The 127609-nt window shown below is 38.6% G+C and overlaps 5 protein-coding genes and 1 long non-coding RNA gene across 7 annotated transcripts; 4 read left to right on the top strand and 2 right to left on the bottom strand.

Moving 5' to 3' along the window:
* Positions 1-2375: 2375 nt before the first annotated feature.
* On the bottom strand, positions 2376-10935 carry LOC117295120 (uncharacterized protein C6orf163 homolog). 2 transcript variants are annotated; one of them, XM_033777685.1, is made up of 5 exons: positions 10880-10935; positions 5329-5461; positions 4620-4822; positions 3994-4196; positions 2376-3694 (listed from the first exon to the last, which is right to left on the bottom strand). In XM_033777685.1, exons 2-5 carry the CDS (start codon positions 5444-5446, stop codon positions 3319-3321), a joined length of 900 nt encoding a protein of 299 aa, XP_033633576.1. In that variant the 5' UTR covers positions 5447-5461; positions 10880-10935; the 3' UTR covers positions 2376-3318. The 2 variants fall into 2 exon arrangements, with proteins under 2 accessions (XP_033633576.1, XP_033633575.1); XM_033777684.1 differs by lacking the exon at positions 10880-10935 and adding an exon at positions 6312-6340.
* An 88-nt stretch (positions 10936-11023) lies between these two features.
* LOC117294780 lies at positions 11024-18830 on the top strand. The gene is made up of 3 exons (XM_033777300.1): positions 11024-11585; positions 16534-16586; positions 17674-18830. The coding sequence occupies exons 1-3, from the start codon at positions 11483-11485 to the stop codon at positions 18322-18324; spliced, it is 807 nt and encodes a 268-aa protein (XP_033633191.1). The 5' UTR covers positions 11024-11482; the 3' UTR covers positions 18325-18830.
* Positions 18831-37453: 18623 nt separating this feature from the next.
* On the bottom strand, positions 37454-57026 carry LOC117294779. The gene is made up of 8 exons (XM_033777299.1): positions 56920-57026; positions 52704-53622; positions 44717-44892; positions 41116-44107; positions 40433-40604; positions 39456-39612; positions 38232-38343; positions 37454-37770 (listed from the first exon to the last, which is right to left on the bottom strand). Exons 2-8 carry the CDS (start codon positions 52968-52970, stop codon positions 37621-37623), a joined length of 4026 nt encoding a protein of 1341 aa, XP_033633190.1. The 5' UTR covers positions 52971-53622; positions 56920-57026; the 3' UTR covers positions 37454-37620.
* A 2702-nt stretch (positions 57027-59728) lies between these two features.
* LOC117294966 (ankyrin-3-like) lies at positions 59729-112644 on the top strand. The gene is made up of 13 exons (XM_033777524.1): positions 59729-60290; positions 66228-66535; positions 67465-67602; positions 74172-74302; positions 85375-85484; positions 101405-101594; positions 102103-102290; positions 104576-105483; positions 105987-106127; positions 107552-107681; positions 108376-108482; positions 109716-109784; positions 110350-112644. The coding sequence occupies exons 2-13, from the start codon at positions 66493-66495 to the stop codon at positions 110469-110471; spliced, it is 2277 nt and encodes a 758-aa protein (XP_033633415.1). The 5' UTR covers positions 59729-60290; positions 66228-66492; the 3' UTR covers positions 110472-112644.
* Positions 97717-100343, top strand: LOC117294968. The gene is made up of 3 exons (XR_004519602.1): positions 97717-97867; positions 99552-99554; positions 100307-100343. It is a non-coding gene; the product is annotated as an uncharacterized LOC117294968 (long non-coding RNA).
* A 4176-nt stretch (positions 112645-116820) lies between the features above and the next one.
* Positions 116821-122945, top strand: LOC117294363 (homeodomain-only protein-like). Its single transcript, XM_033776733.1, has 2 exons — positions 116821-117937; positions 121977-122945. The coding sequence occupies exons 1-2, from the start codon at positions 117665-117667 to the stop codon at positions 122055-122057; spliced, it is 354 nt and encodes a 117-aa protein (XP_033632624.1). The 5' UTR covers positions 116821-117664; the 3' UTR covers positions 122058-122945.
* The last annotated feature ends 4664 nt before the right edge of the window (positions 122946-127609 follow it).

The following is a 127609-nucleotide window of genomic DNA, read 5'->3' as shown; positions in this document are numbered from 1 at the left end:
CTTAAAAAATGAAAACACACTGATCAAGGAACAGTTTTTATGGATAACGCAGTACCCGTATATGAAACTATGTGTGTTGTTCGGAGTGTACTTTCTTTTTGTATGCATTGTTGCGCACTCTGCATTCATTGCACAACGGACACGTGGATATCCGAACCTGCCCGAAAAAGGTCATAAACGTGAAAGTGAAACGTCAAATCAAACTTTGAACAACATTAAAAGTTTGGTGCTAAAGACATTTTAATTAGCATCAGCCAATATTGACTATAATGATAAATATTGCAAACATTATACAACCACCTGGCAAGCCCATTCGTATACAAAGTTAAAATGATAAAACATTTCACATAAAATATAATTGTTAGTCACACACTAAAAGACTTGGGGCCCAATTTCATAAAGCTGTTGAAAAGCAGACAGTTCTGCTTTACTAAGCAAGAAATGAGTGGGGTACCAGTTACAGCAATGTTAACTGAAATGGTATTTTGGCTGGTAACATATTTCCGCTAAGCAAGATTTCTCTGTGCATGGCAAGTTTTCGTGCTTACAGGCTTTATGAAATTGGGCCCAGGTTGAATCTTGGTTAAGAAGACAAAATGTATAAATGATTGGGGTAGAGCTATAATGGTCGATAGAGTATGTGCCCACCGTACATGTATACATGTACATGTAGCAACTGGCCGTCATCAGTATGATGGTACCCCCATGGGGCAATTTCACAAAGAGCTAAGATTGATCATAACTGCAAATCAATCCTAGATGCTTAGTAAAGTGTAATATCACAATACAAATCACTATGGTGATACTGACAATTTGTCTTATGATGGGTTTTATTGCTTTGTGAAATTGGCCCCTGGGCAATAGCACATTACATGTATAGTGAAATTCTTCATCTTTCACTGCCTGGGCTCTTGCGCCGCATCTAAAAGACGCGATGCAGCAATAAAAATGGCAGAAACTTGTGTTTGTGCTTGTGAAAGAGCCCTTGCACTGGCTGCTAGCGCTGAGGTAAAACAATGAAAAATGGAAATGTGCACGTGTGTACGCCTCGTGCACAAGTCTCATTCATTTATAGGGCCTTCCTTTAACCTCAGTGAGGGTCTTTGTCTTGTTCAGTTCAGAATTTATGGAAAACTCCTTTGTGAATCAGTACCATGTAAGTAGGATTTGAAACTTTGCATGGTGGAAATAAGATATAGAAGAGTTTGCGGTAACACCATGTAATAACAATCTCTAAATGAGTTGGGGTGGTTCTGAAAAGAACCGTTGGATCAGCGGTGATGCACGAAGGCGGGAAATATTTCCCCCCTTCGTGCATCACCGCTGATCCGCCGCCCAGTACTTAAGCAGCATGCAGCATCAGAGTCCAGCATTCTCCAGAAGATGATCAGAGCATACTGACCGAAACGTCGAGTTAATCCAACGGTTCTTTTCAGAACCACCCCAACTCATTTAGAGACTGTTATTACATGGTGTTACCGCAAACTCTTCTATATCAGTACCATGTAGTAATTGTGGCTAAATTGTATAGTATACTCAAATCTGTTATGCTGGCTCAAACATCATTACCCTTGTCACTTGCCCATCTTAAATTATAAATCATCTCAGATCCCTGGGGAGTATAGAGCCTAAAACACCAAGTATGTAGCCTAGAAAGATAAATCAATCACAAGAGCCATCTTGGTCCTCTTTACATCCCTAACCCCTTGAGTGAAGAGACTCAATTATAGTGAAGCATCTTGCTCAAGGGCACAGGTGTCATAACCATGAATTTTAAATTCCACACCCTATAATGACTTAGCCAGCAGAACTTGAGTGCACTAGAACGCTCAGCAATTAGCGCGCCATTATTAAGAGCACTTTCTCATATAGCCTTCTCCAGGGCTCCAATGTTACATTGGACCACAGGCCGCGACCAGGTTTTTTTAGAGCCGGGCCAGTAATCTACGACCAGACAAATCCCGGGGTCTTCAGTTGAATATGTACCTCACTGTGTAATATATGTACATTATATATCTTGAACAGAGCAGAATTAAAGGAACACCTTGCCTTGGATTGGACGAGTTGGTCTTTGAAAAGTGTTTGTAACCGTTTGTTATAAAATGCATGGTTAGAAAGAGGTTTAAAAAGTAGAGTACAATGATCTACACTTAATATGCCTCGAAATTGCGTGGTTTTCCTTTTACCTCGTCAACTAACACGGTCGGCCATTTATGGGAGTCAAATTTTTGACTCCCATAAATGGCTGACCGTGTTTGTTCGCAAAGTAAAACCAAAACCACGCAATTTCGAGGCATATTTGTGTGGATCATTGTATTCTACTTTTACAACCTTTTTTCTAACCAAATGCATTTTACAACAAACTGTTACAAATGCTTTTCAAAGACCAACTCGACCGATCCAAGGCAACGTGTTCCTTTAAGTTCAATCAAACATTGACCTTTAGTCTGACACCAATTCTCAGTATTGGGTGAAAACAAAAAGTGATTTTGTTTTTCTCATTCTGATTATGTTCCTGTAAAAAAGTCTGGTTCAGTAAATACTTTGAGCTACTAGCCCCGTGGTTTTTCTTCCAATTTCAAGTTTTTGTTCTCATCAAGTACATTGTGTTTCTGAACATGAATTTATCACTCTTACCAAGGCACATTGGATGCAACTTCTTCAAAGTGAAATAATTGACCTGAATTGTAGCCTTTGGCCAAAAAGCAATGTCTGTGAATTCTCAATTTGAAAGTTCAAGTTTTACAATGAATCCTCTCTGTCAAACAACTTGAATTATTTTATACAGAATTAGTTGTTCCATAATATATGTCAAGGATGTTTATATATACATAATGTCATTTACAATGAATGTTGCATTACAATTTAAAACAATATTGTAAAATATGTGTGAGGTAAAAAACGCTGGAATATGGAATGTTAAATGACCCAATTGTTTCAAGTTTCTTTGATCTGCATGTATTGTATACATAACCTGATATCTTGGAATGTGTTTTTTCTGCCTTCATTGATAACCGCGAAACATCCATCCAAAGCTATCGATAATAATAATAAAATCCCTACCAAAATTCCTACCAAAATCAAATGTAATATTTCAAAGTTCTTTGAACAAATCATTCAAACAGAACTAAACTTGTTGCCAAATCGGTCTTTCAAACATGGCATAAAAAACGGTGCAAACACCAACTGCTACATAATTTCCATTTCAGATAGAAAACTCACCTCACCCGGAATTCCATTAACTGGTGGCACCACTGTTCACAACAGCTCATTTTAGTAGACAGGTTTCTTTTTCAATAAACCATTGCGTGGTTTTCCTCATTTCAGGAGAAAATCAGCTTGCCCTTGGTCGAATCCTTTAGTCTTATTGATGAAGAGCTGGTACGAGTTCTTCATCTCGTTATATTTTTCCTCCCACTGTTTCTTGACCTCGCATTCTCTGTCGACTTCCTTGAGGGTTTCCTGATTTCTCAGCTCCAACTTCTGGATCGTCTCCCGGAGTTTCTGAATCTCCGACTGGTGGAGTGTTTTGACGCGTCCAAGTTCAATGGCGGCAATGCGGCGCTCCTCGCGTTGGGCCGATAAAACGGCCTCGATGCGCTCCTGTTTCATGCGCTCCTCGAGGGCCTGCAATGCTTGGGATTTGTCTTGGGCGGTCGTCTTGGCAGTTTGGGACTCGCGGTCGGCCGTTACTCTGATGGAATGAAACAGTAAAAGGTCCACTTTTAAAAATTGAATTAAGAAAAAGGTAATTTGAGTCTCTCCTCTTTAATACACAGGTTCACACTGTGTTCAGGTTTCTTGAATACCTGTTGGTTTTGATGGTATTAGGTCTCCTCATGTAAAATGTGATCAGACTATTTTTCCAATTTTCAAATGTCCTTTGAAAAAAAACCAACTCAATGTCTAACCTCAAACTAAATAAGGGTTTAAAATAAGTTTGACTCGAAAAGTCAACAACAATTTTTTTTCACAAAAATGAACATCACTGACCTTGCCACTCTCTCAGTTTCTTTCCTGGCAATCTCGACCTCCTCTTTCCTGGCCACAGCGACGGCCTCTTCCTTCTCTTTGACACCCTGGACTCGGACTTTCTCTACGGTATCTCTCAAGATCTTCTCCCCTGTTTCTTTTTCGTGTCGTACCTGCTCATTAGCTTGCTTTGTCATGATGCCCTCAACCCGTAATGCCTCCTCCTTTGAAATTAAAGAGTAAATACACAGAGTATGATGTATTGTTTTAATGTTACAAATTATTATACCATGAAAACGGTGTTCTATGTAAACAGCAAACTCCTGGATAAGAGCCTATAAACTTTAAAAAAATGTATTGTGTTCTAAACCAGGTCTTAGTCTTGACTCAGGACACATGCATCTCACGTTCCTAATGCATCCCACACCAACAAAAGCCTACTGCTGTATACTGGTGTACTATGTACACAGCAAACTCCTTGAAAAGAGCCTACTACCTAAAAAAAAATATGTATTATGTTCTAAACCAGGTCTTAGTCTTAACTCAAGACACATGCATACTCATGACCCTAATGCAACCCACAAAAACCAAGCCTACATGTACTATGTAAACAGCAACCTCCTTGAAAAGAGCCCATAACCCCTCACCTTTAGTGATTTCTCATTGCTGATCTTTAGATTACTGACGGCCTTTTCTAGCTCAATCTTAGCCAGTTCTCTGCACTTCTCCAGCGCTACGCTCTTCATGTGCTCCGCCTCTAGCCACACCTTGTGCTCAGCGGCTGATATTGCTGTGTCTTTATCATTTTCTGCCTGGGACTCCCAATGGTTGTGGATATTCTGCCCAATATCTACAAAACAAGTTCATAACACATTCTTTAATTTAAAAAAAAACTCAATAATAATTACTTTTTTTGATGAGATGTTGTTGCCTAACATCACACGGTTGTATGGCCACTTCTAAATGAGGGCTACACTTAACTGATGTGGGCTATCGACCCAAATAAACTCAACTGTCACACCAGGGGAGTGTTGCCAGTTGCCACATACACTCTTGGGGCTGAAATAGGGTTACACATGTTTTATAGCTGACTGCCACAAATTTATCATTGGCAAAGAGTGTATTAACCTTGATAGGATTTGGGACTACGAAGATGAAACGTTTAAACATGTTGACATGTTTGACAAATAATAAAGAACAATAACTATGGCAAGCGTATATTGCATATTTGCACTTTAGGGCAATACACAACATAAAACTGAATAACATTACCGAATCAATTTATTTTCAAGTATTGTACACATTTCTGCTAAAACCACTCATTAACCAACAATTCCGACTGAGACTATACCATACCTAAGATATTCTGATGTGTGTACATCTGAACTTGGACTGGTTTACTGTCCTCATAGCGTAGAGGTATCCCATCATACCGTGGGGACAGGGCCTTGTTCTCTTTCCCTCGCTTGTCCATTCTTTACCTGAGACACTGTAAAAAAAAATAATAATAATAATTAGATTAGAATAACTGGATAAAAAAAAAATCAGGAAAATATTCTACTATTCTAAAGATTTTCTGTTTTTCAAAATTTTGTGAGTCAAACAATTGTAAATTAAAAATTATAAATACTATCTAAAATCATCCTCGACCTTGAGTGATAAATGAAACAATAATGGCACAATTTCAGACTTTTTGCTATTTTATAATCTGAATTTTAATTAATTTGCACGATTTTTCAATGCTTATATGATGGCCTAAAATTGTTCGTTTCTCATGCATGAAACGTGTTGCATTGGTGTGTACTTCAATTTCGCCTCCTGGCAAAGTTGCCACCTCACTTATAAGTGCCCCCTGTCATAATGATATAGTTAGTGGCCCCTCACAAGTCGCTCCCCCCCCCCCCCCAAAAAACAAACAAAGTTGCCCCCCCCCCTCCCTTAAAAGTCGCCCGTACGGTGAGCGATGTAAAGCCATCACAAAGTGAGGGCGCTTCTAAATATTTTGAAACAACTTATTTATATTTTTTTTGTACAGATAGATTCTGAAGTGAGTGACCTTGCATGGGGCGAGTTGACTGGCATTCACTGTGCCGCACGGTTCAACTTCCTGTGCCACGTAAATCAGTGGGAACTTGGGAGGCAAAATTCATGCACGGAATTCGTGCACGTACGGTGATTTGTTCCGTTTTACTTTTATCTACACCCAAGAGCAAGGCACAGCACAGACACAGGCAAAAACGAATGGGCCCGAATTTCTCCCAAAACCAAAGCACCCACATTTCAAATAAAAATCACAGTCTAACGTGAAAACAAACCAAATTTCTAGCAAATTTACTTACGTGGTCACTCTCGCCTCTGTGCTGCTGGGATCCAATTTGGCTAATAACTACCTCATGTAAATAACAACCATGCGCTTAAAAAAAAAGGTCGTTCGTGATTTTCTCTTGAGATATATCATCTCAATTGTATTTCTTAATAAACTTATATAATAAGACATTTATTGAAAATTAGCAGCAATACTACAATGTTTTGTATAATTATACCACTATTTATGACAATGCGGAGGAATATTTTTTATCTTGTTGGTTGCATAGCAACTTGTTATCTGCTACTTGAGGGCGCTATACATACAACGTTTGCGTCGTCTGCTAAACATCACTAGTATGATAGACTTTACGTATAGGGATGGTTTTTAAACACGAAACATTCATGGTAAAATCTAGCAAATCAAAAGCATATTTTGTCATTCACATTAATTAAAAACACCAAGACTATTGAATAACCTGTGTTGAAAAAAGAATTACCCCGCAGGCACATGCCACAGAGCAAAATAATAAAACGTGCTCTGGCATAATAACACAAAACAAAATGTTGAAAAGAGCGGCCAGTGATCGCTAACTCAAAAACATTGGGGGGAAAAGAAGAAGAAAAAGAAAGAAAAACCCCCACAACGGAGTATTGTGGTTCCTTCGGAATAACACAAAGTTATAAATACACCAGAAAACAGAAAACTTTTATGTGCCGACGGTTGAGGGCGCAACTTGCTTTTGTTTTCTATCTGTCCGCCGTGCAGCAGATTTCACTTGTTAGCTCATCTTATTTTTTACGAGCAATCAATAACGAATCATATCCCGCAGGTGTTCCAGTGTTGCGGGAAACCATTTTTGTCCCAGGTTCTTTGCTTGACTGAATATGCAGGTGAAGTTTGTAATTGTTCAATAGCATGATGCTTTATAGCTTTTTCTGTACTGACTTCGTCTCGGACGGGGAAGGGGGTTGCATGACCCCTTGGTCGAGACACCCCTCCATTATCCCGGACCATTATTTCACAAGTTTCAGATATCTCAACTGACGAACAAAATTCTCTTGGGACACTAAGAAAGTGTTAGAAAAACGTATGTTGTGCAACCAAAGTTTTCCTTTTTGCATATCAATGCAATAATTATTACTTGCCTCCCGAATTTTTCTGTTAAAATTTTATTTCAATTTCCTCCCCTATCATTTCCTGTGCTGTGACATGACCTTAAGACCGTCAATATCAAACAACAATCCCATCCGCCGCCCATCACTCATCATCGCTCCTCTACCCAGGTTCCACTATTGTAATACCCCATTTTCCCAGAGATTCTGTCCCCCTCCACATACGGCAAACTGTGTACAAACTTCTTCTGTTAGTACAATTATACAGATTTCCGTGAAACACCACTGAGCCTAGCTGCCATGCTGCCCCCCCCCCCCCCACACTTCAGCGGCCATAATATTGAAGTAAATCAAATCGGCCTAGTTTTATCCTTCGTTATAAATATTAACAGAACGCTTTGTAATAAATTGGCCGAATTGTTTTTTCTGCATAAGTAAGGTTGAATACAATGTAAATCATGGTTTTAATCTGAACTTCGAACCGTACTCCATCAGTTACATTTGTATTAAACAGTTCTAAATTAAAAAGAAAGGCTTTACATGAATAGTCAACCTTTTTGTATCTGATGTTTGTTTAGACTATCGTCAATAATAGCCCCTTTAAAACAAGAGCAATTAGCAATGGTCCCTTGCTAAATTGTAGCATGGTTGTAAGATTTTACAAAAATTTTTACCTCGTTTGAAAGAACAACATTTTTTGGAGTGTCCAGGGTCCCTTGTCAAATCGTGTCCAACATAGATGACAGCCGGGTTGAATTAACGGCAAATGTTTTTGCATAAACAACTGCATACTAAACTGCTTTAGTTTTAAACCAACATAACGTCGAAGTGAAGTATTTTTTTAAGAAGCTCATAAAATACTACCGAAAGCTGTTGTAAGCTTCAAAGAAAGTTGTTATTACCATGAGGCTACTTTTACGAGTGATTAATATTGAAACGTATACCTACCCTTTAAAGGCAGTGGACACTATTGGTAATTACTCAAAATAATTATTGGCATAAAACCTTACATGGTAATGAGTAATGGGGAGAGGATGATGGTATAAAACATTGTGAGAAACGGCTCCCTCTTTAAGTGACATAGTTTTCGAGAAAGAAGTTATTTTCCACGAATTTGATTTCGAGACCTCAGATTTAGAACTTGAGGTCTCAAAATCAACCATCTAAATGCACACAACTTCGTGTGACAAGGGTGTTTTTTTCTTTCATTATTATCTCGCAATTTCGATGAACGATTGAGCTCAAATTTTCACAGGTTTGTTATTTTATGCATATATTGAGATACACCAAGAGAGAAGACTGGTCTTTGACAATTACCAATAGTGTCCATTGCATTTAAAGCTGTTTTAAATTTACCTTTATCATCAGCATAACTGGGGCAAACTGATATTATAATAACATAAATATTCTAAGACAAACTCACGTATAATTTATTTAACCCGTTTCGAACAGCTGCTTGCGATGTGGTTATTTCTCATGATTTATCACGTGACTTTTTCGAGAAAACAAAAAAATGAGCACGTATCACCGGTCCTTACAAAAGGGGGATCTGATGTAATTGCATTTGTAATGAGTGAATTGCCTGAAGTGGAACGTGTTACTAGACCAAAATAGAATAATTATTTCCCCCGAATTAAGATGTTATAAAGGTTAATGGAATAATCTATATGCGATTTATTTTGTAAACCTTCAATTAAAGGGGAAAGTATGCATATTTGAATGTGTTTTGGGCATGAGAAACTGATCAAAACTGACACATGCAGTACCCGAGTTGAAATTCTTATTTGTTTTAAGAATTAAAAAAACCCAGCTGGGCCCAATTGCATAGTGCTGCCTTCCTGACCTGAAGCAACAAATATTGCTTCAGGCCCCTACATTTTCTGCTCAGGAGACATGAGCAGGATACCAGTCGAATAACCGAATAATGACAGAAAAACACCCTTAATTGCATTACTATTAGAAAAGGCTTTTGAAGTCTTTTATTATTTGAGTGAGAAGTTGCCACTTTCTCAAAAGCTAAACATTACTTCTGAGGGAGCCAGTTTCTCAGAATGTTTTTTTATCGTCAGCTCTTTATTGCTCGTGTACCAAGTAAGTTTCTTTTTGCTCACAATTATTTTGACTAATGTGTACGGTGCCTTTAAAGAGTGCAAGTGCATTAATGTCATATTTATGATTAATAGAGTTGACATTAATGTTTATGGTCCACTGATTCTCAGCCGTGGCAGCATCCGCCATTAGTCTAAAAGCCTGTAACGTTGATTTATTCATCTCAACAATTCTGGGTGACATATTTTTCTTTAAATTATTTAATAGAGACAAAAGGAATTCATTGTGACTCGTTCCATGGACCACACAGTATTTAGACATTATCATGACGTATAACGATCATAAAGATTTTTTGTACCAAAAACATCATCACTGTACTTTTAAGTTTATTATTAAAAAATATTGTGCTGGTATCCGGTTTGTGCAGTAGATTAGCATTATTCAATTCTCCAGGATTAGGTGGGGATTTCGCTACTGTGGTGACATAAAGTATGCATCGAGTAGACATATGGCACTGTGTGGGCCTAATTACATAATTTCTAAGCAAGAAAATTGTTCGTCAATACACCAAAAAAAACAATTAGTGAATTGCTAATTGATAATAATCAGGAATATTACAATGTGGTGTTGGTCAACTTAGAGAGAAAGAACAAAACTATAAACTGCAGTTTTTCTAATTATTTTAATGGGAGTCTGTTGAGTTAATTATGTAATATGGCGTTCGCGTGTGTGCACACAGGCCACGGTGGCAAGAAATAAACGTTTTGTTTACAGTGTTTTTTTATTCTGCGCATTGTATTTCCTTGTGTAAGTTGATAATGCATTTCATAACCTATGTTTATTTGAAGTACTCTAAAACAATGTCATGTATTCCAAAGGTTGTGTGTTTACAGAGGTAGGCCTATATAAAAATAATAGGGATTCAAGTCCGGCTCTAGTTCGTGCATTAAACCTCAGTACACAATCCCTGGTACAGCGTTATGGTAGCATTTTCTTTTCGCTGCGTACGTATGGGTTGGAGGCTTAAAGGCACTGGGGTGGATTTCACAAAGGTAGTCCTAACTTAGGACTAGTCCTAGGCAATGCTAAGAGATAGGACCAGTACTAAGTTAGGACCAGTAACTCATCCTCCCGAGGTCACATTTTGGGGCTTTCATACTTGGTGGTGTAAGCATATCCTATAAAATAATCTGTGAACATTTTAACTCAATTGGTCATCGAATTTTCAAGAGAACAAAGAAAAGAAAAAATACCCAGATTGAATTGAATATTAGTGTGCATACGGATGCCTAAAAAGGGCTTCAAGCCCGAGAAGTCTTAAACAAAAAAAAGAGAGACAATAATTACGTCTTACGTCCACTCAATATTATGTTACTTCAGAGGGAGCCGTTTCTCACAATGTACTACAGTTCTCTATTGCTCGTGTTTTAGTAATTACCAATAGTGTCCACTGCCTTTAACGTCACATCACCCATAGGCACAGCTAGATGGTCAGCTCGCAACGCACGAACAGTGATGCAAGTTGCGAGGTTTGGTTTGGGCAAGCATTTTACCATTGCATCAAATCAGCAGACGACATCGCAGCGTGCGAGCCGTTTATTTTGAACGTCCATCCAGCCGTTGTGAATTGTATAAGTATACAATATATATATCATTAGATATTATAGATGCTGGTTCTATTTTGCGCCAAAAAGAATCCATCAGACTTCAGGTCGAATCACTCGCTAGGGTTTTCATTAAATAAAAGTGCGGGCGGGATAACCATGAACATGACATGTTCATACGTGATCATTAAACTAGGGTAAAGTCAGTTTGGAATTAAGCATAATACATATAATATCTATCGGGTCGTGCTGATGGGTTGTCGGATATAGCGAAGGCGATCAAGATATATAAGGCTTGACGAGGCTACGCATGTATCCATCAGCTGGGAGGATTATGAACAACTTGATGGTTGATGAGTAAATGTAATTGATGACTGGCAGCTGTATCAACGCTCCTGGTGTCAGCTTCTTCATTCAGGCGAGGAGTTGCAAACGAGATGGCACCTCTTCGCTGGAGCCGTTCTGACCTGCTGTGGGTCATGGTTGTTGTTGTACTAGGAATAATATGTGCTGGTGTTTGCTGTGAGGATGTTGTTACGGGTAAGTAATGATTTAGATGCTCATCGATTTACCATCAAGCTATAAGGCTTTAAGATTAATGGGTTGTCATTTTCCATCTAATGGATGATTTTGTTGGTATTTAGCTTTGTTGCCCATCGTGATTCTGCATCTTCATCGGTAGGGCCTACCCCGTAAAGGCATTGGACACTAATGGTAACGGCTGAAACATTATTGTTAGCATACAAATTTACTTGGTAACGAGCGCGAGCAACGGAGAGCTGTTGATTATAACACTGTTTTGAGAAGCCTTTGGATCTGCAATCAAACACATTAATGTGCAACAAGGTATTTTTCTTGAAGGTTTGTTATTTTATGCATGTGTTGGGATACACCAAATGAAAATACCGGTCAATAACAATTACCAAACGTGTCCAGCAGCCGATTTCATGAAACGCTGAAATCAATCCTATGCGAGTTAGTCCTATCACTCGTCCTAACTTGGATTGGTTCAATGCGTCATAACGTCTATAAATACGGAACTTGACTCATCATAAGTCCTAAGATTAATCCAAAGCTATGTAGGGTTTTGGTGAAATCGACGGCGGTGCTTTAAACTCATCTTAAAAACCAACCTGTTTTGCTGCTTCTTGAGAGCACCTTTTCATCCTTCATTAGATATAACTCCTCCGTCTTACTCCTCTCCTCAAGTCACACTAGCCTGATTTAGATACGTGTGTCTCATCATCAGTGGTGTATAGGCATCATTCGGGCAAAGACATTAAATTGGGAGGGCTTTGATGCATCGGAACCATTCATTTCTCCACCTTTTAAGGGGTGGGAGGGGGGGGGGGGGTTCCGAGCAGAGATGGGCTCACGTCCCTTTGTTTTGATGGGTGTTTCAGTTGCCGTATAACGTAGTACTCCTATAATCAAAACTTTCAAAAAATAATCAAAACTTACACTGGAGGGTGTATATCACTGATTTCTGCACGAAAAACGATGTTGGTGTTATTTTAAAGGGATTTATACGTTTGGTGGCAATACAAACTTATGGTCAGTACAGCAGTTACGAATAGAGCATTTTGAGAAAAACTTCGAAGTGTAATGTTGTTATATGTAAAAGGATATCAGTTTACACTCCTCCCAAATGTATTGTCTGAGAAGTACTACTGTCATTAAAGGCAGGGGACACTAATTACTCAAAATAATTATCAGCATAAAACCTCACTTGCTAACGAGTAATGGATAGAGGTTGATAGTATAACAACATTGTGAGAAACGGCTCCCTCTGAAGTGGAGTAGTTTTCGAGAAGAAGTAGTTTTCCACGAATTTGATTTCGATACCTCAAGTTTAGAATTTGAGGTCTCGAAATCAAGCATCTGAAAATACACAACTTCGTGTGACAAGGGTGTTTTTTTCTTTCATAGACCGATCGAGCTCCAATTTGCACATGTTGAGATACAGCAAGTGAGAAGACTGGTCTTTGACATTAACCAATAGTGTCCACTGGCTTTAATGACTCACAGAGATGTTATAAAGCTCAATCGGTCACGAGAATTTTGTTATTGACAAACTACATCAGGCTGTAAATTGTTTACTCTTTTCAAACATCCGGTTCTGGACTTGCGGTATTATAAAACAATTTGTCACCCAACTCTCAACAAAACTCAATCATTTCACAAATCTGTAAACGTTTAAATAATCACTCTGGTTTATCATTTAAAATCCTCTCCTCCCAATTCCATCATCAAATTCCACCCCACACCCATCAAATTCCCTCAGTCAATGTACCCATTATTATCATGTCGATGGCACCTTTTGAGTGCCCCATTTCCTCTCGAATCAACCCCGTCCTCCCGCCATCCTCGAGACCCACCAGCGAACCTCATCATTTCCAATTAGTCGCGCCGTTCTCTCGCTCCCTGCTCAGCAGACTATACACTCCTGCCTCATTCCATCTTCCCTCAGGCAATTTCGGTGAAACGCCGCACCCCGACATCACCAAACGCAACAAGGCAAAGGCAATCTTTCCTTAAAGATCCCCGATGATGAACGAGGTGTCGGCTAGAGTCCCTTTCACATGAGAGCCATTTAGCAAGGGTCCCTTGCTAAACTTGAGCATGGTTATACAATTCTACAAAATGTACCTCGTGTGAAAGGACAACAATTTGTTTACTGTCTGACAAGGTCTCTTGCAAAATCTTGTCACACAATAATTGCAACATTTTAAAACTGTGCTAAAACTAAGCAAGGGTCCACTGTTAATAAAATTGCTGTCGTGTGAATAGCGCTTCTGTCTTTCTTGTCTCACCATAAGACACAGAAACAACCCTCAAAGACCCATTATACATCAACCCTATCATCAATCATCTTTAAGCATAATCCAAGATATGCAAATGGCAGGATGTATAAGATATCATCATCACCCATGCACATCTCACCCGTGTAATATCCCTTTCCACCCCACAGCACTGTTTATTTCCACGCTGTGACATCACATAATGACGGCCCCCATTTAGAATAAACACACACACTCGGGCGCACAAGGCTGCATGAGCTAATTTTGACTTTCCAGTTCTAGTCCACAATTCCATACGGCCGAAGTTTTTCTTTATTTTCTTCTCATTTTGTTCAATCAAATCGTCAACGAGTGTGACTTGACAGTTGACGGGTAAAACAACATGGTGGTCTCGGCCTTCTAAACACCGTATTGGCAGCTGCAATGGGCTTGGATAACCCGCCTATATCATGCTTGCACCCGAGCTAAGCTGATAAAGCTGCTATAACGGCGCAATAAATTCCAGATAACGAGTACTATTACAATTCAAGCTCAGCTCAGACAAAAAATCAGATTCGTGATAAAATTTGTTGCAGTTTCAATTTAATAGCTCACATTAATTTTGTTGCAGGCATTTTATTTTCGTCTGAACTAGGGCCCGCTGTCAAAATGGAGGAAATAGTATTTAAATAGCCATCAAAATAAACATTGCTTGTTTGATCGCAGCTATAGCAATGTAAAAAGGAGCTTCATCTTGTTGAACGACGTGTGCAAAAATCACTGCACTCTATGTCTGTCCGCCTGGCTTTCTGATTTTCCCGTCACTCGGCAAACTCCCATAGGGCAATTAAAGCCAATCTCTCTCACTCAAACATTATGTTTTGATTAGGAGTTACACAAATCAATACATTTTGATTAAGTTTAGCCCATCCCGAGACAACATAAGTCATTGTGAAATCAGCGATTAGCTCAGTAGGATTCAAACCCACAACCTAGTGATTGCAAGTCCTGCAGCACTGAACACGGGTGACATGGAAACCTCGGGGTGACCTCTTACGGGTCAGAGATGACCCGGATTTAGGGTCAGAGGTTATCCGGACTCGGAAGGGGGAAGATCTATCTCTGGTTAGGGCTGACTTTGAAACCTGGAAAAAAAATGAAGGTTTGACTCGTATCCTTATAGTAAGTTTGACACAAGTTGGGGTCAGTTTTTACACAGGTTCCAGGCCGTTCACAATGACCCAGAAACAGTCCTATCCATCCACTTGCAACCCGAAATCCGGTGTAGAATTCTTACTTGACTCTCTTTCACTCAGTCAGATTGTGGACACATGAATAAGCAGGGCCCAATTTCATAGAGCTGCTAAGCACAATAACTTGCTTAACATGAAATTTATGCCTATGGCTAACCCTAACCCTACCAATAACCAAATTTCCATATTAATTTTTACTGGTACCGAGCTGTTTTTGCTAATCCTGGAAGTCACGTGAAAATTTGGCTGGTAATCCTGTGTTTTATCAAGGCAAGAATTTCATGCTAAGCAAATGTCTGTGGTAAGCAACTCTATATGGAAACTGGGCCCAGCAGCTAAGTGGGTGTCCTCGATAATATGAGTGCGCATTTTAGGCGACACGCAGGCGTTTAGCATTGTGCCCTTTTATCTTCGTAACTTGACTCCTGGAAATGGCAGAAGATGCGCGCAACAGAGACAGAGACAGAAACAGTGGCCGTGTGTCGTCGGTGCAAAGGTTCACTTTCCCTTTTATAGAACTCACGAGACGTTAATCAGAATTCCCCAAGAAATTGTTTGCCTGGCAAACACATTATGGAGCTGTGTATTTTAAAGATTACACATGATTGGTAGAGCTGTCATTATAGTCGGAGACAGTGTTCATGTTTTATGTGAGCAGGGCCACATGAAATAAGACATAGGGAAAATTTCGGCTTCATCCGTTGTGGACGGCAGGAAGTTTTGCAATTTTGATTGATTCGTATTCTATAGGCCTAGCCCCAAACAAATGAAAGGAAAATGCTGCGCTGGCCATACAGTCAAAATGTCATTCTATTCTATGACATGTTTTTATGTGAGTGCCAATTAATTGACAAATTACATTTTGGTATCATCAAAGACACATTACTTCCCCTCTCTGCCTCGCTATCATAAATCAACGTCATCTTTTAATCTGCTCATGACACTTTAGAAGCTGTTCTAGCTAACCATCGACAAAAGCAAAGCCGCTGGCTAGGGGGAAAGAACAACAACAACCCTTTAGATTTGCATTGGGTGTATACAGACAAATTTACTTCAAACCTTATTTAACAGTCATGGTGTACACCATCTCAATTTTGTGTGTGTTGTCAGTTTATGAACCTCTGCATTTACAGTAAACCAAGAGATGACGATTTTTGGTTCAATGTTAAAGATATATTTCATGTTATCACACACACACACACAGATCCTTTGTCATTTTAATTTGGGCAAAAAAACTCACGTGCTATCTGTTGTTCTACCATGGGCATATTAAAACTGCAACAACGCGACGTTGGATGAGGACAATAATAGTAATATTTGACGATTCGCAACGTCGTTCCCAAAACGTACTCCACCCCCAATTTTGCAGTTAGGCCTATACATTGCTTCCATCTAAGACCACGATCTCCACGCTAATGGATGTTAATAATTATTATTGTTCTCTTTTTTTTGCAGACGTGAATTCCATATTAACTGACGGCATCTCGGAAACCACTCCGGAACAACATGTAAGTTGTAACAATCTGCGGACTTTTTTTCACATCACGAAAAATGTTTCGTTTTGAAGTACGAGTTACCAACATTATTAAGTGGCGTCTGGAATCTATTCTATCAATGTACGAAATATGTAATATCGAACAAATATAAATCATCAGTAAACATTATAACTATAAGCATCATTTGAGTGAGAATAAACAACACCCTATGGTTTTTATACACTAAAATTTAATTGTATTTTTGGTGTGTGATTTAACGGTCACGAGAGGCTGACCAAAAGGTACAAGTTTCCAAATTGCTAATTAGTATTCGCACTTTGGATGACCCACCCACCAATGTAAACATTGGTCATAGAGAAAAGAGTGAGGGAAAAGGCCTTTAAATAGTTCCCACTGTTTTTAAACATTAGGTTTTGGACTCGCGAGATCAAAACTTTTTATTTTATTTTACTCATAAAATAAAAAATTAAAATAAAAAAAAGTATTGGCATTTCAAGCTTAAATACTTAAAGACACTGGAAACCTTTGGTATTTTGTCAAGACCAGTCTTCTCACTTGGTGTATCTCAACGTTATGCACAAAATAAAAAACCTGTGAAAATTTGAACTAAATTGGTCGTCGCAGTTGCGAGATAATTAACCCTTGTCACTCGAAAGTGTGTGCTTTCATTTGCTTGATTTCGGGACCTCAAAGTCTAATTCTGAAGTCCCGAAATCAAGTTTAAGTATTATTGTTGTGGATAATTACTTTATTCTCGAAAACTACGTTGTTTCAGAGGGAGCCGTTTCTGATAATGATTTATACTATCAACGGCTCTCCATTGCATGTTTTAAGTAACTTTTATGCTTACAATTAGTTTGTGTGATTACAAATAGTGTCCAGTGCCTTTAAAGAGAAGCTTACGACAATCTTTCATGCCATGTAAGTTATGTACAGATCTGGGAAGATTTACGTTTCCAATCTTACTAATGTTTGGCACGCATCCAAGTTTATTCTTCAAAACAAATGAAGTTTTCAGGGACAATTCATGAACAATTTGATCGCTGATCTAATTCAATTCTATTTGTTTTAACTTGTCGTGTGTTTTCTCTTTAATCAGACATCACCCTCGATAGAGAATACAACTGAAGGAGGCCTTACGTCAGAATTTAGCACATTACCAGTGAACGGAACACCTAGTAGCGAAACAACAACTTCAGAAAATTCGGGAATCACCAAAAGTCATGAAAACAAAAGTAATATTTCAGAAATATTGGATACAACAATAGAAACAACGACACAACAGATTGGAGACAGTCAAGTAGTGGTACCAGGGAAAGACGTACCCGCTGATAGTAATACAAATGAAAATAAGCCAACGTACATAAAGAACGCAGCAGGGCAGCACGGGCAAAATATAGTGGCAGCGGCGGGATCACCCAATCACCATAAACAAGTTAGAATAGTCCACGTTATCCTGTTCACCAGCTGGCAATTGATTGTGGCCATGATCGGATTAGAGGTTTTCGCCTACTGTGTCACCATCTTTATCATCTTCGGCTTCGGAAGACGGAGGTCAAGGGCTAAAAGATTTGGTCATTTTTCTTGGAAGCGTCCCGGACCTCTACAGCTGGAGCAAGAAACTTCATTTTCGACCGTCATGCCGGCTCGCGAACACCAAATCGGGGGAACTGAAGAACCTCTGATGAGGCCGCCGGCGCCCCATAAAGGCATGAAGAAAAAACCTTCGGTTCGAGGACATAGACCGTGACAAAACGAAACTCGACACTCAATATAAAAAACAATGATAACATTTATATATACTGTAAATAAAATAATAATAATTCTTTTTTTTTAATATTTGCACACGTTCCAGGTGGCACTTTCCCGTTGGTTATAAAAATGTGAGTTTTAACGAAGCACACGTCAACGCTAACATCTATTTTAACGAAGCACACATGCATCTAAGTTAAAGTGCACTGCTTTGGAAATTTAATCATTATGGATGGAAATGATAAACCCTTGCGATGCTCCCACGAAACGTTATGAAAATAGTATAAACATACGTCTTTAGTGAGTTGTCAACAATGTAAAAGGCCGCCAGCTCCAAGTAAGTGGATAATATAGGAATGCGTGACCGTCTCAATCTTCTGTTTACTGTTGGCTGCCATCAAAGAGACAGTTTTTATACACTACCCAACAAAAAATGCTACCACTAATGTAGCCTGGACATCTGACGTCACACTTCGAGGCTCGTGAATAACGCCAGAGAGTGGCCTCGCGAGCCTATAAAGGTCAATCCCCGTCCATAATCAACTTTCACATCATTCATTTCACATGGAGATACGCACCGTTCTACTCACTTTATATACATGCAAGTAAATGTGGACACTGCATGCAGACGACCGAAAGTGAGCTTTCCATATTTTTGTTTTGATTGGTCCGAGGTGATGTTTGTCAGCTGCACCTACATCACCTTCGACCAATCAAAAGACAAATATGGAAAGCTAACGTCACTACACGTTTATCAAAATGACACCATTGTATCCAATAAAATCATTGGTTCTAAAAAGCAAGTACCTGTCTTTCGGATAAAGACAGGGGAGTCTACCAGTGATGTTAGTTTGCGTTGGAAACTAGACTCGGGCGAGGTTTGGACGTTGGGTTTGGCAGTGTACAGTCCTGAATGTTCTTAGGAGGACTTCGCAGTCAACGTCCCATCAAGAATCATTGAACAATATTGAGTCATTGTGCAATACAGTTAACTTCGTGTTAGGAATGGCACTTGGGCCATGGATATGCAATCAGTAATCTTAAAAGAGAAAGGGAAATATCAAATTAAATTTTGTATTGTTTTCATTTTCAAAAAGGTACACACTCCTCATGTAGTGGGGAAAAGCTACAAAATAACATATAAAAAAGTGTACAAAATGTGTAATTTGACGTTGTAATGATAAATTTCGGGGGCAAACTTTGTCAACATCCCAAACATCACTCTGGTGACGTCATTCTGAGAAAAATTGGTCTGTACAGGGCTATTTCATTTCACTACTGACCAAGTGGAGGTTGGCAGGTCACCTATAGCAAGCAGGTAGGCACGCAAAACAACTAACTCTGAACTGGACTCCAAGAAACCGGACAAAGAAAAAGTACATAAAGGGCCATTGCAGTTGGCAACACTACAGACAGCGCAGAGTAAAATTGAGAATTGGTGAAGATGCCTTCCTCCTGCAGTGGAGTGAACAAGGTTAGACCATAGAGTTAGCAGACCTTTTCAGAGTGCAATTTGAAACATGGTGTCATTGGATTTCAACACCTGTCTAATTTACGTTCGAAGAAGGAACAAATCCTTAATGCCAAATTCAAGGCCGTTAGATTGAATAATTGAAAGTCAAGAATGAACCAAAACGTCCTCATACAAAATAATAAATGTCCCATGACAGGTGTGCCGTGAGAAGAAGTTCCCGCGAGAATTGGGTATAGTTGAAGCGTGAATCATGCTTGAGCGGGGTTTTCCCTCGAGGGAGCATGGTTTACACGCATACAGGGTTTCCCGCATACAGTTTCCGCATAAAGAATTTATAACATTGGGCTAGTGTCAAACAATAATTTGACGATCGAAATATTTATGATTAATGCGCCCTTTTGTACCTCTCTGCTTTTTGGGGTGATGTTTGATTGTTTGTTTGTTTTTGTTTGTTACAATAAAGTGAACCTTTGAAACGACAAGACACACAAGTTAAGTCATATAAAAGGTCGATAAGGATAGATAGGCCCTTTTCGAATCCACTACTTCGGCTTTGGAGTCGGCTTACGGCTCCATACTCTGGTCTGAAGCCCTGAGCTCGTACGCAAATCATGCGCAATAATTGTCAGAACAACCACGGGGCCAAGCTAGCCTGAGCCGAATCTGGAGCAGAAGCCGTGGTTTCGAGAGGGCCATAGTTGTTTGATTTTAGTCACAAATAATTATATGAAGTTCATAACGATAACATTTTTTTCTGTAAACTATATTTCCTTCTGAAATATCCGAGAAAACTGTATCTGAAAACCTAAAAACGCATGGTGCCCCACTTAATGTTTGCGTATAGCAAAGAAATTTGTTAAGCAGTATTTTTTGCTAACAGCTTTATATAATAGAATTAGGCCCCGAGGGGACTATTTGAATTTGGCATAATTAGTTATTTCTAATCCACAGTGACGTCTGGAATATAATATTCTATCAATGTAAGAAATGTGTAATATCAAACAAAATATTAATCATCAGTAAATAATAAAATAACTAGCCTATAGGCCTAAGCATCATTTGATGGAAAATAAATAATACCCTACATGGTTTTTATATACTAACATTTAACTGTATTGTTGGTGTGTGCTCTAACGGTCATGAGAGGCTGACCGCGTTGGAATCGGAGACTTTGGGCGGCAGTAGACACATTTTTTTAACGTAAATCTGAGCATGACAAAATTTTGCTTACTAGAATACGGTTACCAGCCAAACTACCATGTCACACGTTCAATTTGTGACTGGTATCATGCTAATTTCTGAAAATTGTTAATGTATATTTTCTATGAAATTAGGCCCAGGCTGGTAGAGGAGAATCACACCAGTCCAAACCCTTTACAATGCAATTATGGCTCAAGGGCACATGTGCCCGGGAATCGAACTCTCGCTATGCTCGAACGATTCCCTCACAAAACTGAGCAAAATTTCTAAAAAGAGCAACTGACGAATAGAATAGAGCGGACGAATACAACGTTTGATTAGAAAAGGCCCATCATTAAAACTTAATCAAATCGCCAGTCGTTTCAACTTCATGAACACGGCTACAAATCTATACGCATAATATAAATATAATTGGAATATATGAAGCGAATGTTGTAAATTTTTGATTGCATGGTCATTTTCCCCGTCGTTTAGAAGGCGACTTGGGTTAATTTTGCTATTTGTTTCCACGACGAAAATTCGACAGAATGGCAGTTTGAATTATATATCAGGAAGATTTGGTATACCATTTTTATACCAAATACAATTTGAAGATTATAGGCCTAAGGTACAAGAGAATGTAATTAAGTAAGCCTCATTGAAAACGCACATTAAAGTTTGAAATCTCTAACTAATTGTTTTCTGTATTATTCGGGCGTTCAAAGAAATCATCATGGTAAATATGACACCATGTGTCCGACCACATATGCAGCATGAATATTCACGTATTATTTAATATGATGCAGCTGCGAATACCCAACGGCCGAACATTCCCATGTCATTCATGGCATGCACTTAGCTTGTAAAAAAAACCCGGCGAACGTGTTCCGTCGACCAAGGGCGTTTAATTTACTGCAAGGACGGTTTTGCACGGGGGCGGACACAACTGCATATGCAAATGTGTCCGGGCGGACACAATTGCATTATGCAGCAGCGTCCGGGCGGACGAGATTGCATATGCAAAACCGTCCGGCGGACATTATTGCATATGAAATATAATGTGCTCCGGATAGTATTGCATAGAGGACATAATTGCATGCGACACCCTACTTCTTTTATATCCATACACTCTCGAGCACTTGGCCGAGAACACAAAACCATCCCAGCAGGTTTATTCCACGTATACCCCCTACTGCATCTCGCTGTAATTCTTATCTGGTGCATAATTACCTCCAACATTCAATACAGAAAGTTTTAAGAGGAATATAATTTACGGAACAAAAATCCAAAGTAAGAAGAATCTAATTTATTCACATTTTCACATGTTGACCATACAATATCACATCGAACTCTGAAACAGCATTCTTTTTGTGATTCAAATTAATTATCATTTTGATAACCATCGGGGAAAAAACTGTATATCAAAGGTGAAACGCACTCTGCCAAATATGTACCCGTCAAATGTTGAGTGTCATTATACGTGCCAAAACACAGCAGCCTACGTTGAAGTGTACATGTACAGTCTAGTTGTCTACACGTAGACCTACACGACCGAGAAAGATCAACCGCTAAAATTTCGGATAAGTGCAAAGGTAATTGTGATATTATTATTAAAGGAACGTTACAGAATTTTAAAGAAAAAAATTGTAAAGATAACAGATTTATATAAGATGACAAAAAGAGAGAACATCCCTTGAAATATTTATGTCTGAAATGTTATTATTTGATGAGAAATAATAATCTAATTTCGCGTTTGGTGTTTATCAGTGAGTGTTTTATTCATTTGTTTTGCATCAACGTCGTGCAAAATTCCCCACTATTTTTCTTGTCAACTGTCAGATGCAATTGTGTCCGGGGCTATGCAAAAACCGAGCGAGCGTGCATGCAATGAACCTACGTATAAGCAGCATGAATATTCACGTATTTTATGATTGCAGCGAATACCCAACGGCCGAACATTTCCCATGTCATTCATGTCACATTTCCCATGTCACATTCCCACATTTCCCATGTCACATTAGCTTGTAAAAAATGGCGAACGTGTTCCGTCGACCAAGGGCGTTTCATTTACTGCAAGGACGGTTTTGCACGGGGCGGACACAACTGCATATGCAAATGTGTCCGGGCGGACACAATTGCATTATGCAGCAGCGTACGGGCGGACACGATTGCATATGCAAAACCGTCCGGCGGACATTATTGCATATGCAATAATGTCCTCCGGACAGTATTGCATAGAGGACATAATTGCATGCGACACCGGCAACTGTTTTTGTAAGCAAAATCAATTATGTCATGTTCCTTTAAAGGCAGTGGACACTATTGGTAATTACTCAAAATACTCATTAGCAAAAAAACCTTACTTGGTAACGAGTAATGGGGAGCTGTTGATAGTATAAAACATTTTGAGAAACGGCTCCCTCTGAAGTATAGTTTTCGAGAGAAGTTATTTTCCATAAATTTGATTTCGAGACCTAAGATTTAGAATTTTATTTTGAGGTCTCGAATATCAAGCATCTGAAAGCACACAACTTCGTGTGACAAGGGTGTTTTTTCTTTCTATATATTATCTCGCAATTTCGACGACCGATTGAGCTCAAATTTTCACAGGTTTGTTATTTTATGCATATGTTGAGAAACAGTAAGTGAGAAGACTGGTCTTTGACAATCTAATAGTGTCCAGTGTCTTTAACAATTTTCAGACAGTCGGCACGCGTGAAATCTTCTTTTCTCGCTGCGAAGTTATTTATTGCCCAGTGGGTAGTTGACGAAACTGCAGTGCGTGTGCGATTACCGTCCTGCCAAATTAACCATTAATGGATGTGGGTTCAAAAGTGAAGATGTGGGATGATGAGGAGGCGATACCATGGAAACGGCATGATTTATTCCCCTGTTCGTTCCCTTGTTTTCTTTAACCAACGTAAACGTTCAACGTAGATAATGTCCGACTCAAACAGCCGTATAGTTTGCTAATGAGCAACGGGAACATACATGCAACATATCAACCGGTTACCAGCGCAGCGAGAATGTCACTTGATATCCACTTTTTGTGACCACCGGATTGGTACCCCGTAAAAGTTAGACCGAAGTCAATCATGGAGCAATGAGTCAATTAACAACTTTAGTGCGTTGCTGTGTGCACTAAAGTTGCTAAAACTGGGGTTGGGTTCCCCAAATTGGTGACATTTTCTTCACAGCGTTCGTATCATAATATACGGGCTAGCTGAAACCCCCACCTATAAGCAACTTTACAAAACTTATGTCATTAGAAGTAAGTTCCACCATTGCATTTGGGTCGGGAAGACCCAACACCAGAGCAAATTTTGTTTTGGCACGAGCACTCAGCATGACGAGGACGAGGACCAGGTAAGCGCGTAAAGCAAATTTTAACAAGATGTCACTTTACATAATCGAGTCTTGCAACTGTAACTTCACCCAAAAAGAGGAAATTACGAAATTTTAATGGTTTCGTAAAGTGTCTTTTTGAAGTTTGAATAATTCAAATCATTCTGAATGGCACAAAAGAGAATTAAAAAAAAGAAGACAAATTCAGCTGATCAGATGAAAATTGCAACATGAATATAGCAAGCATGCAGATTGCAGGCTTCGTTTTCGAAAGGGCAAACCACCAAAGGCATTTTCTCCTTGGTAAAGGCATGGAGGTAGAAATATAAACCTAAACCTACCTCCATGGTAAAGGGTGCCCTGTAAGGATAGCACATTTCTACTGTAACATTTAAAGGGCACCACTACAATGACCAGGGCCCAATTTCATAGAGCTGCTTAAGCACAAAATTTCGCTTAAGCAAAAAAATCCTTGCTTAGTTAGTAAAATCAGATTACCGGCCAAGACTCCACTCAATTGTTATGCTAAGTAAACAACAGCTAAAAACCAGTCACAAGTAATGTATATGGCATGAAATTTTGGCCAGTAACATATGTGTAAAATAAGCGAGCTATTTACGTGCTTAAACATTTTTTTTGCTTAAAGCCATTGGACACTTTTGGTACAGAATTTTTTTTTTTAAGTTCACAGATTTACAAATAAATTACAGGGTTTACAGAAGGTAATGGTGAAAGACTTCTCTTGAAATATTATTCCATGAAATGCTTTACTTTTTGAGAAAACATTAAAACAATATAAATTCTCGATATCGTGAATTACGGATTTATTTTAAACACATGTCATGACACGGCGAAATGTGCGGAAACAAGGGTGGGTTTTTCCATTATTTTCTCCCGACTCCGATGACCAATTGAGCCTAAATTTTCACAAGTTTGTTATTTTATATATAAGTTGTGACACACGAACTGTGGGCCTTGGACATTACTGTTTACCGAAAGTGTCCAATGGCTTTAAGCAGCTCTATGAAACTGGCCCCAGGGGGCACTGATGGAGGTATATCGCCTTTGATGCCGCCATCAGGCCATGTGCATGTAAAAGTGTTAAGAATGGGCATTACGCATGCGGTAAACACTTCAACTCAAGGCACAAATACCAGTAGGCCCCATTACACACCTGTGAAAATTTGGGATCAATTGGTCATTGTATTTGCAAGAGAATAGAAAAAACACCCTTGTTGCATTACTTTTGTGTGCTTTCAGATGCATAATCAAAGACTTAAGAATCAACTGAAGTCTTTTATTTAGTATTTTTAAGTGAGAAGTTACCTCTTTCCAAAAAACACCATTACTTCACACAGGGAGCCGTTTCTCACAATGTTTTATACTATCAACTGCTCTCTATTGCTCGAAATACCAAGTAAGTTGTTATGATAACAATTATTTTGCGTAATTACCAATAGCGCCGTTAAAGGCAGTGGACACTATTGGTAATTACTCAAAATAATTATTAGCATAAAACCTCACTTGGTAGTATAAAACATTCTGAGAAACGGCTCCCTCTGAAGTGACAAAGTCGAAGTAATTTTCCACGAATTTGATTTGAGGTCTCAAAATCAAGCATCTGAAAGCACACAACTACGTGTGACAAGGGTGTTTTTTTCTTTCATAGTTATCTCGCAACTCCGACGACCAATCGAGCTCAAATTTTCACAGGTTTGTTATTTTATGCATATGTCGAGATACACCAAGTGAGAAGACTGGTCTTTGACAATTACCAATAGTGTCCAGTGTCTTTAATACTGGCATGACTGGTGGTCATGAATCATACTGACTGTACCATAACCAATGCTGAAAGGTCAACCTACATGGCAATGAATTACATGAATGACATGTTGCTTCTTCAATGTATTGCTCAATGGTGTAAATAAATGATGTGCCAATTACACATTATGCGGGCATTCATGTTGACTCAATGGTTTTGAATCTCATCAGACGCCTTGCATGGCTTTATGACTACAGTGGGTTTTCTTCAATTGTCCTCAATCTTCATTGTCGTCTTATAAAAATGAGCAGGTCTTATATTTCCATAGAATGGTTCGTCAAACTACATATCAGATTCAGATACCCTTTATCATGCTGCTGACATTTTAGGAATTTCAGTCTTGCATAAGTATCAAGAGATTCTTCTAAATCTTGGCAACAATGTACAAAATGTACACTGCTCAAAAATTAGCATGGAGCCGGAGCCCAGCCAAGCTTGGACTATTCTCATACCAGACAATTTCACCCTTCTATCCAGCTTTGGTTTGTTTACATTGGTTCGAGTGGAGGGAAAACCACCATGGAGGCAGCCCAATTTAGTATGCAAATTTATATCACTCGGGTTTCAGCAGCTGACCAGGTTACAATATTTTTGTAGCCACTAATATTTCATTCTTTCAATGGATATTTTTTCTCATTCAAAAGCAATTCAATGCCAACGTTTTTTTAATTGGGCCAAAACGATCATGTCCAGAGCCCAATTTTCAAAAGAAGCTCAGCAAGTACAATCTACCGCATAAAAGTAAATTCCCTCGATAAAAAATCAGCTAGTTACCAGACACGGGTGGCACCTGTGCTATTGTTCTTAGGCTAGGCTGGTAACCTTCCCATGGTCAGCATAATTTTGCTGTGATTATATAGCTACTTTGTCATGCTTAAAAAGCAGCTCAAGAAGTTGGGCGCTAACACAAACTTACATAGGAACTCAAACCTTTTCCTAACAGAGTTGAGTTACCAGCTGAAAAAAACAACTTTGTAATGTTGATTCAAGTGACTGGTTCTCCGGTAGATTCTTCTGAGCAAAGTGTGATTAGTTAGGTCCTCTGTAAAGCAGCATTGTGAGATACTGTGCTAATAAAGAGCCCAAGCAATTCATTAGGTAAATCAGCACAGTAAAAAGGGTGCGCCAAGAAAACAATTGCAACAGGTTTTCAAGCCTTAGTGAGATGTAATAAACATCAGTTGTCACTGGCTCCATGTTGTAGCTTTGTTGTATGCTGTATATTTGCTTTGTTTTTGAAAGGGAAAAGGCATCAAGGTATTTACTCCTTTGTAAATGGCATCCTTAGAAGAAATTGTAAATTTCTACTGGAGCATTTCAATCTAGGCAATGACCAGGGTCATGGAGGCAACTACCTTTGTTGCCTCCATGAAGTTTCGGGCCTGCTGTTGCTTTCCTGCTTATACATACTAGACCGTATTGAATATGACGTCACCGTTCAAATATCTGCCCTACAAGATGGCGTCTGTACGCGTGTGCGTGGGTGTGTGCGTGCGTGTGCCGTAGAAATCTAACGAGGAATGCTGCATTTCATTGATGTACGCGTTTGGACACGCATACAGTTTGACCTACAAGATGGCGACTTTCATAACAAAAAAGGGGTTATTCAATACGGTTATACAATTTACAGGCCCTGGGTACTGGAGATCAGACTGGGTTAAAAATAATGAAACCAGGAATACACAAGTTGTTAACTTTCACAAAGAACTTTAATACTGATGCACAAATGTTAATTCAACAAAAGAAAAAGAACACATTAATTTATGTGGAGATGTTGTACACAACAAGCTTAGGCACACTTGATCACACCCCTAGTGTATACCCTAACGCTAATCCTATAGTGTGTGTAAACCATCGGCTGGTTTTTCAGAACATAGTGGTGTCCGAATATACATGTATAGCAGTCACCATAAGGGTTGATTAGTAATTGTGTACAGACAATAAAGTTCAAAAATGATAATCACCAATATTTCAGACTGGCAAAATGTCCCCATTTGATGCTTTCTCTCCAAACTCAAGACTTGTTGGCGGCATCTTGGTGGAAAGATTCAAGAGGTAATGTTTCACAGCACTGTGCAAATTATCAATCTTGAATTTAGTGTAAGAGATGGTTTTAAGAATTTAGTGGTTTTAAGAATGAAACACAAGGTTGTCCTGATATCATTGTGTTAAATTTGTGATCACTAATTAGGTTTCTTGCTCATAGACAAATATCCGAGTGTTCATCAATACAACAGTTACGATTCATGTTTGAATTCCATGTAAAGACATTTGACCAGTAGAAAAAAAACCATTATATGAAGATAATGATTTCCACTTAAGTGTTGCTTTCCCTTAAAACACTCTTAATAAACAATTTCATGTACATACCAGTAGAATTAACGAGGTCAATGTATGGCATGCATGATTTGCCACAATTATGACAGCTTCAACATCATAAATTCAAATCCGAAAACCATTGGAAATGTTCACCGGCATGCAACTAGTCTTGGTCCAATTATCTCATACTCATAACGTAACGTGATAACCCGATAGAGGGCACGCTTTTCTTCTTGAATTTATTTCGGTTGACAACTGTCCTTGGAAATGGTACCAAGGATAGACAGAAGCAGAGCTAGCGGCTATTTGGTGCGTTGCCCATGGTATCAAGGCTTGTAATTGATCCATGCGGAGGTCTTGGAACCGAGACTAGCATGCAACCTGCAATCGTTCAGAAAATTTGTGTGTACAAAAGTAACAAAAGTGTTTAAGAGGATCGGATGTTAATGTAGTCAGAAATCGATTTAAGACTTCTGGAATAAAATCCAAGTCCAATATCACAGAAATGCTAAGCAAATTCAAGAAATTGATCTAAAATAATACATGTAGTAAGGTACACAGGCAACACATAATAGTATGTGCTACCTTGTTGACTTATCTAGGTACCAGAATGGGGGTTTGTGTTGAAGGGTAAAAGCTAGACTTGCAGGTACAAGGTTGTCAGATTAACATTCAGTCATTCACATGCTTATGCAAAAGAAAAATATCATAACAATAATAAAGTTGACAAAAACCCCACACTATTTCATAAATTGAAAAACTACCTGAACCATCTTAACAAAATAACAAATGTGGCTGTTAAAAATGTAGGTTTTGTTTTCATAACATAAATAAAACAAAACAACAGATGAAAGAATCTTCTTAGTTACAACACAACAAAGTCTTTAAATAATTTACATACCCACTAACTTTCCATCACAACATCCAATCACAGTAATATAATTAAAGGTATAAATATAAAACACTTATTTTTATTCTATAAATGTATCTTATTAACACAAAACTGCACATCCTTATTATTATTATTATTATTATTAATATTACATGTATGAAACAATGGTGTATTGATGCATATGCCAAATTCCTTAAGAAGATGTTGAAATGGGGAAAAAGTCTCAATTTCAACTGATTTATTGTCATGCTACCCCGATTTGGATTAGGCCTGGAGTTACACGAGGTCTGAGAGACCATGGCCTCCGTTGCCTTGGTGCCCCTTTAAAAGTTGTGGTTCCCCTTAGACTTAGCATTAGGGGGGCACTTCCTTTTGGGATAGTTTAGGTTATCATGACCCTCTTACCATACTCTTAAAGACACTGGGCACTATTGGTACAATTGTCAAAGACCAGTCTTCTCACTTGGTCTATCTCAACATATATGCATAAAACAACAAACCTGTGAAAATTTGAGCTCAATTGGTCATCGAAGTTTCGAGATAATAATGAAAGAAAAAACACCCTGGTCACACGAAGTTGTGTGCTTTCAGATGCTTGATTTCGATACCTCAAATTCTAAATCTGAGGTCTTGAAATCAAATTCGTGGAAAATGACTTCTTTCTCGAAAACTACATTACTTCAGAGGGAGCCGTTTTTCACAATGTTTTATACTATCAACAGCTCCCCATAACTCGTTACCAAGTAAGGTTTTATGCTGATAATTATTTTGAATAATTACCAGTGTCCACTGCCTTTAATGTGCGATACTGTATGTGCTTTCAAAACAGATAAGGCTGGTGATTTATAATTGCAAACACACATATGGCTAGGTTAATATCAAACAATGCTTTTAAATTGCCAGCATTTTGTACAAGAATCCCAGGTTTGCTTTGCATGAATAAAGTAAACTTTGACACTATTTATCTTCTTCATATGAGAATCAAACAGATGTCAACAGACCTTTATCACGCTGTCACCATCTTGGTCCTGAACCCCGTTTCCATAACAGTAATGCATGCTAACATTCATTGCACAAACATGGCACCAGACTAATATTTCGTCCAGCCTCAGTTTGGTTACAATGAGTTGCAATGGAGTTAAATCAAGATGGACACACTGTGATAAAGGTCTATAGAACATGAAACATATGATTCCAGTTTGAGTAGTAAATCTTCCATCAACACCTTCAAAAGGAACTTGGCACGACTTGCACAAGTATGTATTTGCACTGATTGCTTCTGAGCAACTGCTAGACTTGTCTTATTCTACCACTTCTCCCTAATCAAAATAATCATATCTTAAGATTGAACACAAAAACAGCATAACATACAAGAAATGAGTGAAAAACATTGATACGAGACGGTGCAAAAGTTTTTGGCAAAGTCAGAATATAGAGAAAAGAGGGCAACATTAAACATTAGATTGGGGGGGGGGGGGGCTGGTTTAAATGAATGAGTTCAGGAACGGCTTTTCATTCTTTTAGCAAAACCACTCCCCCCCCCCCCATCCAAATTCTCAGTTTTGGACTTGAAATGTATCAAAAAGTCAAACTAAAACACAGACACGTAACTAAAATCAAACGAAAGCAATAACCTACTGCCTTATTCATATCTTAAACATAAACAGGATGTTACTTTTGATCAAACCAACAATTTCAATATCACATAAAAACAATACAAAGGCGGTGTGTACAGATATAAATGTACGAGCGTAAAAGCGTCAATTTCATTTCTCAACAGATTTGAAAGTTATTTTCCAGACAAAGGTCAGCATTTGAACGTAATTTGTGTAAATTCAAGATATTACACAGTGAAGTATTGTTATTTAATTGTAAAACACATGACTGCCCGAATTGTTTGGTCATAAGTTTACTGATCCGATACTAAAATCACTGGCCTCGGGCCAGCGATCAAGTTTGTAAGATTCAATCCCTATTTTTATCCTTGCTGATATTAACTAAACCTCAACTGCAAAACATATAAAAAGTGAGTAGACTGGTAAAAGTCTAGTCTGTCCTCTAAACTTGACTTACAGAAACCTGTTTTTCACACAACAACGACAATTTTGTAGTTGCTATGGTGATATGAAAAACCCAGACCTTGAATTTTGTCCAATCTAGACGAAAAAAAGTGCCATAAGGGAACTTTTTTTTTGTAGCGTCTTAAGGAAATTGGATTGTCCAAAGGTTAGATAATGCATGTACATTCAGCCATAATGTGGTTGTGGGGAGGGGGGGGGGGCTTGGAGGGGCTCCTTAGATAGATGAAATTGAATCTTGTGCAACAAATAAATTATATGTGATTTTTGCGTGCAGGGTATTTTTTGAAAATACCTACACTAGACAGACATGTAAAATGCATTTTTACCCTTTCTACTTGAACAGTATTTCACTTGATACAGTGAAGAGAATCAGACTTAAACAAAGAGAGTAAATTACAGTCCCATATGCATTTAAATCGTGGCTGATATTAATACTAAATTTGAAGGTTGAGTGATATTAATATCGTGAAGCATCTGTTGCGGCAAACAGAAATTCATTAAAATGTTCTTGAATATATTCATTTAGTTTACCCTTTACACAGATGTGTGTAAAAACCAAATTAATATTCTATATCTTGATGCAAATTTAACATCTATCGAATATATTCAGTAAAAAGGACGAGTGGAGTTTTTGATGACAAGTCAAAATGTGAAGCTGTTTGCGTTCAATGTAAAACCATCAGGCGACATGCTCCACATATAACATAAGATTATGTGGGCTTAGAATCGTAGAACCTGACCAAACCACTGTCGAACTCTAAAAAATACTTGACTTTTGTTTAGATGACAATATAAAATTATTGTAAATTTATATTGCCATGCATTTTTTATTAATTTGTTTTAAATTTTTCATCAGCGGATTAGCCTACCAGATACAACAGAATGGGTACATCTACATGATGTGTAACAAAACATGCATAAACAGGCCCATCAATAATTTTTTTTGGGTTTCCACTACCACACCTCAATTTTTTAATTTGAAATATTAAGAAAAAGGATTTTGTTTTGTTTTAAGTTATCCCTTCTATTCTGTATACATTTATTTACTAGTTCTACTTCAAATAAGTGAATTTTCCCCATAAGGAGCTTTTCCTACATCGACGGAGAACACAGGTGCTAGCAAAAACTACTTATCAAATTCTGTTCTCCACAAATCTCGTTCAAGCTGAACGAACACCACTTTACAGAATTGGGCGTTTTCAACTTGAGTACATGTGTATATAAAAATATATAGCATACAAATTCTGCCATGCAGCACTATGTTGACAACCAGCATATCTCTTTAAAAAAAAAAAAAAAACGCATGGGATTTCTTTGTTGAATATAAATGCAAATTTTGCCGTATTTTGTTTTTATTTAGTTATGGTCTGACTGAAGGTTAAATAACAAAAAAACAAAAACAGGATGGTTCACAGACAGGCATTTATGGTCCTTGGAAAAAAAGCAGAAACATTGATTGAGTGCAGACGTGGGCTTGCATATTATAAAGGTGTAGGCTTTAGACTTTTTACTCAAAAATTTTACAGAGATTTTTCCCACGGGCAAAAACCAAATTGGAATAACATGCCTGTTCGTTTACCTTAGTGTTAAATTTGTTTATGCATACTGTTTGAATTTAAACAATCATATATTCAAAGCATTTTACCCCAATTATCAATATATCGACACCTAAAACAACTAAATGACTCCCACATCATTTCCTTCAGACATGTTTAACAAATAGTTCAGGTAAAACACATCTGTTTTCCTAAAGCTACGTGGCATTTATATTTTTACTGACTCAAACAAATACTCGATAAATTCTCTTGACCCCTATAAAAAGTAACATAAGAAAACCCAATACAAAACCCAACAAACAATGGCTCCTAAACAACAACAGCAACAACAATAGCTCAGTAAGCACTCAATGGCAAAAATGGCCGAGTCTGGGTCCTGAGACTATAATAGAAAAATAAATAAAGGAAATAAATTAAAAACGATCATTTTTAAAGGGAAAATATTATCAACAAACAACCTTGAAATTCTGAGTTCACTTTCTACTTATTACGTTTAGATTATCCCCTAGATAAACAGTGCACTTAAAACATTTGCTTTTTATTTTTTTGTGGAGCACTGTGACAGCCCCCTCTATAACTGCTGTTCGCCAATGTAATATCTTATCTATATTTTTCATTATGGCATTGGCGATTTAAATACAAAATAGCCGAGAGATCCTGTTTTAAGTGGGAGCCTTCTATTATAGCCCTGAGCAATTTTCCCAATTTATAGCACTGTTGTTCATCTCAATTTGATCTACTGTCTGACAAGGCCACTAAAATGTAAACAAAAACTCCAGATTTACCATTTTAGCAGTTTTCTTAAAGAAGTAGGCCTACTATAGCTTTCACAACATAATGTGCACAAGCTTAAAATATCTTTGCAATATTGTTGGAAAGTTTATTCCAAATCTGTAATTTTCAAGAAATTAACACTTCTTGAAAATTACAGATTTGGAATAAACTTTCCAACAATAAAAGCTATATCCCTGGGAATTATTCCCTTTGAAATTGATTGCAAAATCAGGTTCACCTACAAGCTTAAAAAAAATATGCTAGATTTTGTTTCGGTGGTTTCCTTTGCGACACATAGTCGCATTGCCCCACTACAGACCCGGCTACAACTCCGAGAATTCTAAACTTTAGAGGTAAGGTCATACATGTTTCGGTTGACATAATTCTTATCTATTAAATAGATACAAGAAAAGTCACAAGTGAAAGTTTAAGCTGAATACAGTGTCTACTTGCTGAGAAAACAGCAAACAATTACTGTCATGGTATCTGAATCAATCCACGTTTAGGTAAATAGCAGTGAAAACCACATCTCTGGCTGCAGCAATAACGAACTAATACCAACCATCAAAAATCTGAGATAGAGGTTCATGCATGAATTGTTTCTCAGATTCAAATATTTAAAGAGAAAAATTGTCCAAACCATATTACTTCAAAGGGAATCCTTTCTCAAAACAGTTAACTATCAACAGCTGCAGTGCTTCTTATCAGATAAGTTCATTCATTTTTTGAGTTTTTACTATGACCCTACCTTTAAACTTGCCGCTCGAACAATCTTATCTTTTAATATGTTACAAGTTCATTGCCTGACCCTTTGCCTATCGGCCCTATCGGCATTTAATGAACTGGTGTTTTTAATTTACATAACCTATGCAATATATCTCATCAAATTCCCTTGTATCTCTTTATCTTTAATATTGCATTTATTATCTCGTACCAATAATTAACTTTGCGTCCCTGCATAAAATTATCTTCTTATCTAACTGAATTTACATCCCTTTCATTCATATCTAAATTATTTACTTATATATTTATCTTTATGTTACATTTATTCATTTATTTTGTTTCTTTTATTACACTTAAATTTATTTAATATCAAATTTATTTATATAAGACCATTGTTTCCTTTGTGCATACGGTACATGTACCTGTATGTCATATCACAAATTTGTTTCGTACCCGGTTCATGCTTCATGCATAGCGAATTTGCCAAACTGCTGTCCACCAATTTCGTCGCTAGAATAATCACCTCGTTTTCAAAGTTTTTTTGTGGAGTATGAACTAAGATTTACACAAGTGGGTGTAAAAAAGAATCACAAACGCATGAAAACCATTCTCCAACTTGGTCTGAAATTCGGATTCAAACCATGTTTGAGGTATCAGACAAATCGGAAGAAAAATCTGAAGGAAAATACCCAGCAATAGTCTGAGTACCTAGACAACTCAAAGCACCCAGATGATGAGATATTTATAGCCTAGTCTAACATTGCTGGCACCTGTTGCAGCCCAGTGAGCCTGTGTACTAGATCAGCCATGACACCCACCATAGCAAAATGTTAAAATCATGCACATGACTATAAGAATATGCAATATGCATGCATTTCAACAACATGACATATAGGATCTACTCTCATACATATCTCAGACAAATCTGATCACATGTATTATAACACATAACCTCTAGTCAAATGAAGGGAATTGTAGAATTACATACTAAAATATGTAACCATACAGTTATGAGAAACAAGCGTACACAATTAAGTCCAGAAACCATGCCATAGTACTGGTCCAGACTGAGTATCAACCTGCTACAATGACTTGTGCATTGTAGTCTGGTGCATTTAAGCACACCGAATGTCACAGGCACTTTTTAAAAACCATGGCTTCGGCTAAGTCTGTAATTTTGAAACCCATACATTTTTGGTATGGATATTCAAACAGGCCGATGGTGCCAAAAGCCGAAGCCAAGAAGTTTGCAGGGGTTTCAAAAACAGCTTAAAAATGCTGTGCACTTTGATACGCCCCTTAGGGATGTGATAAAGCACTATAAAGGAACTGAGTATTATTAACACTTTGACTAATGAATTGTAGCATAAACCTACAACCAACGATCAAAGCTTTGATAATAACCATTACTGTACACTGCAGACTTGATCCAATTCCACATTTTAGCATAGACTTGGAATCTTTAACTTCATAAAACCAAACAACTTCTCACTGTATACGATACACATTTTACATTTACACATATTTTACAACATGAGTAGCAAGACTTCACAGTTATTCTACAAAGTGAACACGTTTAATATTATGCGACAACTACTGTCTGATGTACATTTTTGCCATTTTTTTTCCCGCTTTTGCTTTGAACTTCAAACTTTCAGAGCTTGATTTTTTTTTTAAATCAATCTTTCACTGAAAAATGAATCGGTGATCTTAGTAAGCAGTTGAATCATTGTTTGATAACTGGCAATTAAAAAAAATTCCTTAAAAGAGCACAACGCTTTTTGATATTAATTAATTTTTCCCCCATTTTTTTTTCAACTTTCACTTTTTGAAGAAACAAAACTAACAAGAACATACTTTTTTTCCTGTTTATTTTAACACCAGATCTTGGCATAGCATTTTGCTCCACAACTTTCCATGTGAGTAACGTAGGGGAATTCACCCAGGTCAAAGTGATGTTTTAGAGTCTCATGGGTTATCAGTTAAACGGGTACCTACGAGCGAGTTGGATAGATTGGTAGAAAAAGGACGTCAAAGGGCCTTTTCCAAACCGAGTTACCAGCTCTAGCAATCTGGAGCCATTGGACCACTTCGCATCTTGCACGATATTTCAATATAAAACAGAGCCTGAGCCTAAAGCTGGACTAGCTGATGTTTGGAAAAGGCCCATAAAAAGGGTCAGTTTTGCTAACCAACCAATAGAGGGTGTCTTCATTCCTTTTAAGACGAGCAACAATAACCTCAAAGAACTTAAATCTATTTGTTTGCATATCTAAACTACTCTATGCATTTCTAATTTGGATTTGTTGTAACATTGCATCGGTACATTTTATCAATATATATTTCTGTACTTGATGTCATCAAATTTGCAGATATGCCTTTAATATCAATCTTTTTTGTGTTTTTAATTCTTTAAAATATTCATTTTGAAGATAAGCACACACTTAATTTTTTTTGTTTATATATATATTCTATATTTTTTTTAAGAAACAGCTTCTATACAGCCATAAAGAAGTCTAAGTGACCGAGGTTCCACAGGGTAACAATGAGTGCAAACACTAAGGGAGTTTGGGCTAGATTGGGTACAAAAAAGTGCCAAGGATATTTTAAATGCACTCTGCATGTGTTAAACACACACCCTTGAGTTGCAAATGGGTTGAACCGGGTACAGAAAAAGCCAGTTCCATGCGAGGTTTGGAACTACAGCAATGCGCATGAGTACCAAGAATAATTTATGTTATATGATACACAGTCAATAGACCCCTTGCAAAGGCCGCTCATGTTGAAGTGAATCAACGGATGCGCATTTGTACGTGCCGCTGAGCTCAACTGTCATTCAACGATGAGTTGTTATCAGACATGCAACTTTCCCATTGCAAAAAAGAAGAGTAGAAAGGCCGATCACACTTAACTTTTGTACAGTGTTTTGAAGTTTTCTATGGCACTGTTTTGAAAAGAAAAAGAAGAAATCAGCCGATCATCTGAAAAATTGTATGCCTGTATTATTTTACCTCTTTGAGGGTGCTGTTTGAGTTTGTGACATATGCAAGGGGTCTTTTTATCTCTTTACAAGAAATAAAATATTTACAAAATAAATATTTATACAAAGTGCTAATGAGAGGGCAAATGTCACCTGCGTTTCGTAATACGAATTGGTAGAGACCTAGGGTGGCGAGGGCTAGAATTAGACCCCTCTTGACCATACTTTGCAGAGTTACAACTGTTGGTAGGGATGGGTATGGCGCCCTCTGAAGCTGTAATCGGAGAGGCAGGATTCATCTAGGATGAAAGGTATATAAAAAAAAACATGTGTCATGACAGCTCAGGGATGATATGGAAGTATATTTTAGTGAGTGCCAGATACGGGTGGGTTTTTATACAGCGGAGGTCTTTTTTCGGAGTGAATAATTCGACTGCCTTGAGCAAGGCTAGTGTGAAGAGACGTGCTGCAATGTTTTGTAAAGCTGTAGGGTGTCATGGCCAAATAGCTTAGATTCGAATTCAAGTTCTGGTAGTTTAATCATCGGGGTGTGGGTTCAAATCCCAGCCATGACTCTTGTGTCCTTGAGCAAGACACTTTACTATAGTTATTTCTCTGTAAAGGTCATTAGAGCGCCAGGGAGCTAAGAAAGAATACAGGAATTTTATTTGCCAAATGACCAGGGCACTAATGTAAAACGCATTGATACAGTTATTGTAAAATGCGCAATAAACATGTAAGAACTATTTGTTAATTTTACCTGCTCAAGATGAAGTGAGGACTCAAGACCATCTCTGTCCGTGTTTTGGGGGGAGCCTTCTTCCCCAAGGTTGGTTTCAAAGACTACACTCCTGTCTTTTGACGGTATTTTACTGTTTTAAAAGAGTAGAGAAAATATCTGTGAGATGCAAAATGAACCCCGATTTCTAGTTCCTAGCGCTAGATTAAGCTCAGTCAGTCTTAGAGACGCAAGAAAATAATAAGGAAAAAAAGAAAAGAAATTTCTTCACTGTTTTCAATGATTGAATTTTGGAATCTCAAAATCAAAACAAATTGTTTGACTTTTTTCTGTACCAAAAATACAGCATTTCAGGCACCTATATTTCAAGGGAGCTTTTCCAACATGACCATTTTGATACCATGCAAGTAACATGTAAAATCGATTTTCAATCATATGGGTAAAAAAAGAAAAATAATACTAATAATTTATTTTCAATCTTCATTACCTTTGTCGAACATACATACATGGTGTTCAACCCATCCAGTAATTGACTAGATATTGGTTGGCATACGCCTATCTACGACCTTCGTTCTATCATGGCTTTAAGAAACTTATCGATTGTTAAAAAAATTTTTTTTAGACTTGTGTCAGTAGTGTCCGTCGCAGTCGGTCCCTCTTCATCCACTTGTTCGTAGAGCAATTTCTTAGATTTGTTTGTAACTGAAGGTACTGTGCAAACTCTTTAAATAGTCTTTAACCTTTGAGAAAGACCCTGCTAGGGTCTAAACGCAGGACATCTTTAAAGGAACACGTTGCCTTGGATCGGTCGAGTTGGTCTTTGAAAAGCGTTTTGAAACCGTTTGTTATAAAATGCATATGGTTTGAAAGATGTTGTAAAAGTAGAATACAATATGCCTTGAAATTGCGTGGTTTTCTTTTTACCTCATCCAAAAACACGGTCGCCCATTTATGGGAGTCAAAATTTTGACTCCCATAAATGGCCGACCATGATAGTTCGCGACGTAAAAAGAAAACAGACAGTTTTGAGTGATACTTGTGTGGATCATTATATTCTACTTTTAAAACATCTTTCTAACCATATGCATTTCATAACAAACAGTTTCAAACGCTTTTTATAGAGCAACTCGTCCGATCCAAGGCAAGTGTTCCTTTGACTATTTTCGGTCCTTTTGGTTGGAAAGTTGTTTGAAATAGCTCATTCTATTTTCCTTAAAGATATCAGATTTATATAGTGCTTTTTACCTCGGATAGCCATGCAGGAATGGACATTCCTCTCCCTTGAAGCACTGTTCCTCCTCCCAGAAGCGACATGTGATGCCGCTGACATCATGAGCGAATGGGCACTCCGTCCTACGACACTTTCCCTCCAAGAAGAAACTACACGGCTTTTTACGAACGGCTTCAAGAGAGATAAACAAATTAATTTTAAAGGAAAGGTAAATGTTTGGTAATAAAAACTGACCCGTTTAGAGAAGTTACAGCAGCTTTCTATATATTATAAGAGCTGTTTCGCTGCGCTACGAAACAGCTGATAATAATAATAATAATAATAATAACAATAATAAAGGAATATTTATAAAGCGGCGCACCTTTTGCAAAGCCTCAAAGCGCTGTACACAAATATATAACTCAGCAACATACAAAACACAAAGAGAAAACACTCATACAATCTTACAATAAGCAGATAAGCAAATTACATACAAATAACAAATAGGAATTCAAAGAGTCAATGTACATGTACATGTGAAAGTGTCAAGCAAACAGTGTTAATTGTGACCTCCAGTTTTCTGTGCCGATGTTCCACCAACTGAGATATCTGGCCCTAATGTTGGCGGTCTCCCTTCTTTGTCAGTATCTTTCAGAGACGAGATTGACAAATGTGAAAAATCCTGAAAACGGCTCCATCTTCTTCTTGACCTACAACGTCCCCAATATTAAATTTTAGAAGGTTTGAGACTCTGTGCGGAACAAAAACTGCAGATCTTTACACATCGTGGACTCCTCCCATTGCCCTTTGGTGACTGCTTTCCTCCTTCAAGAAAATTTGAAGGCTCTGTAAGATCTTGACAAAATCCTGAAATCGTGAGAAATCACATCCCAATTAGGGGAAGGGGGGTGGGGGGAGGTGAGGCATCACAGCAATGTCATCAGAGTCCAATTAGTCATGGTGCTGTGGGGACCTTTGACTGGAGATTGAAAATCTTTAAGACTTTTCATACCTGCTTTCCGTCTGTGTTTTCTCCAAGGTGGTCTGCTTTGGTTTGCATCTCCCGCTGCCTCCCTCAGCCATTTCTCTTCCAGGTCGGACGAGTACAGAGGCTTCAGGTTGCTACTATCTGAATCACTCAACCCCTCTCCTTGAAGAAAAGCTTCGTCGTCGAACGGGAAAATCTAGAACAATCAAACTCAGAATTATTGGTTACAGAAACAAGAAATCTTAGAATTTGGAATTGGTCATAAAGACAGGCAGCTTTCAGGGGTGAGATTCAGTGCTGACAAAAAAAGAATATATCCACATTTTTTGAGGTACATGTATGTTGAACTGATGGCCTTTCCAACTTTTGGTAAACATGGGAGTTTTAAATTTCACAAAGCTTTTAGAAGCATTGTCCTCATCACTGGAAAAAAAGATCACAGGACAGAATTTCTTTATAAGCAGAAAAAAATAGTGGAAGAATATCTACTGAACAGCTGAAAAGTTCCATGCCTGGTATAAAAAAGTGTTCAGAAATGGTGCCAGAAATCTGAATCACTACAAAATGGCAGTATAGAGACTATACCATTATGCATGCTTAGTATTTATCATAAGTTTGTTATTGTGGCATCCATCCTTCTGCAGACAAGCTAAGATGTAGTTTTTAAGTGTCTGAAAAAATGTTACTGAGAAATAAAGCTTAACTACCTGCCCTTCGTAGTCCAGATTCACAGAAGGTTTGAACTCAGCACCGCAAAGTGCATCCTTTGGACCGTTTTCACTGACTGCTTTAATCTTAACATCTCGACGTTGTCCGCTGACCCACGACAAGTTCTCATACTTTGGTTTATGTCCATGAAATTGACCTTTGACACAAGATACATCATCAAGTCTGCCGCCAAGATTAGGACTTCCTCCTTGGAAATTGGACGGTTCAGACCATGACCACTGTTCACCAGAGATTAGTTGGGGCGACTTGTGAGGTGCACTCCCAACAACTTTACTGACGTGAGAATCCCCAAAACTCCCAACATGTGAGGAATCCAAGAGGCCTCTTGTTCGGTTGAGTTCTTTCCCAGGAACTTCATCCCCAGATGAGTTGTCAGGAGATATCGTCGCATGGATCGGCCGGAAATGCGTCTTCGGAGAAATGAGTAAATCCAAGCTACCATCAACCTCAGGGGTCTGTTGTCGCTTTGGACTTGACCCACCCACCGCAAGATCAAAATTGAGTAGTCCCTTCCTAACGGCCTCTGGCTTACTTATTGAAGGAACAATTCCAGTCAGGCTCAGAGAACCCGGACTCTTGTCAGAGCAGAGATCATCAGAGAAGCCGGCAGCACCACCTTGATGAGGTGGGGTCATCCAGGACGGGGTAAGCTCCTGAGAACTGCCATCCGTTGGGAAACTCTGCTTGTGGGAGTCACTGGATTCCCCTTCTTCTTTGGTAATTTGACCACCACTTCCCTCTTTCTTATTGCACTTGTATGTTTCATCCATCTCACCAACATCCTTCAAAGCTTCCTCAAGTAACTCTGCCTCTGACACCATCTCATCTGTTTCAGTACCAGGACTAAGACTGCCGTCTAGATCACTGACACTGCGGGCAAACTCAAATCTGGAGGAACTCCTAGAGCAGATAAAGACTGGGCTGTCCATCAGACTGTCTTCGATCAAGCTCTGCTCATCCTGCTGAGAGGAATCCAGCATCATCTCTGGGGTCATGTTGCTTCTCCGCGAGGAACAATCACTCAGTCTAGACTCTGACAGCTGAGCCTTAGATCCAGACTCGGAGGTGATCAATTCTTGCATTGAAGAGACCAGGGAGGACACCTCTTGAACTGAGGATGGATTCCAAAGATCCCGCAGACTGCTGCTCTCGCAGGGACTAGTGCTGCAGCTGTTATAGTGACTGTTATTCTGACTGCTGTACGGACTCCCATACACACCACCTTCGATGAAGGAATTCTTCCTTCTCCTAAACACTGCATCCCTTTGAAAGATTCCATCATTCCAGCGAACTATTTTGGGAAGGTGTGGGTATCGAGGCTGAGCATCATAGGTAGACCACAAAGCACTATTGATATCAAAATGCTGGGTGTCATCGGCCGTTGGTGTTGACTCATCCAGATTGTAAGCTGACTTGATCCCCTTTGCGAGAGAGTCTTGCTCACTCTCAGAGAAGAAAGGGCTTCCTGTGTCACTACAACAAGATAGAACGCTGTTAGGACTTGGCAGAGAGGTGTCATGGCTGAATGCTTCCTCTGAAAAGGAGAAATTACCTGGTCTGAACTCGCTACTTAGGGCTGAAGTGGTGGAGCACTGGTGGTGGCTGTGGGTTGGACTGCAAATACGAAGCAGTGATCCTTCCTCTCGTGCTGACCCTATTGGACCCCTTGCTACCTTCCCATGATCTACCAAGACTCTAAGGGCTTCTGGCAAATCCTGGTTGCTACCCCTCAACTCTGCTGGACTGTTGATCCCTTGATCCAAACTTTCCCCTTCATTTATGCTCTTGTTGTCTTCCCATACAGATGAAGGCATCTTCAGTGGAGATCTTTCCCACGGTTCCTTTGGAGGTTGAATATCCTGATCCCATATGGAGGAAAGATTGCAAGCACCCCCAATCAGGTCAGTGGCAAGCACCTCGTCCTGTCTCCAATACTCTTGTTTTGCAGAAGCAGATGTCTGCTTTGGTATTCCATCTACCTCCTGATCTTCATTTGGCAGGCCCTGAAGCCTACCCAGACTGGTCTGGCTGTCAACCACTAACAACGGCATAGCCTGAAGAGCTGAAGTATTCCTTCCTTGACTAGCGTACTGATCAAACATACAAGAGTCCAACAAAGGCAACAGATCAGGCTTATCTCCATGTCTACCCCTTTCAGCAGAATCACCCTCAAGGATGCCTTGAACTGTTGTATCTTGTGGAGCTACGCATGGACTACCTCCAGGACCTTCTGGTGTTAGTCCTGCCTGCATCAGACCGCAACTTGACAGATTTTCAACCGATTTGTACACATCATCTTCAAAAATGTTGCGACAAAGACTTTCTGCCAGTGAGCTGACAGCCTCATCCAAACTATTCTCACTGGTTGGTGTCTTCACTGATGGACTAGAGGGATCTGATTTGTAAACGGTCTGAAGCTTGCTTAAGTGCTTGCCCTGATCAAGGACTGCCACAATAGGCTCTGTGTACCAGCTGATCTCCTTTTCATCCACCACAACATCTTCAAAATCTTCTTCAAATTCTGGAACCTGAGTAGGACTCACATCCAAGACGATCGGCTGGTCACTGGCCTGCCAATGTTGCTGGCTGCTCTGACTTGCTTGACTGGTCACAATACAAACCCTCTCCCCAATTTTTCCTTTCCTGTCCCTACTCCTCGGGGCCAATGGCCTTCCCCCGTCTGCCTCCTTTCTCCCGGAACCTTTCTTGATATGATATTTTGGAACCACGAACACCGGGCTTTCCACACGGTGGCTCACACTGTTCGGAAGGCTCTTTGCTCGCTGATGCTTCCTTGTCGGAGACCGGCTTCCTCTGGAAGTCGAGGCTGACACACTTTTAGTGACTCTCCTGTCCTTAGCATGCTGACCATCTGGAGACTTCTTGGCTCCCCATGCTCCCTGCGGCTTGGACTCTGACATCAACATAGTATTAGTCTTGTCACTCAGAGCTGGAAAAGCTTGGTAATACCTTCACAAGAAGAGAAAAGAAACAGTTGTTATTTAATTAAAGGGACATGTTGCCTTGGATCGGAAGAGTTACAGTATAAAAAGCATTTGTAACCATTTGTTATCAAATGTATATGGTAGGAAAGATGCTTTAAAAGTAGATTACAATGATCCACACAAATTTGCCTCGAAATTGCGTGGTTTTCCTTTTGCTTTGAGAACTAACACAGTCGGCCATTTATGGGAGTAAATGGCTGACCGCATTAGACGACACAGTAAAAAAGAACCAGGCGGAGCAGGTAAGAGCACTAAAGTCAAACCCTGGTGTTTCTGATCAGCAGGGTGTGGGTTCAAATCCCCAGCCATGACACTTGTGTCCTTAAGCAATACACTAAAACCATTGCTTTTTTCCTTCGAATGGGTTGAAATTGGTCCCATGTGCTGTGTAACGCGTAAAAGAACCCAGTACTCTGTCAAACCATGCCCCGTTTCAAGCACCAAATGATAATTTATGAGGTCTTATTGTACATAAATCAGAGCCAAAGGTCCGAAGAGGGTCTGAGGTAAACTTTTAATCTCAAATCAAATTCTTCCTTCACTTTAAAAGAATTTCCATTTTACAGTTTCTTACTTTGCAGCTTGAGTTGCAGGATTTTCTTGTCGGGCAAGTTTGGTTGTTGGCTTCATCGACGAGGAAGGGTCATCTTCACTGCTACCCACTCCATCCTTGGTTCCTCTATCACGTTCCTCCTTCACTCGTTTCAGTTTAACGCAGAGCTCTTCCACTAGGCTTTCAATGCCACAATCCTGCAGAGAGAGAAGCCAATGACTAGAATAAGTATTGTCGTCTAGTTTAATACTGAATCACAATTTCTTGATTTTTGAATGTACCATTTCATTACGGAAGCGCTCCTTTTACATGTACTTTTTAATTGAAATGCGTTTAAGTCATTCAGAGGTACTGCACCTTATAGCCTACACCAATTGTCTTTGCATAAAACTACAGTACTCGCAACCTAGTTTCCTTGTTCCAAGACCTCATTTCCCACACACATTTGTGTGTAAATGTACCATCGTGACAAAGAAAGCAGCTACACTACTATACTCTTACATGTTAGCAAAAAGTGTACACAGACGTTTTTGTAATTTTCATTCGTGTAGTGTACAAACAAAATTATTGTGAGACATCTAAGTTTGACATGTTTTTTCTACACGGTACAATGTACAAACTAATATGAACTCATCATGAACTACATAATGTATCATTGATCATGTTTACCAAATGTGAAATGCAATTTGCTCATTTGCGTTTACTGCAAAATGACAATACAATGTAAACAATACGTGGTGCACTTTTTGCACGTAGTGTGCAAAATTTACACGTTAACATGTTAGTATACTGTACGTATACAGTATATCCGTCAACTTACATTGTGTACCCTGTATGTACTGAACGTGCAGAGTAAGTGTTTCACATGTCTGTCATCCCATAGTGTGCAGGTGTGAGGGATCAAAAACCGAGCACACATGAACTTGGACCTAATTTATAGTTCTGCGTTACACCCACTCTTGCTTATCACACAAATACTAAAATAATTAACTTGCTCCATCAAATTATTTAACTTTTGAAGTGGTCCTGTTCTTATGCTTCACGGTTAAGGACGCCATACAACAAAAATGTGTATATAATGCAAAATAATCTACCCTCAACAGTGCACTTGGTTGAATATAGACAAAATAATTTAAACAAAAAATTAAGGGGAAAAACTCTACAGAAAAAACAACAATAACAATTGTGCATACTGTTCGTCCAACAATTTGAGTACATGTACAATGAGACTAAATCCGCACTCAGTTAAGCCGGTTTTTGGCCTGCTCTGCGACAGAAACATCGGCAAGCAAAACATTTACGTTCAGGTAGATAGCAATTATTATACATGTTCTCTTGCCACTGTTTATAGTTTTCTGGCGGTTACTGATGACAAATGTCTTATTATCATTGCAGTCATACATGTACCCAGGTCATAAACAAGCAGTGACCAATACTTTCCCCATGGTCTTTACTCTGGCATACATGTAGCATCATCCTGAAAAGTAACTTGCCGACTGTTTTTATGCCATCGCAAGAACGATGTGAGGGCAGCATGGTACTTAGGGCATATACAAGAAAGAACAAACGAAAATCTAACTAAGGACAAATGGGTGCTAAAAACACAACATTACTTTTGTCATAATAAAAAAGGCCCACTGGCCCATTAAAAATCAACAACAAAATTACCGCTAAATCTTGGTCATCACCACAGGAATCATTCAAATCATTTTCATCCATCCTTAAGGAGAGCACCGACTGGTCGTATTATTCCAAGTCTCTACAAAGCTCGGCAGATGTATACTCCATAATTCACTCGGTCACAATTGTATGCAACTGACCTGTTGCTATGGAGATTTATAAACAACTACAAAGAACAGGAATTTTTTCTCCTCATGGAATATCATTCAGTTTTGAAACAAGAGGCTACAACAGAAACAATTGTTTATGTTTCTGTTAATGCAGGCATTCCTTTTCTTTCATTGGAACCGATATTTCTCAGATTTCATCAAATATCAGATGTTTTTTTTTTCCCCAATCGTGTTACCGACATGCAAAAAGCCTCGATCAAAAGTAATTTGCACCACGCAATCTGTCAATGGTCAAGATTCTCAAAGTAGTCATGGTGCAGACGAATAGTGCAGAAATTCTCCAAATATGGTTAGGTACATGTAGTAGATCTGCACAATGTAAAATTCACTGAGAAAAGGAGCGCAGCAACTTTGCGAACTCCACACAGTGTGACCCAGTTGTAATCAGCAAAATGGAACACTGTGGCAGTCAGACAATAAATTCCAATCCAAAAACCAAAAACACATTGAGGAGTCGGCAAGATATATTCCTGGGATCTCTACTTTCAGAACATTTGGTCAATGCAGAATCATAAGTCACAGTGAAAGCTGTTTCCACAGATTTCTTGTCTCAAAAGATAACTTCCAAGTATGTAAACTTCATCACGGCTTTAAGGGTGACTGTCGTTCCAAGTTCAATAAGTTTGTTCATCCCACAGGACAAACAAGTTTTGAAGAAAGAAAATGTCGCCAACACATCTTCAGACCCAGATAACTTATCAGGGAGACGGAATGTGTTCATGAAGAAAGTTATATCATCCGGAAAACTAAACGATGAAGACGCCACCCCTCATTCAGAGTAGATCTTAGAATCAACATCTTGAACAACATATTCTCATCTGTTGCAGGAACAAAACAACTGCGCCATGATGCTTCAGAACTGCGTGTGGGTGCAGACCCCCAAGTTCACTGCAATGATATTTTGATTTCTTGTTTTCCTTCTTTTTCTTATTTGATTACTTCATCTGTGAATCCCTTAGCATGACTCGTGTGGAATCCTAGGAATGTTGCATCTCACTGGAGAGGCCTGGATGAGACTGGCCACCAAGTCCTCTCTCTCTATTTATTTGAAAACATAGTATCAAACTAGACTTTACGTTTTATATAAAATGTTTGTCTCATGTAATTTGGTTTTTAACTGTATTTACTTCAAATCATGCAAGTACCGTATACAAAAAGTACAACTTTACAACAAGTTTTCATATTATAAACAGTGTACACGCAGTCATTAGGCCTACATGTACTTGTATGTACATGTACATGTACGTCATACATGTAGCAGTCAATGTATTCCTTTGTCATGTTTGATGACAATTTTAAATAAATACTTTGTTTTTCTCATGTCCATAAATGCACACTTTATCATGTTACATAGTTCCGGTACTGTACCTAAATATCTAGATTTTGTTTTTGACTGTACACAAGGTCATGTATAATTTATTTGTCATGCTTGTGAACAGAAGGAAACATTATGGCCCTACATGTACAGTGTAAAGCCAAACAAGGCCAGAGTGCTAGAGTTGAATTTTGTTAACTGTTTAAACTTTGCACCTTGTGAAGTACAAACTGCTCCTTTTAAAAATACATACATTACATAGCTGATTACAAATGCTAAATGTGTACATTACAGGTCAATTACCAATTAAAAGTGATTATGAATCCCCAAGACCTGATATCAAACATTTTAAAAAACATTTAAATAATTAATTCAGTACATTACATAATTGTGTACATATTACACCATGTACAATGTGTAGTAGTTAATCTATAATTTTGGTTAAAATTATCTTGTTTTATACCGGCAGGTCACAAGTTTTTACTCTGAGCACAGAGAGCACTGAGTGATCTAGTTGTAAGAGGACGCAGTATAAACTGAAAAAAAGGACTCATTTGCACATTAAAGAGCACCCCCCCTTAAAACAAAACAAAAAAACAAACAAAACAAAACACCCCAAAACAAAACTTATACACACAAAACAAACACAATCTCAATGAAAATGTAGACAGAACACACTCTACTTCACATAAAAAAGGGGTGACTTTTACATGTAGATTTCACATCTTAATGTAGAGCTACTGCTTGCCTTTGACAAGTCTAATTTGAAGAGTGAGTGATCCAATGTGTAACAACTCATGTGGGATTATTACTGCTGCGGAACATCAGTTGTCAATGTGCCAAGTTTTACTCCCCAATGCATGTCAATCAAAACTAAAAATTAAACCCGTGCTTTCTTTGTTCAAAAGCACAATCACTAACCAAAGTACATCTGGGGAAAAGCCTATATAATTGTACATAAAACTCAATTGTACATGTAGCTCTGCTCATTATATGCCCCTGCTACAGAGTGGGGGCCTACAACAAACATGTACATGTACAATGTAACCTTGCTGTGGTATTGCAGTGGTAGCCTATGCTTGTCTGCACACCAACATACCAGACACCCAAATTTGGCTGATCACACAAGCACAGCACATGTAATTCTTCGGTGCATAATCTCAAGTCATCACAGGTATTGGTGTATGTACCATGTACTTGTACAGTACACCACCAATTATAGTTCATGTAGTAGTACTGTATGGGGTACATCATTCGCAGTTGTAGCCTTCGCACTACATTATCTAGCATTGTAAACAAGGACACATTTGCATCATTCTTCACAAGTACATGTACATACATAGATAATGGTTTTACAATTTCTTTGTGATGCTACACCAGTCAACAAAAGCTAATCGGGCCAATACAATAATCCTACAGACACTTTGACAGTAGTCTCAAAATGACCACATGATTGTTACCTCCAGACGTTTTTGGTTACTTTTAAACTAACACTGTTTACAATAACTCAATGACATTGCAAAAAATGTCATTAGACCTTGCATTGATGTACTATTTATGTTCGATACATGCCGATCTTAAAGGCAGTGGACACTACTGGTAATTACTCAAAATAATTATTAGCATAAAACCTTTCTTGGTGACAAGTAATGGGGAGAGGTTGGTGGTATAAAACATTGTGAGAAACAGCTCCCTCTGAAGTGCCATAGTTTAGGAGAAAGATGTAATTTTCCACGAATTTGATTTCGAGACCTCAAGTTTAAAACTTGAGGTCTCGAAATCAACCATCTAAATGCACACAACTTCGTGTGACAAGGGTGTTTTCTTCTTTCATTATTATATCGCAACTTTGATGACCGATTGAGCTCAAATTTTCACAGGTTTGTTATTTTATGCATATGTTGAGATACAACAACTGTGAAGGCTAGTCTTTGACAATTACCAATAGTGTCCACTGCCAAAGGAACACGTTGCCTTGGATCAGTCGAGTTGGTCTTTGAAAAGCGTCTGTAACCGTTTGTTATAAAATGCATATGATTAGAAAGATATTTTAAAAGTAGAATATAATGATCCACACAAGTATCACTCGAAATTGCGAGGTTTTCCTTTTACCTCGTTGACAAACACGGTCGGCCATTTATGGGAGTCAAACTTTTGACTCCCATAAATGGCCGACCGTGTTAGTTCGCAAAGTAAAAGGAAAACCATGCACTTTCGAGGCAAATGTGTGTGGATCATTGTATTCTACTTTTAAAACACCTTTCTAACCATATGCATTTTATAACAGACGGTTACAAATGCTTTTCAAATACCAACTCGACCGATCCAAGGCAACGTGTTCCTTTAAGCCGGAAAAATGATCATTGACAGTTTGGGAAAAATTATCATCTACATACATGTACACGTACACACATGATTTTGTGAGTGGCCAATGATTGACCTCTAGCTGAGGGGACCCTACTCAAATGACATAATGTCTGGTATACAATTAAATTATGTTTTCTTAGAAACGATTTAGACTTTAACAAGAACACAATTTAAACAGGGCTAACACACTCTGGTACACTGCATACATTTACTGTAGGCAATTTACAGCATGCGTACAGTTGGTATACACTGTAAAACAGTGTACAGATGTAGGCTACATTACTTTTTGTTTTCAGGGTTTCCTGGACCCCCCCCCCCCCCCACACCAACCCCAACACTGTTTATATAATGTACATTTTTATGCTATTTATTTAATGTAGTACATTTTTGACTTCCCTGATATTCAGGTTCCAGTTTCCTTCATCATGTAGTACTCATGTTTGTATGCACATGCCCTGCCCAAGCATGATGAGTGCACTGCGTGTACTTTGTACGTACATGTACCGGTGCATGTATGTGTCTGTACTTAAAGCCATTGGACCCTTTCGGTTCAGAAAAAAAAAAAAAAGTTCACAGATTTACAAATAACTTACAGGGTTTACAGAAGGCAATGGTGAAAGACTTCTCTTGAAATATTATTCCATGAAATGTTTTACTTTTTGAGAAAACAGCAAAACAATATAAATTCTCGTTAACGAGAATTACGGATTTATTTTAAACACATGTCATGACACGGCGAAACGCGCGGAAACAAGGGTGGGTTTTTCCGTTGTTTTCTCCCGACTCCGATGACCGATTGAGCCTAAATGTTCACAGGTTTGTTATTTGATCTAGAAGTTGTGGTACACAAAGTGTGGGCCTTGGACAACACTGTTTACCGAAAGGGTCCAATGGCTTTAAGAATACATTCACATGCATGAAAAATACATGTCGGACATTGAGACAAGTGGCAGACAAGTGGCAGACAAGTGCCATAGTGATACACATACTACACTTTAGATGTGCATACGTGTAGGTAACAAGTAACTGAATGTGCCAGCCAGTAAAATATTTTTTTTTAAACTAACAATCATGCAAGTATGCATAAATATTGCAGTGGTAGAAAACTAATAGAAAAATGAAATACAATCCTAAATATGTTTTCATGTATGTAAGTACTATTGTTTCCTAAATAACCCAATATTCGTTTAAATACAAAGTACATTACAATCAGTTTGCATCAAGTCTATAATGCATGCCTCTGGTATTGTTCTGTAAACAATGCACAAGCTGCTGCAGCTGGGAGTCACTACAGTAATGAGTTATATTTATTTACATAAATAACAGAATACTTTCAGTATTGAAACTTGCAATTCTAGTTGTTTCAGTTTAAATTAATTTGAGGAATGAGGTGTGATTCTGAAATTGGGAGTGATAAGAACAGCACATTGGAAAAAACAATGTGGAACATTAGGCTAACCCTTGAGCCCTTAAAAGACCATACCGGCCACAAGTGGCTGGTACGAAAGTTACCATAGCGGCCAAAAATGGCTGCAAGTCTTCACCAACTTCCACTGAACTATAAAGGTCAAAGAAAAGGTCATGAGTCATGACCCGAATAGACTCTTTCCTGTGTGAACTCTGTCATACACACACTCACTACACCACATTACAGGAAATGACAAAGCATTACAAAGGAGATGCTTGGCTCAAATTTTACACTGGACCAGGAGGCAAAAGACCAGTGATTTTATCGCAGGCCAGTAAACTCCTGACCGGACAAGACCAAATCAAAATAGTTAAATGTTAAACCATGTTTAACTTTTTTCTCATTTTGATGTAAGTCTTGTAAAATTAATCTTGTTAAATAACGACAATTGAACCGAGGACCAATTTCATTTAAAGCAATATAAAAATTCTCAGCATAAAACAATTTATTATGCTTTAAAGGCAGTGGACACTATTGGTAATTGTCAAAGACTAGCCTTCACAGTTGGTGTATCACAACATATGCATTTAACTAACCTGTGAAAATTTGAGCTCAATCGGTCATCAAAGTTGCGAGATAATAATAAAAGAAGAAAACACCCTTGTCACACGAAGTTGTGTGCGTTTAGATGGTTGATTTCGAGACCTCAAGTTCTAAATCTGAGATCTCAAAATCAAATTCGTGGAAAATTGCTTCTTTCTCGAAAACTATGGCACTTCAGAGGGAGCCGTTTCTCACAATGTTTTATACCATCAACCTCTCCCCATAACTCGTCACCAAGAAAGGTTTTAAGCTAATAATTATTTTGAGTAATTACCAGTAGTGTCCACTGCCTTTAATATCAGAATAAGGTTACCAGCCAAAATGCCATTATCACCGTGACCGGTTTCATTCACATGTATGACTGGTTTCCTGTGCAATTTTCCTAAGCAAAAAATTAGGGCCTATTAGGCACAGGAGATGGAATTTGGTGAGACTCTAGACTGCAGGGGAGTACAAAATGTTTACCTTTTCTGTAACAGCTTGCAGGCACTCTAGGACTGCATACTTCTTCCAGTCATCCGCCGTCCACGACTTGCGGAATTTATACTGGTGACCTTTGGCCTTTGCTGACCTCACATCCTTCTTGGGGATGAAGCGGTCACAATCGGTCTCGGGCTCGAAGCCGTCCTGCTGGAGAATGCTTAGGATGTAACGGGTGTAGATGACGGCATCGATGCCCCGCGTTTCCAGCTCGTGCCCTAGCCAAGACTGAAGAGCAGGAAGTGTAATCATTGTAGGTTGACTTGGAGGGGACAGGGAGGGGGAAAAAGAAAAAAAGGGGGGAAAACGCCTGAATCAGACTCACAGGAACTTGTTGGAAGCCATGATTCCACAGCAAGCGTTTCCATCAGCGACGGCCGGAAGTTCTCTGTTAGACCTCTCCATGTCAAACTTGGCCCGGTTACACTCATTGGAAAGCAATGTCTGTTCAAGCAGACTTCGGGACGATGTATGACTAACAGGAGCCATGTTTGGACAATATTTATTTGTCTTATTTACCCCATAGTCATGTTTGTATCCTGAAGCTTCTTACGGCCAGCGCATCAATGTGGTTTCCCCTATCCTTTACTGAGTGAACCCTGCAGGCCGGGGCTACCCTTAACGGGATGGTTGTCCCGTGCCAGGCAACAGTAGGCACAGAACTTGTGCCCCGAGAGCAAAATGTGAACAGGAAATTGTCCGTAATGATGCTGACTCAGTTCAGACGCCAGTCCAAGTTTATGACAACTTTTGACTGTGGCAGCGTTCCGCAAACATCACATTCACTACTGTGGCATCTTCAGAGTTAACCAAGCCGAACCCCTTTCTGTCACTGATTTATCACAGGCATAAAATCCAACTCCCTATGTTGGATTTCTTGGAAAAGGGAAAAGGCACCGCACACCTGCAGAATAAAAAACAAAAACACAGGAAGATTTTATCAAATCTATGAATCTGGAAAAGTGAGAAAACATTTTAAAAGTGCAAGTGTAACTTCCTGGTCTATACACTGTATGTAGTACTGATTTGTAAATAACGTTGACTAACACATTAGTTTCCGACTCAAAAAGAAAATGGAAAAAAGGCCATAAACAAATTAAATTAGCAAACCGACATGATATAAATTTGGGCGGTTCCTTTGGTTACCTGTTCTGACCAGCAGGTTGACTCTTCTGTGGAAAAGAAGTACACGCTTTCGTTGGTTTTTATTTCAAAAGACCCAGGCCCAATTAAAACCGACTCTGTCAAGGAAGAGTTAACTTGAATTATATTGAGAGAAATCACCAAAAGGGCATATAGGGAACACTAGGAATAGATCATTGTATTTTAGGTATCATGATAATTGATTCCTGTAAAGTAAGGCGAGGCGTATGCCTGGCTCTGATAACACAGTGAGGATTTCCTGTATCCTGCTTCTGGGGGGCATGTAAATACCATCCCCCTATCTTCCTTTTAAGTTCAACTTCTAAACTCAACACACACATTTTGGGATCCTAGCCCAGCCTGATTCATGACTTTTACGGAGGTAACGAAAGGCGCTTGCCTCCGCCTCCATGCCCCCCTGGTAATTGCCTTGGTGCCCTTGAAATGCTCCAGTAGAATTTGCAATTTTCTCATACGTGTAGGTTCCCCTTTACAAAGGGAGAAAATTCCTTGGTGCCGTTTCCTTTTCAAAAACGAAGCATACATGTACAGCCCTGCTAGCCATGGGCCAAAACGTGACAACGTTATCTCAAATCAAGAAACTATTTTTAACGACCATAGCCTTAAAAAGGGAATAAAAGGGTAGCGACGAGTTCTTACACGGCCGTTTAAAGCCGACAGGGTCGAATTGCCGTGTGATAAAAGCCTGAGCAGAAGGCGAGGGCCTTTATCGCATGGCAACGACCCTGCAAGGTTTTAAACGGACGTGTAAGAACGAGTCACTACTCTTTTATTCCCATTCATAAATGCCCTTTTGTTAAAAAACGTTGACAAAAATACAATTACAGACACTTTGACAGTTGAAAATTCGAGGTTTGAAATAGTTTGTTCAAAAACTTTGTGAAGAGTATGTTGCGTGTGGGTTGTGTGTCGAGTGCGCGCGCTTAGAAATAGATAACGCGCGCGCTTAGAAATAGACTACGCGTTGTTACATAGCTATGAATTGCGCGTTCCGCGTGATTATGTTGTGCGCCGACACGCGGAAGCCAGCTGGTTATAAACATTGGTCATTATCAACCGTTTAAACACCCCCACGTGACGAGCTCTCCACCAATACATATCATGTAGGAGTAGAGAAACTGTCTGGGGTATTTATGCATCATTTTTTAAGGCATGCTCTATTCGTCTTGGAAACGTGTCTGTGTCTACAAAGACAAAGGCTGTAGATCACACACATGTTGTTCTCCAGTGAGTCATACTGGCTTTTGGCTTAGCTCTGTCACAGAGAATTTCCTTTAAATCCACAAGAGGGCAGTAAAGTGGTCTGAATCTAAATCTTTCTCCTGTTTGTTTGAGCTAAGCTGACCTGGACCCAAGTATAGAGCTGCTAAGCACTAAAAATTGCTTTGCTTGAAATTTCTTCCTTGATGAAAACAGGACCACCAACCAAATTTCCACGTGATAGATAAGCAAACAGCTGAAGACCAATAACAAGCATTCATAAATACGTACCTAAGACAGTTTATCCATTTTGATTGGTCGAGAGGGCATCACAAGGTGTTGTTTTAACGAATAATATAACACCAGTAAAAAGTGTTATAACATGGGCGTGACACGCGCGCTTGCACCTGTGCGTATAAGACAGTTTCTTCATTCCTATTGGTCGAGAGCAACGGCTGCAACATCACGCGATATGCGCGCCGAGCACAGCGTCTCCTTATAGGAAGCTGTTTACCCGAGGGCCTAACCATTTCATAGCTGGAGGGGTGTTGTGTTGAAAGAAATCATTGAATAATTAAAATTTTCGCATTTATTTTACCTTTTGACTAAAAAGTGTTGATGTTTTTTGACCGAAGTTTGTTTATGAATTATGGGAATCAAAGTGTGTTGAATCGGTTTTCAACTAGTGGTTTAAACCCACCGAGGCCTGGTTCTTGATATTTTACCTCGACTTCGTCTTGGTAAAATTATCAAGTCCAGGCCTCGGCGTGGGTTTAAACCACTAGTTGAAAACCTCATCACCACACATTGATTCCCTTAATATACAACAAACGGAAATTTGGTTGGTAATTCCGTTTTTATCAAGCCAAATTTCAAAGGACAGATCCTACTCTATGCCATGAATATGATAACATGTTAAGGTTTTCTAGTAAACACAAAGTGGAGTTGATCGAGACCACATAATAAAGATCAAGGAACTTTTGAGAGAGTATCCTCGGTGGTGGGGCCAGAAGACTAGTACTAGTAGTAAATTAGAGAAGGATTTGTTTAAATCTGAAGAAAATAACATCACCTGTGACCTTGTTGTTGGTTCACAATAAATAAACCACAGCACTGTACTGAACAAGCTACCCAGGACAGGGGCCCTGAGAAAAAAAAGGGATAATTTTCCGCACCTCGCCACCAATTTATCCGCACTAAATTAGCTCAAATTACACTGAAAGTTAAATTGTTTTCAAAATATTTTAGGATTTTGCTTATACATAATATAAAAATAATGTCAAAATTCTGGAAAAAAAGGGAATCTAGCCACGGGGTCTATATATAAGTAAAGAATACCACTTTTTACACTTTTTATACCTACAAGTACCATATCGGACTGAATAAACGTCGAGAAATTGGTGGCGAGGTGGAAGAATTTTTCAGCCTTCCCCCCCCCCCCAAAAAAAAAAAAAATCCCTCACAGTCGAGTCACATGATCATTCTCATCATTTCATTTTTATTCTCATTTTTAAACTAACTAAGTGAAATCAAAACTGGTCTGGTGACGTAAATGCTTCATCAGAGTACTTTCAAAGGCTTTAAACCAGTTAGGCTTGGACACGTTGGATATTTTAAAGATAATTTAGCATTTGTTCACAATCATTTTGCCCTTTTCGGTGCTGCTGGCAGGAATTCTTAAATTCCTACCAACACAACAAACGTACAACAGCCGTATATAGTATATAGTATACAAAATAAAACACACCCAGTAAAAATACCAAAAAATAAATCGACCAGATATCATGAAATAAACGGGTCAATCATCAGCACATCCATACAAAGAATATTCCCATACCTTGGATCTCGTCGAGACGTCTATAATCAGGACTTTCGATTGAGTAAAACTGGTAAAAACTGCAAGCATTTTACTTACTACACGGATATTAAATTACATCGCAACCGAAAAGGTGTCATCATTCTACAAAACAGGTTCCCTTGCACGTTTTGTTATGCTTTGGGCACGTAAAGGCGTCTGGGCCGAGACGTGAAAATTCGTACGCGCAAAGAGCGCCACTTTCTTTTCTAAACTTGTGCAAGTCGTTTAAGCGGTTTTTTTTCAGTGATGAGCAAGGTGTGAGCGCGGGGGGGGGGGGGGGGGGGGGGGGGGGGGCTAGGCCTACTACCTATCCCCCAGTGTTCAAACAACTTGGAGAGAGTATGGTATACTTTCTCAATTATAGAAAGCATATAATAAAAATTTGATTTGGCCTATATATTTGACCCCAAAATTTTGATTTAAAATTCAATAGGTATTTTGATGGGGGTCAAGAAAGATTCAAGCCATTGCTCGAAAAAGTCCGCCAATAATCAGTAGCAGTGAAAAAAAGTGCTCAAAATTAGTTTTTGTCGGGATCCCGACAATATTTCATGTGCCCAATTCTGTGTTTTATAGGAAACGTTTTAAATTTTTGTCATGGTTCCTGACCATTAAAAGTAAAAGTTAAACTTTGTTTCGTTAGAGCGGGTGATACTCTTTGAAATACGATTCACTCAAAATAATTATTGAGTTGAAAATCAGGATTCATTTTGCTTTTACCATATTTGAACTGATCCCGATATCAATGTACACATTGTTAGAACCGTGTGGGGCGCTGTACTCCTTTGTTCAAACAAGTTACTTTTTTCTCGAAAGGACTGGTACAGCGCCCCATGACGGTTCCCGTGGGTTTGTGATGTAGGGCCTATAAAACATTGATTTAGTTTTTGGTGATTGACCCAACGCAAAGATAATTTGTTTTTGCAGCCTAAAAAAGTAAAATAATGCTTAGGCCTAATAATTTCTGGTTGCTCTATGATCTTACACTCGCGTTTTTTTAAGAATTGTGTGAGTCCTCTACTCTCTGTCTGGGCATGTTTTCATTTTAACAGAGGGTGAGTGTCCCATTTTAAGTTTCTGTTTTACATTGGAGTCAGTGCATGCACTATCTTTTCTCTTTCCCACAATATTTTGTTTGATACTACCCGATGCTGATGCAGTGTGCATGGAGGGAAGGAAATGTCACTGTTTCCTCCCCTACAGTCCATGCTGTGTGTGTTTATGCACGTACAAGACTTGCTAAAATCCTACCTCCATGCTAACCCACACGTATTATTACCAATTGAGCACGAGACCAAGTGAAATGTTGAATAACATAACCCAGTAAGTGTTGAATTCAACACATGCTAGCCTATGTGTGCGGTCAGTGATTCAACACTTTCGATTTGTAGTTTGCAATACTTAAAAAGTGTTGGAAAAGTGATGGCATCCACTTTAATTGTCACTAACTAATTGTCACAACGAAAGTGTTGGATCCACTTATTGCAACCAAAAGGGAAAACCCCTCAAAACAAAACAGGAAGAATTTTGGATTTTTTTTTGCAAATGCACAAAGCATTGTTTTATTGTTAATTCAGAATTATTGCACTATCATTGAAATACTTTGCCCCCCCCCCCCCCCCCCCCCCCCCCCCGCCTGCCGGAGATTCTGCCCCGTCCGTCTGTCTGTGCATCAACTTCTACTGATAAATAGCGCCCTCTTTTGAACCTATACCCCCCCTACAATATTGGTTAATAACTGGGTTTTTTTTGGGGGGGGGGGAGGGGGGGGGGGTGGTAAAGTGATGCCCTATTTTATGCCGGTATGCCCTAAAGGTATAAGCTAATTGTGAAACTTCATGCAGAACACAGTCCTTTTTTGTGAAACCAAATTTTGACCATAGAGTTGCAGACTTTGGGCATAAACCTAGAACGAAGGGCCCTTCCGAGTCTTTGTTTTTATGTTCAGAGCCATGGAGGTAGAAATCTACATCCATGCATATGGAGGTACCTCCATGGTTGAACCATGGATCATGGAGGTAGAATTAGAAGTGGGGGTCGTTCCAACTCCTTCTAATTCTACCTCCATGGTTCAACTGAGGCGGGACGCCACCACACAACAAGTATTTTCTTTAAAATAATAACTTCGAACTTTCCTCCATGCACCATAACTGGAGGCTGGTTCATTCTTATTTTTCAGAAATTTCTCCTAGGAAATCATGATAACAACATTACTTTAATAGATGTTAAATTTGCATCGGGATAAAGAATATTAATTTTGGTTTTACCCATATACACCGATGTGTGTAGCACTGTATACTCAGTACTTTCCCCGAGTCCTGTGAAAAAAATCACAGACATTTTACTCGGGTGGGAGTCGAACCCACGACCCTTGCAATTCTAGAGCAGTGTCTTACCAACTAGACAACCGAGATTGCCCGTTAGCTAATATTGTTGACAAATCGCTGATTGCGCCCTCTGTGGACGTTTGATAACCAGTCACACGCATGGATTTTGGCCTTTACCATTTTTCTTTGACATGGGGGGTTAATAAATTAAAAAATACTAAAAAAATACAAATTTTGTAAATTTTTAAACATTTGTGCACTTTGTCAGATTCAAATTAAACGTTTAACCAAATATTTTTAAAGATATGACAGATGAAAACGTATTAATGGAACATTTGATCGACAATTGATACACAATATCATTATTGATTACCCTTTTTAAAGATAGAATCTACCAAAACACTTTTTTTTTATAATACGGAAAAAAATGACAGACCGATAAAAATAAAGGTTGTCGGATTCTCGGACGTCGAAAACTTGTAGCTTACGTAGCTGTAGCTAGTCGCCGGGGTAAGCTTGATGTTTTGTTTGTATGGACTCTCAAACAAATTATGTATGACTGTAGAGCATGAAGCTTTTTATTTAGCAATTATTTTAAGCTATAAAATCCTTCTAAAACGTGGATATAAAACCGACTGATCCGTGTGTGTGACAAGTCACTAGCTGCTGTCTGCTGCTGCTGCTGCTGCTGAGCAGTGCTGAGCTATCTGCAACCTGCAACTGAACTATGCTGTAGTGTATGTAACTAAGCTAAAACACTAATTTAGTGTTTTGCTATGTTGTTGACCGCCTCCCCTGCCGCATGTTCTTGCTTTGGTTGGTCGTGGCTTCAGCAGAGATCGTCATGGAGCTATAAAAAGGAGGAAAGATCATCAGAGTTAATCTTGAAAAGCTGAACCCCTATCCCATTCACTTCTGGAGAGTCGACAGGAGCGAGGAGTATTATTTTATTGCAACTGTTTATGACCACTGAATAAACCTCTGGATAAGGATTTTACGAAGTGAATGATGGGAGGTAGTGAGGTAAGCTAGTTAAGAGAAATGGTTACTAAATAATTATCAATGACTTGTAATGTATGAACTTTACAAAACAACAATTACAATTGTTTATTTAATTTGCGGTCTATATAAATAATAGTAAGACATGTCTAAAAGTATAGACACGTATTGTTAGATAACTGGGCATGCGCTGTATTCTTTTTTCAAAATTTTGAAATTATCGGTCATCCACCGATAATATCAACATTTCGAAAAAAGGAATACACCGCCCCAGTTAATACCATGGTTGGTTACTGTTCATCTACTGTGAACCGAAATGTTTGCTCCAGACTGGCATATTTTGACTGTTGTTTTTAGTTGTTGTTCCAGTAATGGTGTATATTTTGTATTTATCTCTGAGCAGTCTTATTTTAGTTGATTGCCTTTTGTATTATTTTTGCCTAATTTGTTTTGTATTGATATTTTACCTGTGAAATTTATAAATGAAATAGAAATGGAATGAGGATCCTGGAATGACATTAATTTAGCAGGAATATCATCAAAAGAAGGAAAACATTTCCTGTAACACATGCTGGAAAAAAGAGGTTTGGTAAGAAATTCAGTTATTTTGGAGGGAAAACCAATTTAATTAATATGTAACCAAAATAAAGTTTGATTTATTATTATTTATTATGGTTGATTAAAACACTGCAATACAGCGGTTAAAAGCCGAAATGTACACTTTACAAAAATAGTAATTAAAAATATTAATTACTATTACAAAAAAGAATGAAATATCTAATGTATACACATACACAGACAACAAGTTTGTGACAGAAAAACATTAAAAAGAGCACAAAAACATTTGGATTAGATTAAAAAAAGAAAATCAACCATTGCTCAAGATCCAAAGAGTCTCGCCACACTGATATTGGTAATTAAGTGATGAAAAAAGCAATTATTATTATTGGGACTGATAAAAAAGCTACATGGCAAATCACAGTAAACTGGAGTACACATTTGTAATTAAAAAAATGGCTATTTACATTAAAACCATTGATTACTAAAAATATATAATTGCCAAGGGGATTTATCCAGAAGTTCACAAAATGCCAGCAAGAGCCGGACTAGTTGATTGTTTGTACCTTTCAGTACGACATGGAATGCCAAGCCCGGTTACTGTGCTGGCACGAAGAACCCTATCACCGGTAGTTTTTTTTTTTAAGGGGGAGCATTTTGACCGAGAAGAAAAGGGAAGTTACATGTACCTGTAGTTACCTGTCTTCACAGGCTTTAGTTTAATTTAAGACCAAGTCCTATAATGCCCACCATTCAAAATCCATTGCATCTGAACAGGGAAAGCAGATATAACGAAAGTAATCATACTTGTCGTACGTTCTTGTGAAAAAAACATAAATTTCACCTTTATACAGTAGCTAAAATTTGGCGGAAATAAATTACCATTACAATAAAACCATACAATTTACCATTTACAAACCATGCATAATACCATTTATTGTACCCATACAATTAACCATTTCAGTCACCATACAGTATGGTACTGTACAATTTACCATAGTTACCATAGCAATTGCAATTGTGCATTAAACCTGTGTAACATTTTGCACCATCATGTTTATGACTTAAATGAAACTCTGGGTTACACAGTTACTGGGAATGTAATAATGCAAATCTATTAATAGCCAAATCAGTAGCCAAATGCAGGCATATGTACACATGTAGGCCTATGCTTCTTTTTTGAAAGGGCAAGGGCACCAAGGCATTTTCTCTTTGGTAGAGGGCACCCTATATGAGGAAATTGTAAATTTGTACTGGAGCATTTCAAGGGCACCAAGGCAATGACACTGGAGGCAATCGCCTTCATTGCCTCAGTGAAGTATCAGGCCTGCAAATATGTAGACATTCTGACTGAGGTTGGGTTCATTGTATATTCTGTATGCGTCTTCACAATGTTAAAACAAACAAAATACAGGGGATTAAGGGGAAACAGATTTTGTAAAAAAAAAACATTTGAGTGAACAATTTTGCTATATTGTGTTTAGTTCCATAGATTGTTGAATTAACCACTTAAAGCCATTGGATCCTTTCGGTTCAGAAAAACCCCAACAAGTTCACAGATTTACAAATAACTTACAGGGTTTACAGAAGGTAGTGGTGGAAGACTTCTCTTGAAATATTATTCCATGAAATGCTTTACTTTTTGAGAAAACAGCAAAACGATATCAATTCTCGTAACGAGAATTACGGATTTGTTTTAAACACATGTCATGACACGGCGAAACGCGCGCAAACAATGGTGGGTTTTCCTGTTAATTTCTCCCGACTCCGATGACCGATTGAGCCTAAATTTTCACAGGTTTGTTATTTTATATAGAAGTTGTGATACACGAAGTGTTGGCCTTGGATAATACTGTTTACCGAAAGGGTCCAATGGCTTTAAGAGGGGCACAACTTTTTTCAAATATTTATAACACTTATTTTTTTACCAGTCACTGTACATCTGTAGAATGTATCCACATTAAATACATAATATTATACTGTACATTTAGTGTTTCCTAAATGAATCCTCAAATGCTGAGCAAATAGGGGAAATGACAACCAGCAAAGCAAGAAAAGTGCAATCTCCTTGGACAATGGTATTTTTAGCATTTTTCAAGCCTTTTCAAGTCAAATAAAAGGTGAATGACCTACAATGTATGCTACCTACATGTGTGTACCTTTCAATGGTTCATAGACTACTAGTACTACTCTTCAACCAATGCAAAAACAAAGTGGCAATCTACTGAGAAAGTCCCTGGCATCACTGTTACTCAGTCTGTTATATAGTAATTAGGCAAAAAAGTATAAAAATAAATTGTATTGTTTGTTTTAGGTACCAAAATATCTTCGAAAGAGAGTTGCAAAAAAAGTAATATTTTGCTGTGACAGTGTTTTCCTGTATTCCTGCAGGGATTATTGTTTCAATCCTGCATGGACAATGGACATATTTATCTGGATTTTTTGCGATACTCAAAAACATGACTTGCCTTTTGAAATGAAATTTTCACATAGAAAAAAACCCAAGGCATTACATTAGGCCTAGATACGTGTGTTTAGGGACATTTGCACTTTTGGCTGGTATCCCTACAGTTTGTAGCTGGACAACATTGGGCCGATAATATTTTCTACTTCTACCAAGTGATAACAAAAGTGTCTGTCCTGGATGCATTAGGCCCACTAAATCTTGAAGATTTATCTCCTCCAGAATGTAACTGGAGTAATTAATTTACCCTTTGTTTTCTGAACCACAGGCCTCGTCTAATGTACACTTCACATTGTTATTACCATCCGATGTCCCCTCCCATGTCACAATTTGTGTGTCCATTAGCATGATTAGCGTGGAATTGCCTAACAGTATGAGAGGTAGCTTGTATACCATGTAAAGGTCAGGGATGGAGAACCCTTGAGAAATAAAATTATTTTTTAGTAACAATCCCTGCCAGGATTCCATGGAAAATAAACAGTTTTTTGAAAGGGAATTTCAAAAGACCCACGTTCCGAATGTTTTCTATTGTCATGATTGTACTTCATGGTGATTATCTTGGTTTTAATGCACTAATGATACCTGCCTTTTGGAGCATTGGTTTTAAATCTTGATGATTTTTTGTGTGAAAAAAAATAAAATTAAAATAAAGATATTATGCCAGCTTGTGTCATGGAGGAGAACCCTGTAAAGGCCTGGTCCCACTGCAGCGATAACGAAAAAGAGAATGCATTCTGTTGGTTGAGTGAGTGTTTGCGTATTCTTCGTGGAGCAATTCAACCAATAGAATGCGTTCTTTTTGTGTCGTGATCGTTATCGTTTTCGTAGTGCTGCAGTGTGTCTCGCCTTTAGTCATTTCTTCTTGAAAATGTAAAAAAGAAATCCATAAATTTTCCATAATTTTCCATCTGGTGAAGTGTATCATTCCTACATAATGTATGTCTTATTGACAATTGAAAACATAAAAGCATTCGACAATCAGGAAAACGAGAAAATGCAGACTTAATTCCACTTCAGTTATTTCTTTTCAGTCAGTTCCCATTTAATCATGGCCTTGATGCAGTCTAGACTTCACACTTTGCAGAAGAATTAAAGAATGAATTATTGAATTAAACACGTTTTTTAATAGCCCCTGTGTCACTTGCAGTGTTTTTCTATTTGTATAATGTACATGTTTCATCCACTGCTGTAGTGCAGCCAGACAATATTGTCAGCAATCTCCTTTACATTTGGTCCGCTGGCCAAATGCCAGTTGAAACACTTGAGGACCAGTCAAAAGTCACTTCAAATGGTCAGACTGGCTAGTCCAGTGTTGATTAAGCACTCCTTTAAAAGCTGATGGACTAATGAAATTATAAGTTCACTGGTCCTGCTGGCTAGTCGCTGAAAAGGTGAAGGGGCAAACCCAAACATTTATTTGAGCACAGTTCATGCCCGTACTTGCTCTTTTTTGAAAGGGCAACTTGGCACTAAGGCATTTTCTCCTTGGTAAATGGTGAAAAGATTTATAAATTTCCACTGGGCAGAGCATTTCAAAGGCACCTAGGCAATGACCGGTGGGCATGGATCAGGCCCGACAATTGTGAAAGCTTGATTGTGAGAATGAAGTTTGGACTTTTGTGACCCCGCCCATTATTTATTGTCAAACTTTGAAAAATGTAAATGCTTTTTAAGGCTGCTGGTGGTTGTGGGCCAAGCAGTCTCAGGGTAGTGGACTTTAAGTTTTGACAGCATTTGGGTTCGAATCTCTCATGGTCAGTTGTAACCTGTAGTACTTGAGCAAGGGTAGCTAATCATTGCTTCTCTTCACCCAGGATTACAAATGGGAATCGGCCAGAGCTAGGAGTTACCTGTGATGGGCTAGCATCCTAGCTAGGAACTAAATCACAAATAGTAACATGTAGTCAACATTTTTCCAGGGAAGTGTAATTTTACTGGGAAGTACATTATATACCAGTGTACATTATACCAGTGTTTGCACTGCATACAAGAAGTCAAAAATTGGACTCAAATGATCGGTGTAGCGCCAAGTCTGTCCTAATTATTCATTGATTAAGTGTGTACCTCAAACGGGTGTGCTCCAGAAGCACGATCCGGAAACCTTGAGTTTCCACCGTGAAAAAAAAGAGAGAAATAAGCACTAGCATCTGTCAGGCAGAGGGTTAACCTTTTTGAGCCTCGCAGACGCATTCAGTCTGGAGAGTCCTTGGTTAGAGTGTTTAATAACCCAAGGACTCTCGCTGTACTCATGTAGCGTGGTGTGAACAAGAAGCAGGTGAATATGAGCTGTAAACAGGTGGATGCGATGCGCCAATTGGAACGCACACAGAAAGTCCAGGGCAATTAACCTGAGGGTGACGTGTGTCTCCTGCAACACATACATTGTAAACTGTGCAATATGCCGCGTTGTGTACAATGCTTTCAAACGTAATTTCTCTCTTGCTTGGCGCGATAGCTTTCTAAACAGTCATTTATTTTCTTCTCAAATACAGTGGATAGCAGGACATCAAATACAATGTACAACGGTACAAGTGGGTGTTTATTGGTAGCCTCCTTTTTAACATGTTAGGCAAACAAACCTAGTGAGTCACCACAAAGACACGTTTTGCCTCTAAAGGAGACAGCTAAAATGTTGCGCACGTAATTGAAGCACTTCTCATTGGAATGACCCCCTTTGGACCTTTTATTTGGGTGGGTGGGGGGGGGGTGGGGTGGTGGGGTACAACCAAGGCAATGATAAGTTTGAACTTATTTTCTTTTTTTTCAGAGGGGGGGGGGGCTTTGTACTTTACAAAAAGAAACCATTTGCAAGAAGTGCAAGACATACTACATGTATGTAAGTTGGGCTTCCGTGTGCAGTGCACCTTGGTGCCTCTTAAGTTGCCACGTGTCCTGTTAGAGATTCATCTACTTTAATTTGCTTTTTTTTTTACTTGCAGTGCTTCATGTGACATCAAGAGACATCTACAGAGACTTGTGCACGATGCAACTTTGATGACTGAAGCACAAAACCACTGATGATTGTGGATTGGATTATAACCTTTGACCTCATTAGCGCAATCCGAGGATAATCTCCTCCACTGCCTGGATTAATAAAACCACACTGCCATTCCTTCAGAGGGTTAGCTGTGATGGCTACCCTGGGTGGACTGTCCCTGTGCCTTCTAACCACTGTGAGTCTCGCTGCCTCTTACTCAGTGTAAGATGGAGTTTGTCAACACACCAAGATCCTCTCGCATGGACGATGGTGAGTAAGAAGAGGGACATTTCAAGATAAGATGTCGTTGAGCGTTGGTTTACTCATGAAAAAATGCAAAAGCGTAAAACTTGAATTTGATGTCACTGTTCGCAGACTGCTGTCATAAATTATTCCTTGGCGGTTTCCCTTGTGGTATATAACTTGATATTTGGAATAAAAAGATGTATCCCCTTTTAAAGACACTAGACACTATTGGTTATTGTCAAAGACCAGTCTTCTCACAATGTTTTATACTATCAACAGCTCCCCATTATTAGTATAAGTAAGGTTTTATGCGAATAATTGTTTTGAGTAAATACCAAAAGTGTCCACTGTCATAAAGATGATCCTTCTGTTGTTTATACTTTGGTAATGACCCCGATGATAATGGCAGTAAGGATCCTGTGAAATTACTTCGTCTGAAATGCCTGTCGATAAGAAAACGAAAAAAAAACACATTTGAATCTGAGAAATAGTTTGTGCATGAAGCATTGCTCAGTTTTTTTGTGGGTTAGTGAATGTTTGCAAATGCTAAGGCCAGATATGATGCGGTTTCTTTTCAATCGCCAGACGGGCGAGTCAACCAAAGTTTTGGATCGCCCACAGGTTTTTCACATGAAAAACCTGTGGGCGATCCAAAACTTTGGTCGACTCACCCGTCTGGCGATTGAAAACATTGACACAAACAATTTTCAAAACATAAAAAAACAAAAAACAAACGGAAGTGAAATTTGCAATATTATGTTTTTAGATAATTTTATCCCTTCATTTTTGCCCTAAATTATACTTTTTCCATCAACAAAGCATTTTTATGTACATTATAATTGTTTTTATTATACATTGTTGCTGGTCATAAGCTTCACAAAAGGTTCCGCAAGTTACTAATTTTTACACAGCAGTGCTGTTTTTAATTTATTTGTTTGTTTCAATCCATGCAGAAGACCACGAGCACTGCCTTGAGAATGATGATTGCCCTCAGCAGCTCGCCCATCAGGCCGCCACCACGGGCAAGGTGTCGCTCCTTATGGAGGCAGTCAACCATGATCCAAGCGCCCTTGAGAGCCAAGATGAAAAAGGTAGGTGTTGTCATAGTGATGTGAGAGGCAATCTACAAATGTTGGTTATAAATAAATCTTTGCTGCATTTCACACCCTCATTTCAGGCAGTGGTGGCAAATAAAGTGGGGGTCGTTGACACAATTGTACTGGTGTGTTTCTGCATGGACCTTAAAAAACGCACCTTTCTTCCTGTTTTTGATAATATCTTTAAATTGTAAAGGCATCTTTTTAGTTGTTCAGCTGATCAGCTAATTGCCTCTTCTCCCCCCCCCCAAAAAAAAAAGAAAGATAGTTGATATAAAAACAACTGAGGGTTGAAAAGCGCTCAATGCTATTTCATGCAGCTTCTTAACTCTGTATTTTTAGCAGTATTCATTTTATATATGAGTTCACAAAACACTGTTTGTGTATCCACAACTACTGCAGCTCTCTTCCACATACAATGTGTATTTAACCCAATGTGAAAAACATAGAGTTCAAAACCTCCTAACCATGCTGAGTTGATGCGATATTATACATAATTAATTTATAGTACGTGTATTTATAATGTAGTGTACAGAAACTAGTAGATGACTTGCAGAAATGCCAAGTTCAGTGACCAGCCAGGTGTAAGAGTTTTCACCCTCCCCCCCCCACTGTAATTTTCTTTTACCATTTGATTAGGCGGTCTGTATAAAAAATAAAAAAAACATGTCATGCATATATGTTTGTAATGCTCATTTGGCGGGGGAGGGTTACATACATGCCACCAGTACCTTCTTATTTAGCTGCCTAATCGCTAATGAAAATCTTTCGTTTTTTCTGCCCCCACCCTGCCCACCACCAATCTGTCCGTTGTACATGTAGTCTTGCCACTGGTGCAGTAGACCTTTATCATGGTCGACCATTGTGAATTTCTCCCATTGATATCCCGAACCGAGGCTGGAAGAACAAAAATAGTCTGGTTTCTATTTGCAGAATGATTATTAGCATTCATTGTTGTTGTTTGATACGAGGTACATGACCAAGATGGAGGCAGTATGATAATTAAAGGTCTGTACTCCTACTTGCATTGCTGTCTTCTATTTTCTAACACGATAATAGCATTTTAAGTACATGTGCAGTTCCACGCCCAGCAGGCCTGATACTTATTGGAGGCAACCCCCAAGGCACCCGAGTGCACCCATGCCCCTAGGGCCAAATTTAATAGAGCTGCTAAATTTGCTTAGCATGAAAATTCTTCCCTGATAAAAACAGGATTACCAACCAAATTTACACGTGATTTTCAGGATAAGCAAAAATACAGCCGAATATAACAAGCAATATGCAACAAATGTAAATTTGGTTGGTAATCCTGTTTTTATTTAGGAAGAAATTTCATGCTACGCAAATTTTTGCGCTTGGCAGCTCTATGAAATTGGGCCCTGGTCATTGCCTTGGTGCTCTTGAAATGTAGAAATTTACAATATTCTTATAGGGTGCCCTTTACCAAGGAGAAAATGCCTTGGCGCCCTTGCCCTTTCAAAAGTGAAGCATACGTGTACACGCCTGCCATAATGTTGTGGTTATAATAACCGTTGTTTCTGTTATTTTTTCTCTAAAGCGCTGTCTGTCTTTCCATGTACTTTACTTTGTGTGCTGTCCAAACATAATTAATGTACAGGACGATGCTGTCTAAACCTTTATCATGGTAATTAAGTTACATACAGCTTACTACATACAGAGACATGGACGTCACAATGATGCGTGCTGAGTACTACTAAAATATTTTGTGGGATTTTCTTAAAATCAGAATGTTATTTTAAAAAAATTGAAAAAGTATCTTCAGAAACTGTGCTATTTCGGGGGGAAATTAGTACATGTACAGATAGTGGGTTTTTTAATTGGTAAATATGAATTTCAAAGTCTCGGTGGATTGTACACGTATGAGCAGGAAATAAGAAGAATTTTTTTTTTTAAGGAGTTTGAGGTTGAAATATTATATGCAATCAGATAGGGACTGAAAACTCAGGTGGGATTCGAACTGTGGTAAAAAGGCAGGGGAAGAAACACACTGAGCCAAACCTCATCCTCTTATCATTTTCCCATTATGGGAATCGAAACCAGGCCACTGCTTTTTGTTCACATTTGACATCACATGAAGTACATGTATTTGAAATTCTTGCTTGAACCCTGCTTGAAGATGGTTTAAAATCCATTTAATTTCTGAAAAGTATTTAGTGTTTCCCAAAATAAAAAGGGCGTACAAGACCTCTTAAAATGAGAGTACTGTATACGCCAAAACAAATCATAAACAAAATGAAGAAAGACATTTGCCTGTTTTTGTAGACGTGTGTCACACCAAACTCTGTTGATTCTGATTTAAATGTTCTAATAGTAGAGTGTGGGTTGATGCCCAATACGTACTTGACACTTTTAAGAACTTAATCAAGACACTTTACAATAATTGCTTCGTCCTTTGGATGAGAGTGAGACATAAAGCCAAACATCATGTGTGTTGTGTAATGCATGTAAAAGAACCCAGTGGTTACACTTATCGTTAAGAAGATGGGTTTGCCCTTGATAGGTTAGTTGGCTGAATATTTGCTGGAGATTGCATTTATAAGGTGCTACTGTAGGCTATGTGCTAAAATGTGGCTCTCTAAGTTCAAAATCTAAGCATACTCTTAAAAAAACATGTTTTTCAAAAACTTGTTTAAAAAAAAAAACATGGTGCAGTGGCTCTCTGTTCAAAATCTTAGTATCTTAAAAAATAACCTGTCTCGAAAAACCCCACAATTAGCTGCACAAGAAGTATCAAATCTGTTTTACAGACATGGTGAACTACACAAGGTATAATACATGTCCATTTGCTATTAATTATTATAATGAAATCATCACAAGTCACTTTATGAGGTGTTTTTTTTTTATGATAGTTTTCTCGTATCATTACAATCCTGCCTCAAGAAAATATGCTCATTTTTAGAACATTTACATCCAGCCGGTGCTTGGTAAGCAATTAGTTCTATAGTGTCTGTTTGCCTGGTTGTCTGACTCTTTCTGAGCAGTTGCCCGTTGGCCAGAGGCCCAACCAGTTAAAACACCTGATGACCAGTCAAGCAAGTATTAGACCGTATTGAATATGACGTCACTATTCAAATATCTGCCCTTCATAATGGCGTCTGTGAGCGCGTGTGTGTGTGCGTGCATGCCGTATATATCAAACCAGGATCACTCCGTGCTGCGTGCCTCATTGATGCACGTATTTAGACGCACATACGGTTTGCCCTACAACTTTCATAGCACCAAAGGGGTTGTTCAATATGGATCAATGCCTAATCCCAGGGCCCTTGTTTCAATTCAGAATAAATCTAGGCCCAGACTCCAAAAAGTTCGGTCGAGAATGCCCCGCAGTTTTAAGAGTACCCTGATGTAATCAATGACCTACTTTAACTTGATGTTTATGTGTGTAAACAGTTACAGTCAGCGAAATTTAATCTACGGAGTTTCAGTTTTCATAGGGCGGATTCCCAACTCCTTGTTGTTGGACTTTGAATGACGTGTGAAGTGGTCAAATGGAGTGTCTCATATTGCGTTTAGATTAAAAAGGAAATCTAAAATGATAAATTGAGACATTCTTTGCAATGGGAGGAAGATTGTTGAACCTATCACTTACACTGAGCTTTAAAGACAGCAAGATGAATAGTAAATAGGATTTGAAACTTTGCATGGTGGAAATACGATCTATGTAGTAAGGTCTGAAGTAACACCGTGTAATGATAACCTCTCAATGAGTTGGGGTGGTTCTGAAAGACGATAGTTTTAACTTAATGCACGCACATCGTACAAGATCCGATTGCTGAAAATACATGTTTGTGTTTTTCAAAAACAAAAGTGTTTGTCATAAATAATTTGCTAAATAAAATAGTACCTACATAAGCCACTGTGTGAAAACTCCCTCGGTTCACCCTCATGTACAGAAACCTTGTCTGCTCAGAATTGGGTCATTTGTACAATTTGTATGGGGTTCATAACATTTCCTTTTTTGCAGATTTTGGAGCTGCTGGTAAAATAGGGAAAAAAGTCTTCATGGTATTTGTTTGGCAAAAGAAATATTCACTTTCTAAGTAAATCATTTATTTGTTGATTTTGATATTATTTCTCAAATTTATATTTTTTTATCTGCATTTTAAATTCAATGACCTTTCTTGATCATTAGGAATATATGAAACTGCCATTAATGATTAACGACCTTATTATTTCTGAGCAGACGACCTGTCCTCACTACTTTCCACAGCTTATTTGCTACTTTGTTTTTTTGTCAGTCTCATCCGAGATTGCTCTACCGAATTGCTGAATTCTTCATTTCTGGATCTCTCAGCTCTGACATTGATACTTGAAAGACGGTACAAAGTCTTGCTGTGCCTTGCACTTTCCTAGCTTGTTGTCAATCTGTGTATTGCTCACTTCTTGCTGTGAAGATTTGGAATTAGCAAAGTTGTTTCATTTTTTTCTCACAAATTGTCTGAATTAATTCAATCATTTGACGCCTCAACAAACACTGTTTAGAATTGTCAATTGACAGGAGAGCTATTTAGAAAAGGGTCCCTTGCTAAATTGTATCATAGTTTAAAATTTTACAAAATGTGCACAATTCTGTACAAGGGCAACAATTTGTGTACTGTCCAGTGGTCCTTGTAAAATCTTTTCAAATAATGGTTTGTGTTTGATTGAAATGCCAGCATTGAAACAAACAACATCTCTAGCCGCCGGGCAAGCTCGGTGGTCTGTTGGTTACAGACATCTGCTGTAAAATGGCAAAAAGTCGTGGGTGTGAGTCAATGGCAGACATACAGTGCTTTTTTTAAAGGCCTGCCAAAGATAAACAAATGAGGCAAAACTGTACACTATGTACTTAGTATTATTGAAAAGTGGATGTTAATAATATGTCTCAGCCTGGGTGATGTGTTATTTTAAATCTGAAGCTCCTTAAAGACACTGGACAACTTTGGTAATTGTCAAAGACCAGTCTTCTTACTTGGTGTATCTTAACATACTATATGCACGAAATAACGAACCTTAGAAAATTTGAACTCAATTGGTTGTTGAAGTTGTGAGAGAATAGTGGAAGAAGAAAAAACCCTTGTCACACGAAGCTGTGTGCTTTCATCAGATGCTTGATTTCGAGACTTCAAAAGCTAATTCTGAGGTCTCTAAATCAAATTCAAATATTTTAGTGGAAAATTACTTCTTTCTCAAAAACTACATTACTTCAGAGGGAGCCGTTTCTCACAATGTTTTATACTATCAAACAGCTCTGAGCAATTACCAATACCGGTAGTGTTCACAAAAACGCAAGCCCCCGACACACAACACCCAAACATTACAACTCTGATAAATGAGTCTGGTCAGTTCCATGACTGACCCCACAAGACAATCTAAGGACAGAGTAATCCATCAAAGATTAAAATCAGGAGCGACCTTTGGATTATCTTCAGAGGAGTTTGGGTTGCCAGGTGTATTTGATAAAGAAGGCTCCTGGCAACAACTGCTCTTTAAAAATATGTGGCGTGTTGTGGCTTGGAGCTGTCTAGTTCACCAGACCCTAGCTTAGGTGTTGTCAGCAGCAGGTTCGATACCTGGTCGTGACACTTGTGCCCTTGAACACTTTTAAAACTGTAATTGATTTGTTAAAAATTTGGAAGGTTGGGCATTCCCATTTTCTGCTCTACCAGATACCCATGTCTACATCCCTGTATCCTTATTATCATTTCCGGCCACAAGTGTAGGTGGCAACGTGCTACTGGTGGCAGTTTATTTGGGTTGTTAAGTGTAGCCCTCACCTCACCCATTTTCTTGTTAAAAATAAAAAAAATTAAAACAAAAATGTCTGATTCATGGATGTAACATCCATTGACTGTTCAGTTATATTTATTAAAGAATATTGATTTAGAGTAGGTGACAGGCCTGGAATTTCATCTTCGAGAGGGCAAGGCCATTCTTATTTTGCAAAGAGCACTTTCAAAAAAACATCTTTCAAAGTCAATGGGAAGCTTTTGAAGTGGCTTCAAGGCAAGAGACAACAGACCTCAGGTTGCAGTACTGCAAACAAGGAATTCAATCATGTCTGCCACAGCAACATCTATCAGAATACAACTGTGAATGATTTAGCGATGTTCAGAGTAATGATATTTTGCCTACTAAAAATCAAGATAAATGGGATTGAATAGCCGGAAAAGTTTATCAAGCCTTCCGCATACAATAGGTCAGCTCTTGTACTCAACTAAATTTTCTGCTAGGGTCGAAATGTCAGACCATTAACCTTTTTTTGGCATTTATACCGTCGATCCTTTTGGTTGGTAAGTTGTTTTCAGTAGCTAATTCTATTTTCTCAACAAAATGTTCCCTTTTTTATTCGAAGGACCAAATATCATGCCTGCATATTCCATTGACCGTACAGTAAGACAAAGAATATTGATTCTCTATGCAAATGAATCCTACATGTGTATTCCTCTTCCCTTGCATTAAATGACAAGCTCGATTTCCCGCTCTACAGGAATGTCGCAGTTAAGTCCCTCCATCACTCCCAGGTTGTGTTCTAACGATTTTTCACTCTGATTTGTTATCAGGGATGACACCCTTATCCAGAGCGGTCATAAGTAAACAGCTGGACATGGTCAAGCTGTTAGTCAAAATGGGAGCCGATATCAACACCCGTGATTCTCTAGGCCGTACGCCCCTTTGCCTGGCAGCATATGAGGTACGTACAATTTTGTTGTGTCATGCTGTTCTTTATACAGGATAGGTACAACAATTTTAGTTGTAACATTATAACATGGAGCTATAAACTACTGCCTTTAAACAGGATGTCGAGTTTTCAAAGAAACCACAGGTGGCATTTTGCTTCCTAGAAATACAGATATTATTGTTAGATACCTCTATTAAATGCAGTGGACACTATTGGTAATTACTTAAAATAATTATTAGCATACAACCTTTCTTGGTAATGAGTAATGGGGAGATGTTGATACATGTAGTATAAAACATTGTGAAAAACAGCTCCCTCTGAAGTAACATAGTTTTCGAGAAAGAAGTAATTTTCCACGAATTTGATTTTAAGACCTCAGAATTAGGTTTTGAGGTCTCAAAATCAAGCATCTGAAAGCACACAACTTTGTGTGACAATTGTGTTTTTTCTTTCATTATTATTTTGAACTTCGGCGACCAATTGAGCCCAATTTTCACAGGTTTGTAATTTTATGCAATGTTGAGATACACCAAGTGAGAAGACTGGTCTTTGATAATTACCAATAGTGTCCAGTGCCTTTAACTAACTGCCTTTAAACAGGATGTCGATTTTCCAAAGAAACCACATGTGGAATTATACTTCCTAGAAGTAGAGATTTTATTATTAGAAACCTCTATCAAATGAAACCCTTTTCTCCATGATGAAACCAAGGATGTCTTACATGTATAAGTGAACTTAATCACTGTGAGGAAACCTGGAAGGGTGCTTGCTACATATGTAAACCACAAACACAGGGGTTAATGACTAATACATTTTATTTTGTTTTTACTTTTTTATTCAAAATCCAACAGCGCAAGCGCCAATTACATGTACAAGACGAATACAAATATTAATATTAAACATTATAAAAACAGTAAAATGTAACAATAAATTAAGGAAGTAAACAAAACATAAAAAATACACACATGGCAAGAGGGGAAAACCCTAAAAAGAACAGACAGAAAACATGCAAGACCCAAATTTGACAATTATTGGACTAAACACTAGGGTGGCAAGATGAGTGAGGGTGAGGGCTTGAGTGAGGGTGATTTGGACTTGGGAGGCAGAGAAGGCACTAACTGTACACTACCAATCCTAGTACACAAAATATGTGGGTGGAGATGATTACTGGACATTCAGTACATGTGTTTCGTGCATGTACACATATTCAATGCACATATCAAACAACCTTGGTACGTATGCAGCTGCTGTGGGCTAATTTTCTTGCTAGGATCATAATGGGGCGCCTACTGTGTGGAAGCATGCCATGTTACCGTGGCAACAGGATTTGTACTCTTATCGGTTGAAAAAAAAAAGACTTAATAATAGAGAGCAGCTCAGTAGAAGGGACTGAGCGGTAGGATTTAATGAAAGCCATACATTGTACCTGAACAATGTACATGTAATGTATTATATAACTGACATACAGATCCTTGTCATTTGATTGGTGGAACTTACTTCACGTGACATTCACTATTACTCCCATCCGCACCGGCAATCAAAAAGACCTATTCGCCCATGGGGAATAGCATTTCTTATTCAACAGTTAGGATCAACCTTGTTCCCAATGTTTTTGAGCAGTACAGCGCCGCCTCGCCACTGCTAAAACAAAGGAGCACCTGTGCAAAAGGTTGTGATCCGATTTGTGCATTGTTGCCGCTACGCGGCGCTATATGATTTTTGGTTGTCAGTAATTTGTGTGATTTTTCATAATGTTATACTTTTAAAATACATCAAATGACAAGGATCTACATGTATGTCAGTTATATAAAACAAATATTGAGTGGCTCATCACAGTGGAATTGAAGAATATTATCGCTCGGTAAAAGTTGAACTGTTCAATTTCAATCGGCTTCGCCTCGTGAAATGGAACAGTCCAAATTTTACCTTGCGATAATATTCCTCCAATTCCACTGTGATGAGCCACTCAATATTTGTTTACTATTGGCTAATTGGCTATTTAAAATAAAATGTGCAGTGTACCTTTGGTTTGTCAGAACTGTTCACTATTTTTAACCCTATTTAAATTAATCTACATGTACACTGTACATGTATGTAACATGTGAAATTTCAAAGGGTGTAGGGGTTGACGATTTTGAAATATTGCCAAAAAAAAGGAAGAGAAGTACTTACTGAAACAATCTAAACGGTGTTTGAAGCTTTGCAAGGTGTGGAGAAAAAGAGTAACTATAAATATAAATTATTAATAGTAAATTTGCGGATACAACCATATGAAAAATCTCTTTTGAGGGAGTCATCACTGGCTCTGAAAAGAGCCGGTTTGGTCTCAATGTTTCGAACAGTATACTCTGCTTGTCTTCTGAATACAATCTGAGAAACCTTTTGACAGTAGTATAATATTTCCCAAATTCAAATTTTTGGGGAGGGATAAAATCTGATAGCGTTTTCCACAAAACCACATTGCTTGTCGAATGGTGGAATTTGATGTGGAATGATCAAATGCTTTGTGCATGAAATGATGGAACAAAAAATGCGCCGTGAATGGTGTATGATGTTTATGTAGGTAGCCTAAACATCTGACGTCACACTTCGAGGCTCGTGAATAACGCCAGACACCGGCATCAAAATCAGTGCAAACCGGCGTGTGTTTTGACCTTTGACCCCATACATTTCAGATATAGATACGCAGTCCAATTCTATTGCGGACGTGACAGGAATGAACTGTTTGGGCATCTATGGAAAGCTCATGTCACTGTGCACATTTATCCAATACCATTGTATCTAATGGAATCACTGGATCTGAGAAGCCGGGACCTGTCTTTATCCTTGCGGCTAATGACAGGGGCCCAGTCTATACTGTAGGGTAAGCTTGGGCGATATCACGATTTTATCGAATATCGCGATACTAACTTGGAAACGATTTCGATATCGGATTGATTTGGTTTTTATCCAAATATCGATATATCGCGATATATCGCGATATATCGCGATATATCGCGATTTGATTAAATATCGCAATATCGGGATGTATTTTCTAGCTGAGACATCATGCACCCCATAGATTTGGAGTAAAACCAGAAGAATAGGTCATTAGAACACCTCATGCTATGACTGTCTCTTCTACAACTTTTACTGGGAGTTTGAAGACTGATGATGTCAAATTTAATTAATCGCGATTATATCGAATATCGCGATACATTGTCGGCGATATATCGTGAATAAAAAGAATCAATATCGCCCAAGCTTACTGTAGGGTGCAACGATTTGTTTGTTTGCGATCACGTTACGAACAGTCCTCCAATCAAATGGCAAGGATCTGCTTGGGTGCTATACACTGTACAACATGATATAGTTATCATATATTCGGTGTTCATATTTTGGAATAAAACAATACCACATGCATTCAAGCACAGGGTTAAATCAACAGAGATTTCCACTATAATTCAGCACATGGCCTTCAAATCAAATCGCATGCCCTTACTGGCATCCCCTCCTGACCAATAACTTCAATTGTCACAAATGAATTGTTCCCATACGTGCCTAATACAAATATCTGGGAGTAGAAACACGGGGTATTATGCACGGCATTGATGTAACAGAGAAAAAACTGATGTAACCACGAGGTCTTCTTCTACAATGCAGTACATATATTTTTAATCAAATTGTTCATTGGGGATCTCAACTTCATCCGGCCGGACATTTTCAGAGTTTTTTTTTCTCATCAACTAATTTACTCTGTAATAAAATATGGAATTCCGTGGTTAGATTATCAACGAGAAAAGAAAAAAAAAATATTGAAATGAATTAAGGTGCATTAAGCCATTATACACTTTCGGTTAACAGTATTGTCCAAGTCCCACACTTCGTGTATCACAACTATATATAAAACAACAAACCTGTGAAAATTTAGGCTCAATCGGTCATCGGAGTCGGGAGAAAATAACTGAAAACCCACTCTTGTTTCCGCGCGTTTCGCCGTGTCATGATATGTGTTTAAAACAAATTCGAAATTCTCGCTAACGAGAATTTATATTGTTTTACCGTTTTCTCAAAAAGTAAAGCATTTCATGGACGAATATTTCAGGAGAAGTCTTTCACCATTACCTTCTGTAAACCCTGTATATTATTTGTAAATCTGTGAACTTTTTTTGTTTTTTCTGTACCGAAAGGGTCCAATGGCTTTAAAGGCAGTGGACGGTATTGGTAATTACTCAAAATAATTATTAGCCTAAAACCTTTCTTGATTAAATGGTGAGAGGTTGATAGTATTTACATTGTGAGAAACAGCTCCCTCTGAAGTAACGTAGTTTTCGAGAAAGAAGTAATTTTCCATTAAAATATTTTAATTTGATTTCGAGACATCAGATTTAGAATTTGAGGTCTCGAAATCAAGCATCTGAAAGCACACAGCTTGGTGTGACAAAGGTGTTTTTTCTTCCATTATTATCATGCAACTTTGCCGACCAATTGAGCTCAAATTTTCACAGGTTCGTTATTTTATGCATTATGTTGAGATACACTAAGTGAGAAGACTGGTCCTTGAACGTTACCATTAGTGCCCAATGCTTTTAAAGAAGCCCCTTACATTACTAAGTCATTATACTGTTATACATATTATGTATGTGTACATGTATACAGGCATACTCTCACAGTTTTCATTTACTCTTGTGTGCTGTGTAATTATGGACTATTCCACAGTTAATTCATAATTGTGTAACAGTGACTCCAGAACTAGGTCGCTCAGATTGTTACATACGGAAGTGAAAGTCATTATTGGCCTTATGCATTGACGCCATCCAGCCGCCATCTTAGAGGAAAAAAGGTGACGAAACAATCGAGACGCACGGATTTGTACGCACGGCGCACAGTATTGGCCAATGAACAACATCCTTTTGACCTCTACTAGGTGAGGGCGCCCTACTGAAATGACGTCATATGCATAAGGTTTATTCATTTATTTTATGCAGTTTTATCAGTAAATGTAACCTCATTAAAAAAAATCTTTCTTCTTTTTATTTATTACAGAAATTGTAGGGGCGTACTTGAGACCATGTATTTAGCATCCTTTTTTTCTTTCAATTTCTGCAGGTCGGGTGGGATTTTATGTTTTCATTAAACAAAAATCAGTTTAATACAACCTCGCTTTGCCTGCACTCAATTTGAGGGAAGGCATGTTAAACAAAATCTCCCTGATCGAAAGACGCAAAGTGCTGCAATTTGTTTATATTATATGAAATATTGTGGAAGTTAATTTAAAAATTGAGTTATTGTCTAGACATTAAATCACGTCTATTAGATGTTCAACAATTTTGAAAAAAAAAGATTTGTAATCAGTTTTTTGAAGTTGTCAATGGCATACTTCCATTTTTGGGGGGGAAACATCTCTGTCAGAAATCTTTCAAAGAAAGTTTCTTAAATCCAAGTGGGCAAAAAAAAGCCAGTCCATGCAAACTGATGAAAAATATAAATGAAAGCGGGGATCGGGATGTTGGTATGCAGTGATATAGACCTGCATACCCAAAAAATATGACAACAATACAATTATGTCAAATGACCATACTGTAATGGTAGCAACATGCTGCGATAATTTCCGTTTTCTGTGAATAACGCACAGCAGGATGTTGTGGGACATTCAATGATTGCCTTTAATAAAGTAAACAACTCACTCTGCATCATTATCCATCCAAAAATCTCCTTTTTCCCCTCAAGTATTAAGCTTAAGCTATAAGGTCACACTCCCCACGGCCACAAAACATTTCCTCCCATGTGTGTAGCAGCAAATAATAACATCCAAATTATGGTTGCTAGGCAATGGGCGTACGGCAGCCATCTTGGAACAACTGTGTTGGCAAACATGGGGTGGGGAGGGATTCTGTTGTGCAATTACTCTAATAGCTAGAGCCAATACAAACAATAGGAATGGCACATCACACACAGACACAACGCATGTCTTCTCCAAATCAGAAGAGCGAGACATTTAGATTTCTGCTTGGGAGAAAGTTTGGGACAGAACCAACATTGAAACAATACATTATTAAAAGGAACACGTTGCCTTAGATCGGTCGAGTTGGTCTTTGAAAAGTGTTTGTAACAAATTTTTATAAAATGCATATGTTACAATGGGTTCCTCTGACAATTTTTCTTAGTGCCCCATTCCTCCCCAAATATGAATACAATGTCTTTTTTAAATTGAAAACATTTTCTGCCTAGTTGGTAAGACACTGCTCTAGAATTGCAAAAGTCGTGGGTTCGAATCCCATCCGAGTAATATGCCTGTGATTTTTTTTTTCAGAGTTTGGGAAAGTACCAAGTATAAAGCCAAAATAAATATTCTTTATCCCCGATGCAAATTTCCATTAATTAAATTTTCTGCAATCTTTTCAGAATAAACACCTGTCATTTTAACTCAATTTATGTCACCCTTACCTTTTTTTTTTTCTTAAGAGCCATTTCACGCCAACCTTGTGCTAAGGTAACGACTGGAGACAGCGAGATATTTTAGCAAGGTGCTCGATCTGAAAGTCTTTATCTCGCCAGTCGTGATTTTTGTGTTAATTGGTTTAATTGAGTCTGTCCGATGAGATACTAAGTGCAGCATCAGATTCTCTGATATGACGCTAAGTCTGTAAGTCTCTTATATGCAGTTAACGAAAGTGTTTGCCTGTTTTGACTTTTTTTTTTTTTAAGATACTGTACTGGTCGCTTTTGGGCTGACAAATATTTAGATTGATGCTCCTGATAATGTCTGGCTCCACTCACTTAAAGGTCAATGTAACAACGAGTTGACATTTCGGGCCTAAGATGTCGGCTGCGGAACGCAAACACGTGAAGTTAGTTAGGAAAGTTTATTATTTGTGTCGTTGCCGATATCATCACGTTAAAAATTAACTCGTACATCGTACATGTACGTTCGGAAGTGTATGCTTCGTTGTCTCATTGGTTGTGTGCATGATTTACTTGTCTGCCCGCAAGACTAGCAATTAGTATACAAAGGTAACTTGGTCTGATGAAAGTAAAAAGTCTACTCGCAAGATGGTTGTGCACGAACTGCAGACTCATCACCCCAGTTAATCAAGAATGCAAAACAAAATGAAGAACGATTCTTAATGATTTTTTTATGTAACACACAAAAGCAAAAACCTGATTGTTTTGCACGATCTGCAGAATCTTGGCTCCAGTTAGTCAAGAATGCAAACACTTAAACAATATTCTTTGTGATTATTAAATGTATAAACGAAAACAGATAAAGAAAAAGTTATGGACCAAAATTACCTGTAGTATATATATTTTTTTTAATGCATTTTCTTTTCGATGTTGTGATGTTTTTACTCTAGCAGAGTCTTCCGCAGCCACAAGATGTATTGAGAAAGACTCTGCTACGATTTAATTGTCATGAGGCCATTCATTTTTGAATGTTTTTGTGCCGCGTATCGTAGCCGAGTTGTTAAAAGCACTGGACTGTTTGGTGTTGATCAGCAGTATGTGGTTCGAGTCCAGGTCTTGACACGCGTGTCCTTAAGCAAGACACTTCGTCCTTTTGGAAAACCGTATCCAAACCATATACATGTAACATGTTCTTCAAAGGGAAACCTTTATCAAGATTTATACTTTCAACAGAGCTCCTGCATGTGCTTCTCAGCAAGAGAGTTTTTATGGCCATTAAATATCGCATAAAAATAACTTGATTTTAATATCGCCTGGCAAATTAGTGATCTGTGAGTCAACTAGTACATTTTCTGTTGCGTTTTGCTTGGCTATACAAATACAATGGAAATTGTTAAATACATTGTATGCAATGTAGATGCAGGTTGACGAACATGTAGGCTTCATCATACAAGTACTATGGCATTTTAATTCATATAAATTTTATGATACAGTACATTGGTTTATTGTTGTGGCTGAGTGGTTGCCAGACTCAAGCTCTCAGTCATTGTCAGTGTTTCTGATCAGCAGAGTGCTTTTCGAGTCCCAGTCATGGCACTTGTGTCCTTGAGCAAGATACTTAACCATAATTACTTTGTCCTTCAGAGTGGACATTAAAGTCGCAAGTCCTGTGTTTTAGAATTGGTAGTGCATGTAAAAAAAAACTAAGAACACTTATCATTTACGAGTAGGGGGTAAACCCCAGTGTTTATGGTTCGCATAGCAAGCACTCTTACAGGTAAATTTCCTCAGACTTGCAAGCTACATGTACATACAAACATGTACAGTGATCAAGTTCACTTACAATTACATGTATGAAGGCCGGTTTATAGTGGGTCATAAAAAACACAGTTTATAGCCCTCAGCGATGACTATGAACTGTGTTTTTAAGAATCGCACATCAAGATTTCCACCGCGCGACCTTCGCACTACCGACTATAAACCGACCTTAAGGCATCCTTGGTTTCATTATATCAGAAATATATTAACAATAATAATAATAATGATATTTGTCCACCGTTCTATAACAATAGTAATTTGATCAAAAATATGATCAGGGTTGCTGCTCCAAAGGGTATTTTAAGAACTGATGATGGGGGTTGGGAGGGATATGACAATTGTTTATTACTTGCTCGTCCATATACTTTTTTTATTTTATTCTTTTGTATGCAAGACGCCAGACACACAAGGCCTGAAGGCCACTTCAAGGTGTGGGCTACAACTATTATTTTTCCAGAGGCCGTTGCCACCTCCTCCTAGGGCTGAAACATGGTTACCCCTATTACAGTCAATACGGATACTAGGCCTGGGTAACATCAGTCCGAAGTCTGGCCGGTAGAGCAGAAAGCACTACCCTCTCCAATTTTACGTAGCAAGTTTCACGACCGGGATTCGAACCCACACTCTGCTGATCAAACACCAGAGCTTGAATCCGGTGCTCTTAACCGCTCGGCCATGACACGCCACAGAAGTACATCAGAATTAAGCACATCTGAATTAAATACATTGTAATGGTAGCTTCTCTTTATTACTGTACAGTGTACTTAGTTAAATTTTATTACATAGTACTTAAATTTTTAAAGCGTTTTTATGTCGTTGTGGCATTTGTAATTTTAAAAATGATTTCAGTAGGTTTAGCTGGTAATAGTTATTTTGTTTTATTAAAGGCAGTGGACACTATTGGTAAATTACTCAAAATAATTACTAGCATAAAAACTTACTGTGTAACAAGCAATGGAGAGATGTTTATAGTATAAAACATTGTGAGAAACGCCTCCCTCTAAAGTAACGTATAGTTTTCAAGAAAGAAGTCATTTTCCACGAATTTGATTGTGAGACCTCAGATTCAGAATTTTAGGTCCCCAAATCAAGCATCTGAGAGCACACAACATCGTGTGACAAGGGTGTTTTTTCTTCCAATATATCTCGCAACTTTGACGACCAATGGAGTTCAAATTTTCACGAGTTTGTTATTTTATGCATATGATGAGATACACCAAGTGAGAAGACAATCCAAAATCCCCTGCTAATCTGTGAAATCTGCTTGACGTATTGTAAACTTGTGTAGAATTCCCTGCTTACGCAAGCAAGCAAGGCATGTACAGTACACATGCAAGCAAGGCATGAAATTGGGCCCTGCTCTAGCAAATACAAAGATTGTGGGTTCGAATCCCATTTATGTGATTTGCCCGATATTTTTCACTGACCTCGGAAAAGTACTGAGTGATACAGTGCTTAGTTCACATCGATGTCTAGGTATTTTGTTATCCACTTCAAGGCTGTAATTTGGAAACAATTTCCGTGCCCATCTATGTACAGTTTTATTTTTTCAGACCTTTTTGGAGCTTCTTGAGTAATCATTTTCCTTTAAAAATATTGTTGCCACAATTATTCAAAAACCCTGACTTTTAAGGAAAGGATAAAGGAAAGACAACAAAAGGTTTTCATAATTAGCTCTGGGATTTGATGTTGTTGTGTGCGAGAATACATGAGTAGTCACTCGGCCTTTGATGTTGTTGTGTGCAAGAATACATGAGTAGTCACTCGCCTTTATTTGCAGAGCCTCCACCGTGGTATTCTGCCATGTTATGATGGAGCGATTGCCTCCCATTGAGCCAAATTATACAGTGATAAACAATGGTGGCAGTCTGTCCATTCTGGTGTGTTAAATTGGTACAGTGGGATAGTGGTCTGGAATCAGTGGTTCTACAATTCCATCCAGAAAAGAGATATTACAAGGCATGTTTTCCCAAAACTGGTGTCCCTCTTTATTTGTATTGGTGAATTTTACAAAGCATAGTAGGTGCAGGCTATGCAATGCAAAGCCTAGGTGGATATATCCATCAACCGTCCAGCTGCCATCAAAGAATTGAGGGCGCTTTACTTTGAAGTTGTTCTGATCAGTAGACTAAATGGTCTGCCGCAAGTCTGTCCAGGGGCCCAATTTCATCAATCAATGTAAGCACAAAACTTGCTAAGCACAGGAAAATATTGCTTAGCAAAAACAGGTTACTGCTCAATATTCCATTAAATTTACATTGTTGTGACTGGTGCCCACTCTTTTTGTTTTGCTAAGCAAATAAATTTGTTAGGCAGTATTTTCTGCTTAAAGGCAGTGGACACTATTGGTGATTGTCAAAGACTAGCCTTCACAGTTGGTGTATCTCAACATATGCATAAAATAACTAACATGTGAAAATTTGAGCTCAATCGGTCATTGAAGTTGCGAGATAATAATGAAAGAAAAAAACACCCTTGTCACACGAAGTTGTGTGCGTTTAGATGGTTGATTTCGAGACCTCAAGTTCTAAACTTGAGGTCTCGAAATCAAATTCGTGGAAAATTACTTATTTCTCAAAAACTATGGCACTTCAGAGGGAGCCGTTTCTCACATTATTTTATACCATCAACCTCTCCCCATTACTCGTCACCAAGAAAGTTTTATGCTAATAATTATTTTGAGTAATTACCAATAGTGTCCACTACCTTTAAACAGCTTCAGAAATAGGGCCCAGAAGTGGTTAAGGGCAAAACCTGCTCGACTGAAAAAGTACTCGACTACAACACCATCCCCTTTTGTGATAAAGCAGCTCTATAAAATTAGGCTGCGGTATCGTTCCATTGTTATCTGATGCGATTCTTGACGATGTTTCTTTTGACAGGGTTGGCATCATGGTGTGGTGTACTTGCTACGCAGCGGGGGTAAACAGGCTATTGCAGACCGCAGCGGGCGGCTACCTCTTCATGCTGCGACATACGACAAGGACTCCAGGTACGTGTAAATTACTTTTTTGCAGCAGCCAGTGGGCAAGCTTGATGCTCTGCTCTTGAAAGAGAGAGGCAATTATTTTCTTGATAAGAGGTCACCACAGCAATTATTTGCATAAAAAGGCGCTCAATTTTATAGAGCTGCTAATTATTAAGCACACAAAAGTAGCTTAAGTATTTACAACAAAGTCATGCTTACTACATGTACGTAGACTAATTGTATTAGCCAAAATACCATGCCCACATAAACAATTTGTGACTGATATTTTGCTTATTTTTGGCTTAGCAGCAAATGAAAAATTAAGCAGTGTACTGTAATAATAGGCCTATACAGACAAACTTAACCAAATGTAATAGTGTCAAAGTATGTGTCCACCCTATCTCAAAATGGGTTATTGATGATTGAGGGCAGCACTCAAACTTTCCAAAAGTCGTCTCCAGGCGATCTTTGGAGATTCAAATTGGTTGACCTACTTTGATTGATTTCTAATCAACAATCCTTATCAACATAGGCACTCTAGACATAATAATATCACAGCATACTTTCTGCCATTACAATTTGCTATAAAAAGGAGGCTTTTGGAAAAACAAAATTACACAATTTCTTTTCTGGGTCATTAGAAAAGTATGTTGCTACCTTTAATTGCATGTGCTGCAGATAATCAGGCTTTTAGTATGGATAGAAATACCAAAGTTCAGACGTCCACTAATGAAATAATGAAGTATACGTTGTATCACCTACATGTCTCACCCATCAGTCAGTGTGCCAGTTCGCTTGGTGTAGCATGAAGCAATGTTCGGTAAAATGTATTAATTGCTACTAGGTAAGTCCAGCATAAGAAAAAAAAACAAAAAACACAGGGATCAGTCCAGCATTTTCATCAAAGCTTTGCAAATATGAAAACAAATCACAAAGGGGGAAATTCTAGCATTTTTATCAAATTTTCAGCAAAAATATTGTATAAATCACATTAATTTTATATAAAAAAAATTCAAATATTGAAAGAATCACAAGGGGTAAGTCCAGCATTTCTATCAATTTTTTTCAAATATTGAAAAAACCACAAGGGGTAATACAGCATTTTTATCAATGTATGGCAAAAATATTGAAAATTGCACAATAGGTAAGTCCATCATTTTTATCAATTGTCATGTAGTTCCGATCAGGATTTACCCGGATTAGGCTGGCGTGCCAGAAGGTGTCCCCAAGGGAGTGATATTCTTCTGCATCTGACAACATACATTAAACACACAAAGAGTGGATGTAGAAAAAATATCAATGGCCAGTGAAATCGTAGTATTTAAAAAAAAATGTAGCTTTCATGAATATCTAATTATTTGACTGCAGTCGAGCTGTTTCAAGGCTGGAAAGGTAATTTGCAAGCACTTCAATTATCTTGTTTACCGGCAATATTATACAGTATACTGTACCTACATGTACTGTACATGTACTCTCTGAATAATACAGAGACGCGCGGCTGCACTGACAAACGGAGTGAGTCTTTGAATCCAGTGCTTTGTTAATTTGTTAATTTTTTAAATTTTATTTGAGCAAGGAGGGAGTAACAAACATGCTGGCACCTTGGGAAATCTTAAAATAATAATAAATAATAATAATAATAGGCATTTCTTGTAATGTGCCAAATCAATCTTAACAAGTGTTCAAGGCGCATGTAATCATCTCTGGTTAAATTTTAGACTCTTAAAGGCAGTGGACACTGTTGGTAATTATCAAAGACTAGCCTTCACAGTTGGTGTATCTCAACATATGCATAAAATAACAAACCTGTAAAAATTTGAGCTCAATCGGTCATCGAAGTTGCGAGATAACAATGAAAGAAAAAAATACCCTTGTCACACGAAGTTGTGTGCGTTTATATGGTTGATTTCGAGACCTCAAGTTCTAAATCTGAGGTCTCAAAATCAAATTGGTGGAAAATTACTTCTTTCTCGAAAACTATGGCACTTCAGAGGGAGTCGTTTCTCACAGTGTTTTATACCATCAACCTCTCCCCATTTACTCGTCACCAAGAAAGGTTTTATGCTAACAATTATTTTGAGTAATTACCAATAGTGTCCACTGCCTTTAAAAGCTCAGTGATGATGAAGTTCAAACTAGAACAATTCTGTGAGATATAATTCCGTCTGAAAAAATAAGTCATATTCAAGAAAACTTTATCTGAAAACCTGAATAAAAAAACACCCATCTGGATTACAGTTACAAAAACGAAAGCTGTGGACAATGTGTTGACAAGCTGATCATTTTGGATGGTTTTTCACTGTTTATTTCCCGATTCACAACAAATTAACACACATTTTTAAAAGGGTTAACAAAACACATACATCATGTATTTGTGTATAGTGAATTGTTGATCACACTATGAACACTGTCTGCAACTATTTTGTCAGCTATTTTTTATTTCAATTTAATGTTTTTTTTTCTTCTGTTTTTTTTTCGGTTTATTTCCGGGGTGGGAGGGGGGGGGGTGGTAGGTCCACCCTGCCCTGTCCCAGCCCACCCTTCTCCATCCCTGCATTGCTGTAGTAAATTCGGAGGGCTCCCCATCCCGTATTTTTGGGGCCGATGGCACTTCGTGAAAATGAAAATGCAATTATTGAGATAAAGGCCCCTTCCTAAAATAATCAATAATTTTGTCATTTTAAGATAACCATCACTTTGTGAAAGTATTGGCAAATTAATAGATACCTGGGCATGCTGGAGGGAGAATGGCGCAGCCTTTGCCACACAGTGGCAGATTTTGCCTGAATATTTCATATCAAGATAGTTTTAACGACATATTCTCCTCTGCGCACTAAATATTAAGTATTAAATCTTTAATGAATATTCCTTATCGCATTGTATTTATATCCTCAACAAGAAGAAAAGAAATATATAATTTTTCAGAAACTCATTACACTGTCGATCGCATGAACATTTAATCAGTGCCACTTAAGATGGTTTCTATTATTCATCCGCTGGAAGCTTATGTACACATGAAGAGACGCACCCGCCTCTTGGCATACGTGTACTGTAGGAACGCTTACTTATTTGTGTGTGTTTTTGTTGTTTTTGTTTGCTCGATCTTTCCATCAAGGGAACTTGGTAAACCCCCACAAGGGAATATAAACCCCAAGGGTCGTTCCACTCGCGTAAATGTTGCCAATGTTTGCGCACGTTTGCCAACAATGTGCGCCGCCACCGTTGGCAAACATTGGCAACTTTACGCGAACATACTTCTGAGGTGTTGGCGAGTGGTTTTTAAAATTGCGGACAAGCATACAGTATTATTTTTTAGTCACAGCCATAACTACAGTGTATATTCGGTGGTTGATAATGCAGATTTGAAATAACAAAGTTCATTAGTTGATGTCATGATGTACAGACAGCAAAAAACAAAGTATGGTGTCGCCATCTTCATTTCAATCGTTCGAAAGATCAACAAGGCTTGCGCGAGCAGTTGCGATTCATTTGCGAGAGTGGAACGCACCCTAAGCTGGCATCAGTAATCTCTCCCCCTCTCGCTCTCTCTCTCTCTCTCTTACAAACAAACATTGGTTTAATGTATGGGTTTCACAAATCAAGAAACTCTTTTTCAGTAACTATACAATAATTCTAGTCATTGTGAAATCAGCGGTTAACTTGGTAGGATTCAAACCCACAACTTTGTGATTGTAAGTCCTGTAGTCTAACCACTGGACCACGGTGACCCATCTGCAAGACGGCGATCCCCACTCTGACAGGTTGCTGCTGATCCTATTTTCATCTAGAATTTGCACACACACAAAAATTCCTTACAGGGGGGATACATTTGGTTATCACTATTAAAATTAATGGCAATAAATACTTACTTGGTGAGAAGTACAACAGCTTTCAATAGTATTATTTTAAAGCTGTGTGTTTTGAGACTCTTTTAACTTTGTTGTTACAATGTGGTAATGGAAAAAAGATATCAGTTTTTATCCCCCAAGAAACGGTACTGTCAGAATCGTTTCTCAGACTGTGTATTCCAATTGCAGATTATTCTTCCTTCTTTGACATAATTTCTCTGGAAGTTTGAATACATTTACACACAAGACATGCCCTTCTCTTCCAAAAGCTTGGTCTGATTTCACTTAGAGCTAAGATCATGAAGATTGATCTTAACTGTGTATTGATCTCGATTGCTAAGTAAAAGTGCGAGGTCATATCACCAATCACTATGGCAATATTAACAACTCATCTTTAAGATGAAGCCAAGTGCTTTGTGAAATCAAGCCCTGTCCTACAAGTGTACAAATATTGACTGCTTGGAGTGCTGTGGTTAAAACTACAACTCCGAGGTGATCCTCAGCACGTTCTATTTTCTCGAGGTGAAGTCGAGGGAAAATATACCACTCCCAGGATCACTGGCAGAGTTGTAGAGTAGAGTAAAAAGTCAACATTTGATTTATAACACTCCAACATTGTGCCTCAACGTCTAGGTACGAAGAAACTAGCTACTGTTGTTATGGGTATAGCAGATTGACTGCTACATGTGTGGGTATCCCGTTCAAATGCTGTGGGATAATAGATTAGTTGCTATGATGACTATAATACATAGTTTTCTGCAATGTCCGTCTATAGCGCTTCAAGTTCGCAAAAATTAAGACATGGCTCTTCTTATCGTTAGCAAAGAATTGGCGCTTTGCACTTAACGTTACTGGGCAGTCTTTGCGTACAATACAATACAGTACAGTTTCATTTTACGAGCACCACAGAATTTCTACGCATAAAACTTTATTGTCCCTGCATGAAAAATTCCTTTAGCCTTTTTTGCTCGAGTAAAAACACAGCAATACAAAATATTAACGTTGAAAAGGGGTAAAACGGAACCATAGAGAACAGCGTAGAAATTCTGCGCTTGCTCTACAAGCGGAGAATGGGGATGGTAAAATGAAATTGGGCCCAGGGGCCGATTTCACAAAGCCTTTCAAAATTCATAGCAGGACAAATGTTCGGACTCACCATAGTGATTTGTATTGTGACATCACATTTTACTAAGCAACTACGATTGATTTGCAGTTAAGATCAATCTTAGATCTTTGTAAAATCAGCCCCTGGTGATGATCAGGGCTTGAATTTGGGTGAAAAATCCACAAGCCCCAGTGATGCAATCAAAGAGTGGAGTCCTTGCAAGGGGTGGTTGCAACTAATGATACAGCAAATAAAGATTCCAGCTTTTAAGATCATCAACAGCTCATCTTCATCAGCTGCTGAAAATTACCAAACCTAGGTCACGTCTTTAAAAAGCAAAGTTTGTTCATGCGCTATTTAAATAGGGTTTGTGTACACACGAAGAGAGTGTAATGTACATAGTTTCAGAGTGGCACACTTTTGCACACTTTTGCATCTTTTTTATCTCTATGTTTGTGACCGTTGTTGTGGAAGGGCAGAATCAGTGGATCTTGAAATATGTGAGGGCATTCTAAAGGCACTGGACACTATTGGTTATTACTCAAAATAAATATTAGCATTAAAACTTACTTGGTAACAAGCAATCAAGAGCTGTTGATACTTGATAGTATTTAACATTGTGAGAAACGGCTCCCTCTGAAGTAATGTAGTTTTCGAGAAAGAAGCAATTTTCCACTAAAATATTTGAATTAGATTTCGAGACCTCAGAAGTAGAATTTGAGGTCCCGAAATCAAGCATCTGAAAGCACACAACTTCGTGTGACAAGGGTGTTTTTTCTTTCATTGTTATCTCGCAATTTCGACGACCAATTGAGTTCAAATTTTCACAGGTTTGTTTTGTTATGCATATGTTGAGATACACCAAGTGGGAAGACTGGTCTTTGACAATTACCAATAGTGATCAGTGTCTTTAACTACAGGAAAATCTTGGGAGTGAGTGTTGGCTGATTACACGTGGGAGGGCTCACTTATAAAGGGGTGTGTTGCAGTGGCAGACGTGTCAAGGAAGTGTCATGGCCGAGCGGTTTAGAGCATCAAAATCAAGCTGTGCTGTTTGTGATCAGCAGAGTGTGAGTTTGTGACACTTGTGCTGTTACTAATAGCTATCAATTGCGTTCCGCATGGTAATATTTGCGGGTTAGCTTGGCCGCCCGACACACGGAAACCATCCGGTTATAAACAACTCCAGCTGGTCATTGTCAACCGTTTAAACACCCCCACGTGACGTGCTCTCCACCAATAGGAGTAGCGTAACTGTCTGGTGTATTTATGAATGTTTATTATCACCATAGTGATTTGTGTTGTGACATCACATTTTACTTAGCAACTACGATTGATTTGCAGTTACGATCAATCTTAGATCTTTGTGAAATCAGCCCCTGGTGATGATCAGGGCTTGAATTTGGGGAAAAAATCCACAAGCCCCAGCGTTGCAATCAAAGAGCGGAATCCTTGCAAGGGGTGGTTACAACTAATGAAACAGCAAGTAAAGATTCCAGCTTTTAAGATCATAAACAGCTCATCTTCATCAGCTGCTGAAAATTACCAAACCTAGGTCACGTCTTTAAAAGGCAAAGTTTGTTCACGCGCTATTTAAATAGTGTTTGTGTACACACATAGAGAGTGTAATGTACATGTACATAGTTTCAGAGAGGCACACTTTTGCATGTGGTATCTTTTCATCTCTACATGTATGTTTGTGACCATTGTCGTGGAAGGCCGGAATCAGTGGATCTTGAAATATTTGAGGGCATTTCAACTACAGGAAAATCTTGGGAGTGAGTAATGGCTGATTACACGTGGGAGGGCTCACTTATAAAGGGGCTGGTTGCAGTGGCAGATGTGTCAAGGAAGTTTCATGGCCGAGCAGTTAAGAGCATCAAAATCAAGCTGGGCTGTATCTGATCAGCAGAGTGTGAATTTGTGACACTTGTGTCAATCCAATGGGACGTTAAGCTGTACAGGTCTTGTGTGTTGTTACAAAAAGTAACAACACGCATAATAGACCTCAGTACCCACTTACATCGCAAAGAGAGGGAGGGATTCGCCCCGGTGTGTCCAGAAGTGCGACTATCTTGAGCCATTAAGGCAGCACTAGAAAGGTAGAAAGAAAGAGAAAGAATTGGGTTGTGATTGCTTCCATTAATGAATACATTATGAGGCCTGGAGTTACATGGATCCGGAGGCCATGGAAGGCCATGGCCTTCCAAAATTGCTCCTGGTCTTGGCCTTGGTGCCCCTTCAAAAGTATCCCATACACTTTAAGAATGAACAATGGCCTTGCCCTTTTAAAGATGACATTCCAGGCCTGTTTATGACAATACATGTTTGGTATTTAGGCTTGTAATACCATATGTAGTTATCTGCGAATGTACAACTTTTGCTGTCAGTAGAGCTTTATCATGGTGTGGCCATCTTGATTTTACTCCAATACAACTCATTGTAACCAAACTATGGCCGTGTCCGAATTGGCGACTTTGGCTACAGCTACGGCTAGGGCGCGCGCGTCTGCTATTCTCCAGCACTGAAACATGCGTTGATCTAGCCGTAGCTGAAGCCATAGTTGCCAATTCGGACACGGCCTAAGGCTGGATGAAACAATAATCTGGTGCCATGTTTACGCAATGAACGTTAGCATTCATTACTGTTATTGGAAACAGGAAGCATGACCAATATGGTGAAAGCGTTATAAAGGTCTATATCAATGGAGAAAGAGATTCCCTACTCCCTATAACACATGTATATCTTCAAGTTAAATTTCAAGTCAGATGCTTTTATTTTGAGTAGGTTTGTGCATTTATAGCCTTCAACCGCATCCCAGTCTGAGTGACACTTGAAGAGCATGCACTTGACCTGACAAGAAAAGAAAGAGCTTCTTTATGATTTCATACAATCGGAGATGGGTGATTAGGATTGTGTATGTCCAAGTCCAAGTTTTATATAATGTAATAATAATGGAATGTGTTGGCATACACCGATTTTGATGTGAATACATGTTTTTTCCCTGGCCATGTTTATTGGATTTCTTTTGTAGGGTCCTACTTTTGGTACTAAAAAAAAAGCGCCCCTCAGCAAGTGAAAAGCACTGCAACTGTTGATAGTGAAAAAGGATTCCCTTTTGGGTAATATTGCTTGGATAATTTTTCACCCAAAAACAGTTGGATCTGAGAAGCGATGCATGAATCGATGCAAGCTCGATCAGTGACCATTTGTCAACTGCTAGTTAATATTTCATGGTTACCTTTGCATGAAACACATCCTGGGTACCAGACAAAAACACCCAATGGTCGACATATACATGTAGATCGAACTTGCTCTTTGATTTATGAGGGTAGGTGTCCATTTTTAAATGCTGCGGCCAGATAGATAAAAAACTGTGACAGTTTTGTTTTGTTTTGTTTTTCTCAGCAAGTAGACACTTTATTCAGCTGAAACTTTCACATGTGTCCTGTATTGTACCTTTCTTTTTAACTTTGCCTATAAATAAGCATTACGGTGACAAAAAAACAATTTCTTGAAACCATATCATACACTTTTGGTAATTGTCAAAGCCCAGTCTTCTCACTCACTTGGTGTATCTCATCATGATCTCATCATATGCACAAAATAACAAACCTGTGCAAACTTGAACTCAATTGGTCGTCTTGTGAGATAATAATGGAAGAAAAAACACCCTTGTCACACAAAGTTGTGTGCTTTCAGATGCTTGATTTCGGGACCTCAAAATCTAATTCTAAGGTCTCAAAATCAAATTCCAAAATTTTAGTGGAAAATTACTTCTTTCTTGAAAACTACATTACTTTAGATGGAGCCGTTTTATACTATCAACAGCTCTCCATTGCTTGTTACCAAGAAAGTTTTTATGCTTACAATTATTTTGAGTAATTACCAATAGTGTCCACTGCCTTTAACCATGGACAGATGGAGGAATTGTTCTTATTCCTCCATGCTTAAACTGATTGGCCTTTTCAATATTATATGAAAACACCCACGCAACGATTAATATACCCACTGAGGAAGAGGGGCTAATTAGGTCAAGTTTAGTTTTGTGACGCGCTCATCTCCAATAAACCCTTATATGAACAGGTAACATTGATTACTAACCTCACCTTAAAGGAATTGGGTGCTTTTTGTAACACAATACACAATGTCCACAGATTGACATTAAAGATGCTATTTCAGATTTTTTGCCGATTTGACCCAAAAATTTTGATTTAAAATTCAATAGGTATTTTGATGAGGGTCGAGAAAGTTACAAGCTTTCATTTGAGCCATTGCTCGAAAAAGTCCGCCAATTATTAGCAGCAGTGAAATAAAGTGCTCAAAATTAGTTTTTGTCAGGATCCCGACAATATATCACGTGACCAATTCTTATGTGTTTTTATAAGAAACGTTTTAAATTGTTGTCATGGTTCCTGACCATTAAAAGTAAAAGTTAAACTTTTTTCGTTAGAGCAGGTGATACTCTTTGAAATACCATTCACTCAAACAAATCTATTTTTTAATGTTTGGGGCCAAAAATCTGACATAGCATCATTAACCTTTCCTGGTTTGTTTTTATTTTATTTTTTGACAATTTATTGGAAAATGAGTACATCACAAAACTGAATTAGACCTTGGAGCCCCTCTTGATTTAATTTCTTGAAACAAGATATTCAAAATTGCTGTAATTTGACTTTAAATAATCAAGGGCTATTGCACTGTACCAAATTTGTTAACACTGTTTATGTAATAAATTATGGTATTTTTGGACCAAACTACTTCATCATTGACCAATGTTTACTTTCCTATTGTGAGTGACTGTTGCCATGGAGATCAATAAACTATGGATGACAATAATTAAATGCCCATGGGATCTATTACTTTGACTTTAAAATAATGATAATAACTTTCCGTCAGAATATGATATAATCCCTGCTCTAAGGTATTGTATGATAACAAAAGGGTAAAGCCGGCCTTGTTTTTTGGACAACTTACCTGTAATTGGAGTGTTTTGGCCGAGCTAAGAACATCTGGTGTTTCTGATCAGCAGAGGGTCGGGTGGGTTTGAGTCCCAGTCGTGACACTGTGTCCTTAAAGCAAGACACTTAAACATTATTGCTGCGTCCTGCAGATGGGATGTAAAGCCGTAGGTCAATGAACCCAGTGGCTTCCTCAGAAGTATCTTAGTTTTTAAAAGAGAGGTAATTTCTCACTTAAATAATGTTAGAATTCAGGCCTTAAGCCTTTTAATTAGGCATTATTATTATTATTATTATTATTTATTCGACCAATACAAAGTACAACCATCAGGTTACAATAGCACAAGACAGAACATTAACGGGAAAAAAAACAATTATAAAAAAGCAAGAAATAAGGAAAATAAATACAGAATTAAATAAAAGAACAAATAAGGTTAAATTAAATTAACTGAAACAAGGTTTGCTATTGTAGTACTTTTAAAGCATCTGAAAACACACAAATTTGTGCAACTAGGGTGTTTTTTCTTTCATTATTCTCTTGCAACTTTGATGACCAATTTGAGTCCAAATTTTCACAGGTTTGTTATTGTATGCATACATGTAATTACGATTATGTTAAATACACACCAAGTGAGAATACTGGTCTTTGACAATTACCAAACGTGTCCATGCCTTTAATGCTAAGTTTTGAGGAGCAAATCCTGTTTTCTGAGTAGCCACTGTTATTTTTTTTATTATCGCAAGTTGATATGCTACCCAACAAGGAAAATTGTTCACTGACAGTTTTATTATTTTGTTTCCACCAACAACATGTAATTATGCACATGTCAACTTGCAAGTGTCGCCCAGGAAGAGTGTCTGCTTTTGTAGTACTTTTAAAGGTCATAACTATGCTTCTGACTGACTTATTTCCCAATTAAAACCTTTAAGTGTCAAGATACATGTTATTTTTCCGAAATATTTGTCCAGAGGTGATGAAAGTATAATCACTCTGTTGGAATTAAAGTATTCAAAATTCAGGCCACACTAATCCCAAAGCCAGTGCTGTTGACGTCGGGCCAGTGAACTTGCATGTAGGACCGGACAAGTCTGCAGCGGTCTTGTTTTTTTAGATTGAATAATAACACTCAAAAATCAAGTGATAAACCATGAGGGAATCTGACTGGGTACTGCTGCCACTTCCAAGGTTGTATTGTAAACTTGGGTGTGATCCCTGGGGTCGATTCCACAAAGAACTTAGGACTAGTCTTAACTTAGGACTAGTCCTAGGAGATATTAAAAACTTAATAATAATAATAATAATAAGACATTTGTAAAGCGCCTAATGCAAAAGCCTCTAAGCGCATTAAAGAAACAATAAAATAAACAATTAGAGAAAGATACAAGATACAAATAGGCAAATTACAAAAAAGAAGCTTTAAACAAATGAGTTTTCAACAAGGACTTAAAACATTGTAAAGTATTAGCTTGGCGAATATGCACAGGAAGACTATTCCAAAGAAACGGTGCTGCGTACGAAAAAGATCTGTGGCCATAAAAAATGGAAGAAGCTCTAGTAGCAGAAAGCAATGACTGTTGAGATGATCGTAAAGTCCGAGTAGGGGAATAATGATGAACAAGTTCAGATAAATAAGCAGGAGATTGACATGTTTGAGCCTTGAAAGTTAACAGAAGAATTTTGTAAACTGTTCGAAACTTAACTGGGAGCCAATGCAATTGCATTAGTACAGGTGTAATATGGTGAGAATGAGGCAGACAAGAAACGAGGCGAGCAGCAGTGTTCTATACACGTTGAATTTTAGCAAGATCTTTATCGGGGAGTCCATACAGAAGTGAATTGCAGGAATCAAGTCTAGTAGTGACGAAGGCATGAACAAGACGAAGAGTAGTTGCTTCATCCAGGTAGCGGCGAATTTGTGATATTTTCCTAATAGCCATGAGAGCTCCTTTGCAAACATTATCACAATGTCTACTCATGCACAATGATGAATCCATAATAACACCGAGGTTACGGGCAAATTCAGATGGTTCAATGACAGACTGGGCAATTTGTATTGTTGGCGGCGAAGTCTTTTTAGTGAAACGAGATCTCAAAAATAAAATCTCAGTTTTTGAGTCATTCAAAGCAAGTTTACTTGACAATGCCCAAGATTTGACATCTTGAATGCACACTTCAACTTTTGCAATGGCAGAAGCGCGATCAGCTGGATCAAATGTAATGTAAAGCTGGGTGTCGTCAGCGTAAGCAACACTAGAAATACCATGGGCAGCAATGAGGTCTTGCAAGGGTGCACTGAACAATATAAATTCAAGTGGCCCAGCTACAGAACCTTGTGGAACACCACACCAGAGATGATGGCGATCTGATTTAAAATTGTTGATGAGAACATGCTGGGTTCTGTTGTTCAGATAAGAAGAGAACCAGTTAAGGGCAGTTCCAGTAATTCCATAGCGTGAAGATAAACGTTGGATGAGATGCTCATGGTTGATAGTGTCAAATGCAGCTGAAAAATCTAACAGCACGAGGATTGCTTCCTTATGGTTGTCCAGTGCACGTAAGATTTCGTCCTGCACACGAACAAGAGCAGTCTCAGTACTGTGGAAAGGACGATAAGCAGACTGCATTTTAGCATGGAGGTTATTTTCATGGAGATAATCATGAAGTTGACTAACAACAGCACGCTCAATCAATTTGGAGATGAATCTCAAGTTAGAGATAGGACGATAATTTGACAAACACTCTGGGTCCAAATGTTGCTTTTTCAGAAGTGGCAGGATGCAAGCCTCCTTAAGATGATCAGGGAAATGACCAAAAGACAAAGATCTATTAATAATCTCTGTGAAGACTGGCAGCAATTCAGAATAACACTCCTTAAAAACAGATAATGGCAGAGGGTCCAGCTTGCAGGAGGTAATCGAACAAGATTTGATCATCTTCATCACTTCATCAGAAGTGACTACACGAAAAGTGGCGAATGACGAAGTACAATGATCATGAATGTCAACGGAGATGGGTGAAGGATGATTATTATCAAATCTGCCATACAGTTTCTTAATTTTGTCTTCGAAGAAACTAGCAAAATTGTTGGCAAGATCAACAGGATTATCAAAACTTGGAAGCTTTTTCAAACACTTCGGAGAAGAAAGCTTGTCAATAACACGGAACAGACTTCGTTGGTTGCACTCGGATATTTGATGGCGATGATAATTAGATTTACTATTGTTTACAATGTCTCTGTATATAATACACTGTTCTTTATACAACTCATGATGCACAGCAAGGCCAGATTTTATCCACTTTCGCTCACAACGACGTTTCACTTGCTTGGCTGCACGTAAAGTATCGCTATATACCATGGAGCATGAGGACGTAGTATTACAGTTTTTAGAACTTCAGGAGCATGATTATCTAGAATATCCTTAAGAACAGAATTGTATTGCAAAACAAGTTCATCTAAATCGATCATCAAAGAAGAGTTACAAATATCAGATTTAAAAGAAGGCATATCAATTGAACAAAGTTTGCGAGTAAGTAATGTCTTAGTTGATGCTGGAGGGCGAGCAATATTAATCAGACACTTCACAGCAGCATGGTCAGAAGGAAGATCATGATGAGTTGAAACCGAAGAAATTAAATCATCAGTGACATTAGAAATCAGTAAATCCAATGTATGTCCAGCGATATGAGTAGACGAAGTAACATGTTGTTGAAGGTTGGAAGTATCTAACAAGTCACGAAAAATAACAGTAAAAGCCCTTCTGACTCACCCTGTTACCAAAACCAAGTCGTACGGTTCCTGCTCTTTCTAATATGCAGCGGTTCAGTTATGGAACAGTCTTCCAGAGGTTTTCAAACAGGCTGAGACATCAGAACAATTCAAAACCCGGTTAAAAACATATCTGTTTACTTTGTACAATAAATGTTGATTTCCTTTTACAGCGCATAGGGACTTCACGGTGATATGCACTATATAAGAATGTTTTTATAATTATTATTATTATTATTATTATTATTAAAGCTAATCCTAAAGTTAGGATGAGTAACTCATCCTAACTCGAGATAAGACTAGTCTTAACTCTTTGTGAACTCCACCCCTGGTTACACATGCCATTGGCATGTACAGTAGCTGCTGACTGGCAGAAAGATATTGGCGTCACCATAGGGCTAATAGCTCAGTTGGTAGAGCGTCAGCATGTTAATCCAGAGGTTAGAGGTTCACGCCCCCCTCTATTGTCAAATTTTCTTAGTTCAACCCAAAATGAAATAATACCAAGTTGTGAAATACATGTAATGTTAATGAAACAAAAACGTTGTTCAAACGTTGACTTTGACTTCGATAAATACCTTTCAATTGAGTACAAAAGTATGCTTGCCTGTAATAAAATTAGATATATCTTCTCTCACTGCTTGTTCAAAGAAAAAGCTGTATATAAACTGTGTAGTTTTTTTTTTCTCATTTGGATTCTGCTCTTGAAAAAAACAATTGTCTGAAATAAATAGTTGGAGTTAAATCCCCTGCAGTCTTGTGGATTTTCCCAATATTCACTAAGTATCAAAGCAGCAATTAAAAAGAGATAAATCTTCTCTTAATGCTTGTTCAAATAAAAACAGTTCACATGCAAACTGTGTAGATAGGTTTTTCTCATTTAAAAAAAAAAAAAGATATCGAAGATCTGCAATAAACTTTGTGAGTTATTTATTACCCCACTAAATAAACTCCCATAATAACACACTGCCAAATGCTAAATTAAAAATAATACATAAACAATACTGAGAAGTTTCACAGATGTTTACTGTAAACAGGACTCTTTCGTTCACTGACTCTTATTTTATCCTCTATTGTAAAGGGTGTATGTACATTTTGTAGGACAAAAAACACAATGTCCACAGATTTACATTAAACTTACACAGTTTGAAGATAATGATGGTAGAAAGCTTCCCTGAAAATATTACGTGCTGAGGTGCTGTAGTTTTTGGGAAAGGAGTAAAACAATGGCATGAAAATAATTTTGGTCTCATGAGACCAAAATTATTTTAAGCATTTACAAACGTATTTTCATGACATTGTTTTATTCATTTCTCAAAAACTACAGCACCTCAGTAAGTTATATTTGAAGGGAAGCTTTCCACTATCATTATCTTCAAACCCTGTAAGTTTAATGTAAATCTATGGACATTTTGAAAAAGTACCCAAATCCTTTAAGTTGATAAGGGGAGCCCTAGGGGAGCTCTCCCTCCTAATAAACACACCCTTACACTGTAGCAATTTTCCAACATCCTAGAATCAATCTTAAAAAATGTACCTACACCGCTTTATTTCAGTGCCTACAGTACATGTATGTCATCCAAAATGCCTTCAAGTTGGAAGTCAACAACACTCGGCTCACAGTTGGGCAAACTTTGTACGCTGTATCTCTTTTCTTGGCTCTTGAATCTGTCTAGAATAGATTAGTTTGAAGCCCTACAAAATATTAATTGCTGCAATGTAACTGCTGAGAACTGATATTCTTTTAAATCACATCCCATGGACTTTGTGCGTAGATATTCCGTACGGTACATTGGCTGTCAAACAATCTCATCTCAGATATTTATCAAACTTGGCAATCTTATTTGATTCTTTTAGACTGATTGAGGACTGCACTATTAATCTAATTATACTTTCAAACATGTAGGATTCGGCATACCACTGTAATGAGAGTCCAACAGTTTGGGTTTTGAGTTACCATATGGGCCCAAATTTCATAAAGCTGTTTGGCAGAAAATATTGCTTGAGAAATTTCTTTGCAAAGCAAATAAAGAGTGGGGCACCAATCAGAAGAACGTAAACTTAATGTTATTGGCTGGTAACCTGTTTCTGTTAAGCAATACTTTTCTTTGCTTAGCAAGTTTTTGTGCTGGGTTTGTTATGCTGGGTTTGTGTAAGGAAGGATCCTAATAATCTCTCAAGGGAGTTCTTTATGGTAAATGTTGTTCCTTATACCTGTCTAAAATGACCCCTGTTCTCTTCACCTCTCATCCACCCCTTACAGGTCCCTCTCAGCCCTCCTGCAGACCCTCACCATCGGTGATGTTAACGAGCCGGACAATGACGGGATGACGGCGCTACATTGGGCAGCGTTCCACAACCGCCCGGAGCATGTGCAGCTTTTAATGCTGCGCGGTGCTGATCTGTACTGCGTTGATGTTGATGGCAAGGCGCCGTTACATTGGGCTAGCCAGGTACCAATTTTTAATTGATGTTTTGAATATTAACTGCATTTACCAAACTTCTTACAAAAGAGAGGGGGAATCCTCCAAAATACTCTATGAGTTTTTGCCTGAAGTTGTTGATTCAGCATTGCACAGCCATGAGTCCATTTGAGTCCATGTATAAATTTGTGCAGTTTGTTGACTTGAGTCTAAAACTCAGACTCAAGTACCATTTGAGTAACAATTTTGGGGACTCGGACTTGGCTCAAGATGAGTACATTACATCATAAATGACTTGAACTTGACTTGAACTTGGACTTAGCCAAATGATACAAGACTGAGATTTTGACTTGACTAAAGTAAAGAGACTTGAGCCTTGGACTTGGACTTGACTTAAGTGACTTGAGACTCAAGACATAATTGAGACATAAATCAGTTGATTTCGAAGAGTTTACGTGTACAAGAAAACTCACTTTGTACTTTCTCACACCAATCTAACGAATTACCATTGAATCAATCTGTTATTTTATTATCACAGAATGGTTGTCTAGCCTGCTGCTCCATCATGGCCAAGTGTCGCAGCGGCGGTGCACCGCTCATCGACATGATCGAAGGATCGGGTAAATCCTGCGCGCATCTTGCAGCTGCAGCTGGCTTCAGCAACATACTGGAAGAGTACGCCGATGTACCGGCCGTCGATTTTGAGGCACTGGATCCCGATGATCGGTAAGATAGCAAAGGCCCAATGTCATGAAGCAGGGATGAGAAATGTCTGACTTTTATCTGGATTGATTTGGGGTTGGAATAAAGAAAAATTTGCTAGAGCAAAACCAATTTGGAATTTGAACTAACGACCTCCGGATAAATGTGGCGGCACTCTACCAACTGAGCTATCTAGCCATTGGTTGGCAGTCTCCCTATCTTGCTAATATCTATTTTTGGGGGATGCCAGTCAGAAACCATATAACAGTCAAACGATTCAAAACCCAAAGTATACTTTCCCTTTAGACAGCCAATTATAACTTTGGCGAGTCATTGCCGTGATAAAAGGGGTCTTTGGCTCAGTCCTGTATCCCACGGCCACAACTTTTTAAATAGTCGTTATAAAGACGTCATCACCATTGTTTATTGAGACATCGCCAGTCTTAATTGATCATTTCTTAGTAACATGCAATGACTCGGCCACAACAGAGTAATAAAGAATACATTAAGAATGAATAATTGCAGAGCACTCAAGCTCAACATTTTAATTAATTAAACTCACCGGGAACTCTTAGTTACAAAAGAATCTCTAGACGTGAAATGAGTTCAGTACAATGCACTTCAGGATTGAAGATTATATACAGGGAAGAGAATATATGATGTTTGCTTCGAAGATCATGTAATGATGCCGCTAACCCGGCAGTTATGAACAGCGAGAGACGTGGGCCCAATTTCAAAGAGCTGCTAAGCATGAAAAGTTGCTTAGCCTGAAATTTTTGTCTTGATAAAAACAGGATTACCAACCACATTTCTAGTGGTTGCATATTGCTTGTGCCTGGGGTTGATTGAGCCTTGGGCCCCAAAGCGAAAATCAACATCTATTAAATTGTGGCAGTACCCGCTGCTAAGGATTCAAAATGCCTCTAGTCATCAGGCTAGCTCGATGGTCTAGTGGTAAGACACCTGCTCTAGCATGCAATGCAAAGGTCATGGGTTCGAATCCCTCCAGGCGATTTGCCTGTCAATTTTTTTGTTCAATGAGCTTGGGGGAAAGTACTGAGTGTACAGTACTTAATACACATCGGTGCAAGGGTAAAAAACAAATTATAACTACATAGTACATGTATGTATTACTAGCAAACTTGCAGAATAAACGCAAGTTTACCGCTAGGATTCGAACTGCCTCTAGCTGCCGGGCAACCTCGGTAGTCTAGTTGGTAAGACACTGCTCTAGAATTGCAAGGGTCGTGGGTTCGAATCCCACCCGAGTAACATGCCTGTGATATTTTTTCACAGGACTCGAGAAAGTACTGAGTATACAGTGCTAAAAACACATCGGTGTATGGGTAAAAACCAAAATTAATATTCTTTATCCCCGATGCAAATTTAACATCTATTATAAGTTTACCGCTAATAGTATCCACCCTTCTTCTTCTTCTTCTATCGTTTGATCTCTGGACCAAGGTGGACATTGAATGTAAATACATTGGTAGTTTAGTGACTGCTAGTCACTTAATGGTATCCTCATCGAGGTCCCTGTTGTGCTCGCCCTTTTGTGGTCTGAAGTCAGGGCAGTCATTAGTCTTGGTGCAAGACGTTTCTCGTTTCCTTTTCACGCACACCGCGGCCAATTCACCGACAGCGCGCGTACCGACTCATTTCATTCAATTCAGCTCTTTTGAAAGACTCAAATTTGCTGATCTTGAGACAGATTGACGTAGACGGTAATTAAAATACATCATTCAGTGTTTGTCATGGTAACGTAAACGTACAAACATGAACAAATGCAAGTCGCCGGGTGATTAAAAAAGAAAACCATTTAAACTATTAATTTTATGGAGGGACTAGAAGCGCCTGTCAAAATAGCTCCAGATTCTTGTTTGACTTTTGAACAGCTATATATAGGGAGAGAATTAGCATCAAACTTAAATAACTTTTCACGTTGACGTCAAGGGGTTGTTTAGAGAGAATACAGTATTGGACTTGCCAGGGATTATCTGCAGAGACTGTGAATAATTTAGAGTGGAGGTGATGATGTGGCTTGGATGGAAGTCTGGAGAGGGAGTTGGGGGCAGTGTTAGCTAGCACTAGCAGCATCCTTCTAATCAGAATCCTGGCACCCCACTCCACTCCCAAACAAAAATTGAAAGAATAAACGATACAAAGTTTTTAAAAATCCAACTAAAAGTTTAAATAAATAACAATTAATTAAAAGGATCGGTGTGTATGGGTAAAACCAATATTCTTTATCCCCGATGGAAATTTAACATCTATTATTTTGAAATATTGTTTATGATTTCTACGTATAGGACACCACTTCACTGGGGAGCTGTTTCTGGTAAGCTAGAATGCGTCCAAATGTTGCTCCAGTTGGGTGTGGACCCGTCACCCCATGATGTGAATGGTGGGACACCACTAGACTATGCCAAGCAGGCTGCCAAACCTGAAGTCATGAGGATTCTACAACGGGCAGGTGCAGAGTTTGGAACAATGGCTTTGTCCAAATCCTCCCAGGAAATGGGTCGGATAGGGGAAGGGGAGAAGCCTCGTAAGAAGAGGTTCGGATTCCTGACGGACTGGTTCAGCCGTCGTAAGAACGGCCTGAGTTATAAATCCCCGTCAGAGGAATCGGAAGACCCCAATAGTGCCAAAGAGAGAACTGGTGTTGCTATGGCAACCTTTGACCAATCAAACTATGCAACGGGTCACAAGGAGCCGGACTGCGATTGTCGGCCGGATGCCGGGAGCTCGGAGGAAGATGTTTCGGACGATTGCCTCCATCCCGGATTCAGGACTCGGAAAGGGCCCTCGGACACCCTCGCTGATCAAAGCCTCAACGATCATCCCGACACAGGCTCCAACAAGCGGAGTATGAGCGAAGACCTCGCCTACATCAGGAGGAATTCTTTCCCCACAAGTGGCGAGTCGGACTTACTTGAGAAATCCCCGAGAAGAGGATCGGCTTCCGTCATCCGAGCGACATCACCGATTTACGTTGATGGCGTGCATGCGGACGAGACCTTCATCTCTAGTAGACTCGGAGCTTCACCGGTACCCATGCCAATTGCCACCAAGGGATCTTCACATTGGAATGACGATGCTGGTTCCCTTGGGGAAGTGACTGTCATGTTAAAACCTTTGTGTCGCGAGCTCCCGGACGCTGATACAGTACAGCGTCAAGCGCAGGAAATCCTTGATGCACAGAGAAGTGAAAATTGTAAGTTCTGTGTTCATTAAGAATCCTACACTGGTACTTGTTGTCTTAAATGCACTGGACAAATTTTTTAATTGTCAAAGACCAGTCTTCTCACTTAGTGTATACTCCCAACATATGCATGAACAAAACGAACCTGTTGAATTTTTTTATCAAAGTTGCAAGAGAAAAATGGGGGGAAAAAAACCTTGTTTCTGAAAATTTGTGTGCTTTCAGATGCCTAAAAAGGCTTCAGACATGTAGTCTTTTATCAGATTCAAATATATGAGTGAGAAATTACCTCTTTCTCAAAAACTATGTTACTTTAGAGGGAGCTGTTTGTCACAATGTTTTATAAAGATCAACAGCTCTCTGTTGCTTGTTACCAAGTAAGTTTTTACACTAAATATTATTTTCAGTAGTTTCCAATAGTGTCCAGTGCCTTTAAATAGCAAGTAAAATGTCAAATTTAATTTTGTGATGTACTCATTTGCCAATTGAGTCCTCATGTAATATTTCACTCACAGGGATAAGTTCTGGAAGTGGTGCCAGCCTTAAATCAATGCCCAGTTTATGCGGTCGAAGTCTCTCTCACAAGAACCTGTATGTTTCCAGCGTTCCAAAACTAGCCCCTCTCACAACAAGGCCACCTGTGTCTCCTGGAACAGGTATGTACTGGTGTGAACTGGACAGAACCGGATTGATCTGGATTTGAGTTGGTGGATTAAAATTATTACTTTTGAGAAAATAGAAATAGCTGAACACAAACTGCCTATGTACCAACCAAAAGGACCTATGGTACAAATGCAACAATTAATGGCCTGACGTTTCGACCCTAGCAGAGTCTTTCTGGAAGGCTAAAAAGCATTCTTTTTGTGTATTTCTTTTCATGAATCCAAGGAAGCCTTACAAGTGAAATAAATCTCCAACCTTGCTGAGAAAACAGCAGAAAACTTCCACAGTATTTTTGAAAGAATTTCGAATTCATCTATGTGTGAATGATGTGCGTTTTGAAAAAATTTGGTCCTCACAGAAAACACACTGAGATCACGCTTTGTTCACACGGTGACAATTTTACATTGTGACCACTCCCAGACTATGAAAACTGTGTGAATGATGTGTGATTTGAACATAATTCGTTGGTCCACACAGAAAACACACGGAGATCATGTTCAAATGTATATGTTTTTATTCAAAAAATCAAAATAAAAAAAGGAAAAGTTAATGATTGTTCTATGTGCTTCAGTGTTGATTGCTGTTTGAGCTTGAAACCTTAGATGTTTAGATATTAAACATCTTAATGTTTAATATCTAAGCATGTTAATGTTTAATTTCTAGGCATCTAGTGTTTCAATCTAAACATCTAAATGTTTAATGTCTAAACATTTTGATATTTAATATTGATCGAAAACAAAATAAAGCCGTTGGTCCCATGTGTTGTGTAACGCATGTTAAAGAACCCAGTGCACTTTTCAAAAAGAGAAGGGGTTCGCCCCGGTGTTCCTGGCTGTGGCTGCTGTATGCGCTGTAGCACCTTGTAAACCATTATAAGGTGCTAAACAATTGGGTCTCAAAATTCATCACTGCAATATTACCTATCTTTCTGAAAGTTTGTATTATACTCAGCGCCTTGAGTACCTTGTTTGGTAGATACGTGCGCTATATAAGACTTTGATATTATTATTATTAAAATGGTTAATATTAGCAACAACTGCAGTGCTTCTCCAGGCCAACTAAGTTTACGCTAATTAATTTTGTTTAGTACATACCAATGTATGACCCTAGCTTTACTGGATAGAACTTGATAGAACCGGATGGAACTGGATTGTTCCAGTCACATTGGAGTGACTTGCAGTGAAGGGGAACTGCTGCTGATTTTAATTACAAACCTAGTCTCTCTGGTATGACACTGCCCTGGAAGTGCAAAGGTCATGGGTTCGAATCCCACCCGAATAATATGCCTGTGTGTGGGTTTTTTCACAGAGCTAGGGAAAGTACTGAGTATACAGTGCTAACACACATCGGTGTATAATGGGTAAAACCAAATTAAAATTAATATTAACTCCATACCGTTGAATGATTTTTTGTACAGATCCTCTCTTAGTTCTCACGCATCGCAACACAGCGCCCTCACCTTCTGCGCTTATCCACGCCCACTGTGCACCAGCCAACTTATCAACCTATCACTTGAGTACCAAGGAACGGACTTCAGAAAATCAGTAGTAAGTACATGCGCAACATGTTGTTAAAGGCACTGGACACTATTGGTAATTGTCAAAGACTAGTCTTCACAGTTGGTGTATCTCAACATATGAATAAAATAACAAACCTGTGAAAATTTGAGCTCAATCGGTTGTCGAAGTTGCGAGATATTAATGAAAGAAAAAGTTGTGTGCTCTCAGATGCTTCATTTCGAGACCTCAAATTCTAAAATCTGAGGTCTCGAAATCAAATTGGTTGAAAATTACTTCTTTCTCGAAAACTACGTCACTTCAGAGGGAGCTGTTTCTCACACTGTTTGATACTAACAACCTCTCTCCATTACTCCTAATCAAGAAAGGTTTTATGATAATAATTATTTTGAGTAATTACCAATAGTTAGTCCACTGCCTTTAAAGATCACCCTTCAGCGACGGCAATGGGAGGAGGGGGGAACCATACATTCTTCAATGTTATTTTGAAATTCTGAAAAAGCATTGACTTATTTTTACCACAATGACGGGCTTACACCAGCATTATTCCTGACCTTGGGTAATGCGAACATACTTCTTCATTATAATGGGACCAAAGGGGAGGGGATGCGAAGAAAGAAAGTCATTTTCTGCCCCACCCCTTAACCACTCGGCCATGACACCCTTCCAGAAAACCGCTAAACCAGCCTGACTGCCCATGTTGAATATATTATTTGTCTTGCAGCGGTTCTTGTCCAACGATCAACCACAAGGGACTTCCCAATAGCAAGGGGAGTAATGTCAGGAGCTCTCGACTGGAAGCCCTAAAGCCTATCCAGTCTCAAAGTGCAGGTAAAAAGCAGGGATGTGATTTCTCCGATATTACCCGGAAATCCGTTGTTTTTTTAAGGCGCCCACCCCATTTTGGTATATTTTTTTATTATTGTTTTTAATTTCATAACTTAGATCGAATTCCTAAGAAAATGAAGATAAAACCATATGGAATACCCCAGATTGCAGAGTAGGGCTTTCAAAACCAAAGATAAATAAATGTATGTTAGCAGAGGCTTTATACTCGCAAGCTTTCACGCTTTGCGCTTGCAGTTCAAGTTTTTTATACATTATACACTTTCGGTACAGAAAAAAATCACAGATTTACAAATAATTTATAGGGTTTACAGAAGGTAATGGTGAAAGACTTCTCTTGAAATATTGTTACATGAAATGCTTTACTTTTTGAGAAACATTAAAACAATATCAATTCTCGATAGCGAGAATTACGGATTTATTTTAAACACATGTCATGACACGGCGAAATGCGCGAAACAAGAGTGGGTTTTCCTGTTATTTTCTCACGACTCCGATGACCGATTGAGCCTAATTTTTCACAGGTTTGTTATTTTATGTGTAAGTTTTGATACACGAAGTGTGGGACTTGGACAATACTGTTTACCGAAAGTGTATAATGGCTTTAACAAAAAATTAGTGGGGCAACCGTCACTACAATGTATACTTTGTGGACATTTGACTGGTAACTAGTTTCTGCTTAGCAATATACATTCATTTACTAATACATTCAAACTCACATTTATTTCCATACTTCATGAAAACAGTACAAAGCCATATCAATAATTTATAAAGAAGTAACCAATAAACAAAGCGCTTTTACAAGGCAGAGATTTTAAAATAAAGTGAGGCATCATCTAGAAGTCGAGGTATGTGGTGAGATGCCTGAAGACAGACAAACATATAATATTTGTCTGTGCTTAGCAAGTTTTTGTGCTTACAGGCTTTATGAAATTTGGGCCAGACCACTTTGGTACATGTAGCATAGCATGGTGTTTTTCAAACAGTGTCTCATGATCCCCCTCCCTGAAAGGTGGATGCCTGTTCTTCTTGGAGAATGCCTGGAACTGGTTACTTGAAATTGCCCTGTGGGAAATATGTCTTAGATATAAATTATACTTGTCACTTCTGTAACCATGTTGCAACATTTTATCTTGTTAATTGTCCACAAACTTTACCTGGACACCATTTAGTCTTTCCAATCTAAAATTGATGTTATTTCTTTCTCTTTTCTCACAGAAAAGAGCGAGAAGAAAAAGAAGAAGAAGAAACTAAAACCGTTGTCCTTGGTAACAACTAAACTCCCAGGTAAGCAAGCTCCGACACTTGAAAGAAATTCAGAAATTCTTGGGAAAATGTGGTAAGAAACAGGCTTGGTATTCTTCCTATTATAAGCTTGCTGTAGCCGAGTGCTCATATGCACCGGTCTCGACTTGCTCTAGTGTTTCTGATGTTTCCTTGAGCAAGACACTTTTCCATAACTGCTTCTCTTCATCCAGGAGTAAATGGGTACCTGTGAAGGCAGAGAATGATGGTTCTTGTTATTGATTTAGTTTGGGTGCAAGGTTTGGACATCAGACTTGTGTCCTTGAGCAAGACACTTCACTATAACTGCTTCACTTAATCCAGGAATAAAGTTGTATCAATGTTGGGTGGAGATGTTTCTTGTGATTGATTTAGCTTGGCAGCACGGGCTGCACCGGCTGAGATGGTTGAAGGAATGAAATAAGTAGCCCAGTAATCAGATAATGTTTGAGCGTTGTTGGGTACTGGTAACGGATGTGAGGGCTGTATAAGAAGCCACTATTGATATTGTTATTATTATTAAAAAGCTAATATTGTTATTGCTGTATTATTTTCTTACTCTGTGCAGATAGCGACTCACTTGATTTGACACTCTCAGCACCAGCAGGTTCTTCCAAAGCAGACATATTCTGCCATTCTTTGCCTCTGAAATTTGACGCATCATCTGCAGACCCTGTCACTAAATCATAGTCAAGCCATAGTCTGTGTCATTCTGTAGTTTGTATTATTCCGCCCACCATCTTTGTCATGTTACCAGACCGCAGAAGTGACAGTGAAGGTTGTTTGCATGATGCAAAAAGGAGGCCAGACTGTTTTACCTCAAGCCTTTGTTTGGTTTTGTTGAATTGAATGGAAGAAAACAAGATGGTTGCAACATACTCACTGGCTGCAGGTATTCTGCAGACTCTGCATGCTGTAGGTATTCTGCAGACTGCTGTAGGTATTCTGCAGACTGCTGCAGGTGATCTGCAGACTGCATCAGATGATCTGCAGACTGCAACAGGTGATCTGCAGACTGGTGCAGGTATTCTGCAGACTGCAACAGGTGATCTGCAGACTGCAACAGGTGATCTGCAGACTGCAACATAAAATCTGCAGACTGCTGCAGGTATTCTGCAGACTGCTGTAGGTATTCTGCAGACTGCAAAATGTGTGTACACTGAAGGCATCTTTCAGACTCTGCAGAATGTGTATAGACAACAGTAACTAGTTGCTTTGTAATTTGGTTTCTGGATAACAGTGCCTGCTTGATTACTTGAAGTGCTGCAGAATGATCCTCAGACTTCTGATAACCCATACAAAAGTGTTTCTATATTCTGCAGGCTAGAGTAGGCTCTTGTTAATTTGACTTCTGTCACAGAGTGCAGAGTATTTTCTTTCCTCTTTTTTTGTGTCTTAATTTTGCAAAAGATCCTTCCTCGATTTCCAGGCCACATTTTTGTACTCTAAATAGCATCGTTAACGTCACCATGAATTATTTTTCCATTATGTTTCCATTTCCATTTAACTTATGAAAGCTTTATTGGGAAGTTTATTAATTTCTGTCATTGTTCTATTATTCCAAGTAGGCCTTTAGGAAGCAGTGGTTATGAAGTAGGAATTCTGTAAATGACCTAAGTTGCTTGATGTCGTCAGCACAATAATCTGGTTTTCTCAATTCCGAATTCAGAATTTTATATGAATTTTATCTGTTGGGTAGAAGTAAAGAGTTGTGGCATTATGGAAAGCAAACTTTGCCAAAGTGTGCAACATGGACATAAATTTGTGTTCTGATTAGTCTTAATTTTTTAAGAATCAATAACAAATGAGAAAAAATTTAAGATGTTCGAAATTTCTATGAAGGATAGGTCATGATTTTAATTAAGGATTTGATTTATTTTCTTTTTCAATATTTGCCGGACATTATGCAATGATAAGTTAAATTAAACTATTGTTATAAGGACAATCAATTGAACCTCGCCAATCTCAACTATGTTGAGTCCTGTGGAGAAAACCCTTCATAACACTCGGGTGGACATTTTCTTTTTTGAAAAATTTAAAATATGACATTAATAGATGTCAAGGACAAATAGGTTAGTCTATTCCAAGGAGGAATTATGTATCTTTCATGAGGTCAAAATTATTACCGTTTTGATTGAATACCATGGAAAGACGAGAATGAACCAATTTCCATGAAAATGCAACTATACATTTGAAATGTGCATTAGGCCTATGTAAAGTTTGTGGATGCTGTTTGCGCAAGCCTGAAGGTGCATCAAACAAGGCTCTAAACCAAGAGTGTATTTTTATCAAAGACAGATCACTGTATATGCCACAAATTATTTATCAAACATAATTTAATTACTGTATTAATATATTCTTGTAGATATCAAAATTCTATCAACAAAAAAACGTGATTTTTATAAAGATTTCCAAGTTGTATTACCGGACAGTACTGTGGGACCGTTGTGCATTTTAGACACGCCAGATGTTATTTTAAAAACAAATTAACAATTTTTTTAATCACTCACATTAATAAGTGCAATTACGTGATATTCGAACAAAATTTTGTGACGGACCTTTTTAGACAAATCAGTTGTTAGGGTTATGTTGTTTTTTCCATGTTTTTTGTAAGGTGCAGTTGTTGTGACTTGTGACGTGCAATAATTCTAAAAAATTAGTGATTTATTTTTATGTACAAACTTGACGAGTGTCTTCTATCAACTTCTTTGTGACGCTGAACACTCTGTCAAAGGTATTAGCCTGTTTGAGATATGGTGCAAATAATGTTACTCCAAATCTGGATCTGTGGGAGGAAAACCCCAGATAAATATACCAGGGAAAACCCACGCAGTCAAGGAGGGACTGAAAACCCAATCCACATAGCGCCCCGGGGGATTCGAACCAGGGTCCCAGAGGTGGAAGGTTAGGGTTAGGGTTAGACACCACTTCACCAACCTGACCGCTCATTAGGATTTGTGGTTAGGTGATCTTTTCTTCTTAACAAACATATTATCAATGAAAGACCCATCATCTCATAAAATAAGTAAATCGCAAATCATGCCCGCACACTAGCCCTGGCGGCCTTCCACTTTCGTATTATACTGTATCTGTGCACAGCAGCACAGAGGGGGAGGCCTATATAGGGCTAGCCTGCACACTGACTCAACTGGTTGGCAAACTGAGAGGACATTGCACATGTGGTGGGTCCTGGCCCAGCGGTATAGTTCACCGGACCTAAGCTCTGATGTTATTAGCAAGACGAGTGTGGGTTTGAATCCCAGTCATGACACTTGTGCTGTTGAGCAAGGCACTTCACCATGAAGGCCGAGTCACACCACTGCAGCGATAACGAAAACGATAATGATCACGACGCAAAGAGAACGCATTCAATTGGTTGAATTGCTCCACGCAGAATACGCACACGCTCATTCAACCAATGGAATGCGTTCTCTTTATGCTGTTACCATTATTGTTATCGCTGCAGTGGGACCGGGCCTTAACTGCCTCAGAAAAAATTAAGAAGGTAGTGCATATCAGGCTCCTAGTGGATGATATAGATGCCTACATCCGTAAAGGGGTAACCCTGTTTCAGCCCCAGGAGTAGGTGACATTGTGCCCCTAGTGGATGATATAGATGCCTACATCCGTAAAGGGGTAACCCTGTTTCAGCCCCAGGAGTAGGTGACATTGTGCCCCTGGTGGATGATATAGATGCCTACATCCGTAAAGGGGTAACCCTGTTTCAGCCCCAGGAGTAGGTGACATTGTGCCCCTGGTGGCAGTTGATTTTGGTCGATAGCCCTATAGGGCCTATGTTATGTTAACTGTAGCCCTCACCTTAAAGGAGTTGCCGGCCTTATGACTTTACGGCAATACAAACTTTTTACATGGGGCTGATGGTGACCTCATAGCGATTGCCAACCACTGGTGTCTGTGCGGAGCGTGATTGTAGCTTGCATATATCATGGGAAAGAGTAGCTCTAAGAAATATGTAATATTACAATCAAATTAAAAGTAATTTATTTATATAATTGCAGCTTATGTTGACTACATGACAACTCAATCTACTTAATACAACATTGTCTATACTATATACTTATTTATTAAACAAATTAATTTATACACGTACAGTATTGAAGACCTTTAAAAAAATGTTTTTAAGCATTCCCACTATATTGTCAACACACATTTGATTGGCTATTAATTGTAATCATATTGAACCAATTAATTTATACACTATTGAAACCCTTAAAAAGTACTGTTTTAAGCATTCCCATTTATATTGTCAACTCACATTTGATTGGCTATTAATTGTAATCATATTGAACCAATTAATTTATACACTATTGAAACCCTTAAAAAGTACTGTTTTAAGCATTCCCATTTATATTGTCAACTCACATTTGATTTGCTATTAATTGCAATCATGTGGTAAACACAGGTATAAAACCCTGGTTATATTTTTTCTCATTTTTTGCTTCTGTCAAATTAAAAATGAGAGCAGTCTAGTTTTATGACAAACCAGTGATTATGTTAAAGGAAGTGGACACTATTGGTAATTATTCAAAATAATTATTATCATAAAACCTTTCTTGATTACGAGTAATAGGGAGAGGTTGATAGTATAAAACATTGTGAGAAACAGCTCCCTCTGAAGTGACGTAGTTTTCGAGAAAGAAGTAATTTTCCACGATTTTGATTTCGAGACCTCAAGTTTAGAATTTGAGGTCTCGAAATCAAGCATCTGAAAGCACACAATGTGTGTGACCAGGGTGTTTTTTCTTTCATTACCACTCGAAACTTCGACAACCGATTGAGCTCAAATTTTCACAGGTTTGTTATTTTATGCATATGTTGAGATACACCAAGTGAGAAGACTGGTCTTTGACAATTACCAATAGTGTCCAGTGTCTTTAATCAAGGCAGAAAGTGATGAATGGTACACACAAATAAACATTGTAGAGCTGAAAAATACATAGCCCTCTGAAATTGAAAAACTTGAAGAAAAAAAGTGGTAATAACAAAATTGGTAATAACAAAATAGGTGGAATAGTTAAGCCACTCCCCTAAATTTAAAAAACATTGCACATATAGATATGGTAGTAGAAGGCTTCCCGTAAAATATTACTTGCTGAGCTGCTGTAATTTTTGAGAAATTAGTAAAAACAATGTCACAAAAATAGTTTTCATCTCCGTTTTAGCATGTAAAAGGGATTTACCAGCTATGGTTTAACTTATAACTGGTTCTGGTTCAGACTTTCTCAATGCTTTAATAATTTTCATCTCACTGTGACAAACATTATTTTTGTGACTTGTTTACTCAGTTCTCAAAAACCCCAGCAAGTAATATTTGAAGCGAAGCTTTCCAACACCATAATCCTCAAACCGTGTAAGTTTAATGTAAGTCTGTGGACATTGTGTTTTGTGTCCCACTGTGTCCCACAAAAAGTACCCAAACCCTGTGCAGTTGTCCAATGGAAATACCCTTTATTTGCAAAATACAAATTACCTTGCCCTCTCAAAAAGGAAGTAACGGGCATGTTAGCTAGGTCAAGGCACTTTACAACATTGTTATCTTTGTTAATTTGTTCAACTCCCTGGTACTCATACAACTCTAAGCTGCTTATTTTATCCAACACAACTACCAAAGCCCTCACATGTTCCCACTTATACACCTGGGTGAAGAGAAGCAACTTATGGTTAAGGGCCTCGTTCAAGGACACAAGTGTCATGATGACCAGGATTCGAACCCATTTAGCCAGTACACATGTTGCATGTTACTCTCACGTTTTCATCACCTTTTGTTTTATCCCCGAAACTATAATTTCTTTGGGATGTGCTGGTAATTCAAAGCACATTGGCCTATCTCACATTTTGCAATTGATGTTAACATTTTGTAATAATTAATTTAAAAAACGGTATTGTTATAATAACAAGAACGTTATCTTAACAATAACTCACTGTAATAATAATAAATAAATGAAAACAACTAATTGTTATAATAACCAAAAACTCTAACTGTGTGTTTTTTTGTTGGAATGTTTGAATGTTTGTTTTATTTGTTTTTTAAACATTAAAGACACTGGACGCTATCGGTAATTGTCAAAGACCAGTCTTCTCACTTGGTGTATCTCGACATATGCATAAAATAACAAACCTGTGAAAATTTGAGCCCAATTGGTCGTCGAAGTTGCGAGATAACTATGAAAGAACAAACACCCTTGTCATAAGAAGTTGTGTGCTTTCAGTTGCTTGATTTCAAGACCTTATCTAATTCTGAGGATTCGAAATTAAATTCGTGGAGCTCGAAAACTACGTCACTTTAGAGGGAGCCGTTTCTCACAATGTTTTATACGATCAACCTCTCCCCATTACTCCTTACCAAGAAAGGTTTTATGCTAATAAATATTTTGAGTAATTACCAATAGTGTCCACTGTCTTTAAACAAAACAACTGTAATTTTGACAAAATTGCCTGAATCTAGACAGTTTTTGCTTTGTTTTTGGTGAAGTACATGTAGCAAGGCCACACACCACTTTTTAAGTTTTGAATCAGATTCGTAGACTTTTCCAGTCCCTCGTAGCCAGTCGATTCTAACAGGGAATGGGCAAGTCTACTCATCCGCCCTATGCGTCGCCATTCAAGACTAGTTCATGATACACTGATGGGTTGAACCAGTTCAAATCCCTCTCCCCGATTTGTACTTTTCAAAGCATTTTTTTTTTATGAGTAGGGGGGGGGGGGGGTCCTTTACCGAAATCCTTTATGCATGTTTTGCTTTTCTAACACACTTAACCGGCGATGACTCCAACGATTTTGTTTCCAGTCCATTTGGGCTCCCTGTCCATGAACAAACCTGTTGTGATCCGATTGCCCCAATGTAAAAAATATTAATATCCAGTTTTGGGGGTTTAATAATAATATCTGGTCTGTAAAGGGTTAGCCTTTGTCATCCAATAACACCTTTGTTGTAAACAGATGGCGGTGTTCCCAGGCTACATGGAGTGGGCCTCAACAGACAATACGGTAAATATTTATCGCAGTTCTCATTCAATACCCGCGTCACGCGAGAGTAACGCTACCCGATTTAGAAATCAACACCAATTTTCGACCGCTCATTATGAAAAAAATAAACACCCCTCCACCAACCACTGGAGTTTCCACTTTGCAGTATTTCGATGCCACTCCAGAGGGTTTTTTCCGAAGGGAGGAGTGAAAGTTCCCCAGGGGTCGCTCTGCTGCTTCGATGACACGACATCATGATAATTACCGATTGGTTGTGAGAGTGTGTTCAGCATTGGAATTATGCAGAGCGATAGCTTGCCGGATGCAGTAATATTGGACCATCAGTGTGTCATTGAATTTTGTGGGGACCGTGCGCATTTCGACCGACAGTTCTTCCCATTCATGCATCGCATAAACCTGATGCTAAATTTAGCCTGACTGGCAGTGTATACAAGTGTCGGTGCTCTTTTAACAACAATTTCTTACACGAATGCTTTTAAGTTTATTTTGTCGTCTATCGCTTGTGATTTTGTTAACTTCAGTGATAAACTGGTTGGCAAGTTGTGACTCTATTTTATTGGTTTTTTTTTTAAATCGCCCGTGAAACTGTTAGGTTCACATGCCAGGACGTGAGGCATGTTTTATTAAGTCTGGACTCTTGCATTTATTTTACTAGTTTCGCCCTTGCGATGGTTGTAAATGTTGGATTGTTATCTGCCGAATAAACTCATCGACAATATCAGAGTCAATAAAGTGGCTATTTCGGTTCAGCTCTGCTCACTCGTCCTAGATTGCTCTCTGTTTGAGATAGATTTGTGTAGAAAACACTTTACAGATTCGGACTTTAAAATCACCGGACTACGGTTCATCTATCAGCAGAGGCCGGTAACTACACCATGAGCGGTCAGCGAACACCCACATCTCCACCCCCGTCTTCGAATATGTACCCTGTCTTGCCGACAAGCCCGGGCGGTCCGCGGTCTCCGCGCGCCGCTTCCAGGAACACCACCGAGGCCCGGCTCGCCTCTCCGGACGACAAGGTTGTAAACAACGTCAGCTCCCAACAGGCTAAAATACTGGAGGACAATTTTAAGCAGAACAAGAACATGGATGAAATCACCCTTGAGATTGTGGCTGCAGAGGCTGGTCTCTCACCCGAAGACGCTGCTGTGAGTATACCGTTTCAGTCAGGGCAGAGCCTATTTAGACACTGGACACGTTTGGTAATTGTCAAAGAACAGTGTTCTCACTTGGTGTATACCTTTTAGAAGCATAATAAAAGTGCGTTTAGAAGCATAATAAAAGGCTTCAGCTGAAGTCTCTAGCCTTTTTATTTATTTTAGTGAGAAACTTTCTCAAAAACTACGTTTACTTCAGAAGGACAGCTCTACATGAAGCCTTTTATTATTTGAGTGAGAAATAAAAAATAAAAAAATTAAAAAAACTACGTTCATTCAGATGGAGCCGTTTCTCACAATGTTTTATACTACCAACAGCTCTCCCTTGCTTGTTTACCAAGTAAGTTGTTATGCTTCCTAACAATTATTTTTGTGCCTTAAGCTAGGTGTGCCTTTTCTAACAGAACAATTTCATCCGACCACGCCCTCATTCGGACCGGCTCGTACACTATACCCTTGACTTTTTAATTGGTCATTTAAACTATAACAATTTGTATCACTTCAATTTTTATGACACTTTAGGCCAGTTATTTGCTCGGTCGGGACGGGGGTCGATCGCGCTAGTTCTTTAATTACACGTAGGCCTATAGGTTACAATCGAGGTCTAACACCATCACATCGCTCTTCATGTTGCTCCTTATTATTATTACAAATATTACCTTGTATGGACCTATTTGATTTTGCTACTTAGCGTTTTACTCCTCACATTGGGCACCATTTGTATCTATGAGCTAGGACACCAACATCGTTCTTAAACCATATTGTTAAAACTAAAGTTCATTCTCCCACCGTATTTTTCAAAACTTGGATACCTCCTTTACTCTTCATGTACAATATCTATATCCCTAATTAGGTTTCAGTCAAACCACATGCGATGTATTTATTCAGGTTTATATACAGTCAACCCTCGTCACAAAGAGCAATTCGTTACTATAGAGCACTTTAAAGAAGTTATGCTTATAATATAAATAGTACATTCTGAAGTCCCTAAATTTATTTCTGGCGCTTTGTTTTGCTGTCCAACATGTTCCTGGTAATTTGCCATTTCAGTGGTCTCGTTCTAGTCGACTGTGCTCAAGTTTAGACATGTTTTTCAAAGCCACTCTACTGACATCATTGGTTCCGATTTGTGTGTATACTTAGTGGTGTTTCATAGTTTGATTTTCTTTCGGAAGCCATGCCCCGATGCAGTTAACCTTGACTTAATATTCAAGGCACAGGACACTATTGGTAATTTCGTATTGTTCGTATGACAACTTACTTAGTAACGAGCAATGGAAAGCTGTTGATAGTATAAAACATTGTGAGAAACGGCTCCCCCTGAAGTAACGTAGTTTTTGAGAATGAAGTAATTTCTCACTCAAATATTCGATTTGAATAAGAGACCTCAGCTGAGGTCTCGAATTCAAGGCATCTGAAAGCACACAACGTGTGCGACAAGGGTGTTTTTCTTCCATTATTCTCTCGCAACTTCGACGACTAATTGATTTTCTAATTTTCACAGGTTTGTTAATCTATGCATATGTTGAGATACACCAAGTGAGAATACAGGTCCTTGACAGTTACCAAAGGTGTCCAGTGCCTTTAAGGCTGTGAAACACCCATGACGAGGAGGGTGTTCAAGTGTGTTGATTATTGTTCCAAACGTAAACACACACATTGACGGGATCCCGTGCTTTGGGAAACTTTAAACCCGTGAAAAGGTGTTACCAAAACAGCAACAACAATAAAAGTGAAAACCGTAAAGTTCACAGCGTCAACAATTTATATTGCTGGGGTGACAATGGCACCCCAGCAACACCACAGAGATGCATTCAACAACAAAACTATCGCAGCCAGAGTCAATACAGCATAAACAAATCTAGATATTCCACAATTCCAGATAAAATTGTTTTAATTTCCAAGTGAAATCTACTTAGTGCCCACGAAAATCACCCTTCTGAAAGTGGCGTTTTAAAGGGTGTGCACAGCAACATGGTCATAAACTTCCCCTTAGAAACTTTTGCCTAAAATACTCTTAGAATGGGTATAAACAGATTTGACCTTGTTGGAGTAAAAAAAGGTGATTGCAAACAGTGAAATTTCGCTATACCGAGTGAGTTTAAATACTTTCACAGGTTTGTTGTTCAAGTACCTACTGTTGGTCACAAAAGGACACTCGTCTGGTCTTTAACAATTTTGTCCGTGGGCTTTCATTGTTTTAATAATTATTTAAAGTGTTATTTTAGTCATAAAAGGCTCCACCATGCAATTAATTAAGGATTAAACTTGATTGTATAATTTCTACCACTTATGTGCTAATCCAAACAGAATTTGAATAGGACTTCATGATCAAATCACGGGGAAATCATTGGTTTGTTTTTGTGGAAGGAGGTGGGTGTGACAATAACGTTGTTGTCATAAATATATGTAGTCGTGTACCGAGGCGTGTCGCTTGGAGTCACAGTGTAAAGTCAACCGGGTGACGACTTGGTGTCAAATCGATGTCAGTATGCAGTCTATAATAAGTTGGTTTTGGGCGCAGCTGGCCGTAGTGGCGTGACACGTCGATGTTGCTGCCATCCATCTCAATGTCAGACACCTTTAAAGGGCTGTCCATCTTTGGTTAATAAATGCAAGATCTTCAATGTGTTTGTTAAGATGATCTTCCCGTCAAAGGAACTCGACATACACCTACAATGGGCAACGTTGACAATGGGATATAAACGCCAAACTGGAAACAGCCATCAAACACCCAACGGAGCCCATGACAACCATTAGAGCCCATAAAAAAACCCGATAATATTAAAATTAAACAACAATAAACATGTGTTGACAATCACATTCACCACCAATAATGGTTTATAAATGCTGCTAAATTGTTATCCACACACTCTACTGCGTTCACACAATTATTTCAGCTACTCTTCTTTTGAACCGCAATGCCGACATGTTTTATGACGCTACAAATTGTGTCTGTCCCTGAACCAACGTGAAGTTAATGTCGCATAAATTACCATAGATAATGAAATAATAATTGCGCCAGTGGTTGTTTGTTTGCGCTTCACATGATTATTTTTTTTTTTCTGGTCTAGCAGTTAATTTCACCAACTGTGGTATTCAGAAATTAATGCCTCCATCGTAATACATTTTAGAATATAAAGTACAATAATAATTCGGTATTATTGCAGTAACCCAGCAGGCCCCTATCTGATTTCGGTAGTTTTCAACTTTGGATATTTGTTTGATGCATACAACAGCCATCATTTGTCTTTAAATAGTGTCATTATTGATAGGTCACGTCCAGCATGCACTTGATTATGAGCTGTATAGATTTGTATAGTGATGTCCACAGGACGAAACAAGAAACACATGTAGTAATTCATATTGATTGCACTTATTATGAATTATTCATTATCGAACAGCAACTCAGTATGCGCATGCTCATTATGAACAGAAAATTATATAACCTCTATAATTAATAAATGTATGTCTATTTATAGAGCCATTATCAAACTGCATTAACTGCCTATCTCATATATTGAAGATAATTGAGTATTAAAGGGGCACGAGATTTGGGCACTTTGGGCTAAAAGCGTTGCTATGTAACGAATAATGCTTGATTTTAAAAGTAGAAAATAAGGATTCACATAATCCCCTGGAACTGTGTTTTTTGTATTATTTCAAGAGGCAAATTTATTGTTTGTGTTTTACCACTATACTCACATTTCAACATTCAACTGCATGTGTTTTACAGCAGGAACAACTCTAAACTAAAAAGGATAACTCCAAACAGCAACATTTCAGAGGTTTTAGAACAATTTGTCCCTTTAACATAATAGGATTGTTTTCACCATTAAAGCAAAGATCGCCAAAACGGATATTAGTAAGCAAGTCTCGTGTCTTGATGTGGTGACGTCATTCATTAAAACGGCAGTGACTCAGCAATTTGCAAGATCTCTACGGGCAGCAAGTAAGTATCAGGCCTGTGACCTCATCACTCAATATAACAATGATTGAAATTCAATTTCCTCTTCTTCTTTTTTTCCAGAGATGGTTTCAGAACAGGAAAGCGATTTGGAGACGAAACGAAGGACTGAGTCCAAACAGTCGGACCCTGGAAGAAATGTAGAAGTGACGTCACTTTACCTCAATATTGGGGCTCAACAATGTGTATCATGGTACCACGTGCCGCCACTGTCACCAGAGCCACTGTGAACATATCGACGATGATAACTTGTTCCCTCTTTTATTAAGGTGGCTATTTTCACCTAACTTATGCCCCTAAAAAAGATCAAGAGTGTAGATGACGTTCACATTTTGTTATAAGCAAGCCAATATTCCGTAATTGGGTAGGGCGCCACCGCGCCAGATAGTGGCCATGGCAGCAGCCAAACACCATTTAGACTGGACCCCTGTCTTTATCCCCGCAAGGATACACAAGTCTCGAAGTGTGACGTCAGACGTTCAGGCTAAACCCATTATACACCCCAGTTCACACTATTTTTGAATTTTGGATCAGAGAGTGCATTAGGCTATAGGCCCCCAGGCTGACCCCCTACGTCGGTTTAATCACAACCATTTTGAATCCCAAAGTATTCCCACATTCTCCATGGAGCCTGTCACCGCTGAGATCAACCAAAGGAAACGTGCAAACAGAGAAGACATACTGACGTCACCCGATTGAATCTCTTCTTTTTCATGTTTGTGAAGAGATCGGCCTCAGCTATCGGGACTACAAACCTTTGATTTTAGACCAATACATGTACTCTTCATACTCCTAGTTTTTTGACTGAAGTTAAACAGGTTATGTAGTAGGTGACTGCTGCACGGGGGTTCAACGCACATTGAGGCTATAGATACTTTTGCTCTGGTTCAAACCTTGAAAACAAACTATATTGTTGTAATTTAAGTGAAGTTACTTATTTTAATCAATATAAGTGTACAATTAAAGACAGTGGACACTATTGGTAATTGTCAAAGACTAGTCTTCAGACTTCGTGTATCTCAACATATAAAATAACAAACCTGGGAAAATTTGAGCTCAATCGGTCGTCGAAGTTGCGAAATAATAATGAAAGAAAAAACACCCTTGTCACACGAAGTTGTGTGCTTTCTGATGCTTGATTTCGAGACCTCAAATTCTAAACTTGAGGTCTCGAAATCAAATTCGTGGAAAATTACTTCTTTCTCGGAAACTACGTCACTTCAGAGGGAGCTGTTTCTCACAATGTTTTATACTGTCAACCTCTTCCCATTACTCGTAGTCAAGAAAGGTTTTATGGTGATAAATGTTTTGAGTAATTACCAATAGTGTCCACTGCCTTTAAGGACGGTTGCATGTTTTTAGAAATAGAATGTACGGGTTTGCATGGTTTGTTGACATTGAGTATTTTGTTTTTGTTGATTTTTTAAATTTTATTAAAATTGACAAATTCGTGACTCGAAGGTCAAATTACAGTCTTTTAGTAGATAATTATGGCATACACTTTTGAAAAGGCAAACCTAAATTCTGTATCATCGGCACGTCATAATGAGATATGTCATTAAGGATAATACAACAACTATCACTTCCACATTTTGAACGTGAACTGTTTTACCATCGATCGACTATATAAGCGGCCACAAGCAGTGTGTTTAAAAATGCCAAGAACGGCCACAAATGGCCGCAAGAGTGGACCTACTACTTCCAGTCACACAGAGAGGTCAAAGTGAAGGTCATGTGCGGATGTGAAATTTTCCTGTGCAGTAATGTAATTATATCACCAACATTTCTAAAATAAAAACAAATTTTCTGTTTTATGGTATATTTGTGGAATTTTTTACTTACAAAATTGATTCAAATAAAATGAACAATAAGGCCTATTAGCGATGTCTATAGTTGAGTCATGATGTTTATACATATGGATGGTCCCTAGGGGAAAGCTGGACACATATGGTAATTGTCGAAGACTAGTCTTTTTACTGGGTGTATCTCAACATCTATATAAAATAACAAACCTGTGAAAATTTGAACTCAATTGGTCGTCGAAGTTGCGAGAGAATAATGGGAAGAAAAAAAACCTTGTCGCACACGTTGTGTGCTTTCAGATGCCTTGAATTCGAGACCTCAGCTGAGATGCTTCCATTTTAGACTCAGCTGAGGTATCGAATTCAAATCAAATATTTTAGTGAGAAATTACTATTTCTCAAAAACTACGTAACTAATTCAGAGGGAGCCGTTTCTCACAATGTTTTACACTATCAACAGCTCTCCGTTGCTCGTTACCAAAGAGATTTTATGCTAACAACTATTTTGAGTAGGTGCCTTTACAGATGGGGTTCACCGAAACGCGCGTAATGATTGGATTGCGCGCGTGACGTCAGACGTCTTTTGCGCGTGTACACAAAAGAAACTGAACAAAAACAGTCGACAGTCGCGCCAAAAAAGTGTATTATTCTGACTGAGCATTGCTTGAGAGATAGTCATCAAATCGTATGTGCTTCTCGAAGTTCTGCAAGAAAAGTGGTAAGATAACCTGAAATAATTGTCAACAACTATTGGACAACCGCAAGTACGCTAACTTTCCTTTTATGTGTGATAGGTTCTGGCTTCAGACTTGACAAGTTCAGTTGTGTGCGACTTTCACTTTTCGAAATCTTTAGATCCTTGAAGAATCTGTCTTGTTTTGGGGGAGACCAGCCTGTCATTGTCATTTTGTTTATAACTTCGATGAACAAACTAAGCCAAAGGGTACTCTACTCTAATTCCAAGTGGAAATGAATCAGAGTATGTCAGTCTGTCAATGTCCGGTAATTCGTTTCAAATGTAACTTGGAAGCAAGCAACCATGCCTTGCGCCCGTCGGGCAATTCTTCCGGAATTATGGTACTAGGGATCGGGGACTATTTTTCTCTAAAGGCTTCAATATGCTCATTAGCTTCAGAGCAAAACATTGCACTTCCTTTGGTTTGGCAACTGCTCCATACCCAAAACCCCACTTAAGCCTTGATGCACCATCTCTCATGAGTGCATCAGCCAGTATGACGATGAGAGTGAAAGCAGAGTCATTATTTGGGAAGTTTAGCTGCACGTTTTACGCGAGCAAAAACGTGAACGTGAACGTGAGACATTTTTGTTGTATAAATCTCACGTTTTAAACATGCGTGAAGTTACCACTGTCCACGTCAGGTACGTACGTACAGACGCCATACGTGAGCATGCAATAGGCCCAAAATGGTGACGTCACCTAGAAACGGCACAATTTTCTGACGTTCACGTTCACGTTTTTGCTCGCGTTTTTGCTCGCGTAACGTACACCCAATAAAAGAAAAATATATTGTGGCCTATATGGCATTTTCGCTGGTTGGCATCTTCACGCAATGTTTTGCTCTGTAGGCCTATATCTGGGCACTTGCTTTGCTTTATGGTAAGCAACACAGTTAAGAAAAATGAATTCTGCTAAGTGGTTTATACGTCCGTAAGCATAAATTTCATGGCGCTTGCAGTCCACCACGGTGCTAAGCACAGACTTCTGAGGTAAGCAAAGCCATGAAATTGGACTCGGAAACCGTCTGCCGCCCGACAGAATTTACAAAATTGGAAAACTACTTCAATTTTACCAACTCAAGAAAATAAATATATATCTAATAAATATATATTAATTTGTTATTATAAACCATGACACCAATGTTCAATTACTTTTACCGTCAACAGCGAATTAATAAAGTTGTTTCTGCACATAAATCATGACGGGGGAATCTCCATCAGTAACCTCAACTGCTGCCCCGGAAGAAAATGTTGATGCTCCAGTTATCCCTCCCACTACAAGTGATTACATTACAACCTGTGAGTCTAAACCAATGAATGCCGGTGATGCACTTTCGCCTGAGAAGAACCACCACCGGCCAGACCAACTCAAAAAGAACGCATCAAAACGCCCCCAGCGGGCTTCAGTCGGAGACTACGTGAATGAAGACGACCTGTCTCTGAGTGCACCACCTTGGACAGACAGGGGGATGTTTTACATTGGCGAGAAACGAGATCACGATTTGGAGAAGTATGAGGATGTCAACGTAGAGGGCGAAGACGAGGGCGCATCTTCATTCTTTGAAGGGGAGGCTGAAGACGAGGCTATTTGCGAGCTCGTCAGAAATGTCATCGATAGAGTAAAGGTTGACTTGATAAATGAAAGGGCAAATACCCTGAGGGCCATAGAGTGTTCATCAACAGAGCCTTCTTTAACTGCAAAACCGAACTTGGACAATACATTTGCCGAAAAAGAACTGCCGTCTAAAGACTCAGTAAAGACGTTTGGGTATCATGAAAAGGAAGTGGAGAAAATGGCCAAAACTTTTTACACTGATGACTTGTACGAGGTGGACGAGGAAATAACATTCCTTGAAAAAGAGGAGGAGGACGAAATTGGTAAACTCATTAATTCTGTTCTAACGAGAGCAGAATCAGACGTGTTAAGCGACATGAACGAGGTTCCTCATTGTGACTCGGAAAGGTTTGGGAATGAGGTTGACTCAAGATTGACCTTAGTTGAAAGAAATGTGCTGGGGGATGTTAGCACTTCGTCTAAAGATGGTAGTAGTAAGACTGACGTGATTGTGGAAGACATGACAGAAGATGAGACTCTCATTGATGGTGGCGATTCTGACGTCATCGGCGATGAGGAGAAATTGGGCTTGTCACGTCACATGCAGAATGATCGGCAGATCGAGGCTTCAAAACCTGAAGAAGAAGACATGATACCACGACGACAGGTTGGAGATATAATAGCAGCTAAGGCTGAATTGGAAAAGAATGAGGCATCTGCTCACAATACCGACGAACAAGAAACCCAGAGGACAGAGGCGGAAAGGCACGGGGAAAATGTTTACGGCGAAAATGTTCCCGGCGGGGCGTTGGATCTCATTGGTGGTGTGGCTGGAAGTGATGAGATCGCAGTAGATGCTGAGGAGGAGGAAGAGCTAAACTCGATGATTGGATTTGTAATCGATTCGGCCAGGTCTTCCTTGATGAAATCCGTCGACATCTCAGCGGCGTCTTCAGAGGAGAGCACGAACGTTTCAAATGATAAGGAAATTGAGTCAATTGACGAAGCAGAAGAAAATGAAACCTCTTCAGCAGAGACTGAGCACAGTCTGGACCCTTTGAGAAATATCCAAAGTGGTGCCACTTTTGAAGGGAATCATAATGTTGTAAATGGAAATGGAAAGGCGTCAGGAAACGCGACTTTGAATGACAGTGATGGTGACGATCCAAATGAAGAGCAAGACGTAACTGTCGCTATATTACAACCTGTGGTTGATGACACAAAGGTTGAATGTCAAAGTTCATTACCAGTGAGAAACGAAGAGCCTCCTGAAACAGACTCGAACGACAAGGTTAGTTCGGTTGCTAAGGAGGTAGTGGACAAGATAATTTCCATCTTAACAAGCCGAACACTCTCAGACGATGCGAATGTGCCCCCCGCTTCGGTGAAAGTAAACGAATCAACTGATGACCACCAATCACAGATGGTTTCGAACACATCGCCGTGCAAGCCCACTGCTGATTCGCCACAACAGAATCCGACAGAATCCGACGTCATCCCGTCACAAGCAGCCTCTGTGATTGGTCAACAAGTACCCCTAACCGCCGCAGACATTGCTTCGGATTCCGATTCTGACGACGAGGCTGACGCTGTGACGGGTT

Source organism: Asterias rubens, chromosome 9 (genome assembly GCF_902459465.1).
Source record: "Asterias rubens chromosome 9, eAstRub1.3, whole genome shotgun sequence".
Lineage (NCBI taxonomy): Eukaryota > Metazoa > Echinodermata > Asteroidea > Forcipulatida > Asteriidae > Asterias > Asterias rubens.
Note: the sequence above shows the minus strand (reverse complement) of the source record. Positions and strands in the feature narration are given on the sequence as shown.

Excerpts from the sequence above, each read along its gene's own strand:
- LOC117295120 (XM_033777685.1), bottom strand. The coding sequence starts at position 5,446 with ATGGACAAGCGAGGGAAAGAGAACAAGGCCCTGTCCCCACGGTATGAT. Across the intron at positions 4,197-4,619 it reads GCAATGAGAAATCACTAAAG|GAGGAGGCATTACGGGTTGA; the intron begins GTGAGGGGTTAT and ends TTAATTTCAAAG. Across the intron at positions 3,695-3,993 it reads GAAACTGAGAGAGTGGCAAG|AGTAACGGCCGACCGCGAGT; the intron begins GTCAGTGATGTT and ends TCATTCCATCAG.
- LOC117294780 (XM_033777300.1), top strand. The coding sequence starts at position 11,483 with ATGGCACCTCTTCGCTGGAGCCGTTCTGACCTGCTGTGGGTCATGGTT. Across the intron at positions 11,586-16,533 it reads CTGTGAGGATGTTGTTACGG|ACGTGAATTCCATATTAACT; the intron begins GTAAGTAATGAT and ends TTTTTTTTGCAG. Across the intron at positions 16,587-17,673 it reads AAACCACTCCGGAACAACAT|ACATCACCCTCGATAGAGAA; the intron begins GTAAGTTGTAAC and ends CTCTTTAATCAG.
- LOC117294779 (XM_033777299.1), bottom strand. The coding sequence starts at position 52,970 with ATGATTACACTTCCTGCTCTTCAGTCTTGGCTAGGGCACGAGCTGGAA. Across the intron at positions 39,613-40,432 it reads AAAACACAGACGGAAAGCAG|CCGTTCGTAAAAAGCCGTGT; the intron begins GTATGAAAAGTC and ends TCTCTCTTGAAG. Across the intron at positions 38,344-39,455 it reads TTCCTGCATGGCTATCCGAG|TAAAATACCGTCAAAAGACA; the intron begins GTAAAAAGCACT and ends CTTTTAAAACAG.
- LOC117294966 (XM_033777524.1), top strand. The coding sequence starts at position 66,493 with ATGGAGTTTGTCAACACACCAAGATCCTCTCGCATGGACGATG. Across the intron at positions 74,303-85,374 it reads TTTGCCTGGCAGCATATGAG|GGTTGGCATCATGGTGTGGT; the intron begins GTACGTACAATT and ends TTCTTTTGACAG. Across the intron at positions 109,785-110,349 it reads GGTAACAACTAAACTCCCAG|ATAGCGACTCACTTGATTTG; the intron begins GTAAGCAAGCTC and ends TACTCTGTGCAG.
- LOC117294363 (XM_033776733.1), top strand. The coding sequence starts at position 117,665 with ATGAGCGGTCAGCGAACACCCACATCTCCACCCCCGTCTTCGAATATG. Across the intron at positions 117,938-121,976 it reads TCTCACCCGAAGACGCTGCT|AGATGGTTTCAGAACAGGAA; the intron begins GTGAGTATACCG and ends CTTTTTTTCCAG.